The 143,644-nt window shown below is 46.0% G+C and overlaps 1 protein-coding gene across 6 annotated transcripts; it reads left to right on the plus strand.

The window, feature by feature from the left end:
• Nucleotides 1-39,711: 39,711 nt before the first annotated feature.
• GPAM (glycerol-3-phosphate acyltransferase, mitochondrial) lies at nt 39,712-98,015 on the plus strand. Of its 6 annotated transcripts, none has more exons than XM_004763853.3 (21): nt 39,712-39,926; nt 65,970-66,100; nt 67,252-67,374; nt 70,972-71,045; nt 73,300-73,413; nt 75,151-75,297; nt 76,440-76,536; nt 77,161-77,297; nt 79,879-79,978; nt 80,325-80,537; nt 82,412-82,525; nt 83,799-83,884; nt 84,610-84,725; nt 86,538-86,608; nt 87,645-87,909; nt 88,472-88,614; nt 89,990-90,067; nt 90,688-90,828; nt 92,044-92,233; nt 93,421-93,479; nt 94,150-98,015. In XM_004763853.3, the coding sequence occupies exons 2-21, from the start codon at nt 65,999-66,001 to the stop codon at nt 94,264-94,266; spliced, it is 2,487 nt and encodes an 828-aa protein (XP_004763910.1). In that variant the 5' UTR covers nt 39,712-39,926; nt 65,970-65,998; the 3' UTR covers nt 94,267-98,015. The 6 variants fall into 6 exon arrangements, with proteins under 6 accessions (XP_004763910.1, XP_004763911.1, XP_004763909.1 ...); XM_004763854.3 differs by having other exon boundaries at nt 39,712-39,917; XM_004763852.3 differs by lacking the exon at nt 39,712-39,926 and adding an exon at nt 63,917-64,323.
• The last annotated feature ends 45,629 nt before the right edge of the window (nt 98,016-143,644 follow it).

A 143,644-nucleotide genomic window follows, 5' to 3' on the forward strand; every position in this document is an offset into this window, starting at 1 on the left:
CCTGAACTAGAATGTCATCCTGGCATTTCTTTAAAACATCATCCCGAACCCAACTTTATATTTTAGATCTCCCGGCTTTTGAAGCTTTGTTAGTCCCCCAGAGCAGTGATATTGCAAGAAGGAACTTAGAAAGGTAATCTTATGATTCAGTCCTCAGTCACCAAACAAGATCTCCCTAAAAACAACAGATAAAACTGAGAAGTTCCCGAATATATTACCTGAGGGTTTTTTGTTTTTAATCACCCAGAAATTTAAGAATGAAGAATCAGTGTTTGTTTTAATTTTTGTTTTTGGAGGAAACAGACTCTTTTATCAATCAATGGAAGACACTGTGTAAAACCCTTCGAGAGCCATTGTAAAGAGTACTGGAAAATGCCCTCCTTTTTGGCAAGGCTTTATAATGTAGCTGAGAAACTAAGTCACCAATACACAGTGGTTCAGAGTTAGAATACTGGGTTAAAGCATTGTTTTGCTACTTACTACATTTCCTTAGTTTTAAGATACCCATTCCTCCTTCTGAGCTCACATAATTTAGTGTTGTGGAAACACGGGGATGTGTTTATTAGCAGTGCGCATACCTAACATGGTAGCAATTCCTTGTTTCCTAAAAATCTAATGGTAAGTTGCTGGTATGTCTTACAATGATGGTGTCAAAAAACCGAGGAAGTAACCCTGTGGCAAGTCCTTAAAAATTTCCATGACTCAGTTTCCTTCTCTCTAAATGGAGGCATAACCCTGGGCTTACCTTACAGAGTAGAATAGCAATGAAATGCAGGCTCCTACAAGCTACGAAGTAGTCAATAAATAACAGAGTACATGAAAAGACAGCCAACAGTTTTATATAAGTGTGTATGTCCTTGAGTTTTTTCCCCCCTCACAGAGAAGGACCATGTGTTTCCTCATAGATTCATTTAACAGGAGACATATCTATATTGTATAAAGTGATATTGCAAGAAGGAACTTATGTACGTATTTTCTGGATAAAGACATGCATATTGTACAACAGACATGCATGTATAATGGACACGCATGTATTTTATGGATAAAGACTAAATGGACTGAAGAAGGGAGGGCATAGAACACATTAATTTTTTTTATATAGACACTTGGATCAAATTCTGTGTGGCTTGTATATACCGATCTTCACAGTTCATTATAGGCATTACTTTCTGAGCACAAAAAAGGCACTTGACTCTAACAAGTATGTGTGAATTCTCTGAGTTTCTCTTTCCTAGGGCTTAGCACTAACTTTGTGTTTCTTCCTTTGTCCTTTTTCTTAAACATCTATTGAGCTCCGATAGTATACTGTGCACTGGGAAGACACGGGCAAGTCAGTGGTGTCAAGGAACTGGGGGGTGGGGTGGGTGGGGGAGGCACAGAGTGATGGATTATGGGAAAGAGAGGAGGGGAAAGGGAAAAATTAAGATGCTTGACAAAGGAATGAAAAAGAAAGCGAGGTCACAGAGGGCCAAAGCAGCCAAGCCTCTAGAGAATGGCCCTCTGATTTGACATAATGATTGTTCATCACTGATAACCACTATTGTTATTTTCTATAGGTTGGGATTCTTGTTTCTATTCCAAGATTTTTTTTAAAAGGAATTGCATTTTTTATTAATTATTTTTATTGACATATAATGTATTATTAGCCCCAGAGGTACAGGTCTGTGAATCACCAGGTTTACATACTTCACAGCACTCACCATAGCACATACCCTCCCCAATGTCCATAACCCAACCACCCGCTCCCTACCCCCCACCCCGCAGCAACCCTCAGTTTGTTTTGTAAGAATAAGAGTCTTTTATGGTTTGTATCCCTCCCAATCCCATCTTGTTTCATTTTTTCCTTCCCTATCCCCCAAGCCCCCCATCCTGCCTCTCAAATTCCTCATATCAGGGAGATCATATGATAATTATCTTTCTCTGATTGACTTATTTCACTCAGCATAATATCCTCTAGTTCCATCCACATCGTTGCAAATGGCAAGATTTCATTTCTTTTGATGGCTGCATGGTATTCCATTGTATGTATGTGTGTGTGTGTGTGTGTGTGTGTGTGTGTGTATGCCATATCTTCTTTATCTGTTAATCTGTTGATGGACATCTAGGTTCTTTCCATGGTTTGGCTATTGTCCAAGAAGATTCTTTTCACACATCTTCAGGTATGGACTTCTTTTCAACCAACTTTGGCCCAAGCAGGTCAACAGGATCATCTAGTCTCTGACCTGGAAGGACAGAGTTCCCTCAAGGAAAGTGAAGCAGTGGAAATTAAAACCTTTCTTGTCTTGCAGTGGAAATGTCTGATAAACACCTACAAGATGCTGTGAGGAAGTGTAGGGTCAGTTTGGGCAGACAGACCCTGCTGTTGGCCTGAGATCAGAAGCCCACCCCTAGCACTTACTAGCTGTGGGTTCTTGGGCAAATTACTTAGTTTCCATGAGCCTTAATTTCCTCTTATCTTAAAAGGATATGATGGCATCTATGACATAGTGTTAGAGTATTAAATAAGATATAAACTGTTTTGTAAAGACACAGTTTATTTTCCTCTATAAGGGTCAGGGCATCAGGGAAGACTTGTTTTATGCTTCGTTCTACTTGGGAAATCCAAAGAGGAGAGTGTGTTAAGAGTGGGTCATCACTGGCTAGTGTATATATTATTGCCATCAAGGATGAATTATGTCATAAATAGCAAAGAGCACAGGTTCTGAATCAGAGACTGTCCCTGTCACATTTCCGGCTGTGTGATCTTGTCAAATAACGTGATCTCTCCAAGCCTTCAGTTTCTAAAGCTGTAGAACGGGGCTCCCTATCCCCAGTGGCTGTTGTGAGAGCCTAATGAAATGATACATGTAAATTGCTTAGCACAAGGCCTGGTACGCAGTAAGTGCTCAGTAAAGATTTACTGCCATTAAGTTTATTCACCCGAGATTGGTATCCTCAGGCTGAGAACGTGTCAGTAGTGTTCCCGTATGAACTCTGGGCATTTTCTAATGGGAATAAATCTCTCTTTAGAAGCCCACTTTCACAAAGAGCAGGTGCTTTTGATTTCCAGAAAAGCCTGATAATGATAAGATCTCGCCTACAGTTTCTTGGATGTGGGGGCCTACCTAACAATCAGGGATATGATACTCCTTTCAAGGGCAAGTTGAATGAAGTTGGGGAAGCGGAGTCAACTTTTGTGGCAGGCTGCTCCCTAGATGTTGAATTTGCATAAGAAACAGAACAGGACACAATGTACTTGGGCAGAACAGTATTTGATACTTGTTCTGATAAAAGGTAGGAGGCTCCTATTTTTTCATGGTCATTACCCACTGTTCTGCTACCCCACCCCATCCCCTCTCTGCTTTTTCCAACACCCTTCTCCCTTTTAGAGAGGACGCTGGCCACAGAGGGATGCCACTGGGGGATGGATCCCAAAGCAAAGTCTCCCACTGAGACTCATTGCTATTTCTCTATCAAACACACGAACAAAACTGATGGGAAGATTTGAACACTTCCAGGATTTTTAAAAGAATCCAGTAAAGGGGGTTTTAGGGCAGACTCATCTGAAAGGTGAGCTTGTTTCTCCTTTGTCTTTCTTTTGCGAATTGCCAGGCAATAGAACTCTATTTGAAGGTCTTGCATGAGTTGTGAAAGCTGACCCAGACATCGAAGGATTGCCATTTGCAAAATTCCAATCAACATTTTCATTCGTCACTCAGAAATCATATAGGTGATGAATCACGATGATAAATAAACCAGGAAACCCTTACTAGGATAACAGATGGGACTTTAGAAATAAAGCTAATAAGCATGCGTGAAAGTTTAAAAGGCTACTTTATTAACTTATTTTTTTTAAAGCACACTGTTTTGAGTTCATTAAATGTTGGCTTTGTTCAATAGACTCCATTGTTTCCTTTAAGCCCTGAATCAAGCCTTCTTCTACTTTGTGGGAGACTCTTTTGCCAAATTGCAAATGAGGGGGTGTTCCCATGCAGGCTTCTCAATGGCTTACTCCTTGGGAATTAATAGTTCTCTGGAGAAAGTGGTGTTCGCCTCAGAGAAAATACACTTCATAAAGGAGAATTGAGAAGTGAGAAAACCATCTGTGCTTGATGGTGCATCAGAAATTCAGAGCAAGAAGCTCGGCCCCTCTCCTCCCTCCCCAGACCCGGCAGCCACCAGCTTCAGGCAACCAGATTACCCCAGGCAGAAGGAAAGCTTTAGGTCTGGCTAATCTCTAAGCAAGGGGGTGGCGGGAAATAAAGCCTGACTTTTTTCTCAGAAGAGTAGGACTCATTGGGCCCTCCCTGGCCTGTCTCTCCACCACCCTCCTCACCTCCAAGACTAAAGAATAAAAAACAGTTCCTCTTCAGATGAAGATTAGGGATCTCATTGCTGGTCGAAAACATTCAAGATGAGTGATTTTTTCCGTTCTTAAAACTTCCCAAGGTATCATTCTTTTATTCCTTCATTCATTTACGCATTCATCCATTCATTCACCAAATATGTAATGAATGTCTGTTAGGTACCAGGTAGTAGTCAAATACAAGGACATAAATATGTACACAGATGGTCCTTGACATGGCAGTGGTTTGGCTTAAGATATTTTTTGACTTCACGAGGGTGCGAACGTGATGAGTTCAGGATAAACCATACTTCAAATTTGAGTTTGGATTTTTTTTCCCTGGGCTAGCAATGCACAGTACAACACTCTTTTGTGATGCCAGGCAGCCCCCTCATAAGCTGAGTAAGATCTGTGGATCTTCTACTTGCGGCAAATGTAAAGAAATTGAGCAAGGACACAAATAGGTTATAAAGAGTAGCAGGACAGAGAAGACGCATCTAATTTCAACGATCTGGTCAAGACAGGGCCTCAAGAATGACAGAGCTGGGGTGTGTGTTGATGGGATTTGTTCACAGGGGCACACGTGTGTGTGTCATTGTCTATGTAAGGACAGGATATTCTAGGCAGAGGGTATGCATGTAAGGAGATTCCGATTTGGAAAATATTGGCTGAAGTTGTCCTTTGAGAGGAAGAAGCCAAAGAACTTTCAAACTGCCCTCAAGCGCAGAAGGGTATTACTCCGTATTTCTTCGTGAAGTCAGTTCTATCTTGGCTAGTTAGTTAGCCAAAAGAGACCTGGTCAGACTCCTTCTGAAGTCCTGAAAATGCGCATCTCTGGTTTGCTGGCACGAATTCTCAATACCTCCTTCTGCTTCCTGCCACTCGTAGGCACGCTTGTTGAAGTGTTTCTGAGGACAGGGCCATTTCCATATCGCCTCAAAGGGGTTTCTGTGTAACTGAGGTGCCTGCAGCTGTCAAGGTTGCCCCCATGCTCTGAGAACCAAATTGCTTCCTGGGGCTAGGGAGGCAGTGTTTTCCAAATCTTTCAGCTTTGGAAAAAAAAAAAAAAAATCTTGCAACTCTGTTGGCACTCCCCTGGCAAAATGTACGCTCTGCGCTGTGGCTCACAGAGCTCATGTACAAATTCTGAGTATTCCTATTTTTCTGTTTTTCTGACCCAGCACAGGCAGGTCTTATCTATTTATTAAACTGGTAGGATGCTGTGTGACATTTTAAAGTCTGCTTTGCCTCTCAGTGCATACGTTGTGCGTTTCTGAACCTGGAGAGTGACAACACCTGTGTTAAACATTTGGGGAAGACTGGAAATTTAGGAACGTATAAATTTGTTTCTATTATCCATATGAAGTAGACACCCCAATTGATTTTAAAGACTCAAGGGTGATAGTTTTTGAGTAGAGAAAGTTATAAATCATGACAATATTTTCATCATAACATCTATAATTCATTGTTTGGTTGAAGGAATTTAGAGCAGGAAGTTTATGTTGTAAACTTTTTTTTACATGGTAATGATTAAAATAGAAAACCCTTTCATGGGACTGATTTGTCTTTTTGATTTTTAAAGTGAAGTTTTTTGCTTGTATGGCCGGGGGAAATGGTAATTAAAATGGATAGATTGATCGCTAGCTACAAGGAGCAAGGCAAAATGCTGGGGCAATAGACATGCATAATTAGATGTTACTTACCAGCCATTTTCTTAGAGCCATAAACCCAGGGCTGTGATGGACCCAAGGGGGGTAGAACACTAAAACTTCTGAATCTGGAGGTCTTTTCTTTCTTGAGCCAAGGGTTCTGGGGATGGTAAGTAGGTGTTAGGTGATTTTAGAAGGTTGCAGATGGCTGAAGGCCATTGCATGGAAAGCAGGACCAAACCACCTTGGACATCATTGACAAAAGACATGAACAATGAAGAAATATTGGGTATAAGCTGAAGTGTTCTATAGGCCACGGGGGTAGAAACTGGATGATGAGGAGTTTCTTGTTGATGTTTCTAAATGTTGGTGAATGAATGGACTCTCCATGATCTAGACAATCGTAATCATTCTTGAAAGACAAGCTCAAATCTACATGCTGTGACGATGTCTCAGATCTCGCTACCTCTGGGGACTTTGAACTGTTTGAATTTCTACTGTCTGCATCATGTTTATAGCATCTAGTATGTGCTGCAATGTATCTGCTTTGTCTCCTGAAATTGAGAACTTGTAGGTCTCTGTATTGACTATAACACCAAAAAATGTTTGTTTGCTGAGGGATTGGTTATATGGCCAATTCTGTATAAGAATAGAATAGAGGGGCACCTGGGTGGCTCAGTGGGTTAAGCCTCTGCCTTCGGCTCCGGTCATGATCTCAGGGTCCTGGGATTGAGCCCTGCATCGGGCTCTCTGCTCAGTGGAGAGCCTGCTTCCTCCTCTCTCTCTCTGCCTGCCTCTCTGCCTACTTGTGATCTCCATCTGTCAAATAAATAAATAAAATCTTAAAAAAAAAAAAAAAAGAATAGAATAGAAGTAGAAGTTTCTTTCTCACTCATGTGATGTTTCAAACACCAGTCGGTGATAGTCTTCCTGTGATTATCCAGGGAAATGAGCTTGGCTCTGTTCCCCTCAAAATCCTGAGGGGTCTCTGTACTGAGCAAGGAGACAGAGAGGAGTATGGAGGGTCTCTGACGGGGAACTGGAAAGCACTAGGCCTGAAAGTGACACACAACATTCCTACTCACAGTTCACTGGCTAAAACTCAGTCATGTGGCAGCGTTTAGCTTCAGCCGTGCACCCAGAGAGAAGAAAAAATGGGTTTTGGTGAACAGATAGCAATCAGATATGGGTAGCTACCTTTAGGGAGATTGGGTGCCTATCTATCATCTATCAAGGGTGGGTTTTATTATTCCCATTTTACAGATAAGAACACTGAAATGGGAACATAAGATCATTTGCTGGGGAGAGGGCTGGTGCTTGAATGTAACCCACGATTGTCTCTTTCTAAAGCCACCACATTGTATTTGCATATTAACCTGATTTCTTACGCTACTCCGTTATTTACTCTTTCCCCTGTCACTGTTCTTATTCCAGCCTCATAACACCCAAACTCAACTGCTATGATAGCCTCAAGCTGTGTTTCCATACGTCAGTCAACCAGGCAAATGATTGATAGATCAGTCTTCTTAAAGGACAGTTCCAAACTTACCAAGTCACAGCCTGAAAATCTTTCATAAATGCTCAGTAAATATATGTTAATTCCCTAGTGAATGGAAGGCAAAAACCATGACCTGGACTCACCGCCCCAGATTAGGGAATTCTTTTTTTTTTTTTTTTTTAAGATTTTATTTATTTACTTAACAGACAGAGATCACAAGTAGGCAGAGAGGCAGGCAGAGAGAGAGGAGGAAGCAGGCTCCCTGCTGAGCAGAGGGCCCGATGCGGGGCTCGATCCCAGGACCCTGGGATCATGACCTGAGCTGAAGGCAGAGGCTTTAACCCACTGAGCCACCCAGGCACCCCCCTCCAGATTAGGGAATTCTATGGAAACAATCTGAGAGCAGACCCTGGGTCCCTGAGAGTCCTAACATTCTATGGGTAAGCCGTGCTCAGAAACACTGATTCTGGGTTGTTAAACAATGACTTCTATGGGAGCCAGGGTGGCTCAGTTGGTTGAGCTTCTGCCTTTGGCTTGGGTCATGATCTAGGGGTCCTGGGATCGTTGGCATTGTGGGGCTCCCAGCTCAGAGGGGAGTCTGCTTCTCCCTCTCCCGTTGCTCCTCACCCTGCTTGTATGCTCTCTTGCTCTTGCTTGCTCTCTCAAATAAATTCATAATGTATAAATATATAATAATATAATATATTATAATACATAATAAATTTATATAAATATATTTATTATATTATTAATAGTTATATGGAAGAATGATTTCTTTCCTGACCTTGTTCTAGGAAGGATTAGGTATCTTATTCCCTGAAAATCTTTAGGTTTAACTACACAGGCCCCTGTCCTCAGCAGAAGAGAGAGAAGAAACTGCCATTGGCTCTGCCACACAGCTCCTGTGTCCACTCCTGGGCACACAGTCAGTGACTATCCACCTCTCCTCTGACTGGCCAGGGAAAGGGTCACAGAAAGCTCCTGAGCCCCTGCAGGGCTCTGTTGAATTAATCCTGTGATTCATCTGGAAAAACTAGTTTATGCACAATGGCAATAGCAGATTTCCTCTAAAGAAGGGATTTATGGTAGCATTCTCATTGAAAAGATGGGATGTCTCAGTGATTAAGGGTACCTTACACAAGACAAACTCTCAACTGTTCCCATTAAAGACCGATATGGTTGATGTGAATTATAGGGAGAAGGAGGTCCCCCAACCCCCTCTACCACCAGGACCACACTGCTGCCAGGGGAAGCTTCGTGCGTCTGCTGAGGGTCTCTGTCTTTCTTCACTGCCCAGTGCTCCCACCTCCGTGTCCTCCAGCAACATTGCTAGGCTGGGCCTGTCGATCCCAGCTCCATTAGGAGCGCCCACCAATGGCCATCTCCTGGGCCCTGGCCCACTAGAAGAATCACAGACTGTGTGGTGCTTACTTGGATGGCAACTGTGTGGGGAAAAGCATCAAATAAACACAAACAGAAAGGGGCTGGTTCTTCCTTTAGTGACCTCCACTGCTGAGACTGGAAGAGCAAATCCTACAGAAATAATGGGGATAGGGTTCAGTGTAAAGACCTGACCCACATTGGAGGGGCCAGGGCCCAAGCCCAGGTGGCAGGCTCCTGCCTTGGTGCGGGCTAGGTGGGCAGAAGAACTTGGGGTCCTGGACCAGACATGTCAATGGCTCAGAGCTAGCAGGGACGCTATTGACTGGCCAGAAGAGTAAATCTTGGCACATTGCTACTGTATCTTCTTCTCATACCCAAGGCCCACCGTCCATCTCTTGCTGAGTTCCTTTCTAGATCACTGGTCAGTCACAAGAGAGGATCTTCTTGGTCAGTTAGTACCTTATTGGCAGAGCTCTTTGATCAGGCCAGCTATCTCCATGGCTGCTGCCCAGCCTACAGAGGGACCAACCCTGGTCCAATCAGTTGAGATTCAAGTTCAAGTTGGTTGAAGTACATGATCGGGTTTAAGAAAAATTTGGCCTCTCTCTGGTTCAGAGTGGAGTTGTAAGTGGGTAGCCCTTAGACTATAATGACCTCCTACATCGACAGTGAGAAAGACAAGCTGTGTGTCTTGGAATAAGTTACTTAACCTCTCTCTCCCTGACTTTCCTCATTTTGAAGAAGGTGGTAATGCCAATACCTGCCTCCCAGGATTGTTGTGAGACTAAATGTGATAAGGCAGATAGGGTACTTGGCACCCAGTAAGGGCTCAATAACTAGTACCTGTTGCCATCACCTTAATACCATTTCTCAAAGTCCCAGGAGGGCAGTTTTATCTGGCTCTTTCTTCGACGGGGTTCAGTTCCCTTCATGTAAAGGATGTTTTTCATCTGAGCCCTTTGGGCTGCTGCTGGATAGACTGAGGGACTCATGTGTGTGCGGGGCTGGGGACCCACCTTTTCAACTGCTAGCCATGCCTTCAAGAGTCTGGGAGCTTCAAGGTTCCAGGCGCTTCTTACTCTCAATGAAGTTTTTCTGAAACCAACTTTGCTTTCAATCACATCCTACGGAACCATTCATCCATGGACTGTCTTATCAGCCCATGTCTGCTCATGCGCTGGGAGATGAGGTCAAAGCCGAGGACCATGCAGGGTCAGAGCTTATTGGAGAAATTTAGGTCAACCCCCTACCGTCTTCCACCTGCCGGATTGGGACACGGGTGTGGTGTCGTTCTGGTTTCATTCCCATTTGCTTTTATCCTCATCGTCCATCTTTACAGAGGCCATTGGTTTAGTGATTCTGTGCTCACTGGACATTTGCTCTGTTTGACAATGACCGTCAAAGTGACCCAGTGAGCCAACAGGTGGGTCCAAACAAAGATGCAGGGACCCTCCACTTTCCAAAGTTTGCGTTCTGCCACTTCACTTTTGCAAGAGATCGACATGAGTACTTGTCCTCAATGACCACAAGAAATCCAAGGAGAATTTTGGCTTCTACCAAAAAAAAAAAAAAAAAAAAAGCCAAAAAAGCAAGAATAGCCTGCAGCCTTTGTTTGCAGGGAGCAGTTACAGAGGCAGGGCGTGTCCCCAGCAGGGAGGGCAGCCCTGCCAGCCTCCTTCCCCCAGAACGCCACTCAGCATCTCAGCAAGAAGCCTCCCGAGCTCTGAACTGTGTCGTTGAGCACCCGGGCCTCATCTCCATTTATTTCGTGCATCCGTTAGCAAGATGAGTCCTAAGGTATCAGAGAAGCCTAAGAGAGATGATTTTGTGGGTCTGGGAGGGCTCGAAAATTTTCTCACGTAAATTAATAGTAATGCTTTCTTTGCCTTATGCTTTTTCAGCTTATTACAGCTTTCAAAGGAATGCTCTGTTTTCAGATAGTGGGGGAACCTGTGCTGATATTCCAGGACCATCCAGAATGCACACACAGCTTGAGATCTTTATAGGAGAATTTAGTGCAGTGATTCTCCATCCACCCCCCCCCTTTTTTTTGAAAAAAACAAAGAGTAGCCCAGTATGTTGAATTTGAGCAATTTGGAAACAACATAGTCAGGCCTGCAATTTTGTTCAAGTATTGCAATTGCTGGGTAATTCTGCTGGCTTTGTGCCCCGACCTTTGTGCCCTATGACCTTTCCTGGTTATCTCAGGCCATTTACACTGCTTTAGTTTCTGGTTTGAAACCAGCTCTGCTCTCTTACAGATGGATTAAAAAGCTATGGAAATCAATCCTTCCCAGTGGACTTAAAAGATGGTTAGATTTGATAGGAAATACATTTACAGCTCCGAGCACCCTCCAAGATGGCCACGGCACAATGCAGCCTTCCTCGGGGAGCAGAAGCTTGGGCTTGGGAAACACTTCGATCCCCTTACCCTGACCCTTGCCCCCATTCTGCTTCTGCCCTTAACTCCCTGTGGAACCTTGGGCAAATGTCTCCACTTCTTTGGCCATTCATTTCCACCAAGCTCCTTAAAAGGTTCTGGTGAAGATCAGAGGAGAGATAGTCAAAAATGTTTTGAGAATTAGAAGTTGTATATTGAAGTCAATACTCAAAGGTCACATGCAAAGTCCTACTAGAAACAGCCATGTCTAACAGCGAGGCTGGTCTGGTGACTGCCGGTGCTTTTAGGTGGAGGAAAGGCTGCCAGTCAGACCGCTGAGCTGACTACAGCTTATTGGCTGTGCAGGACCTTGTGTGGCGGTCCTGAGCCTGGGGCTTGCAGGACCGGGGGAGGCTGAGACATTTCTGCAGCCTCTACCAGCCTCTTCCTGTCATTTCCCCTACCTCATCTTCCTTTTTCAAATTTTTTTTATTTTTTTTTAACTAGAGAAGTAATTCTTGCTCATTGCAAATTACCTAGAAACTTTAAAAAATATGAAAGAAACAGAGAAAAATACATAAATCTATCCCCCGGAGGCAAGCCCTGTTAAGATGGCGACTTATTTCCTTTCTTTCATTGTTGTTGTTACTGTTTTTTAAACTGTGCATTTTAAAAACATCATTGGGAGCCTAGGGTTTAGGACATTTTGGTATTTTGCCCACCTCTGTTTCTGATGGCAGCACAGGAGAACCTCGATGATCTCTAGGGGTGGATCTCGGGAACTTCATGAATCTCCCTATTTGCTAACACTGGTGTACAATATCCTTTCCCCAATAAGAGTTCTCTTCCCATTTTCCCTACGGCTGACTCTCTGTTCAGGGTTACTTCCACAACCTTGCAGAACTAGTACATCTATGATACCAACTGCATTGCACGGTGGCCTGTGACTGGCCTCCATCACTAACTCTGGAACCGGGTCCCATAACCCATTTCTCTACTCCTTGAAACTCTTTCTGCTCATGCGAGCAGAACAAGGGACTCCGTGTCTTGGACTTTCAGGATCACGTGTGAATAGTTTAAACCTCAAATATTCAGCTGTGGCTTCCAAGGGTGTCCTCATCCCTCCCTGCACCACTGAGTCTGAAGAAGGGCCGTTCAGGATGCTCTTTCTCATCCATCTTCCCTGACCTCCTCCCAGCTGGAGTCTGGAGACTTGGAGCCTTGGAGCATTGGAGAATCACCTCACTTAGCCTCATCGCCATGCAGGGAGGGGCGACCTACACCACAAATCTTTTATTTTCCAGCTGGTGAAAGGGATGGCGGTGGGGATAAAGCAACATGACTGCAAGCTGCCCCCCCCCCCCCCCCCCGCCCCCCGAATCTCTCATCTGGGCCCAGGAGAGGTTTCCTATCAAATGGCCACTGGAAAAATGCAAATGTCGACCTCTCCCCTCCGCACTTGAGCTTATCCTGCATGGAATCAGAATGCTCTCCTCCACATAACTCAAGCCCATGACTTCACGCCAGGGCCTCCTTTTGTGAACAAACTGAAACCATTATCCGACCCCGCAAGCCCTGTTTTTCTGCACTGGGGATTTCAAGGGAGCTGATAACGCCATCCTCCGTGGAGCCAGCCTCATTGTCACAGGCCTTTCGGAACCCATATTGAGTAACTTTGAGGTGGCCCGTTAGAGGCGGCTCACACATCACAAGGGAGAGAATGACAAGAAAGTGGCTTCAGGAGAAAAGAATAAAACCAAGCCAGTGAGTTGTGAAGCTGATTTGGGCACAGGTTTCAGCTGTCCCAGTACCACAAAAGGGCTGCAGCCCTCCACCGCGCATCCTTTGATGGCGGCCCGCTGCTTTCATCAAAGGGAGGGAGATGGCGCCACACTTCAGAAGAGATTCTAGGGAGGCCGGGGTTTTGTAAAATCTTTCTGCAGACAAGTGTCAGTCACTTTTTTGCTCATGTGCGTTTCGCGGCTCCTTATGATTTCCAGGATAAAATCAAATCCCCAGGGATCACTACTTGGATTGGTCCCTCGATGATCTCCTTTAATTTGTGCTTCCAGGTTTTATACCTTTTTCTCCACCCTATTTCATAGATTCTCGGTGGTCTCTCCATCGTGTTCCATTGATTAACAAGTCCCATCTTTGGCTCAATCATTTCTACTCTGCTGGTAATGGCTCCTTACCTCTGTCTACACTTTCTTTTTCGGTCATTTCTCACTACTTACTTAACAATTAACTATTTTTTTAAAAAAGAATTATTATTTATTGATTTGAGAGAAAGAGAGAAAGAAAGAGTGAGTGGGCAGAGGGGCAGAGGAAGAGAATCTTCAAGCAGACTCCCTGCCCATCGTGGGGCTTGATCCCACAACCCATGAGAATATGCCTGAGCTGAGACCCAGAGTTGGACGCTTAACGGACTGAGGCCGCCCCCTCCACCCCTGCCCCTGACACAAAACTATTTACAAAGGAGGATTTCCTTAGATTAGAGGTTAGAAAGAGGCCACAGGCTTGTTCAACCAGGGGACAATGTGACTTGTTTGGCCTGCAAAGTGTTTTATGAATTTGAGGCAGCGCTTAAAAATTGGGAGATTTCACATAACCTTGGATGTTCATCTTTAATTTAATCTGAAGAATAACGTGCTCTAGCAATACTGTGCCACATTTCTGCACGCTGGTAGTGCTGGTCGCAGCCTAGGTCCTGCATGCGGCTGACAGGCCACAAGCTCTCTAGCTGTCATGGTCCCTACATTCCTGGACAGTTTCTATATGTGTTTCCACTTGCTTCTGCTTCTCCTGTTCATATACCAACTGGACTCTGTGGGCCTTTGTGTTCGCAACTCCTACCTTAAGTAAAACAACAATAATTTTAAAATAATAAGTAATGAAAGCACACACAGGGAGTCTTCTAAAGCATGGTTAAGACAAATTAAAGTGCTGCCGAGAACACATCATTGCAGAGTGGGAGGGGCTATCTGGGTTGTGACCTTCTGAGGAAAGCCGAAATCTCCCCATCCTGGTTGGTCTCATCAGCACTTATGTGGGCAGGCAGGGAGCCACAGGGCAAGGGCCACAGAAGGCAGAGAAGACTCAAGGGTGGTACCCAGCTTTTCACTCTGAAATTAGGAAAATGGAGTTTCCATTGACCGATGGGGGAAAGACTGTGAGAAAAATAGATTGCAAGGAAAATTCAGAGCTTGATTTTGAGCCTGTTAGATTTGATGTCCCCATTAGACATCTTTCATGAGTTGAATTGTGTTCCCCCAAAAGATCTATTGATGTGCTAACACCCAGTACTTCAGAATGTAACCTTATTTGGAAATAAGATGTAATTAGTTAAGATAAGGTCATACGGGGGTGGTGTGAAACCTTAAGCCAGTCTGACTGGGATCCTTACACTAGAAAAAGACAAAACACACAGGGAGATGATGGCCATGTGAAGACAGAGGCAGAGATGGGAGTGCTGCCTCGATAAACCCAGGAGCTGGAAGGATCACCAGCAGAGACTCAAAGAGGCAAGAAAAGATGCTTCCTTATAGGTTTCAGAGGGGACATGACCTTATTGACCCCTTGATTTTGGATTTCGAGCCTTCAGAATTATAAGCAAATAAAATTCTGCTGTGTTTAGCCACCCCACTGGTGATACTTTGTTATGGCAGCTCTAGGAAGCAAATAACACCACCAATTGCAACTGTTGACCACGCGGTAAGATACGCCGATCTCGAACTCAGTTACATTATTTTAATCTTCACTGTAGCCCTGAATCTTTTATGACCATGTGGGTCAGTCAGGAGCTCTGAAGGAACATGAATAGTTTAGAGAGAGATTGTTTCCTTTAGGAGTATTTTCTCAGGTGTGGTTGGGATGTAGGAAAACTTCAGGGAACAGAGAAGGACACTGAGATGAGTAACTGTGGGGCTGAATAAAGAGAAAGTGCGAGGAAGGGAACTTGGAGACAACCTGGCAGAGGAGAGAAACACCCAGCTAAGAGGGGCGCTGGGGTGGGATGGAAGGGACAGGCCAAAGGGAGGAGTACGTATACCAACCTTCTCGTCTCACCAGTCCTCTGCTTGTCTCTCCAACGGAAAATCCCAGGGGAAGCCAGAGGATGAAGGAGCTCATTGAAATAGTTCACAGAGGTCACACACTTGGGGCAGAGAATAGGGTGGAAATAAAACTAGGAGGACAAAGAGATTTCCAGCTCATCCATTTAACACATATAGAAACTGAGCTCATGAGAGATGAAGTGATTTGCCCAATGTCACATGGCTAAAGGGTCAGCCTGAGTGGCTTCCAAGATTGGACTCAACCACTTCATAGTGGGGCATTCCCTGAAGGCTCACAGGTCTCTGGGACGCAGGGAATGTCTTTCTAACCATGGAAGCCAGACACTGAGAGAAGTTGGGGGAGGAGCGAGATCTTTGTCTGAGTCCATCTTAAAACTTTGTCTAAGTCCATGTACTTATAAAGATGACAGAGGTTCTAGCCGGACTCCCTCTGTGGGACCACTACTGCAGGTAAGCCAAAACAGTCAAGATTTGCCCAGCCTGGGTTGAGAACTCATGGAGGGTCCGAGGTCCCACACTTTGTTGTAACATAGGAAAAGTTACTTCACTAAGAGAGGCATTGGGAATTAGTGGAAAGTGACTGTTATACCATTTCCTGGAGAGTAAGACATCAAGATGATGATCGGGGGCCTCTAGAAGGGAAGAAACTGGGCAAGGGGCTCCCTTGTCTTTCCATTGCTCTTGGCAAGTGCCATCATGGTGTACAGGTTTCTTCTCTTGTGCCAGCTCTGACTGATTGCTAGTGGCTGTCTCGAAAGCTGTGTTGAGAAAGATTTTCAGATCAGTGCATCACCATTTGGATAAAATGCTGTGCTTGATTAGTGATGCCTGCTATGAGCATTGAATTGGGAATAAGAAAATGCACGAGAGACATTTGCCTCTTCAGTTGGATGTATATGGTTGTCAACAAAGCATTTCATGATCTCTATGGAAACCATGACATTTTGGTATATGATGTTAGTCTGTATTTTTTTGGAATTCTTTCTTTTTTGTTTTTCCTTAGGTTTTTGTTGTTTTCTTTTTAAGTGAAAATGCTCCTTGTTTTAGCCATGCTGAAAGGACTAAAGAGGGTCCTTTTTTTTTTTTTTTTAAGATTTTATTTATTTATTTGACAGAGATCCACAAGTAGGCAGAGAGGCAGGCAGAGAGAGAGAGGGAAGCAGGCTCCCCACCAAGCAGAGAGCCTGATGTGGGGCTCGATCCCAGGACCCTGAGATCATGACCTGAGCTGAAGGCAGAGGCTTTAACCCACTGAGCCACCCAGGAGCCCCAAGAGGGTCCTTTTTTGGCCCTCCTGGGCCTTGTGTTTGAAGGGGAAGATGGACCCTGGAGCTGGGGTGGGGCCGACACAGGAACTGGAAACCTAGGTGAGGATCAGGATTCCTTTCTCACTTTCGCTCAAGCCAGGGGGCATCTGGTTTTCACTGCAGGGAGGGTGTTTTCTTCTTTTATGTCCCATCCAACGGGGGGGGGGGGGGGGGTGTCTCCTGCCTGCACTTCCCTCTGCTTCCTCTCCCCATCCCAACTTCATGGGAGTTCAAACCCAAAGGCTCCAGGGCTCAGTGTCTCAGCGTCAGCCCTGGCTGAGAGGCCTGGAGGATGCATCTCGCTTGTTCCCTTGTTCGCAGGCTGGAGGTATCTTAGGCTGTGACTTGGCTGAGTGTAACCAGCTAAGGGGTGTGACAGCCTTCAGAAGGTCTCAGGAACACATCTTCTCAGTCCTTCTCCCGGGCCACGTCACCAATGGTTTTGTCCACACGAAATCTTCCGAGAGCACCAGGGGAGGGGGCGTGGAGAGCAGAAGCAAGGGGCTGGGGGCGGGGCTCGCTGACTCTCACTTAACAGCATCTTTGGAGGAGGAAGTTTTATGTACCCGCACCATGTCGGGGAACTTTCTCTCCCAACACAGGTAGGTTCAGAAGGAACGTGGTAGGGGATATGGGAAAGCCTGCTTACTTCAAAAGAGTCCCTCTAGCCTCTACCCAACATGTTCACAGTATGACCGGCGCAGCCCCACTAGCCTTGCTTCCTAATTTTTTTCTCTCTCTCTTTCTCTTTATCTTGGGAGCCTGGAATTTTTACCTGAGAGCCGTTGCTTAGCCATAATTCAAGCTATTTATTTTATTTTATTTATTTATTATTTTTTTAAGATTTTATTTATTTATTTGACAGAGAGAAATCACAAGTAGATGGAGAGGCAGGCAGAGAGAGAGAGAGAGAGAGAGGGAAGCAGGCTCCCCGCTGAGCAAAGAGCCCGATGCGGGACTCGATCTCAGGACCCCGAGATCATGACCTGAGCCGAAGGCAGCGGCTTAACCCACTGAGCCACCCAGGCGCCCCCAAGCTATTTATTTTGAAAGGGTTCCTTACCCTTCGAAAGATCTCAGAGTCCATGGTGCAGGTGTTCTACTCACAAGCAGTGGGGACAGCGCCGATGCAGGACGGCCTCCCGCTGATTCGAGTCCTTCCCTTGCGGGTCACTTGCCTCATCTGTGCCATGGGAGAAGCGGGTCACTTGCCTCATCTGTGCCATGGGAGAACAGGATTCCGTGATCCTGAGACCTCGTTTTTCTTCCTCTCCGTGTAGAATTAATTCTGAAGCCCCGCCCACTCAGGGCAACTAGGGGAAATCCGTGTACCTTCCGCAGCTGTAGGTCAGTGAGAGAATCATGTGCAGTCTCTCGAAAGGGAGAAATGTCACCGAAAGTCACCACGTGGCCCCAGTGGGTGGTGAATGTGAATGTTTGGGGACCGGGGGCGGATGTCTGAGATTTGAGCTGGGGGTCTGGGGAGGCGATTCCAAGCAAGGCTGTGGTCGGCGATGTAGAGACCCTAAGCCCGAAATACTTACGTCTCCCACTCTCTCCTCCTTGTTATTCAAAATATAAATACCACGTGGCAATAAATAAATAAATAAATAAACCAAGAATATGACGACACAGTTTTGAATTTTTAGTGCTCTTTTGGAAATACAAAATAACAAATTCTTTAAAAACACTCACTCTGTCTCTGCGGGTGGTGGAGGGTGTGGGGGAGGCTTGTGCTTTCCTGAGGTCCTTGTCACAGCGCTGGCCTCGTCAACAGTCAGTGAGGAGCCACCTCCCTTGTCTGGTGTCCGCGTTTCACCTGGTGCAAGTCATGTTCCCTGGAGCAAGACTCAGGGGTCTCAGGCTCCTGAAAAACAGGAGTTTGGCAGGAATCTCTATAAAGATACTTCACAGAGTCGATGTTTGATTACTTTACAAATAGGGCAAACATTTGCCTGTCCATAAATCAGCCCTGTAGCAAACAGCAAGCAGAAACTATCAAACAACAAATGCAAAACACACCAAACAACTGTAGCGTTTTACATGGTAAACACGTTCTCTGCAAGCCCCAACTACCCATTCTGTTCGGGTTTGGTAGACTGAGGACAGCAAGTGTGGCGTTGTTTTTCGTTCTCTTTTTGTTGTTTTTTGTTTTTTGTTTGTGTTTTTTTCTCCTTCAAGTGGGAAGGAGGGGTGTGTGAGAACATATGGAACATTCCATTCTGGTATCATCTGGCTCCTGTCCTAATGTCATTAGAGGGATCTTGTAACAGAGCATTGTTCCAAGAGACGATTTGTCGCTTTCTTCTGTCTTCCGAAAAGTCCTCTTTTACTCTCCAAAGGTGGTGGTAGAGAGGAAGGGTCCTGAGGGACATGTTGACAGGTGTGGCTTGTTCCCTTGTCTCCCTTCAGCCAACCCCTCTCCCCTCTTTCTTGAGGCCAAAATGGAGAAGGGTCTGCGTTAGCTTCGGGCAGAAAAGCTCTTTTCAGAGGTGGGTGGGAGGCAGGCCATTTTCCAACTTCTGAAACAGACTCCTCTGTTGGAAGAAAACATGAGAAACTGGAAGCAAGAAAAATGGGATGTTTATCAGATTTGTAAAAGCAATAGGAGGTGGGCATGGTGGAGAAGCTGAGGCCACCATCCAGTCTCCTCTGGCGTTAGAACCTCCTGCAATACCGGCTGCTTCTGCATTTCCAGGTAGGTTTGGGGTGATTGCCAGAAGCAGGGCATTGGTGAGTTGGTTCAGCAACAGGTGTGTGGTCCTCTGGGAGCCTCCACTGGATGCTGAGAATGACGTCTTATCATTTCTTACAGATGATACTGTTCTGAGGCACCGGGTCAAAACCCTGCCTGCCTAGGGTTTCCCTGGGATTGTGACTTTCTTTATTTCTCTTCTGAGTTAGAAATAAAACCAAATTAAAGCTTCTTTTTTTTTTGAAATGCAGACTATCGCTGGGTAGTTCTAGAGACCTTCAAGAAGGCATAGGTCATGCTTGGTGCCTGCTGGTCCCCTAGCCACATGTCTCTGGCCAGGGGCTCCTTGCCCCACTGGGACCCTCTGCAAGGACTTCATCCTGGGGATCATACTGGTTAAGAGACTGCCTGGGTCTACATTCTGGCTGTATCTCTTACTAGCTCTGTGACTTTGGGTAAATTATTTATTTCTCTCTGCCTCTATATCCTATCTGTACAATGGGGATGATAGCAATATCCACCACATGGCATTATGGTGAGACTTAATAAAATAATCATTAGAAAGCATTTAACATGGTAAAAATTACCTATTTTTGCTACTATTTTAATATTTTAATAATAGTATTTTAACAATACTCTTCAGTAAATCATAAATGCCTAGATACGTATATTTAAACATTTTCATAACTGTGCAGCTGAAAAATAGATATATTTCATCTAACCTACACAGATGGTCCCCAACTATGTTGCTTTGACTTACGATTTTTTGACTTTACAACACTGTAAAAAGTAAGATGCATGGAGTAGAGACTAAACCTTGAATTTTGAATTTTGATCTTTTCCCGGGTTAGTGATAGGCAGGATGCTACTCTCTTGTGACACTGGGCAGTGACAGCAGCCACAGATCCCAATCAGCCACGTGACCATGAGCGTAAGCAACCCACAGGCTTCCAGCCATTGTGTTCATTACTTCTAGTGCCGTCTGCAGTAAATTACATGAGACATTTAACACTTCTTTATAAAACAGAGTTTGAGATCAATGATTTTGCCCAACTGGAGGCTAACGTAAGTGTTCTGAGCACAGTCAGGGTAGGCGAGGCTAAGTTATGAGCTTGGGGAGGTCAGACGTATTAAATACATTTCAACTTACGACATTTTCAACTTACAATGGGTTTCTCAAGATGTGACCCCAATGTAATGGAGGAAACTCTATGTGTATTAAATATATATAACATATATATATATATATATATATATATATATATATAATACAATGCAATGCAATGAAACTAATGGAAACCATAATTTTACAGAATAATTACAAGGAAATATGCTTATAATTCAATGTCTAGTGAAAAAATAGGTTGCAAAACATAGTTCGTGGTACAATTCCAAATTTAAATAACACAAACACACTTCTATAAAAAGCTATACAAAAATGCTAACAGTTATTCAATTATTATCTCTGGGAGAGCAGATATCATGAGATGAATGTTTTCGTGTTCTCAAAACTATGTTGAAATCGTAACCCCCACTGTGATGGTATTAGGAGGTGAGGTCTTTGGGAGGAGATTAGGTCATGAAAGTAGAGCCCGCGTGAATGGGACTGGTGCCCAGTGAATGGGACTGGTGACCAGAGAGCTCCCTTGCCCTTCCATTGTTGGTGATTCAGTAAGAAGACGGCCATCTGCAAACTGGGAAGCAGCTCATCATCGAATTGTCATTGAATCTTCTGCCATCTTGCTCACGGACTTCCCAGGCTCTAGAACTGTTAGAAAAAAATTCTGTCATTGCAGCCCAAACTGAAGAAGACAGGGATTATGGGTAATTCTTACTTCCGGCTTATACTTTCCTGCAATTCCTAAATTTTATATAATAAAATGAATTGCTTTCAAAATGTAAGCAGTGCCCAGAAATGATAAGAATTTTGTTCTTCTTGAGCTTTAGTTGATTTGTGAGGTTTTTGTTTTTGTTTTTTTTACATGGGAAGCATTTATGGCTTTGGGGTTTCCTTTTGCACCTAGTACGAATGGCCGGCTCATTCCCCTTTAACATCGGGATGCCTTTAACATCATAGGGGGAACTGCCTCAGCCCCTGGCATGTCTACGAGTGCTTTTCCACCTGCGCACAAAATGGAAATGTTTCACCCGGGATCATGCAGCCCTGCAGCCTTAGTCCATTGGCTGTCCCTGGCTTGCTTGCTTTTGAAGCTAATTCTGTTCCAGGTGAACTCGAATTTTCTCCCCCAATTTTATATTTTAATTAATTTATTTGTTTTTGCCAGGCTGTGGCCATCTGAGGCAGGTCTGGAGCTGACAGAAATATACAACACGTGAGATTTGAGGGAGATCATCCTGTCTCAAGATTCTCAAACCCTTTTCCCTCACCGTAGAGGATGGGACTAGGTTGTGCCCCCTCCCCCATCTTCAAAATTCATAAAAGCCTTGTGACACCGTCGTATTTCTGTGTTTGTTTTAATAAAAGGGAAAATAAGTTTTCACATCACACTTGAAAAACTTAGCAAGAAAAAGAAAAATTAAATTAAAAAATAAATTGGGAGGAAAGTGTTCTCTCGGGAAGGTGAGCCAGGCCCCCTCTGTCTATGAGCATCTCCAGCTCTGCTGCATTCCTGCAAGGATACCAGTCCTTGAATTTGAGAAGCACGGATATTCCACCTAATTCTGCAGCATGTAGAAAGCCTGGACAGGTGCTCCCTTCAGTTTTCCCTTGGTGGTTGCTAGAGAGATGAAGGCAGACCTTTCCTGTCCTTCAGAGAGAGGCAGTTGCAAACAAGTTTTTCTTGATGATATTAGCCAATTCTTATGTTGCAAATCTTTGATGCATTACTTGACTAACAGGGTTTCTTTCTTTTTTTCTTCATCTTAATAAAGATTTCTTCCCAAGGTAACTGGGAGCTGTACTGAAGGCAGGAAGTGAGGAGAGCCAGATAGGGCCTTCTAATACAGATCTAATCTGATCTTCTCTTCCTGATGACTATGAACTTGAGGTACAGAAGGGGAATTAGAAGGAGACCGACATTAACATTACCATGGGCTGAGCACAGGGCTACATAGCCCTTTCCACCTTGTTAATTCCCACAACCTTCTGAAGAAGGGGTATCCTCTCTATTTTTCGGTTGAAGAAATAGAGTCTCAGAGAAGTCATTAAACCTCCTAGAGTCACACAGCATAAGCAGAGTTAAGATTTGCTTTCCAATCGACTTGATCTCTCCACCTACACTGTGGTCCTTGACCTCAATATGCTTACAATTTGCCTGGAGATATGTCATAGGAGTTTGTAATACATTCGTCAGAGAGCTCACGTCTGGAAACAATTAACTTCTAAATTTAATTAGGAGGAATTACTGTTGCTTACTTGCTTATGTACTTTCTTGGGTGGAAATTAAAGGGGGCCATAAATGGAGGAGTGTAGGGGCAAGGAGGGATGGGGTTGTGTGGTGTTATAAAGAGTGTTCTGGAATATTCTGTTAATATATGCACAGTGTTTATGCGTTATTGCCGTATTTTACTTTTCCACACATTAAAAAACCCTTTGTTTTCTTATGGAAAAGTCAGCTGTCATTTGGTTGTGACAGAACACAGTTTAAGAACTGCCACAAAGCACCTTGCTTTCAGGGACTTGCGCAAGGCCACCCCGGCCGGTCAGAACAGCTTGAATCAGAATTTAGGTCCCTAAGTTTCCAGTCCAAAACTTGTGTAACACTGCTGCTTGTTACGATTTGGCCTGTGAGTGTTGATTTAAGGGAAACTCTAACCGAGAGGAAGGTTTACCAGCCAGGAGGACTCCAAAGACTTTACCTAAGACCAGTGAAATAAATAGACCCAACCTTAAAGGTCTGCACCCAGAGTATTCCTTCTCCTTAGTTCATTAATCCATATAGCAAATGGTTGTTGAGCAAGTGCTTGGTCAACACTCGTTAGATGAGTATGAGTCAGAATTTCCTATGTACTTAGGGAATGGGTCTTCACCAATTGGAAGAAAGCATTGGGTCCTCGGGGCCCAGAAATGAAATCCTGAAAAATATTTACATACCTTTTAGGGGGTTACTGGACCTACTGAAGTCTGTCCACTGAGGTCATGGATCCCAGGTGAAGAGCCTTTGATCTAACTGTTTAACCTGGAGTCCGACAGTTTCTGTTCCCATGTCATTCAACTTAGTTGCTTACAACTTAACCTTGAATTTCACATCCCATTCCACTTAAGGATTGATAAGTATGCTCTGGTAATGAAGTAAAATGTGCTTTCATTACCATTTTCATGGCATCAAGAGGAAATTAATTTATTCTCAAGCTCTTATAAGGAAGGCTTGATGCCAGGTGTCATGGGAGACACAAAGACCTATCCCACACAGATTCTACCCTCAAGGTGTCTTTGTCCACTAGGAAGTATAGTCAGTGATACCAAAATATAGCCAAATAAAGCAATTTCAAGGTCCAATGGGTGGGACAGCTGATGAAGATCATGGGCGTTTAGAACAGGCAGGGCCCCTGGTGGGATCCGGAGGGGCTCAGGTGAGAGAGGGGAAGCTGAGGCCAAATTCCTGCTGTTGGTTCCTGTGACAGAGACTCGAATCAGGAGCCCATGCAAGGTAAGTGCTCAGATAATGCTGCCTATTCAATCTCACCCTGGGGGGCCAATATCCCATATTACTGGAAATAATTTTGTAGGGAGGAGGGACCTGGGTGGAAACCCTGGCTCCACACTCATGGCTTGGGTATCCTCCTAGGCCAGTTCCTTCATTACTCAGAACCCCATAGGGTTGGAAAAATTAGTGTAGGAAAGTGAGAGTCAGCAGGTTGGATGGAACTTCCTCAGCCAGGAGCTATTGAGAAGAATCTATCTGAGCCTGTTTGGGCACTGGCCTGTCTTCACTTGGTTCCCTGGAAGTTAGAGGATTCCTGGGATTTAGGGTAGGACCTGAGCAGTATCAGTTGAGTTGGAAGTGGTGGCCTCATACTTGGTGTGTTTTGAAGTCTGCTCATCTGGCACTCGAGATGGGTTAGGGAGTGGCCCGACTTAATTTGTTCAGGGCCCGAGCATCGAGGGGTCTAACACATAGGAACTGTTTGGCTCTAAATCTCTACTCACCTCCAACTTGCTGTGCGGCCTTGAATAACATTCCCAGCCTCTCTGAGCCTTTGGATTACCCACTGCAAAGATGGGACACCAACAAACGGGAAGATCAAGTAGTTTTCAAAGGTTGGGCTAAGGCTCCCTGCCATTACAAGTGAGAGGCTCTGGATGGAAAAGCCTTTATATTCAACTTGTCTGAGCCCTGAGACAGAAGTGAGGGACAGGTACGCGTCTGGGATGTCAAGTTGTCTGGGAAGACATAGATGTCTTTTGGCAAAGTTTCAGGTATTGATGGCTTCCTGTGGATATTCTGGATCTAAATGCACAGCTCAGCTGAGCTTGTCAGTTTCCAGCTCTGTAGAAACATCTCCCCAGTAGGGGCATTGTAGAAGCATCTCCCCAGTAGGGGCATCTGGGAACTCAAGTGAGGAAGAGGACTCTCTCTTTGGCTCCCTTTTCTATCCCCTCTTCAGATCACCAGTTTTGAGCAATTGCATGTCCTATCTGCTTCCAAGCCACCCACCCATCTCCATTCTCCTGGATAGCACCCAAGTGCAGTCCTTCGGGTTCCTGCAACAGCCTCCTAGGCTTCCCCTAATCCTAAATTCTCCCAGCACCCTCCGTGATAATCTTGCCTGCCCTTTATTTTTTATTTATTTATTTGACAGACAGAGATCACAAGTAGGCAGAGAGGCAGGCAAAGAGAGAGGGAGAAGCAGTCTCCCTGCTGAGCAGAGAGCCTGATGCGGGGCTCGATCCCAGGACCCAGAGATCATAACCTGAGCTGAAGGCGGAGACTTAACCCACTGAGCCACTCAGGTGCCCCTTGCCTGCCCTTTATAATTCTGTCCACCCAGAGTCACTTGCTCCATGCTGTGTGCCACCAGCCATTGTCTCCTGCTCTTCTTGTGGCCGGAAACACTCCGTTGGCAGATTCCCTTGGGTGACTCCCAACTGATCTTTAGGCCTCTCTATGTGGGAGGCATTTTTTCCTGCTGATTTCCTTGCCCTCGGTTTCTGCCATGGATTTGTCCTCCTGTGCTACCTCTGATTATCTAAAGGCATCTTCCTGGGATGCTAGTTTGGGGGTTTTGAGACCAAGGTTTGTGGGACAGAGAGGTTTGAGATGTTTGTAGTAGGAGGAGTGAGCGTGTGGGGGGTGGGAAAGCTCAGCCATCCTGGTACACCCCTTCCCCTCTCCTGGGTCAGGTCTATTCCTCCCCCATGGAAGCCTCTGACTGCTTCAGCCCCAGTGACCTTGCCTTCCCCAGACACCTTTGTATATAATCAGTGCCCCAACACTTAGCCCTGATTTCTTCCCTAATTGTGTTAGTTATTGTTTCTGGTTCTGGTCCTGGTCCTGGACTGGAAGCTCCCAGGAAATAAGAAGCTTTTCATCAAAACCTCTGTGTTCCTGTCCAGCAGGACTGGAACGTAATGGCTGATGGCTAGGTAGCTGCTTACAACCCGTTGTTCTGGCTTGCTGGTAGCCTGATGGTGGCCATCTGTCCCCTTCCCTATGGCTTCTGAGAGGCCCTGCTTCTACTGCTCCCATCCTCGGCAGCTGCCTCCCTATATCACACTTGAGCTTCTCACGGCTCCCTCCTGCCTGACATTCTGGTCTCCCCCCAGATGTCACCTCCTGCAAGACCCTTTCCTCATTACCCACCCTGTTCCTTGGTGACTCTCTAGAACCGCACTCTGCTTCATGTTCTCTAGATCATGTGTCCACTTTCTCGAAGTATCCAGTGATGTGTTTCCTTTTTTCTTATTTTCTGTCTACCCTCCCCCATGTCCCCCAGATACAAGCTCCCTGAAGGCCGTGTTTAATCTGTCTTGTTCTCACTATCCCCTCGGGCAGACACTCTTGCCAAATGGATGGATGGATGAGCTAGTGAATGCCTAAGGAATGGGCTGTCTCTGAGGTTGATCCAGTAGGAGAACCCTTTTACCAGATGATTAATTTTTTTTTAAAGATTTTATTTATTTATTTGACAGAGAGAGACCACAAGTAGGCAGAGAGAGAGAGGAGGAAGCAGGCTCTCTGCTGAGCAGACAGCCCGATGTGGGACTCGATCCCAGGACCCCGAGATCATGACCCAAGCCGAAGGCAGTGGCTTAACCCACTGAGCCACCCAGGTGCCCCAGATGATTAATTTTTGATCTCTGGGATTATGGCCTCTTGCTCTGCAAAGTCAGGAGACTTCTAGATGACCTCTTGTTTTCTGGGAGAAAGCAGACTGGTTACTAGAAAGAAAAACAGCAACGCAACGGAGAGAGAATGACTACTGGGTTGCGGACCCGGTCATCTGAAAGGCTGAGGACGGTCGGCCATCTTTCTGCTCCCAGCTTCTCCAGCCTCCTGGGAAGAACAGAGGCCATGAAAGGGCCCTTCCTGTGGCCATATTTGCTGGAAAACAATGAGGCACGTTTCCCAGCTGACTCACCAGGAAGGAACAAATACCCCTCTGTGGGTCTCTGAGCCTCACACTTGAGAATCCCCTGAAGAATGTTAAGGGGGTTTAATGTTTCTCAGCAGAAAGTGCTTTAGGAGAAGGGAATTAGGGACAGAGGGAGGCATTTTCCTGTATCCTTTTTGGACTTAACAAACAAGGCCTGTTCCTCAGGAGAATGTCTTGTTCTTTTTTTCTTTTTCTTTTTTTTTTTTTTTTTGGCTGAAATTTTCATGCTCAAAGCCTATTGTTCGGTGTGTCAGCGTATGCCCAAGGGTGCCTCTCCTCCAGGCCAGGTGGAGAAATTCTTGCCCATGGTTGCTGTGTGTTCTGAAGAGTCCTTAATGGGATCCACTTGGAAAAGACCCCAAAACAGAAGGGAAAAAATGAAAACAATTTCTATTTCTGACATTCCGAGGCAACTCTCCAGGTTTTTGCTTCTCTCATGTGTATATATATTATGTTTTACTTGTATGTATTTATGAAAATTGGGACCAGATCTATACTATTTTTTCCTTTGATAGCATATCATAAGCAATCATCAAGTTTCTTTAAGAAAACTTTTTTGTTTCCTGATTGCAATATAATATACTTTTGTTACAGAAAACTCAAAAATAAAATGAAATTAAAAAAAAAAAATCAGCACATTGGGGTGCCTGAGTGGCTCGGTCGTTAAGTGTCTGCCTTTGGCTCAGGTCATGATCCCAGCATCCTGGGATCGAGCCCCACATCACGCTTCCAGGAAGCCTGCTTCTCCCTCTCCCCTTCCCTCTGCTTGTGTTCCCCCTCTCACTGTGTCTCTCTCTGTCAAATAAATAAATAACATCTTTAAAAAAAAACCACAGGAAATAAATTTTTTAAAATCTATAATTTCATTATTTGGGGATAATTGCTATAAAGTGTTTACCTAACTATTCTTTAAAAACATATTCTTAAAAACATAGTTGCTTTTAAAAGCCTACTCTAAAAAAGATGAAAATGGGGCTTTATTGTACATTCAGTGAGATCAGGGACATCGTCTATTATAATATGACTATTTAAAATCAAGGATAGTTCATACATTATAGGTTCCGTGAAACCTATTGAAACCACCTTCTCCCTGTGTCTCTCTGCTATGAAGCCTCGTTGCAGCTACGAGTGGCCATATGAGTTGTTCTGCTCCATGATATGAAGGCAGATGCCCAAGGAAGGCTTCTCTTCCCAAATGAAAAATGATTAACTTAAAAAGAGAGGATTTGAAAAAAGAAGACTTTGCCATTTATACTTCCTTCTTTTTTTCTTCTTGGAAAGTGGATATGATGTTTGGGGCAGGGCGGCCATTTTGAAAACATGAGGATAGAATCCACAAAAGACAGTAGAGCAAGGAAATAATAGAAACTGTTGATGATTTTCATGACAACTTCTCCAGCTCTGAGCCGTCTACCTTTGGAATTCTTACTTAGTGAGGAAATACACGCCCCACACTAGTCTAAACCACTATGTGTGAGTTTTCTGTTACGTGTAGCTGAATGCCTTTTTAACTGATTTGAGATGCATATGAAATCCAGCATTACTAATGTTTGTCCTTTATCTTTGCTCCATGTAAAATTACCAACTCTCACATCAGAGCTTGGTGGGTCCGTTTTGACAATAATATGCCGAATCCAACCACGGACTTGTTTCAGGTGTTCGTTTCAGTGTGAGTTCGTAACACTGGCTATTTTCACATTATCATTTTTTTAAAAGATTATATTTATTATTTTAGAGAGGGAGAGAAAGAAGATGAGGCAGGGAGAGGCAGAAGGAGGAGAGAATCTCAAGCAGATTGCACACTGAGCGTGGAGCCTGATATGGGGCTTGATCTCACAACCCAGAGATCATGACCTGAGCCAAAATCAAGAGCCACCAGACATTTAACTGACTGAGCCACCCAGGTGCCCCCTCGCTCCATCATTTTTATGTAGGTTTGTAACTTTGCTGTTCCCCAAACCTCTTCAGTGACCAACTCACATCCACAAGTCAAGGTCTGAACTCTCTATTTCAACATAGCTCTGTATATCAACATAACACAGTATTATGTGAGTGATAGATACTCAATAAATATAAAGGTTTTATTGTTTGATTTTAACTCTGATTTCTTGATTACAGAACATGTAAACAATTCTGAGACTATTGATTTAGACATCTTTATGGGACCCACAAACACAAAATGATGCTTTTTTCTTAAAATGCTAGGCAGAATAGTCAACACGATACTGTCATACTGCTTTGTTTATGGAGTATTTTCAGCTGCCCATCACTCTTCATTTGCTTATTGTTACCAACACCTTATCTCTGGCCAGTGGTAAGATCCCTTTTGAAAGAGAGGATGTATTTCAAAAGACTTGAAAATGATTAGTGAGAAGGCTTTGATACTGTTCCTATCATCTCATGATTGCAAAGGGAATGTGGTTAATTAGTTGCCCTATGCTCGGGGTACTCAGACCCTTGACGGGCTGGTGTTCTTGCCTGTTGGAGCAGGTGGAGCGTCAGCAGGGAGCCTCATGGCCGGGCAGACAAAGAGGGAAGAGAACAGTATGGTTGCCCAATGAGCCTTTGAAACAAATCGATTCAGACTGTTTGTGGTTCCAAATGCCCCTGGGTACTTGGCATGCAGTTCACCTTAGTATGCAATTGGTCAGTGGTTCGGGTGGGGGCAGGAACCTTGACCTCTGCTTGACCACTGCAACAGCAGATTGAGAACCAATTGCTTAATGAGTGTCTTCAGCTTGTCTTCATTTACCTGCTTCAGCCATGGGGACCCACACAATGAAGAAAAAGTCACTTGAGACCATAGCTTTGTTGGCTTCTCCCCAGTGGGAGGCCAGAGGGCCAGAAGCCAAGGCCTTGGTGAGTGCAGGAGTCTACTAGGCCTTGGCCTCACAGCCAATCCGATGAATCACTTGAGGAAGAGAAGAACCAGAACATCCAGTGGCTGAGCTTCAGGATGGAGAGGTGCCAGAGGAGAAGGTGGGGCAGGAGAGCGAGCTCTGGGTTCGTTGGAGAGAGTAGAGGAGAGAAATCACTGACCTCTTTTATTCTCCTTCATTCTCCAAACTCATTTTCCTTAAGAAGAAAACGTTCAGGTTTAATGGACCCTCCCTTATGCAAAGGTCACATTTATGAAAACACTGTTAGGTCATTTTTCTATAAGGAGACATTAGAAAAGGGTCCACAGGAAGTGAAGGAGGAAGAAAGGATAATAGATGTTTGCACATAAAGAGGTTTGGAGATTGTTTGGGCCACCACTTGCCTTTACTGATGTGAAAAAGCCGGGAGAAGAGTGGCATACCCAAGGTCACATGGTTCAGGGGGTAAGCTGGCTTCTTTTCACCAGCTCTGGTGATCTTGTCCTATATCCCCTCTGAGCCTCTTTTTTCATTTCCAATGGGAAATGGCTGCCCACTCCCCTTCAGCCTCTGGGTCCTGACTTCTGTGCTCTGCAAGGCCCTTCTCAGTTCCTCTCCCGTCACCTGCCCATTGATGACCCTCTGCCCAGGGCCAGGCCCCATGGTTGCAGAAGAGCACGTAACACGAGACTGGGAGTGTGCTAGTGTACAGCAGGTTCAGCCTTCTCTCTTCTTCAGCATCCTCTTGCTCCTTGGGGAGAAAAAAAATACCAGGAAGCAACTGGAAACCCAATCTGGATGTTTTGTATGTATTAAACGATGTTGCAAACTGTTTGATGGCAAGGACTTTCATTAGTCTCTCCTGTAAATCGAGGGCCCTAGAGGACCTGGCACGCCATGGGTGCTCGTTATGAACTTCTTGGAGAAAATGAATGAATGTCTGTAAGAAGAATGGTGTGATTCTCAGAGTAGTTAGAGGAGGGTCCCAGAGAAGGTAGAGCCTAAGGCAGGCTCCAAAAACATGGCTACCAGTAATGCCTTTATTTATTTCTCAAATGTATTTACTGAATTATTTATCAGGCCAGGAATTCTTCTAGGTGGGGAGGAAGTTGCCACTGTTTACACAGAGGTCAGCGAAGGCTTCACTTATGAAGCGAGGAGTCTTATCTGTTCTATGAGCGATCGCAGCGCCAGGGGAGTCCTACTCAGGACCCTTCCGCCCCCAACCCATCGCTTCCTAGAACATTCTTTTTCCTTCACTTCTGCACATAGACATCCCAGTGTGAATCGGGCTGGCTGGCTGACAGCGCTGGGAAAGTGAAACAGTGGAGTGCAAATGTATGTCAGTGACACCTGGGCCAGGTGACTCAGTGTCCTGAAGCTTTGAAAGTCAGGCCCCGACTTTCCCTGGAGTCTCTTCCCCAAGAGCCAGTGGCCTCCAGATGGCTTATCCAACATGGGGCTCTCTTCCAGGATGAAGAAGTTGTGGACACATCTGTGCTTGCGTGCGGTGGGAATCTGGAGAGTGCCAGCACATTCTGCATTCTAGATTAGAAGCTGACATCTGTTCCAGGGCAACCTCTGCCTGGTCTGGGAGGGATCCCTGGGCACTACTCTGTCAGGCAGCTGTGAGGCTGGCAGCCACACAAGATCCCAATGGGATCTCTCCATCAGGGAGGTCTGAAACAGGCAAAGTCATCCTGAGGCATGTGCCCCAACCTGAGCTGGGGAATGTTCTGCTTAATGACGCAGAGGACTCTTTGTGTTCTGTGGAAATGATTATGTTATTAATGAGTTTGGGGCTATACTTTGGATATACATAAAGAGGTGATCCTGGAGGCTGGGGAAGTTGAGGTGACTACTGTACATGTGTCTTTCCTATGGAGAAGGTCCATGGCTGTCATCAGATTCCAAAAAGGGTAGCTGATCCCAAACGTGGAGTCCATCGTTCACTGTGTGTAAGGGAACTTGGCTTCTCAGGGGCAGGTGTCCAGATGGGCCCTGCTTTGAACGGACCCTTGCTGGGAGGGAATCTAAGAGAGCTTGCAACCCTGTTCCAGCATCTGTGTGGTAAGCAGGGGAAAGATCAAGACCTGTCTCCTGGCTCCAGCCCAGGGCCCGGGGAGCCCAACCTGTTTCCTGTCAGTGGAAAAAACAGCAGACTTTTATCTTTACAAACTAAGATGGTGAATTCCTACTTTCCATGAGATAGGAATAGGGCAATAGAAAATTCCAACCCAATCATTCCAGCTTTGGAAAATCATGATCATTTTGTATGTAATGATTTAACTTATTATTACTTAAATATTATCGTAAGTGGCTGTTTTTTAGCCCCATATAGGTGCATTTTGCAGTAGAGATGATGGTACATATTTTAAAACACTTCTATATGCATTGTCATTGAATCACTGGCCTCACTTTTCTCCTTTAGGAGTTGTGGGGACTGAACAAGTTCAGGAGGAATGATAGACATCACTTTATATACCAGCCCCACTTGATCTACAACCCTGTGTTGAGAAGGATTCTGAGGCCTCCAGTAAGCACTGTAGGAAGAGGCTTCCTGATTGGGACACTCTGTCAGGAATATAGGAAGAAGGTTGTTGGTACCCTGAACCTCACAATGTTTATTCTCTTTTCCAACCATAAGATTCCATGACTGTAGGGCAAGGGTCAGCAAATTACAGCCCTTGGACCCAAGGCAGTCCCCTACAAGTTTTTCTTTAAATAAAGTTTTATTAAAACACAACCCCATTGCTTTTATTTTTTTTAATTATTTTTTATTTTTTTATTATTTTTTTCTCCATTTTAATTTCTTTAATTAATTAATTTATTTTCAGCATAGCAGTATTCATTACTTTTTCACCACACCCAATGCTCCATGCAATCCGTGCCCTCTATAATACCCACCACCTGGTACCCCAACCTCCCACCCCCCCACCACTTCAAACCCCTCAGATTGTTTTTCAGAGTCCATAGTCTCCCATTGCTTTTACATTTTATCGTGGCAGCTTTTGCCTACATGGCTGTTGAGTAACTGTGACCGACACCGTAAGACCCATAAAGCCTAAAATATTTTCTATTTAGCTCTTTATAGAAAAAGGGTGTCAATTTTGTTTTAGGGCACTCAAGACATGTTTTTTAAATGTATACATCCAGGGAGGTAAGTGTTAACAATGATTGAGTGAGACAGTTCCATGGATACAAACAGCATTGGTTTAACGTTTCATGGAGCAGGCAGTCTCTGTTCCCATGGGGCCAGAGAATGGCACGATGGGATAAACGGATAGACTAAGGCATAAGGTATAAGGCAGAGACAAATAGAAAATGAATAAGGGAAAAGAAAGTAAGTCTGAGCCCAGAGTTAATTCACACTTGGTTCAGGGGATATATTATGTTCATTTACAGGGAAATAAATATCACCTAAGATTGTGTTTGCCGAGGTGGCACCTTGGACAGGAATATCTCCATCCTGGGCCTAGAAATGTCTTTCAACCTCTGGAAGACTTATTAGCCTTATTAAGCAAACGAGGCAGCCCGAAGGAGAGGTCCTTGCTCAAGATCACATGCCATGTTCAGCCACCTCGTTCTCCCATGGCCCCCAGTTTGTCCCACTGCCACTCCCGGCTTCACAGAAGAGAACATCTTAGTGGAGGGCAGAATTCCCTTCATTGGTTCTAAGGTAAGAATTTCACACCACGTTTTTGAATGTAAACTGGTAGGCCAATGGATTTTTTTTTTTTTTTCATGTGCAGGAAAAGGAGTGTGGAAGTCCCCAGCTGCGGGTGGAGTTCAGACACTTTGACTGTTCAACCGTTGGAGCATTTCTCCAAAAAGCAGGTGCTGAAACACGAGTAGACATGCAGGGGATTTGTTAGGGGGAAACGCTTTTGGAGGATACAGAAGGAGGGAGCGGAAGTAGGTTGGCCTTGGATGGCGATGCTGGTCTGTGCCCTGTGAGGGGAGAGAGGGAAGGAAGGAAGAGCTTCAGACCACAGTGCAGTTCTGAGAACCTCACGGCTGGGCTGATGGGGCCATGTCGCAGGGGCAGAAAAGGACTGGCTCTAGTCTGCTGTCATACCCAGCCACGGACAGGCAGCAGCCTACTGAAATGCGGCCTCTGCTGATACGTGTCATGGATCCAAAATGGCAGCATCCAGAGATCGTTCATCAGCTACACCCCTGCGGCAGGTTCTCTTGAAAGGGAAGCTGAGTGACACATCTCTGTGCTGGTATGACACGCATTGCTTGCCCGCACATCCTTGCCAAGTGCTGTTCCAGGCCTGGCAACTACTGGGATCTGAGGAACATTTTTCCCATGGCCAGGGAACTCATGGTCTAGCCAGGAAGAGTAATCTGCCCACCTGGACGAGGGAAAGTGCATTAAATCATGGAAAGATAATAAAGGAGAGCGACGGAACAGTCTGAGGTTGCCAGGAACAGTGTGTGGTGGTGGTTCAAAGAAGCATCCTTGGAGGAGAGCTTGGAATGTTCTCATTAGGCATGATGAGGATAGGCGTGTGTACTGGGTGTTCGGCCTCCGTTCAGCCCTGCCCATGCCCACGTGTCTCCGCCGCCTACTCAACATTTATTGAGTATCCACCAAGTACCAGGCCCCGTGCCAGGGGCTGGGATTGTGTGGGTCCCTGGCCACAAACAAGCTGAGGACACTGAGGGGCCGTAGAGACACAGATGAGTCATTTAGAAACAACATCTACAGAAATACGTGTGGGTTTGTGTGGGACTCCTCATGACTGGAATCCTGCTGCTGTTTACAATGGGGCACCAACAGTGGGCAAATCCCGGTTTCTCTCCCTAGGATCCCTAGGGTGGTGTCTGGAGATCTGTGTGCTTAGTAAGTACCTGGAGACTTTTGATAAAAAGGTCCTCCAACAACGCTTTAATTACTCTAGGGAAGCAAGAAAGAGAAACCCACAAGCCACTTGGAGGATTGGCTCTTACAGTCTATTTAGAAACATTGGTCACTGTGAAAGTGGTAGTAAGTAAATGTATGTGAATGTGTATTTTGTCTACCTGATGGGGAAAACAAAGACAGCCCAATGGCTGAATTTATCTTGAAAATCTATGGGGACTTCTTGGCATGAGCTGTCACCCAATTTTAAAAAGTTTTGGGGATTTCACATTAAAGTTCATATTTCCATCCTCTCTTGAAGATAAAGAGATCTGACAACACAGCCTCCATTTCCCCATGCAATATTTGGCCAGAGATGGTAGATATTCTTAGATGGGATTATGTACACTCCATTTGACCTCGGTCCCCACCACTCCCTAGTAATTATGCCTAACTCATTTTTCTCATTTATATTACCTGTCTGGTGCTAAGATGCTTTTTGGATATATGAGATATTAGACCATCTCCCCAATTCAATTGACAATTGTGTGTATCTCTGTGTGTGTTCTGTCCTTAAGTAGTACAGATAGAGCCCAAATCAAAGAGGGTTTTTATTTGGCCATGACATAATCATCAATGGTATGTGTCATTAATTGGGCACTTGATTAATGGAAGTTTTACGGATCTCTGGGATGAAAGACCCTTCCCAGGACCAGCTACTCAGAAGATGGCTGCAGTAGGAAAATTTCCCTGGTCAAAGGAGTCATTTTCTCTACTGAAGAGCTGACATAAATAGAAAGACTGTCTATCAGCCAACTCTTTAAGGTCAAACTTTGACATAGCCTTGAGGAAATGAAAACTAAAGCTACCTGCACCCTTCTCTGAAGGCAACAGAACAGAGACAGCTAAAAGCAAGGAAGCACACACATGAATATGTGCCCAGATATGTCTTCCCACAGATATGTATGAATATGGATCTAGAGGCATATATGTTCTATGTCAACATATACACGGCTTTGGGAATGCTAGAAAAATCACTGAAGGGAAAATGGGAGTAAGTGACAGCTTGTAAGAGACAGAAAGGAAATGAATCTAAGAACTCTCTCTCTCTCTAAGATTTATTTATTTGGGGGAGAGAGAGGGAGAATGTACATGCTCGCGCTGGTCAGGGGAGGGACAGAGGGAGAGGATGTCAAGCAGACTCCCATGAAGCTCCCCATTTCAACATGGAGTTGGATCTCAGGACCCCCAAGATCACAACTGAATCTGAAACCAAGAGTCAGGCGCTCAACAGACTGAGCCACCCAGGTGGCCCCTAGGAACTCTCTTATGAGTGCTAATGTGAAATCACAGAAAGATCATTTGTGGGTTTTAGAGTCAGATGGCCTTAGGCTTAAGTCCCCACTTCACCACATATTAACTGTATGACCTCAAGCATTTTAGTTAACCTCTCTGAGCTCTACTATTTCATTCTCTGAAATGGGTGCACATATGGCTACCCTATAGGGTTTTCTAGGACCGGACCCATGGTAGGTGCCAATAGACACTGTTTCTTCTCACCAAGTTGAACTTGTTGATGGGTGCTTGCCTTGTTTTGCCTCCTGGTGCCCAGTACTCTCTGGCACTTTGAAGTGGGAGCAGATCTAAAATTACCCTTTCATGTTCTTTAAGTGGGTCTTGTAGACAGCTCAGAGATAGAAGGGACCTGGTACTAACTTGGGACTGTTTCATACTCTTAGAGAGTTTTCTTTTTAATTTTTTTTCTCTTAGAGAGTTTTCTAACCAACTCTTTGGGGCAGTGGTTTTCCTGGTGTGTACTATATTCTGCAAGTGATGGGTCCAAGCAAACCAAATGCAGTTTGCATGAACTTGGTGCAATGGGTCAAGAGCTAGGAGCCTTGAGAGAGCTGGCTGGTTCCAGACTTCTAGTACTTTCACACCCTTCTGTCCATCCCATGTTTCCTACTCCCAGGTGAGAAGCCCTTTGCAAGGAATCTCCACTTCAGAGTTGAGCTGTGGTCATGCCTATCACCTGTGCTCTCCTGGTCTGCCAGGCCTCCTTCTCCCCATGGGGATCCCGCTTTGCCCTCCTGCTTCCGGGAGGATCCCTCACGGGTGGTGTGCACCAGGTCTGTGCTCTTTGGTTGGGGCTGGACAGGTGATCAAAGCTGGGTGGATTCTGTAGCTCTGACCCCACTCTTGCTATCCCTGGTTCCTGTTTTTCCCATCCCATTCCACGGAACCTCTGTTTGCATTATTTATCAGACCTTAGGGGTTGGATGAAACGTTGCCGGCCACAGGACAAGCTGGGAACATGGTCAGCCTTTGAATAGGACTCTCCCCACAGTCTCTCTGTTATTTCCTGCTCTTCTTCTCTTCATAGTCATCTTTCCTCTCTATCTTCAGACTCGGGCATTCCTTACTCCCCTGCGAAGCATGGCATCTTCTTCCCTTGTCCCTCCCTTACGTGCAGTGCCTCCTCCAAGGTTACATGTTCTCCCACCTGAACTACTGGGACTTCAACGGCTCTCAGTTAAATGTTAACAAGAAAGTAAGCTGAGTTACCCCGTGTCTGGGAGTCACATATTTGCCTTTCAATTGTCAATGTGTGGCTTACTAGGTCTGTGTCTTTAGAAATGAATGTGCACATTTTTAAAATGCGTACGATAACATCTATTTTGTTGGGCTAGCTGTCGTTTTCTTTATAAATAATAAGGAAGTTCTTTTTTATTTCTTTATCTTTTTTTGTCTCTTTGAACTGCACATCCTAGAAGCCAAGACTGAGTATGTATGAAAGATTAAAGATCTGTTTTGTGTGTGTGAAGAGCCCGAGTAGAAAAAACATAGGACTTAATTCTGGCTTCAAATTTTGGATGGATGACTTTTGGCAAGTTACTGAAACTTTCTAATTTTTTATGGTATCATCTTTAAAATGACAATAAAAATAATATCTCCCTCATGCTTAGGATTGTGGAGACAATTACATACAAGGGAATGGGTGATGGTGCTTCTATACAGTAAAAATCTATGCAAATATCAGAGTCAGCTACTGCTGGGGTACTCTAACTTGTGGCCCTTCGAAGGCTCTCTGACCTGCTCTCTGACCTGCTTTGATGCCTTCTTTCTCTTCTACTATGTGGTTGTTAATTTGTGGGTAAAGGGAAGTGGAGGCATGTATATGATTCTCCATAGCAGCACTATTGCTAACAGCAAAAACGTGGAAACCTTCCAAATGTCCATCAAGCAATGAATGGATAAACAAATCATGACATATTTTTGCAATGGAATATTATTTACCTAAAAAGGAATGGAATGAACCTTGAAAGCATTATGCTAAGTAGAAGAAGTCAGTACAAAAGGCCACATAGTATATTATTCTATTTACATGAAACGTTCAGGATAGGCAAATCCGTGGGAGACACCAAGTAAACCAGTGGCTGCCTAGAGCTGGTAGAGGTGGGCATGGGGGATGGTAGGCAGAATGACTGCTAATGGGGAGGCGTTTTCTTTCTGGGAGGATAAAATGTTTTAAAATTGACTCTGTTGCTGGCCACACAACTGTGCGATTACGCTAGAAGTTGTTGAATTAAATAATTTAAATGGGTGAATTGTACAGTATGCAAATTATATCTTAAGGAGGCTGTTATATATATATATATTTTAAATGGGGTGCCTGGGTGGCTCAGTCGGCTAAGCACCTACCTTCAGCTCAGGTCATGATCCCAGGGGCCTGGGATCGAGCCCTGCATCAGGCTCCCGGCTCAGTGGGAGCCTGCTTCTCCCTCTCCCTCTGCCTGCCATTCTGCCTACTTGTGGACTCACTTGAGCTCTCTCTTAAATAAATAAAATCTAAATTAAAAAAAAAAAATTGGAGATACAATCTTGCTTTTCCTCTTTTTTTCTCCATAGTTGGAGCCCTGCAGGGGGCCCACTGACTTGGGTCCACTTCCTGTTCATCACTGCTGGTTTCCCCCTGCCTGCTTTGGACGGGTCCAAACTCTCTGTAACAAGCTGCCTTGACTGGCCCCTTCCTTTGGTTTGACTGCACTGAAGACTAATATCAAACTCCTGCCTTCTGTGCTGTGAGTGTTTCGTGAGGTCCGGGGACTCAACCTGGTGATAAAGTAGATACTAAATCCATCTCTATTGCATAAAGTGTTGATGGAGAAGGTTGGGTGGAGGTAAGGGGAAGTGACTGCTAATGGGAAGGGTTTTCTGCCTGAGGTCCCTTGAAATGTCTTAAAATGGATTCTGCTGGTGCCTATGTGTTATTTGCATAACAAAGGAATACTGAAGTTCCTTCACAGAAGGGTTTCTTTACTATCCTTAGGGCATGTAGAAACTTACAGGGACCTGGAAGAGTTCTCCCACTGAATCCTTGGCAGCCGCTGAGCCGAGAAGGGGCTGAGGGACATGTTCAAAGTCAGAGGGCTACAAGGCTGCCTAGCGGCCAACACCCACCCTCCTCGTGATGCCTCTGTGACCCCACAGAGCACAGACAGCATGTGGGGAAGGATGAAGACTATGGAAGCTCTAAGTCACTGCCAAGGAAATGCATGCGGAGCATCTCCAACACGTGATAGCAAGTCCCTAGAGACTCCATGGCCTCTTCGGGGACACAGCCAACAAGCTGCTCCTCTGGTGCCAAATACACTTACCACCTCCCCCACCCCCACGGTGACCCAGCCCTGCTCAGCCCCACTCAGGCTTGGTTTCTTAGCAGCAGCGAGAACTCTCTTGGCCTTGGCAACATGGAAACATCCAGGCTGGGAGCTGAGCGCCCCACGTGATAGCTCAGGATACTCAGCTGCAGGGCTACCCCTCCCCCGCCACCCCCAGCCCCTCCTGTCCCCCCTCCCCCCCGCCCCTCCCCCTTCTGCCAGGTCAGGCTCCTCCACCGAGAATGAGCCTCTGAGCTCCCTACTTAGAAAATCCCCACCAGGCAAAGCCAAGAAGACACCACTTACAGCATCATTAAATTATAACGAGCCCTGAAACTCACTCCAAAAGCCCGGGTCTGTTTGCCCTTGCGGTCTGAAAGAAGCAGGCGATTGGTTGGCCCTGTTCGGCCTCGAAAGCCTTATCTCAGGCTGGTTATTATTTGATTAAAGAGGCTTCCTCCTCCTCTGGTGTTTCAAAACTGTGCTGGGAGGGTTTGCTGCAGCCTGGGGACTTTTTCTGAGGTTACTCTCGAGCACTCAAAGTCCTTCGGCCTCCAGCAGTACAAACAGACAGCCAGACGCCGCCACACACGGGGGCGGTCTTCCGAAAAGTTTCCATCAGCTTTGCACATCAGCTGGTTGAACATAATTCTTCAAACACTACAGAGTCAAGGATACAGGTATTAAAGGTAATTTTTTTTGGCGGGGTGGGGGGGTGCCTAATTTCCTAGGATGCCATGACACTCAAAATGGGGATACGGTTGGAGCTCTGGGGCTCAGAGTAGAAAGCAGGGGAGGTAGAGAAAGTAGAAAAAGGAAGTGCAAGAAAAAAACCTCAGAATCTTGGAATTCTACAGAAAGGCAAGGCCAAGGGGGGAGTTATTTGCAGCTGGAGAGAGCTGTGAGCGCGATCACCAGGTCTCATTGACATCCAAGCGCTTTTGCTCCCATGAAGCCCTTCCTGAGGTCTGTCCCCTTGGCATGCCCGTCATGCACTGGCTCAGAACTCCAAAGTCCTGACAGGGTTTTGGACGCTGTGTGAGCAATCCAGTTGCTTTAGCTTGAAACCTATCCGATCTGGTTTGCCAATGGGATGTGGCCCTCAGAGGGTCTACTTGGCGCGCCAGTCCTCATGATGCTGACCGCAGAGAGGGGCAGAGTGGGGCCGAGCCCCGCATTTATGAGAATTTCTTTCCCACCTTGCAAAGATCTCTGTGTGCTGTGCACGGCCTGTTCTCATCCACGCCATGCCCCCGCCTCAGTTGGGCGGGTAGGGGACAAGTCTGAGGACTTCCCCTGATACCCATGCAGGCTGGGCTCCGTGGGGTGCCGGCAGGGGTTTAGAGACCTAGGACGAGGACAAGGACGGGAGCATCCTCTCTTCTGGTGAGGTTTGGCTGGAGCTGGCCAAGGAGGGGAGGAGACGATGCAAAACAAGAAAAACATTTTATTTTGCCATTAAATAGAAAAAAAAAAAGGCTTTTAGGGTAAATTGGTATTAAAACTGGTTTTTCCCTCCACATGTTAGATGACTGCGTCCCCTCTCTTTAGTCTTGGCGGTTCTTTTAACCGCCGGAGGCTTCCATTCGGGATGTGTTAATTCTGAACTGGCTGGATCCAGGTTGTTTGTGCTTTGCTGGCTTCCACGGGATGGAATGTTGGCATCTCTTTGCCCCCAAAGCTTCTCCAGGAGGTGGAGAGCCCTTCTTCCTGCTGAGGACTCTGCCAACCCCCAGGAATTTTCTCTGCCCAGGCCCCTCACTGGATTTCCTGCCACTCTTCAGAGTAATGGTCAGAGGAGTTCATCAGAGTAAATCCTGCTTCCCTCTCAAAATTTTAAGGGAAATGACGAGGGGGGGGACAAGCTCAGAGCAGGGGGGCTGTACCTCTTGGACCTGATTTCTTTCCTGCTCCTTTGGGAACACCTCCGCCCTTTGCCATCGTCTGGATGGCGTGGGTCTTCCCCTCTCCCCTTCTCCCTCCCTGTCCCACCACATGGGGACTCGTTCTTCACACCCGTCATGGTGTTCTTATTTCATGCTCTCCTTTCCGCGTGGCACACTTTCCCCCCTCCCCTGCCCCTTGCTCTGGCCAGGTCAACACGTGAGTTGGGTCTTTGAGTAAAGGCTCTTCCTCTGGTACTAGGTTAGGGTTCCCTGCACTTTGCCTCACCGGCCCCCTAATCGCATTGTCTTATGATCGTTTGTGTTCCTCGTCCATGGCCTCCGCTACACCGGCAGCTCTGTGAAGCCAGGGGTTTTACACTTGTTGACTCAGTTCTCATAACACGCCTGTGGGGTGACTGTCAACCCATTTCACAGATGGGAGAGCTGGATTAAGAAACAAGTTCACCGGGTAAATGGTGGGCTTCAGAACCCGCGCTTCCACGCCTGTGCCGCATGCCAGTCTGGTTCTGAGTCCATGAGAAACAAATGCCTAGTGTCAGGGGAATGAGCAGAGCACGAGGCAAGGCTCCCATCAGCTCCGCTGAACCGTTCCCTCCACTGAGAGGACAGCACAGGAACCACAGCGCAGGCTGTGGGCAAGGCTTTGAGGATGTGGGGGTAGGTGGGCACAGACCCTGACCAGGAGCTCTGTCCTCTCTGTCAGGATCGGCTTTCCCCGTCAGTCTCTTGCCTACCTTTGTAGCCACGTTTAACCCCTTCTGGCTTCCATCCTGGAGCTGAGAGGGGCTCCAGATCAGGAATTTGGCCAGCCTTGAAGGGGGTTCTTCAGGAAACCATCATGGCCGGACGCTCGGAGTCCATCAGATGTTGTCCTGAGGGTTCTCCCTGCCAGATCTCATTCATGAGGGAGGGGGTCAGGATCATCCTGTGTCTTCGAGGAACAGACTAAGGCTGGGAGAACCAGCTTGCCCAAGCTGGTAAGTGCGAGAGCTGAAACTCAATTCTGGGTGTATCTGGCCTCAAAGCCGGTGCCCTTCCCACACACCAGGGGCTTTCACAAGCACTTAGCTTTGAACTCACTGGATCCCCTCTGAAATTCCCGTCAGGCAGATAGTCCTGCTCCACTGTCTGCCTTCCCAATTGCTGAGTGCGGATCCCCTCACTGCGGTGTGGTCCTCAGCATCGTCTTCCCTGCCTGGACCACGGTCAAACATGGGGCTTGACAAGACCAGGGACTGGTTTGGGGGCATCTGGTCCAAGAATATCACAGCCAAAAAAGCCTCAACCAATGTCCCCAGCCTAGGCGGATCTACAAAGTCTGAAAACCTTTGTTAGAAGAGTAGTAAAGCATTGGGAGTGCCATTTACTGCTGAATTTCGCTTTTTCCACTTGTTATTTGTGTTGTCTAAGTTCTAGTCTTCCTCACCTGGAAAATGGGTGTTAATGTGTCTCTCTTGGAGTTACTTGGAGAGTAGAGATTCTGTGTTCATTGAAGGTGGGTGTGTGCCTGCCAGCTGTGAGACACTGGGATACAGTAGAGAATCAGGCAGAAGCAGCTCCCTTCCCTTGTGGAAGTTACAGTTGGATTGGGGGCAATAGGCATTAAAAAAAAATCACACAAATAATTAGCTCCCGTTGTGGTGAGAAAAAGAACAAAGGACCTCATTTAGATGGGGGTGGCGAGCTAGTCACGAAAGACTTCTCTGATGGATCAGTAGCATATGAGCACCTCTCATACCTCCAGAATGTAGTAGGTGCTCAGTATGTGTGGCCCTGGCCAACTTCCGGCAAGTCTCTGGGACTCAGAGGCTGTGAGTCTCAAGTGTGTGTGATGGGGGGTGGACTGAATGATTCCTCAGGCCGAGTGGCCCCTATCCAGTATTTAAAATTCCCTTGATCCACAGTAAGATAGAGTCAGATTAAAAGAAACTCTCTTAACTCCCTGTCCAGTGCTCTTCTACCTAGCCATCTCCTTGGATGGAGAGAGTCTGAGTCTAAACTCAAGGAGGCCAGGAGGAAGACTTGGTTGATTCTGTCTCCTGGAAGTCTCTTTCTCTAGCACCTCCTTCCACTCCCCAGCTACGACTCAACGTCCTTGCTCCCTGGGGGTCACTCCTTCTAGATAGAAATCCCTCAGCCCCTTCCCAGGGACAGAAAACAGGTTCTCTGTGTCTTTGCCCTCCAGGTTCCTACATGTCCAGCTTGGATGATTAAGCCTCCTGCGGCCATCCTCTCTGATGGTGAGATCACAACCACAGGCAGGCTGGGAGGGGGAGCTGTGAGTTGAGGATTTGGGGAGGGGCCCATCATCTTCCTTGGCTGCCTATGAGTGCTCCCAAGGCGGCCCCCTTCCCCCACCCACACAGCCTACCCCCAGGAGCACCATGTTCCTTTTGCATTGCACATAGTGTCATTTGTAAGCTCTCCGGCCAGGGTTTTAGTGACAGCCCTTGTGAGGAGCTGGTTAGCATTTTTTCCAGACAAAGCCAGAAACTGGGAGGTGATGGAAAGTCTAAGCTTGCCAAGCATGATGAGAGGAAATGATCAGTTTCAGGCTCCTGAAAGAATGTTCTTTAATTCTCTCCCACCTTCCCCTTGGAGGACCCTGTCCCCTTGTTCTCCAGGGGCATATCAACTTTCTATCTCCTCTTCCTTACCAGGGGCCATACTCTTGCCTTCAGCTGTCTGTTAGCCAATCCCTACCAACTGTATGCTGGTCATAATGCATAGTAGGACCTCCCAAGGACATCAGTGTTTTAGCCAGTGATGCCTAAGGGAGCAATAATGGCGGGAAGACAGGCTATAGGATTGATCCTTCAAAGCATACCACTGTCTTCAAATGAACTCAGGATTTGAAAACCTTTCTTTGGTGGTGGTGGGGTTGGTCAGAGAGGATTGGATGGATATTGAGAAAGGAACAAAAATGCTGTACAATAAATGATACATTACCCCAAGAGCATTTCCAAAGAGACTGTGTAGCAAGTTGTACCCTGAGGCAAATCCTCCCCAGTGGTCATAAAAGGAAAGTGGCAGCATATTTGCAATGGAAAGCACACCCTGCCCATTCAGTTCCCAGAACCTGCAGCCTTGCTGATCTCACCAAGGTGAAGCTGGGTTCTCTGGCCATGAGCAGCACTTCAGATGTATAATGGGGCTCCAAGCTGCCATGCTGAGCCAGTGGTAGTGAAAATCCTCCATGACTCCTGAGCCCTCAAGCAGGAGCCCTCTCCCCTCCCCAGCTCCCCAGCTCCCCATACTCTCCTTGCCTCAATGTACTTGCTTCATGAGCTTTGCATTTGACCTCCAACCCGCCCTATGGGTCTGGCAGGAAGTTTAGCTGCGGCTGGCTCTGTGCATTGAGCTTTAACCTCTTGCCAGAAATCAAATCGGCTAAAAAAACAATAATAATAATAAATAACAAGAACAACAACAAAAAACAAGGACCCAAAATGAGTTTTCAAAGAAAGCAACATCATTTTTCCGTGACTACTTCTGCGGAGAGGAGTGGTTGCTGTGGAATTTAACCAGAGGGCTGCTTGGTAACAGTGCAGATGATGTTTGCTTTTTGTCAATTCCAAATTATAAGTGACTGTGGGGAACAGGGACCTGGGAAAATGGAAAGCCTTGGGACTGAAAGCTCTTCTCTGATTTGGCAATGGGAAAACCAGGGGGATCAAGCAGCAGGTGGGCAGGAGATTGGCTGCTCCACACCCAGACCCAGTCTGGCTCAGACAGTTCAGGGACACAAGAGAGGTGCTGAGCCTTCACTCTTCGGTCCCCTGGCATCTCCCCGGGGCGGTAGCAGTCCTAACCCCCATTGCACTCCCCTTGGGGCTCATTTTAATGATCTTGTGGGATGATGCCCAGGGTGAGCCTGCTGGGTAGGATGGAGGTGGGGCTCTCCATCCATTGCACCAGCCAGAAACAGCATGCATGGTTAGACGATAGAAAATGTGCCCTCTAATCGTCACATTGTCTAAGTTCACGAAGCAGCACTCTGTGTTCCTAGTGCTTTGCCATTGCTCCTTGGAATGCCCTTTTCCTACACCATCACCCCTTCCCCACAACTAATTAGCTCCGTGACTCAGGGTAACGAGGCACAACCCCTGCTCTCAAGGAACTCAAAGCCCAGTGGAAGAGATGGGTAATTAAACAAATAATTTAGGGTAGCATTACCACGTGGAGATTGCTATCATAGAGCAGAGAGGCTTATTCTAGGGGCAAGTTCTATCCCTGCAACCCTACCCCTCACCTCTTCTTGTCCTTGTCCTGCAATACCTTCCCTGTTCAATCTGGGTCTCAAACCTAATTCTTCTCCCAGCAACTCCAGTGGCTACTCGCAGTAGCCATATTCCAGACTGCAGACCAGTGCTGGTTTATGATGTTTTTCTAAGAACTAAGGACAAAGTAGCCAGTCTTTAATACAGCTGTGTGTATTTCCTTGGAGGAACCTGCTTTCCTTCTGAGAGTCTATCCCTCCTGTTTGTTGAGATATTGAGACATTCTTTCTTATGAGATGATGATGTTTGTAGGTTATCAATTTATGTTGCATTTAATTTTCATATTATGACTGGACAGAAAAAATAGCATCCATTGTTTACTGCACAGTGAGAGTTCAAAGTCTGGGAAGCATTGCCCAACAAACTGCTTGTCATCAAGGTTAACACCTATGTCCAAACCCAAGTGGGAGCCCCTGGCATGTCTTTCTTCGTGTCTGATTTCTCAGTCTGTAGCCAACTGGCCAAGCTGAGGTATTCAAATTCTACTCATTTCCCGGAGACACTTAGCTGGCCATGGTGGCCAGATCCTTAAGTAGACACTCCTGTTTATTTGGCGTCACAGGCTGCTGTATGTTTAATGCCTTGAGTATCCAATTTCTGGGCCAAACTCATGAAAATCTAAAGGGGAATTATCCGTCTCAGAAAGCAATTGCAATGGAAATAAAAGCAATTCGTACTCAGTGTTATCAGGGTGTTTAATTTTTCATTGAAATCGCAAGATAAAAGTTGATCTTGTGTTAACCCAGATCTCCAGCTTCCACTGAGCTGCAGCTTAGAAACTGCTAGAAAAGATACAAGTACCCTGACCCAGAACAGCCTTTCAGGGTCATGGTCAGCCTTTCTATCTCATGAGGTTAGGAAATCTTGAGGTCGAATGGTCTTGTCTAGCTAAATGAAGTTCCATACTGCCTCTGGTTATCCCACCGTTGAAGATATGGTCCAGGGCATTGGAAGTCCCCACAAAAGCTTGATGGATAGAGGAAAATGCCCATCAGGCAAACCAAATCCCAATAACATATGTGGTAAAGTCCAAATTCTTGGACCATGGTTGAATGTTTCTATATTAAAAGTTATTTAAGGGACACCGAGGTGGCACCAACCTTGGTTGGACACCACCTCTTGGTTTTGGCTCAGGTCATGACCTCAGGGTCCTGAGACTGAGCCTCGTGTTGGGCTCTGTGCTGAGCGTGGAGTCTGCTTGAGATTCTCTTTCCCTCTTCCTTTAGCCCTCCTGTTTGTGCACTCTGTCTCTCTCTCAAGTAAATAAATAGATCTTTAAAAAAAGATTATTTAATATAAGCAATTCATGCCGGGCTTAAATAATTTAGCTATAAGGAGGGTTTTCTTTTACCACTCTGCAATGTTGGTTTTGCTCTGCGATGGCCAATACAAAGGGAGACTCTCATGTTTGGACTGAGTCCTTCTTGAGGTCAAGGATGTGTCTTGTGCGTGTTATTGGTGAACACGCTCTTCTCCTTCTGCCGCGGTCTCCTGGGACCTACCCCATCTCTTGGCAGGTAAGATGCCAAAAAATTATTGTTGGTGGAAACAATAATACAAATGACTCTTATCTTTTGGAAAGAATCAGTTTCTGGCAGTCTCTACCTTGACCTAATGTGACCACTTAATCACTCATATTTTTCACTTGCCTATTTAATTATTAGAAGAAAAAATTTTTTTGACTTGATAATTATGTTTTGGTTTGCAACCCTAAGAAGAGGAAAAAGAGGGAGCAAAACTGATGGGCAACTAAGGCCTCTAGTGAGCACTCTGCCCTCTCAGCCTTGGTCCCAAGTTTTCTGGAACCTTCCCCGGCTGCTTATTCAGGGTGTCATCCAGACTTGGGAGCAACAGGCTTGGTCCACTTACTTGTATTTGGTTTGCCTGGACTCTTTGGCCAACACAGTCCTTTCTTTTTTTTTTTTTTTTTTTAAAGATTTTATTTATTTATTTGACAGAGAGAAATCACAAATACACTGAGAGGCAGGCAGAGAGAGAGAAGGAAGCAGGCTCCCTGCTGAGCAGAGAGCCCGATGCGGGACTCGATCCCAGGACCCTGAGATCATGACCTGAGCCGAAGGCAGCGGCTTAACCCACTGAGCCACCCAGGTGCCCCAACACAGTCCTTTCCACTGAACTCCTCCCACTTGTAACGGGCAGCCCTCTTGTTGGTCAGCAGCTTGAGGTCTGGCAAGAACAATGTAGAAGGCTTAAGGGTGTTTCTCATCATGGCTTTGCCATCAATCCATTGTGTGGTCCTGGGCAGGTCATCCTTCTCTCTGGGTCATGGTTTCCTCATCTGTAAAACACGTTGGATTAGATCAGAATTTCTCAGCTTGACCCTATTGACATTATGGGCCAGATCATTTTTGTTGTGGGGCTGGCTGTCCTCTGCATTGTAGGATGCTTAGCAGCATCCTCCAGTAGTACTCTTCCCCTCTTTTGTGATGACCGAAAGTATCTCTAGACATTTCCAAATGTCTTCCTGGGGGCAGAATTATCCCCAGTTGAGAACTATTGGATTAGATTGACCCAATTGGATTGGGTTTGAGAAACCACATTGAGTTGTTAATCTCTCCTGTTTTATTGAGCACCTACTGTATACTAGGCACTATATTTGGTTTTGTAGCTTAAATATTTTTTTACAGATATTCCATTGAGTAAGTGCTGTCTACTTCACAAAAATCTGAGTAAGAGCTAGGCATTGAGATAGAATGAAAAAAGAGAATCTCTCTTTGGATTCTTACTAGCCTCATCTCTAAAACATCAACTTTACACACGGTTGTCAGGACCTAATGCTTAGTGTATATAAAGGACCTTAGATCATAGTAGACATCCAATAATTAAATTCATTCTCCTTTCTTACCCACCCCTTAGAGAATCAGATCTGCACAAAACATTAACTTTATCAGCCTTGCTCTGCCGTCTCTAGACATCTACCCTTCACCGACCATGTGCTGCCTTCCCTCTCCCCAGTCAGTCCAGTACTGATATGTCTTCTTTAAAAATCTCAAACTGGGGGGCACCTGGGTGGCTCAGTGGGTTAAAGCCTCTGCCTTCGGCTTAGGTCATGATCCCAGGGTCCTGGGATCGAGCCCTGCATTGGGCTCTCAGCCCTGCACTCGGCTTTCAGTTCAGAGGAGGGAGCCTGCTTCCTCCTCTCTCTCTCTGCCTGCTTCTCTGCCTACCAGTGATCTCTGTCTGTCAGATAAATAAATAAAATCTTAAAAAAAATCTCCAACTGTTTGTTTCAAGGAGAGCCCCCTCACTGCAGTCTCTTCTATCACCAGATTATTAACTTGGTCCATTTTTGAAGGAGTTGCCTCTCTCTAGGGAAGAAAAATAGTCTTCAGAGTCTGGAGAATCACCAAGATTTGCAGAGGCCATTGTTTCATGTTTGCTTTGCCTGATGACAATAAGGATCCAAGGAAGAGGGAGCTCCTGCTCTATGAATTATCAGCACTGCCTCTCTGGGGCCATTGGTTTGGCCATGGGTTTTAGCATGGGTTCTGAGTGTCTCGAGGGCAAAGACCATGCATTGTCTTCTGTGGGAGCTCCCGCACCATCTCCTCCAGGGAAAACATGTTGGTGTTCGGTAGCCTGACATGGCGAGAGGCATCATGGTGCGGTGATAAGGATTTCAGGGCAATGGAGTTGGAATCTGTATTTTCCTTTCCAGTCAGATCCTGACCAGGGGCTCTGGGGAACATGCAGACAGTGTAATTCTTGGGGAAAAGAAATGGTTCCTGCTCAAAGCCCAGCTCTGTCGCTTCCTCTCTGTTTCACCTTGGGACGTTTATGTTATTACTTGGAACCTCAGCTGTTGTATCTGAGAAGTCTGCAATCACAGGGGTCCCTTTTCACAGGGAGATTGTGAGAATGAAATGCTAGAAGATGTGGACAGTATACGGTACAGTCCTGGTAAATATTAAGTGCTCAATAGAAATCCACTTTGATTGAAAATAGATATCATCTTAAATAGTAACTATAAACAGTAATAACTAGGACAGGTATTAGACAACAAAAAGAGGGATTTGGATGGTTGAAAACGTAGATATGAGATTGACTTGTTCCATTGCTCATGAGAAAACAGGCTCAGAAGGGGAAGCGAAGGGAAGAGCGCCCAGGTTACTGGCAGAGCTGGGGGAGGTCTTGCATCTCTAGATTCTCCTTCACATGCTGGTTCTGCCACGCTGGGGCTGCTTTCCTGTGTTAAAGAAACGAAATACTCACTGACACCTGTAAACATGGTCAGGCAGACTCTTCAGGACTCCCCAGAGGCATAGGGACCATCACGATGGGGCTTTTTACAGTGGGTAGGACAGACTGGGCTTATCTCCAAATAGAGCACTGGCAGGGAGGGGGGAGGGGTCAGCAGATGGAAAAGTACTAAGCGGCAACAGCAAGGGTAAGGGGGACTCTGACTCAACCGACCTAACCGGATTCTTCACCGAAGACAGGCCGGGGTGGTCAGGCAAGACCTGTAGGCTGCTGGAGGGTGCCGAGCCTGATCAGATAGGAAAGTCAGGGACCTGGTGAAACTGATGTAGCAGTGTTCTTGCTAACACTGGGTTTTACTAGAACGTGCACAGAGGGTCTTAGGAGAAGGTCCAGGGGACCACCTAAAGTTTGAATTTTTGTTCCCTGCCCAACTATTTAAAGCCCATGTTTGGAAAATTACATACAGATTGGGGAAAATGTGCCTGTTGGTTTAAGCACTATGTGCTGTTCCCGGAGGGAAACTTTTTTCTAGGTAAGAGAGAATGAATATTTGTCTAATGGGTTTGTGATGACCTAGGGTTGTCCGAGAGAAAAGCAGAGTGTGAGAGGAGGCTTAGCACCCCTAAAACTCCCCGGCCACACCAGCCTGTCCTTCTGTAGAGCCCACCACTACAGGAACTACGGCCTTTGTCCCTCCTCCACCTTCTCAAAGGTCAGCCCTTACCACCCAGCCCAGGCCCAAGGCACTGGTGGGCTGATCTTTTCCTTTAATGGGGACATTCAGTCTCAAGAGCTGCTATGAATGACCATAATATAACTGAGCACAAATTGTGTTCCCCTTGCCAGTAAAGTACAAGAGATTGCCCTGGCCTGGCTCCGAGCTGTGATTCATAGCGTATCTTTCACCTCTTGCCAATAACTGTAAGCTTGCTTGAGAAGGAAAGACTGAAGGTTTTAGTCTCACTGTTGAAAGAGGAAGAATTTTAACAGAGTGGCTTTCTACACTTGGTCCTTCAATATTGACCATTTGGGGGCTTGCTTGCAGTGGGAGGTTATGTGGTTCTGTTCAGACACTGGCATCACGTCTAATTCATGTGATGCAAAATCAGGTATAACTACATGTGAATGGAACCTTGGTAAAAATGGAATAACTTAATTGAATTAGTTTGTACTGTACTCTTAAATGATGGTCATAGTTCAGTTAAGAGGTTGAATTAGTAGAGTCCGATTTCCTATCAGAACTGTATCTCTTACTCTATCTTTTTCTATGTAAGTTAAAACTTACCTGAAAATGGCCATCTTTCTTATCTAAAGAGCTATCAGCGGCACAGAGCACATATTTTAATGTTTGCCTTTTATTCCCCTCCTCTTTTGTTTAACCCCCTTCTGGCATAGCGTATCATCAAATTATGAATTAAATGAGGGATCTGGGGCACCTGGGTGGCTCAGTGGGTGAAAGCCTCTGCCTTCGGCTCAGGTCATGGTCCCAGAGTCCTGGGATCGAGCCCCGCATCAGGCTCTCTACTCAGCAGGGAGCCTGCTTCCCTTCCTCTCTCTCTGGCTGCCTCTCTGCCTACCTGTGATCTCTGTCTGTCAAATAAATAAATAAAATCTTAAAAAAAAAAAAAAAGGAGGGATCTGGGCCAAATCCTGCCAACCATTTGTTTTGCAAATAAAGTTTAATTGGCACACAGCCACATCCATTTGTTTATGTACTGTCTATATCTGTTCTCATGCTACTATGGGATTGTGAGTTGCATAGTTGTGACAGGGACCACATGGCCCCCAAAGCCTTAAGCATTTACTAGCTGGCCCTTTATAGAAAGAGTGTCTGATTCCTGATTTAGAGTATGAGTGTTGGAGTCAAACATGCCTAGGTTCAAATCAGGTCTTGGTTACTTGCTAGCTTGTAACAAGCTAGTTTTAACATTGGAAACACTGGCAGAACCTCTCCAAAACCCAATATGTACCATAGGGATAATTGATAAATACCTACCATGGAGGGGTGGTGTGAGAATTCAGTGAGAAAAGCATTTGTGTCTGGCACAGAGCAAATGTTATCCCTGAGCATTCATTTGGCCCACAAATGTTTATCTAGTGGTTTCTGTGGGCTAAACTGGCGTTGGGGGGCAGGGGGAGGGGGAGGGCAGGGTAGGAGGGTGGGGTGGGGGGGCATGGCCATGGCAGAGATTGACTTAGAAGGTCCGGGCTCTACTAGAGCTTACATTCTAATGGGGGAAGAGAGGTAACATAAAGAAAATGAATCACAGATTATTATCAGATAGTGATAAATGCTATAAACAAAATAAAATAGGATGGCACAGAAGAAAGTGACGAGGCAGGGAACACAAAGTTGCTAGCCAAGACAAGACCTGCACATAAGAATGAGTCAGCCATGTACAGATCCAGAAAAAGAATGCTCCTGATAGCAGGAACAAGTAAGGAATCCCTGAGCCAGGGATGATTCAGGATGGTTTAAGAAGAGGGATGGCCTTGGGGACCAGGGCTGTAGGGGAGAAGAGGATGGCGGAGGTCAGCAGGGGTAAGAGCATGCTGACACTTGTGGGCCTTGAGAAGATTTTAGAAGCAGAGGTGCAATCTGAGACCATAATGGAGCAGAAATGAGGTCCTTGGCCTCATTCTCTGACCTTTGTTGTAAATATATTATTCTTCCTCTTTGGTGTCTGGCATGGGACACTGTTAGAAACCGGAGACAGAAAGGGGTTAGGGAGTCCTCATCAAATGGGAAGCTTTTGGTTGTGGCAAGCCCATCCCACCACCCTGGCTGATCCCAGTCGCCCCACTTGGGCTCGTCTCCTTACAGTACCCCTGACTCACCCAAAGATCTATTGGCCGATGCCATTACCTCTTTGAAATTTTTCTTATCAGGAGGCTTTAATGCCTCTCCAGGCAGAGCACTTAAGGTGAAAACCAGTTAATGTAATCTTAAAACACTCTAAAAAATTTCCAGCAATATAAGACCACCAGATAATCATTTTGTCCCTAGGGTCACTCAGAATTCACAGCTCAGTTCCCATAATTAGCATTTCTTTTGTGTCTGAATCACTGAACAGGCGTGAAGAGCCCCAGTGATAATATTTTGCCTGCTGGACGTTTTAAAGAGAGCAGAGCCATAGATACAATCAGTTACCCAAAATGCCTCTGGAGTTGCTGATAATAATAGCCATGTGGCGTTTCCCAGGTTCAAAGCTGTGCTGCAAACCTAGCTTCCTTAAATTAAAAATCTACCTTTAGTTTACCTACCTTTATTGGCTTTGGAAGACTCTTCCTCTTCATCCTCCTTCTTCTTCATCCTCTTCCTCATCACCAAAATCCTTTATTGGAAAGTACTTATCTGACTAATAGTAATTAGACTTCCTTTACAATGTACCAATACGTGTTTCTGTCTCATCTTGCCTTTAGACATTGTTCAAAGAACAAGATTCCGAATGGGGCTGTCTTCCAACCCATGCTTTCAAACACTGATTCTTAATCTGGAATCCATGAATGACCTTGGGCAGGGCAGGGGGCATGGAGAGTGGGTGACGAACCTCCTGAAATCAAATGTGAACTTCTATATGTACCTCCCCCCCCCCCCCCCCCCCGGGAGAGGGTCTAGAGTTTCATCAGATTCTCAAAGTGTTCCCCTGACTCTAAAAAGTGGAGTCTTTAAGACTTTAGTGACACAACCCCATAGCATAGTCACCGAAGGAAAACTCTGTGCAAATGTGTAAGTGGAAAAGGGAAGTTGTTGGGGTTGGAGCTGGGGAAGCCCGTGATTCTGAACTACCACACTGATTGATTATGAACCTAGATCCTATGAAGCCTCCCAGACTAGATATTTTCCCAGAAACTCTTAAGATAATTGCGAACATTATATATTGGCCACTATTCACCAGGTGCTGTCTAGCAGGATCTTCCATATTTTAACTTTTAGTCTTCACAGCCACCCTACAAAGCAGATACTATGACTAGTCTTGCTGTACAGATAAGGGAAATGAGGCGCAGAGAGATTAAAACCATAGATTGAGTTTGCATTTAACATTCCAGGACCCTCCATAGTCCTGGATAATGTATCTTGTCAATCTGTAATTAATGTCTAGAGTAATTACTATTTCGGACATGTCTGAATGGTAGCCATGTTGTAATCTTCAAACACATGCCTAATTAATAATAGGATTCCTGTAGGGGCGTCCTCCAGTTTTGTGGATAAGAAGAGATTGCAGGTCATGTGCAGAGGAGAGCCAGCTGACTACTCTTATAATTAAAATTTGTCTAAGAGCTTCGCTGTGGTTTATAAAATGGGGTTACTGAGTATGTAGATAATTTTACTGTAACTATTATCACCATTCAAAAATTCCTGCCATGTACCTAAGGCATGCCATGACACTGTAGAGCTTAAAGCTAACTAAGCCTTCTCTCTGAGAGGTTACAATTTCCTTCATTCCAGGAGGGGATCAGTTTATGGGGCTTTCGATATAATTCATGATATATTTTTCAACAGTTAATGAGCAGGTGACCTAGAAGTTTAGGGACTATCCTCTAAAAACATCATTTATAATTAACCTAGAGAAAACCAACATTGTGGATATGAAGGTTTACTTAATCCCATCTATAACCTACAGTGGTTACTAGGAATTCTACAATTCATGGATGAATGCTAAATTTATGTATGTGTGCCAGTGATTTAGGTTGGAAACCTGGACCAAAACTGACAGCTTTTGGAAAAAGTAACTATAAAATAAGTTGATCAAGGGGAATACTGTTTTGCCATCTCCTAAGCAGAACTGGATGTACAAGAGGAATGCGGGAGGTGTACGTCACCCAGTGAAGGGTCAGCCTCAGTGACCTGTGCAATCAGCGGTATAACCAAGTGGGACTACAGGAGGGGATTGTACCCTGTGACTCAGGATTATGGAAAGCCTATCATACAATATCTTACTTTCATGTCAGAGATCATCCTTGTAATCCATCTCAAATATTCTATGGGATAATATGATGACAACCATCAGAAAAGATTTGGCAAAAATCACAGCCAGTTGTATTATTTTGCTTTTTCAGGTTTTGCTTTCTATCAGGTAATTTAGAAAATTGGAAACTGTTGATAACACTCTTTGGAAACCTTTTATTTTAGGAAATGTGTAAGTAAAAAGCTAAAGATGGTTATAAGGGGTACGTTCGGAACACCCAACATTTTCTAAAAGAAAATCTTGGAGCTTCTGTGTCCCCACAAGTAATAAAACTAGATGTCTTTAAAAATATTCTAACTGGAGATTTAGTTAAACTTTGTGGATCTTCCTGATTAGATTTAATAAGTGAAGTTCTAGCTTACTTTTCTCTCATTAGAAAATGAATAATTTAAATGCAAAGTAGTTTTGCTTCTCCTTGTCCTCTTCATGAAAACTTTTTTCCTTTTTGACAAAAACTGATTCTAAGGAGGAAGTAGAAATAAGTCTCTCTCCAGCCATTTCTAACTTCCAAGTATTTTCAAATTCCTTCCTTCAAGTGTCCTGGGCACATACCTGTTTGCCTCTCAGCCTCTGCTTTGCCTTGTTCTCCATTGCGGATCCTTACCCATGGAAGACCACCACCCTGGTGTGGCTGGTCACCACTGGAGACCTGGGCCCCTATTCACCCTGGTGTTTATGTTGTTCCCTCTCCTCTGACCCAGGAAGGGGGAGGATGGGTAATCTGCTTCCTATCTCTCTACCAAGCTTGAATACATGTTTCTCTAAGACCCATAGAGTCCTGAGCCCCTAAGACTCTTTGGTTCGTTATTGCTCCTGGAATATTTCTGTTCTCAAAGTTATACTTGTCCACAACTATTAATAGCTGTAATAGCCACTCACACTCTCCTTTATTAAATAAGTAATTACATCTTGTACTTAGACATTCAACGCACTGTTGGGTGCTAGGAAATTGAGAAGGGAATGGAATTTAAGAGGGACAGGCAGATGTTAAATGGCTAATTCTACAGCCAAGTCTTCAATTAAAATTGTGATAAGTCCCATGTGGGAGAAGCATCTGACAAGGGGTCTGACTTAGTCTGGGGGTCAGTGAGGGAGCTGGGAACTGAGCTGTGTTATGAGGCATGGATTGTAGAGAAAAGAGGGGCTTGTGGTGGGGACCACTGCCAGCAGACGAAGCCGTATGTGCAGGAGAAGGGCAGAGCCATCTTACTGAAGGACTGAAAACAAACCAGGGTGGCCCAAGTCAGAGACAAAGAGCAAGTGGGAGCAGAGGAGGGTGGGAAGATTAGCAGGCCAGGTCTGAGACTTTTCCTAAAAGTCTCTGTCGTAAAAGTCCTAACAACTGCAACAACAGCAGAACGGATTTTAATCACTTGCAGTGGGGATCAGGCAAAGAAATGGGAGTGTTTGAAATGCTCAGTGTTGCATTTTCAAAGGTCCATTCTGGCTGCTGTGTGGGATGTCTGCATGGGAAGCAGACATGAGAAGCCTTGGTAGGAAGTTTTGTGTTTCCCAGGGAGGATGGTAATGGCCTGCATTAGGATAGTGCAGGTGGAGAGGAGGAAATGGGTGGTGGGTTGAAAGCTGTTTAGAAGGTTACATTGCTGGAAGTTGGTGTTGGATTGGATCTAGGAAGAAATTAAGAATGACTCCTGAGTTGCTGATCTGCTGAGAGAATAGGGAGTAAGAATGAAGGACGACCTTGAGTCAGCAAACGTTGCCAAGGAAAAAACACCCAGGTAGGGAGAAGGAAGTCCAGGAGAGCATGGGGTTGTGAAAGCCAAGGAAAGGCCTTGCCCCTTCCACTAGAACTTGAACTTGCTCAGCAAGTCATCAGGATCTGACAACCTGATGTCATGCAGATGGTAGTATAAAAGCAGAAGGGCTCTGGGTAAGTCTGGGCACTCACCATCTAGTCCACATGAGGATCCCTCTTCCAGAAGACAAGAGGCTTCATGTCCAGCTAACATCTCAACTCCATAAACCACCAAGACAATATCTTCCAGAAACCGAGGGTGATTTTCAGAGAGGTGACCTAAAGCAGTTTTTAGGAACAAAACTACAAGTTGTCTTCAGAAACACAACAAAAGCACAACAAAGGCAAGCTTTTATGAGGTCATATAGGGTGGTCTGGCCTGTTAAAAGCTCCCAAATCTCTTCATTCCAGATTGGGGATTTTGGTTTATCCATCCCAACCAGAAGGTTCACTGAGATTGTTCTGATAATCATTAGAGTTATTTGTTAATGTTTGGGTATCTTGTTTCGGACACATGGTAGGATGACATTTTCTCACCTACTTGCTTCATACAGAGCTCCAGCTAATGAAATTGGAACTCAAGCCCTGTATGGATTAAGAGCCAGTGGGTGCTTTATACTCTCTGCTCTTGACCTCAGCACATAAAGAAGTATGTGTCAACATGGAGCCTCCCCAGTGACCTTCGGGAGCAGAGCTTCTATAATAACCTGCCCTTTACATGTAGCATACACAAGAAATAAACTTTGTTGTCTTAAGACTCTGAGACATTTGTTACTGTATCATAACTTAGTCCATTCTGACTGATACAGAGACACTTTTTTCCAGAACAAAGTAACCTTAAGAGTTCCTATGAGTTCCAAAGATTTTTAGGACAAATTCTTTGCCAAGGTTTAAACTCAAAGAATTAAGATCTCTCTTTTGTTTCCAAAGTCTCTGCAATAGGAGACCTACTGACAATGATAGTAATAGCTACTATTTAGTAAATCTTAACCATGCAGCAGGTGCTATGTTAATTATCTTGCATACATTATTCCATTTAATCTCAAAATAACCCAATAAGGAAGTGGACATGAGCAAATCCACTTTAAAAATGAGAGAACTGAGGCTCAGAGAGCTTAAATAACTTGCCCAGGGTTACGCAGCTGGTAAATGGCAGAACCAAGATCGGAATCCAGGGTGTCTGGCTCCAAAGTCCTTGAAGTATTCTCAGACATTCTGCTAGAAGGATTCAGAGTTGTTTTCCACTGATGTCCTCACTCACAGTTCAGTTCTAATGCCAACCCCATCTGAATATCTTTGTGGAGTGGGGTTTAACATAAAGATATGCTTTTCAGACCTGGGACTCGACTACCCTAACTGCTAGGCCTCCACCGAAGCTGGTTGAAAATGTTTGTTTTGTGTTTGTGCTCTAGAATCAGATAAATCTGAATTCAAATGGTGGTTCTACCAGGTCCTGGAGTCACTTAACCTCTCCGTATACCTCAGTTTCTCCATCTGAAAAATGTGGGTAATAATTGTTCCTGGCTCATGGGGCTGTGGGAAGGATGGGCCCCTTCTTTTTCTGTTTGCTCTTAGATCCATTCCCCTCCTTTCCTGCTCTATTTTATGTCCGGGAGGGGAGTGGTCCCTGCAAACTCATTCCTTAGGCTTCTATGCAGTTTGTTTCAGCCCGTAGGAGGGGCTTGCAGGTGGGGGGAGGCAGAAAGGGGGGAAGCCAGGGAGGGGGACCCTCCCTTTTCAGGTGGCATCTCCAGCCGTGGCAGCCTTGTGGGTTGGGGGACCCAACCCTTTGGGGTCCTCCTAGGTAACCCCCCCCCCCTTGGTCCTTGGTCCTAGATGTTGCTTAGGTGGCTCTGGCTCCTGGTTCTGTCAATATTTTACTTTGTTGCTCCAGCCCTAGGGTACTGATCTGTTGTTGCTAATCTCTGGGCTGCCTCAGGGTTCCCTTTTGTTCTTTCAGCTCTTCCAAGAACTTCCTAAGATGGATTCTGTGTGAAAATTACACTTTCAGTGGTCTGGCCTGGCTTGTTTTCCAGGTTGTGCCACGATTGATACAGAGGATTGCTTCAGATAATGCCTCCAAAGTACTTAGAATACTGCTTGGCACATTAGAAGTGCTCAACCAATGGTAGCTTACAAAGTGCGCCTGCTTTCCTCTTACCTAGATTCTCTGTGGCCTGTTGGCCCCAGGCAGGCCCTTGCCCACATCATAGCTCCTGAGTCACTGCCTTCTCCTTCCAGGTTGGCCAGGTCCCAGGACCTGGGCTTCTGTTTTGATTCATCCTCCTCTAATATTTATAGAGTAAAGGGCCTGTGAATTCCTCCATGACATTATTGACACGTCACAATGTTATGTTTAATTTTTGAGATTTCTTATGGTGTCTTGAAAATCCCGGCTTTACCTGGCCCCTCTGGCTTCCCAACACCTCCCTCTGCCACTTTCCTACTTATTCCCCCCTGTCCACGCCGCTCACTTCTATCTCCCAGCCCCATCCTCCCACAGGGTTTTGCCATGTGGACTTCCTGCTCCTTGGAAAGGTCTTCTGTGAGCTCCTGTCAGACATGGTCCTTCTCACACCACAGTCTTGGCTTGGCTGTTCCTTCCTTAGAGAGGCCCTCCCTGACCACCTTCTCTAATGCTGGTTACCTCTGTTGACCTCTGTGACAGAGGCTGTTTGGAACTTCACTGTACTTTTCCATAGCATGTCTCCCTCCTGACCTGCCAGAGGCCATCAGACTCTTAACACCACCGGGGCAGATCCGTGTGACATCCCCATATCGCCATCTTGTATCCTCAGGTGCTAAAAAGATGGGCCCCAAAGGGGCTCTCAGTCAGTATGTTAGGAAAGAATGGATATCAAAGTAAGTGCATGTCAAGGTCCATGGAAGTCCAATAGTGATCATTCTTGGGATTTGCCTCTTCTCCCTTATGGGCACCTGTGTTGTGCAGAACGCCTGTCAGCCAGTTTCCTTCGCCACTGTTGCTTGCCCAGGCCCTGCATGGTATGTGGGCCCCATTCCCTCCACAACACAATTGGCCACTGGGATCTTCACTGAGGCTCCCAAGACTCTAGCCTTCTGGTCCTCTGAGTCCTCCCATGGTCACCCTCCTTCTGCAGACTGACCACCTCCACTGGCCCTGCATGAGGCACTCTCGAGTGGAATCCAGAACCAGCTCCCTCAACGCTTAGCCCCTTCTCAGTGCTTGGGCCATGTGGGTCCCTGCCTGCTTCTCAGACAAGATCTTCTTGCACAACCCACAGGATTGTGCCTTCTTACACAACTCACAGGATTCCACAGGAAAAACAAAAGGCTCATTCAGGGTTTGTCTTCTTGGTGAACAACCTGATCAATAGTTTATCATTTTTTGACTTTCAGTAACAAAAAGGCAGATACTTGCAATCAGCCTCCCTTAAGGGCTTGGGGAATCTTGAGATTTGAACCCAAGAGTCTGGCTGGATGCCTTGGGAAAAGGGGAAAAAGTAACTTCCATTTCTTAACCATGAACTTAATAGTTGTAAAAAAAAAAAAAAATCAACTTGCAAGCTAATTTCTTAATTACCCTGCTCCACTAGTTCTCTGATCCTATGCCTCAGATGCTCTCTGGAAATAGTGCCCTGCCCTGAGGCACAGCTGATGGCTGAAAGAAAGTCTGGAACTCTGCCTAGTTCCTGCAGGATTTCCTTCTTGGCCGTAGAGGTGTGGGGGGTTGAGTCCTGTCAGGTAGCCCATCCTGTAGGAGGTCCTGGCTGAGCAGCCAACCCCAGGACCCCTGGATCTTTAACCTGAGCCCAAAGCAGCTGCTTAACTGACTGAGCCACCCAGATGCCCTCTTTGAATACTTTAAAGATGCCACTTCCCTGATTTCCTGTTTGCAAATTTCTGATAAGAAATCTGTCCTCATTTTATCTTTGCTCCTTTGTATAGTGATTTTTTTTTTCACTATGATTTTAAGATTTTCAATTTACCACTGGTTTTAAGCAATTTAATTGTGATGTTCCTTAGTATAACTTTCTTTATAGTTGGGCTTCTTGGATTTGTGAGTTTATAGTTTTTATCAAATTTGGGAAGTTTTCAGCTACTATTTCTTCAACTATTTTTTTCTGTCTCCCCTGGCCCCTCCTCATTCCCATATTTCTCCTGTCCTTCAGGGACTCTAGTTATGTGTATGTTAAGCTCACTGATACTCTGTATATTCAGGCTTTTTATTCCTCTGTATTTCACTTTGGATAGTTTCTATTGCAGAGTTTTCAGGTTCTTTAACACCCCCCCCACCACCCGCCGCCTTCTCCTTCCAGGTTGGCCAGGTCCCAGGACCTGGGCTTCTGTTTTGATTCATTCTCCTCTAATCTTTATAGGGTAAAGGGCCTATGAGACCCAGTAATGTTAATCCACTATTAGTCCCACAGAAGTGTAGGGATGTGTGTGTTAAAAATCTCAGACAATGTTTTTATGATTTCTAGGTATTTGCTTTGGGTCTTTTTAAAGATTTCCCATATCTCTATTTCTTTGGCCATATAGAATATAGTTACAATTTTTTTAAATGTCCTAGTTTACTAATTCTATAATTTCTGTGACTCTTTCAAGTTTGGATTGTTTTAAAAGGCCACCTCTGCATTTTGAGATGGACTTAGAAGTAAAAAGTTCAAGAAAAGGAATTCTTGTTTTTCTTCCTGCTCCTTTTTTTTAAAGAAAAAAAGGTTTTTTTAGAGGTCTATTTATTTATTTATTTATTTGACAAACAGAGATCACAAGTAGGCAGAGAGGCAGGCAGAGAGCAGAGAGCCTGGTGTGGGGCTCAACCCCAGGACTCTGAGATCATGATCTGAGCTGAAGGCAGAGGCTTAACCCACTGAGCCACGCAGGAGCCCCCAAGAAAATTTTTATTTATTTATTTGAAAGACAGGGAGAGAGCATGAGTGGGACAAACTACAAAGGGAGAGAGATAAGCAGATATCCCACTGAGCAGGGAACCTGATGTGATGAGGGGGATCAATCCCAGGACTCCAGGGTCATGACCTGAGCTGAAGGCAGATGCTTAACCAACTGAACCACCCAGGTGCCCCTCCTTTACCCTTTCAATTGATTGATTTTTCTCCTTATATGGGCTATTTTTCCCTACGTGTTTTTTTTGTTTTGTTTTTTGTTTTGTTTTGTATGCCTGATCATTTTTGATTGGATGCCAGAATTTTGTGAATTTTATCTTGTTGGGTGCTGGATATTTCTGATTTTCTATAATGCTGTTGTACTGGTTTGGGGACACTTTGTTCTTGGAAATGGTTTGATTCTTTTGGTTCTGGCTTTTAAGATTTCTTTGGTAGGACCAGAACAGTATTTACTCTATGATCATTTTTACCCCACTACTAAGACAAGACCTATTGAATCATGAATTATGAGGTTTCTGATCTGAGTGCCAAGATCGGGTCCTATTCCTGGTCCTATATAATCATTGGGTATCTTTCCACTCTGATTTGTGGGAACAGAACTATTCCTTGCGCTGTGCAAGCTTTGGTGATTGTTCTCGCCCTCTGTCTGGGTGGCTTTTCCCCTGGCCACGGGTGGCTTCCTCACACTCACACACTTAATCAGCTGAAGATGAACAAGGCCTTCTGTAGGTCTCCAGAGCTCCTTTCACTCTATAGTTCTCTTCTCTCCAGCACCCAACCCCCAGCTCCCACTGTTTTGCCTTTCCCAGTCTCCCAGTTCTATTTCCTCAACTCAGGTGTCTGTTTAGCTCTTCCTTGATTCTCTGCACTGCTTCCTGACCACTCTCTCAGGCGGTAAGCAGAGGCAATCAGAGTGCTCACCTCATTCATCTGCTCTCCCTTATGCACCACTGTTGCATTTCTGCCTATTTATTTACTTTATTTACTTGTTTTAGTAAGAGCATAAATTCAGTCAATGCTGTTCCATCTCGGCTGGCTAGACTGGATTAGTATAAATGATCGTTATTCTGTTGATAAAACAGATTGCTGTGTCAACTGTTTCCAAAACAGTTCCCATTAGGTAACCTGAAACATCTTGCACAGCAATCCGCATCTCCTGCAAGTACAGTACATCCTTGTGCAATGTGTGTTACAGAAGAGTTGCCTACAAATAAGGTCTGTGTAAGATAATCTGATTTTTCCCTCTGCCTTCCATTTGCATTCCTGCAGTACTCTCTCTACATCATTTCTCATCACTTTTTCTTTAGCTGTGACTTCAAGCTCTGAGACTTTCCTTTGTCCCCCCCCCCCTTTTTTTCTTTTTCGTTAAGGACCAGTAATCTATACACAAAATGTCATGATGTTGGGGGATTAGAATTCGTTGCATTCTTGTCAACACAGTCCTTGAGTACTCAGTGCTTAACTCAGAGTTAAGGTCTGTGTGGGGTAGAATAGAGGCAGGCTTCAACTTCAAACCAGCTCAGTCTTTTTTTCCCCCCATATGAATAGCTACTTCTGCAGTTTTGGATTGTTTTAAAAGGCCACCTCTGCATTTTGAGATGGACTTAGATGTAGAAAAGTTCAAGAAAAGGAATTCTTGTTTTCCTTCCTGCTCCTCAGTTTCAGCAATATTTATTGTTTATTACAACAGTGCTATTGTATTAGCTAAGAGACTGAGACAAGTCACTGACATTGATGATGAGTTCATAACGTTATGGAAGAATGACATACATTGATAAAGACCCAAGGTGTGGCACTGCAGTAAATCTGTGAGATTTCACAGAAGGGTGTGATTACTGAGGGCTGGAGAGATTAGGGTAGGTAGGCTTGGAGACCTAGTTCAGGAGGGAACTATGGAATTTAGGAAAACGTGGTGAGCACGATTAGGAGTATGGGAGCCCATGGTTTGACGAGGGACAACCAGAGAGGTTGGAGTAGGAGCTTCTACTGGAGAACAGTGGGGAAAGTAGAGGAGGTCTTATGTGCCAGGCTTGGGCATTTGGGCTGTGAGAGCTCTGGATGGTTTTCGAAGGGAGGACATGGAAGCTATGTTTCCATGAGAGGGTTAGGGTTAATGTGTGCAGAGCTGATGAAGACTGGTGGCAGGGGTATAAGCATTTGTTTATGACTTAATCATCTTTGTATTCCCATGTGCTGGTTCAAACTTAATGCTTGTTGCTAAGGTGCGTGTAAAAGGTGATCCTTTGCATTCCAAATTACTAATATTCTTGATAATCACTGGCCTCGTCAATGGCATGACGAGTATTGTGAAAGAACTTCGTGCCCCATGTAGAATTAAAGGTAGGCAAATTTGGACTCAGGCTCTTTCAAGCCTTGTTTCTCTTTGAACTCATTCTGTTCCAAGGCACTCAGTCATTGTTACAGAAATTACACAACAGGGTCGCTCCCAATCCCCACCTCCCCCAACCCTAACAATTTCGGCATATTCTTACAAATCTCCTATGACAGACCACACATGCACACGGGAACCAAAGAGCCCAAGCGAACTTTCCCAAAAGAGCCTGAGGCCGGGACAGACTTCCAGATGGGCAGAATCGACACAATGTAGCCCGAGGCGCGCGTGCACGAGCGCGCAGCGTGCGCGCGCACAACACCTGCACGTGACTCAGCACCGAGGCTGAGTAACCGATTAGGCGCTCACTCCATTTTTGGCCCCACCGGGCCCTGGCGTGCACGGGTTCCACGCCGATCCGCACGCGGAGCTCGGGAGCGCCCCCTCGGCCCCCCACCCCCGCCCCGCCACCATTCCGGCGCCCAGCCCGGGGCCGGCGGACTCGCCGAGGCTCCGCTCACTGGCGGGCGCCGGTTGCGTCATCGGGACGCGACATTGCAGCGGCACCGGTGGAGACTTGAAGTGCCGGCAGCTGCAGGGGCGGAAGCCGGAGCTGGCGGAGCTGCAGGTGCGGACCGCGGGGGCGAGAGCGGCTGCGGGACGCTGCTCGGGCCCAGAGCGCCGCGACAGGTGCGTCGTCGCCCTCTCCGCTGGACCCGGCGCCACGCCAGCAGGTTGTCCATCTCCCCGGAGCTGCAGGACTCCCCCTGAGAAATGGGCCCGGCTCGTGGGGATGGGGGTCGGGCTGCGGCATGGGTTCCCCTGGGCGGGACGGAGGTTCCTGTGGACTGAGTAGCGGACGCACCTGAAGGCATCGTGGGGGCATTGGCTTTCAGGCAGCTGGGGCTTGTGCTGGGGACAGTCCCATGACACTTAACAGTGACTGGCCTGAGCGCACGCCGTGTGCCAGACGCTGTGTTAGGCGCGTTATAGGTACTGTCCAGCCCTCCCAGCAACCCCAGGAGGTAAGATCTATCATAATATGCCCATGTTCCAGATGGGGAAACCAAGGCGTAGAAGTTAACCAACTTGTTCAAAGTCAGCACAGAAGGTCAGCAGTGGGGGATTCGAACTTGTGGATGTTTGGCCCAAGAGCTGATCCCCATATCTCTGTTCCTTTAAAAGTTGGTTCCCCTCAGCTAATAGTCTGGCGCGTCCAGATTTCGTTTTAGTTCTCGACCTTGGATAAACGCTGTAGGGAGGGAGGAGCGAACCGTGACTTCCTATTGGCACCCGACTCTCCCTCCACTACTCCCATGGCTGGGGCCAGCAGCGACTTCTTTTTCTCAGGCAGCAATGGAGCTCCCCCTGTTGTAGCTACATTCTGCTTGTGAAACTGATAGCTGATTTATTTCATAATAGTGAAGAGCTTTCAGGCCAGGTGCATTGCTTTGCTATCGTCTCAACTGGCCTATTAGGTTAGGTTGATGTCATGTTAATTTGTTAAGGACGTACTCTATGGTTGTGCTGAGAATAGTAGTTACCGCAGCAAACCCATATGGGAAGTAACGCTGTTACCCCGGACGTGACCTTTCAGAGTTTTAAAGGAATAATTTAAGGCAGGGTGAGAAGTAGTCAAAAGCTAAAGCAATTTGAGAATTATGTTAGGGAGTTTTTGTATTTTAGGTTAATCTCTGCTTTCTTTAACAGATCACTGTTAATGAACATTTTCCATTAGGGTACGAAAAGCCTTATTGAAAATGATGAAAACTTTTAAATCAGATATTTCAAGACGGTGTGGTTTTGATTTAGAACTTCGTAGGTGTATTAAAAGTGCAAATATCATTGCACTTAAGGTATCACAAGAAATCTGAGAGTTTAATTCACTTTAAGTGGGAAACTCTAAAGGTCCCCTCTTTGCCTTCACCATTTTTACACTGCATATTATGTATGACCAGGAATTCCCAGCACATAATTTTAAAAAATTATCTCTTTGTGCACATATATGTAACTTCTACTTAATTAAACACATACCTTCATCCTCCCAGGAACCTCCCAGTTGTTAATGCAAATGAAATAATTCTTTGTCACCTACCTCAAATAAGTTGTTATTTACCCTTGCACGTTCATGGCTATTTTGCTCAGGAAATATAAAGTTACACATTTTGATTAAAAAAAAAAATCAGAATGGTCTACCAGAGTTGCTGAGTTTAAATACATCAAAGTCTGCTTTTACACGTTGACTAAACATGGTACACATCCACCAGTAGTTCATTTGACATCCTGTGATGGATCAAAATAATGTTGAGGTCAGAATTTTGAGTTTTGGTCTTTACTCTCTGTATTAGTCATTAATTTAAATGGCGTATATTTTTTATAGCACATGATTTGGGAGTTACCTTTTGTGACATGGATGAATCTGCACTGACGCTCGGCACAATAGATGTTTCTTATCTGCCAAATTCATCAGAATACAGTGTTGGTCGATGTAAGCATGCAAATGAGGAATGGGTAAGTTTCATACAGGTTAGAAGCATTCAACCTAAAGATGTTTGTTTCAGTGTTGTTTATGAAGGTAGCTGGAAGCGACATAATATCAAATAGAGGTTAATAGTTAAAGAGACTGCCTCCAGCTGTTAGAAGATATGTTTATGGAGCCTAATATTTAAACATTCTTAAGATTTTTTGTTAATTGGGAAGAAGAAATTGGGTGAGACATTTAAGCACAGTGATTGTGTTAAAAAGCAAAATACTTTGCAAAGAAAAAAGAACCTACTAGGAGTTGTTTTGGGTAGTGTCTTATAAAGATACTTTCTGTGTCTATTTTCTGTAATAAGTATGAATCTTGTAATGGAAATAAGGGCTTTTAAAAAATAAAAATAGGAAATTTAGTATGAAAATCAATTCAAGGGACTTGCATTTTGTATTTTTTTTCTATTTTGACATAGTATGGCATGTTTAAAATATTTCTTGAACACTATCTACTTTATATAAAAAATGATGTGAAGTTTTGGGATTTTTTTTTTACTTATTTTTGAGAATGTTGTTTTCAGTGGGATATGAGCAACTGATGAGCAAGTTATTATACGCAGCTTAAAATATTTTACTTTGAATAAAAATAAGGTAAACTTATATAACATTCCTTTAGCCTGACAACAGAGTTTAAAGTTTAAATCATAGAGTTTAAATCCTAGCTCAAATTCTGCTCCTCTGTTCTAAACATTTTGCTCATCGAGTTCATTAGCTGTTCATATCCCAAAGCTAAGGCTTTGTACTACTTTTGTGGGAGTCTGTGGTTGAAGAGGAACAAGATGAACTGTTAGCATATGGATCCAGGAGTCTGGTTTTATTCATCCTGCTGCTTTCACGGGCTTTTTAACCTTGCTCAACTGGTTTTGAATCTCTGAGTGTGCAGTAGTCCTTGCTGGCTACTACTGTTCTTAGGTTCTCAATTTTTGCTTATGTTCCAAGTTTTGTTTCAAGTGTTGATGATGCAGGGGAGTAGTACCATGAAGGAAAATCTCTCTTGAGAAACTTATTACCAAACAAAACCTAAGTCTAGGTTTCTCTTATATCTGAAATATCTTGGTTTTCAAGATCAGGTGGACAAATACGGTCCTCTTGCCATTCAGGCACTTTTTTCCCCCATTAACATTTTTTAGGGTGAGTGTGGTTTCAGACCTACTGTCTTCAGATCTGCAACCTTAAAATGGAAAGAAAGCCTAATGAGCCGGAAAAGACCATTTGTCGGAAGATGTTGTTATTCCTGTACTCCTCAGAGCTGGGTAAGAATGTTACTGCTTGTTGACCTTTAATACACAGAGTGAAATTCCAACTTTGTGTGAATTTTATTGTTGGATAGTCTTAATGAACTTAATTCATTTTGTTTATAAACCAAATATTCCAAGTAGTGATGGTGACTCACTTTTTCTTTCCATTCATTGACTCAGTAAATAGTGGTCAAACAGTTGGTGCTAAGTGATAATTTGGTTCTTTTTTAGTTTAGTTTGTTTTTTTAAGATTTTATTTATTTGAGAGAGAGAACGGGAACACACTTGAAGGAGGGAGAGAGGACAAGGAGGGAGAAAGCAGGGGGAGAAGCAGACTCCCTGCTGAGCAGGGAGGCCAACAAACACACTGGTTGTTGTTGTTGTTGTTGTTGTTTTCAGTTTAGTATGTCTTCAGAAGAGCAGATCTTACTTTTAGATCAGTCTTCTTTTTTCATTTTTTATTTTTAAGTTCAATTAGCCAATACGTAGTGCATCATTTGTTTTTGGTGTGTGTGTGTGCAGTGATTCATTAGGTGCTTAACATCCAGTGCTCATCAATCGCATGACTTCCTTAATTATAAAGAGTTGGTGGGAACCTTCGTATAACTCCTAGATGTTGAACTATTTTTTTTCTTTTTAAAGATTTTATTTATTTATTTGACAGATCACAAGCAGGCAGAGAGGCAGGCAGAGAGAGAGGGGGGAGCAATTCCCCGCTGAGCAGAGAGCCCCAGGCGGAGCTCGTTCCCAGCGTCGATCTGGGATCATGACCTGAGCTGAAGGCAGAGGCTTTAACCCACTGAGCCACCCAGCTGCCCCTAGACGTTGAACTTTTGACTCATGGTTAAAATCCTAGTGAGATGAGCAAGAAATAGCAGGACAGAGTGAAGTTTTAAAGCTGTGACTTTGCCCCACTCTCCTTTTTCTAAGTTTCTGTTGGGATGGGTAGGGAGGGTGGGTGTCTATTGACTGTGATAGTGAGGGTGGCTTACTAAAATCTTAGGATGGGGGTGCCTGGCTGGCTCAGTCAGATAGGTATCTGACTCCTGATTTCTGCTCAGGTCATGATCTCAGGGTTATGAGATGGAGCTGTGCATGGAAGGGGCTCTGTGCTCGGCATGGAGTCTGTGGGGTGTGCTTGAGATTCTCTCTTACTCTCTTCTCCCCACTCAAACTAAATCAAATATTTTTAAAAGATAAAATAAGCAGTGCCTGGATGGCTGAGTCCGTTAAGCATCTGCCTTTTGCTCAGGTCATGATCTCAGGGTCCTGGCATCGAGTCCCATGTTGAATCTGCTTCTCCCTCTCCCTCTGCCCCTCCCCCCTGCTTGTACTTGCTCAAACACACACACGCTTTCTCTCTCTCTCTCTCAAATAAAATCTTTTAAAAGTAAAGTGTTAGGATGAAGATTTTAAATAGAACATGTATAGATTTGTTTGTATTTTGGTGAAATAAACACACGTCATGCAAAATCTTCCACATTACACTGTCGTATTTGAGAAGAGTCAGTTGGATGGAAGCCAAGCCTCTGCTGGTAATTTGCTAGGGGGACGAGTTAGCTGAGGAATGTAGACTCGAATTTTGCTGTGTTCTTGGGCAGTAGAGTTACCTTTTAAAAGGTATACCTGGATGTTAACGCTTTCTCTGGGATGGGCCAGTTATCAGGACAGAAATTCTGTCATTTGAGTGCCTTTCATTTACAGACATTACTTATGACCTGTGTGGATAGCTAACCATGCTGTGTGAATTTTCTACTCAGGGTCGGCTTGGCAGGAGGTAGAATTCTGAGTGCTATAAAGGGATTCACTAACTTGGGAAAGATTTGTGTGGGACCCAAGAAATTTATGTTAAATATTCTGGTCTGCTCAAGAATGTCTAAATTATAAATATTGTTCCTTTTAAATCACAAGTGCTTTGTTGTGGGAATTTGGTAGAATTGAATGAACATGATATTTCTAGTCTAAGAATAAGGCCAGTTCAGATTAGTAGGCCAGTAGAAATACAATTTTTTTTTTTAAAGATTTTATTTATTTGACACACGAGAGAGATCACAAGTAGGTGGGGGGGGGTGCAGGCTCCCTGCCAAGCAGAGAGCCGGATGTGGGGCTCGATCCCAGGACCCTTAGATCATGACCGGAGCTGAAGGCAGAGGCTCAACCTGCTGAGCCACCGAGGTGCCCCAGAAATACAAATTTAAATAAATGATCATGTGGCTTTTCTTTTTAGACTGGCATCTTATCTAATTCTAATTTCAAATGGTTAAAAGATCAAAATAATACCTTGACTTTAATGTGTTCTTTTTTTAAAAGAAGATTTATTTATTTTAGAGAGAGAGCACACATGCATACATGTGTGAGCATGGGGGAGGGGCAGGAGGAGAGGGAGAGAAATTCCCAAGCAGATTCTGTGCTGAGCACAGGGCCCAACGAGGCTTCATCCCAGGACACTGCGATCATGACCTGAGCCAAAACCAAGAGTATGAAGCTCAACCAACTGATCCATCCAGGCAGGGGAGAGTATAGGAAATTATCTGGTGGTGGTAGTGGTGGCAGGGGTGTTTTAGGGTGGGCATAGAGGAGTTGTACAATAAATAATTGATTTTTTGTTTAAATACAGTACCTGATGGGGTTGAACTTGATCTTAAAGTTCTTTCATGACATGTTTATTTATAATAATTTTAAACAGTGCTTTCCTAGTAATTTTTGGATATTTGCTACCCTTTCCCTTTCTCTAATATCCTGTTTCCTCGTCTTTAAAGAGATTCCACATAAATATTTCTATAGCTTCTATTGAAGGTACATTATGTTTTCCCAGGATTTATTTGTGGAATGTTCACCTTTTTGTCCACACTGATAAAACTACAGACTTTCTCTTTCCAGAAGAGCTATCTCTGAGTTATCCTTTACGGTTTCCTGTAAAGAGTCTGACCTTTAGCCATACATTTTCCAATTAAGTAAACAGTCGTTTTAGAGAAATAAAGACCGTACTTTTTCAACCAAGATGTAAATTTGAAACTGCCCTCAGCCTCAATTTTCCTGTCTGTAAAATGGGGATGATAATTATTGTGTCAGGATTATTGCCATATTAAGTAACCTAATGATAACCACATGGTACTTAGCATGCGCTTTTTGCATTTGGAGAGCCATGAAAACTCCAGTATTCCCATCAATGATTTAATAAACTCTCAGTAGCTTCAGCTCTTTTGGGTTAGAGGTAGGGAATAAGTCAGGAAAGGGAGGCAAAATTTCCTTTGCAAGGTGGTAAGCCTTATTTCTGAATGTTTGACCTTCTTTGAAGACTAAAAAATACTTTTCAATAAAACATAATTTTTCTTCATCTCTTAGTTTATTTTTGAAGCAATCCTTAACGTTTTACTTAATAAAAGTTATCCAGTAATGTGAGCAAATTTGCTTTGCAAGGTGGTAAGCCTTATTTGACCTTCTTTGAAGACTAAAAAATACTTTTCAGTAAAACATAATTTTTCTTCATCTCTTAGTTTATTTTTGAAGCAGTCCTTAACGTTTTACTTAATCAAAGTTATCCAGTAATGTGAGCTTTTCACCAGCCATCCGGTCACATACTCATGTCTACATTTATTTTGTTTCATGTAGGATAAATTTTTCAACTCCAGTATCCCATCTTTGGGTTTGCGGAATGTTATTTATATCAATGAAACTCACACAAGGTAAAAAGAAATTTCTTTTGTTTCTAATACATCACAAAAGAATAACTATAATAATCAATGGCTATACTCTAAGAGGAATTTCTTCATCTTTTTGAGAATTAATAGAACTGAGTTTCTGACACAAGAGGTGTTATCTAAAAATCAGAAGCAGCACAGCCCCCTGAGAGATCAGTTACTATTACTACTATGTAATTATATAGTAACTATTTCATGAGAGTATAGATATCACTTATAGCTTTCTCTTTTTATTTGCATATTGATTTTATATCTGAAGTGTGCCAAAACGTGATAAAGATTTATCTGAGGAAAGGGTAAGTTCAAATGTCTTATGATCTATTATTATTATTTTATGCTTAAAAATTGAAATCAGCCTAATCTATGGAGTTTTAGAAGATGTGTCCTTGTAGTGAGTAAATGTGTTTTCATTTTATTAACTAGCTTAAGGCTTTCTTTAGAATTCTTCCAGACATCAGGCACTTGGGAATGGGCTGTTAGGCATCCCAGTGAGAGAAAAGAGGCTTTGTTTTATGTGAATCTAGGCTAAGGGATAAGGGATGGGGGAGGGGAGGTTATATGAATGTCTGTGAGGCAGGAGAGAATGACAGCCAAAAATACTGCCTGTTCGTATAATTAATTCTAAGAGTGAATGCCTGGAAAAGGTCAGCGGTAGGTTCAGGTGATGAGACATGCTTGAAATTTTGTGAAAATTGATCCAAGAAGTCAAATACTTAAATTTGAAGGCTTTCTGCTATTACTGCTCATATTTTGGTGATGAGATCGTAAGTGAGCCTGACAATACCTGCATATAACAGGGTTTTTTTTTTTTTTTTTTTTAATAGAACCAAAGTCAAAGGACTTATTTTTTCCTATTCCCATGCTACCCTTCTCTCTCTGTCTTAAATTTAAAGGAGTGAAGAGAAATTCTAGCCCCCTGACTTTTTTCCCCCCTTTTTGACTTAACCTAAGAAAAGGGATCTCATAGAGTCTCTTCTTGTTTATGTAAGTAGCCATTTTATGTATGAAGCCACAGGGTCCATTTGTTGTCCGTAGTTGAAGGCAGCTAGGAAAACAAAGCCTGCACTGTATGGTCTAGGTGATCTGAAACCAGTCTGTGTGTCGAGCTGCCCTGTGTAGCTGAGCTGGCTACTTCACTTCTGTGTGTGTCAAATGAAGCAAAGCCTGGATACTTTGCTACACACGTACATAGCTTTCAATCCATTGCAAATGGATTTCATCGAGAGCTGGGACTTCACACATTCCAGTAACTATTGTGAAAGTGTTCACTCAAGGAAGAATTTAGAATTAAACATTTAACATAGTGTGTCAAGTTTGCAGATAATTGAGACAAGGGAAAGGAGGTAGAAAAAGAGAATGTCAGGAAAAGAGATGAAGGAACTAGTGATTCATCAATAGTTCTTCCCCCGGTTACTTTTCCTTAACTGGAGGCTTTTCAGAATTCATGGATTTATATTTGAAATCTGTCCATTTGAATGTCTTTATGGGTGAAATGATAATGAGGCATTATGTAATCATTATAAATGTTTTCAAATCATTGCATATGAAGGTTCATGACATTGTTATTCTGAGGTTTCTGTCCCCAAGCCCCCATATAAATAAAAGTTATCAAAACCAATGGAGTAGGTCATATCCCTTAGATATGTCAAATGTTGGGGGGAGGAATGTAAGAACTTCTGGCTTCATAAGCCCAGTGTGCAAATGTTTAGCCCATGCTTTAGTTATCCTCTCACCTAACCAGCTTTGTCAGTTCAATGTGAGAGTCAGTGAGGACCTTAGATTAAAAAAGAAAATTACCTTTAATAAAAAAAACACTGGTCCTTCATTAGGAAAGACTTCTGAATGCTCTCTTTATAGTTCATAGCTCTAAGTTAATATAGCTTATGTATATAGCATTCAGCATACTTGCTTTTAAAAAAAGTATTAATAAAATAAGACATTTTTCTTTCTTTTGCTTTTATGTTTGGTTAATTATTTGGCAGAGTAACATCTTTCAAACATTTCAGTACACAGATTCCAAGTTTAAACTTTAGTTGAGAGTACATGAAAGATACAAGGAATGCAATTATCTGCATAGATCATCCTGAACTACTAAGGAGAATTTGCTATAGAAGAACACCAAATTTCAGGAATAGATGAAACAAGGCTTTGCTTTTACAGCAGGGAAACTGCTGAACAAGTCAGTCAATTTGTTTTAGGTCTTCCTAGACTACTCTGCTAAATCTTTTTCACGTTGTAGGCACCGAGGATGGCTTGCAAGACGTCTTTCCTACGTGCTTTTTGTTCAAGAGCGAGATGTCCATAAAGGCATGTTTGCCACCAATGTGGCTGAAAATGTACTGAACAGCACTAGGTAAGGGTGGGGATACTGTTATAAAGGGAAGAAGCAGGGATGGGGGGGCAGGAGAGGGAGTAGGGTAGGCACTGCCTTCCTTTGTTAACCTTTAGTTTCTCTGGGACTCTGTTTCAAGAGGATTCCCATTTCCAAATGTTAAATGTTAAACTTCAAAGGAAAGCAAGGAAAGGTAGGAGAACAGATGGTTTTGGGAAAAGCAATCTTGTTTTATGCATTAGCGATTGAATGGATTAGTCATATGTGAAGGTGAGTTGGAATTCAGAGATGCACATATTTCCAGTTCTCTGTTAAGTTTTCTGTAATATGAACGTTTGGGACATTATGTTTCCTGTCATGACAGCCAAAAGAGAAACATTTGATATTTCTGTCAAATAGTTATTGAGTACCTAGGCACAAATTCTTGTGCTAGGAAGTCCTTACTAGACATTTTAAGAGAATAAGATTCTGTCCTTGCTCGCAGATGAGCTTGCTTACAAGCAGGAGAGTATCCCACTTGAACTCATGTGGAGTGGGGAAATAAATCATTCTCAAGTTTAGGCGTTAGGCTCTGGGAGTTGGCATGAAGATCAGTCTCTGATCTGCCTCATTAGTGTTGCCGTGGTAGATGTCTACCTGGATTTGGGGAGCCAGAGGCCGGAGTGGTTTGAAAGACTGCTTAGAAATGGAGGCCCTGTAGTGTGGTTGTTGAGGTCCGAACAGTGGTGGCATATAGTAGGTACTCAATAAATGTTTATTGAATGAATGAATAAATAGTCGATAATGGAGATTTAATAATCTTTTCAATTACTTGTAAAAAATTCCTGTCCAGATTGAAATAAAGGTATTAAAAGAATAAGCCTAGGGTGCATCAGTGCCCAGTAGAATAGTCTGTTGTATTAATGACTTCGGGAGCTATGTAGGATTTTGCTGTGGGCTGTTCTAAAATCAGTAGCAACAGAGGGAGAAAACGTAATTATTTGAAACCCTTTGGGTTATAGTATATTCTATTTTCTAGGTAAAAACCTCCAACTATGTTTCATTCCATCCAGATGGTTTGACTAATAACTAGGATATTCAATGATTTAAGGAGGTTTAACCTCATGTGTTCTTCCCTAAGTCACATGGAAAATTTACACAACTGGATTAAATCTTACCTCTTACTTCACTGCTTATAGCTCTGTGTTGTTTTGTCTTGAGATGTGCCTTTCTTAAATTACAGGGTTGCTGTGGAAAAACACGTGTAAATATTTCTGCCCCTCTTTGATCCTTTCTAGAGAGGCTGACATATCATTCTATTAATAAAGTCACCGTAAATGAGTAATACAGTAAGTCTTAAAAGAAAAATCACACCTTACTTTGGCAGTGGATTTTGGTTAGATACCTCTCAGTTATATACCTAAAGGGGTAACTTCATTCTCTCCCCTCTGCCAGAGTGTAACTTTGTATCTCCTGCAGAATATCTGAAACATTCAAATTCATGTAGCCTTTACCCAGTGAATTTGAGTTAAGTTCTTTTTTTTTTTTTTTTTCTTAAAGCTGCCTTCCAGATTCCTCAGGGATTCACTGATTTAGGAATATAGTGTCCTTAATCTTTATCAGGCAACCAAACAAAACATATCTAACTTGAGCTTATTTTCATGTTAATCACATATTAAGAAAACATTTCATTTTGTGGTTTATAGCTATGATTTAGAAAATACTGAATGCAGAATGTAGCATAGAGCCAGTTACATTGTCTTTCTGTTTTCCAATCAGAGTACAAGAGGCAATTGCAGAAGTGGCTGCTGAACTAAACCCTGATGGTTCTGCTCAGCAGCAATCAAAAGCCATCAGTAAAGTGAGAAAGAAAGCCAAAAGGATCCTTCAAGAAATGGTTGCCACTGTCTCACCAACGATGATCAGGTATTCAAAGGCAAAGCAAAAAGCTTTCAGTGATAACCATCCTGTTTTGAGCAAACAGGGACTGAACCATTGGACTTCCCCAGCACGATGGTTTTGGTCCAAAGGAAGTTTGGACATATTCTGATGTTAATATTCCTTTTTATTTTATTTCTTTTTAAAATTTTTTTTTTAAATTATTTTTTTAATTATTATTTTTTTAAGATTTTATTTATTTATTTGACAGAGAGAGATCACAACTAGGCAGAGAGGCAGGCAGAGAGAGAGAGGAGGAAGCAGGCTCTCTGCTGAGCAGAGAGCCCGATGCGGGACTCGATCCCAGGACCCTGAGATCATGACCTGAGCCGAAGGCAGCGGCTTAACCCACTGAGCCACCCAGGCGCCCTCTTTTTAAAATTTTTAAGAAGATTTTATTTATGAGAGAGGGAGAGAGAGATCATGAGAAGTGGGGAAGGGTAGAGGGAGAAGCAGACTCCCCGCTGAGCAGGGAGCCAGCCCAGTGTGGGACTTGATCCCATGTGGGACTGGATCCCATGCAGGACTCCATCCCAGAACCCTGAGCTGAAGGCAGACACTGAGCTGAAGCTGAAGGCAAACATTTAACCGACCGAGGCACCCGAGTGCCCCAAATTCCTTTTTATATTCTTGTTCAGCTTCTGTGGGAAGTAGCCCTATGGTAGGCTTTAAGGTGCCTTAATCTTTCTTAATTGATAGCAGCCATTGTATGACTGCTGATCTCTCTAGACGTGTGAGCTAGGCTTCACATATCCATATCTTAAACGGAGTGGTTTTATACTGCTTTCTGCTTGCCTAAATACTCGGTTGATGATGGTTGATGATGTACTTCTGAAGTCTAAAGTGTGCTGTTTGAGTGAAAGGTAAGATTTTAGTTTGTAATAAATAGGTAAATAGAAATATAAGATTTTAACCTGTAATAAATACATATATCTATAAGGATGCATGTAAAAGTCAGCTCTTTAATCCAATAGTTCAGGTACGCAGACATACACACACACTAAGTTACTTATAAGCGCTCTTAGGTTGAAGGTTCAGAAACTTAAGTAGACAAAAGTCAGCTCTCTTTAAATGTATGTATGTACATTTAATTTCTTTTTCTTTTTCATTTTTTTTTTTTAACTTTTTAGATTGACGGGATGGGTGTTACTCAAGCTGTTCAACAGCTTCTTTTGGAATATTCAGATTCACAAAGGCCAACTGGAGATGGTTAAAGCTGCAACTGAGGCAAGAATTTGTGTGATCTGTCATTCTGTTGTTCCCACGTTTCTGGAGTGAATTTAGAGTTCTTTTGTATGGAAGTGTTCTCTTGTGCCCTGTGTGCGTCCATCCTATTTGGAAGATTTCCCCCTATGACAGGAGCACAGTAGCTGGGCATTTGGGGAAGGGTGGACCCAGCAGGAGTGTGCCCGATGCCTTTTGTAAGTTACCTTGCAACAACTCTGAAATTAACCAGAACAGTCGTATTCACAAATGAAGAAGGAAAAGCACAGATAGGTTAAGCTTTCCCAGTCATGGCTAGTGAGTTACAGCCCAGGATTTCAAGCCAGATCAAGCTTGACTTTAAACCCTCTGCCCTTTTGATGTGATCAGGGCCATCCCTTAAAAGATACATAAAAACTACTTCAATTCTCGGTTCCCCAGCTCTTTTTTTTTTCTCTTTATTGTGGTGGTGGTTGTTTTTAGTGAGGGCAGTATTAAATTGGAAGGAGTTCATATTACTGGAAAATGTTTTTAAAGAATGAGTCATCGATCAGCCAGTGTTTGAGAGATTCTAACCAAATAGGAAGTTGCAAAGTGTGATTGAAGTTCACATTTGAATTTTAAATTTGGCATTTTTTCTTTTACTAGATGAATTTGCCACTTATATTTCTACCAGTTCACAGATCACATATTGACTATCTCCTGCTGACTTTCATTCTCTTCTGCCATAACATCAAAGCACCGTATATTGCTTCAGGCAACAATCTTAACATCCCCATCTTCAGGTAAGGCCAGTTTATTTGGAAATTTAAGGTATGGAAAAGATTATATTTTGAATTTTTGGTGTTTTCATTATACATTTTGAAACATAGTAAAGATGTCATTAGCTTTTTTTGTTTTCATTGTAAAAGTAATGTTCATTGTGAAAAATCTGAAAGGTACCAAAGGCATCAAGACTATCTCCATTATTTTTATATTTTATGAGGGTTACTTGGTGAACTGTGAATACCTCAACTTCGTGGGCAATATTTATCAAATGGCTTAAATGCAGTCAGAAAGATAAGATAGCAAATTACTGTGTCAGGTGTGGCAGTAGGGAAGGTGAGGGTTGGGTATGGGTCACTGTGGTGGCAAAGAGTAAGTAAGAACAACCATACTGTTAGCTCCGACCTAATAATTGAGTAGCACTAGAAACATGTCACCCTTATAACATGACACCAAAAAAGTGTATTTCAGAGGTTTTCAGGAGAATGCAGTGCATTCCTTTCAGAGGAAATAGTAGGTAGAGAGGCCGAGAGATTCAAATGCATGGTATGGTCAGGAAACAGCAGATGATTCCGTAGGGTTAGAATGCAGGATGCAGTGGGAAGAGTCAGAGGCCAGAAGTGCTTATTGCATAGGGACTGAGAGCTGGATCAGAACAGTTTTTAAGCCAAGAGTTTAGAGTGTATCCCATCATTGAAAAATGGTCAGATTTGCATTTTGAAAAATCATTCTGCATTGGAGAGTGTTAGAGAAATTCTGACTCTATTATAGTAGCTGAGGCAAAAGATAATGAAGGCTTAGATTAAAATCTGTAGTGATGCTCCTGGTGAGGAAGGCGTAGAGTGGGAAAGTGTTTAGTAAGTTGAGTTTATAAGACGAAACGCTAGTCCAGAGACGGGGGGATGCGGGAGGAAGGGAGCTGGGTAGATAGAGGGGCTGGTCACCAGCGGGGAGGGGGTGAGGCATAGACTGAGGTGGTTGGGGACATCGAAGGTTCAAATTCCAAAGAACAGAGCAGCCGTGACATCAGCTCTGAGCAGTAGGGAGTACGAGGAGGATGGATTTACAGTAACTGGAGGGCAGGTGGGCTGGAGGGATGTGCACGTAAGGTCTTGCAAAGTGGCCATGATGACTTGTGTGTGCCGTGAAGTCTGAGCCTCAGCCTCATAGTCCAGGGAGCTCCTTCCTAACCCACTGGCTCAGAGCTTTTGTGGATACCTGGATTCACAGGGATGGCTGAAGGGAAGCCACTGGTTCATGTAGTTAGCTGATACTTACCCTGCTGTGCTTCAGGCGAGAGTGAAGAAGTTACATAGTCCTTGCCTTCAGCCAGTTTGTAATCTACTGGGGACTTATAGACAAACAGCTATAATGCAATGCGATAACACCCCTATGGGGCAGACATGCTTCTCTAGGGACGGGAATAACTGTGTTTACTCTCCTGGGGGCCTCTTCCCAGTACTGGGGAAACTGGGAAGTTGCATAAGAAAGTCACCAGACAGTTGGTAGCAGGCATAGACTTAGAGCCAAGAGGATCGTTCGGGCTTTAGGGAGGTCTTGCCCCATAATATAATAGCTTGCCTTTCCTGTCATCAGAATGACTCCTGTACCCATTCCCTCCAGGTTCTCAGCTTACAATGCTTCTGGAGGGATCACTTTGAAATGGGTTTTAAAAATCGATAATTTCTCATAACCTGCCTCCCCTTCTCATGAGCTCTGTGCCAGTCGGTGCTTAGCTCATCCGTCCTTCAGACGCGACAGGTGATGACCTGGCCTGTTTGTTGGCAGCTGTCTTTTCAACCCACTTTTCAGTTTCTGTGGAAGGTTCATCTCATTCATTATGAACTTTTCTGTAGTTCTGCTCTCAGAGAGTGATAGAAGATACTGAAATTATATAGCAATATGATATTAATACCACTCTATGTGAAAAGCACAAGAGGAGGCTTTGAGTTTGGAAAGGTTGCCTTAACTATTATAATTTCACCTCAATATCAAAACCCATCACTGTCATAGAAAGAACCATGGGATTGCAAAAAATCATTTTATCCCTGTGTACACACACATTGAAGCACATTTTTGTTTCATGTTTTGGGGAAATGGTTATGCTTGGTTTTGGTTGTTAAAATTATCCTTGTCTCAGGGACACTGTCTAAGGGTGCGTTCTTGAGAAAATTTCCCCAAAGGACCTTTTGTAACATCACATTCAATTTGTAGTAAATGCGAAAGGCAGATTTCAGGATGTCTTATAATCAGTGTCCTGAGATCCTGGACAGTTTTAAAATTTAGCAGTATTTCATCATCCTCTTAAAATCTCGAACCCCACCTTTGCAGGGTGATATATTGTACAGACTTCTTTCAGTTTGGAACAGACATTAGTAGAGCTTCAGTGCATGAGGTGATGTTCTAAAGGCTGATGAATGTTGCAAATGATGGAAACATGTCAGTAACATGGAGAATGGAGAAATGGTGACATTTTCACGGTCAGCAACTCAAACAACACACGTGGTTTATATTCCTATGGCTTATGTTTTGAAGTTACTTGGAATTTGAGTATTCTTACATTTTTCTTTATTAATAAATGATGCATTCTTCAATTTATAGTACCTTGATCCATAAGCTTGGGGGGTTTTTCATACGACGGAGGCTGGATGAAACGCCAGATGGACGGAAGGACATTCTCTACAGAGCTTTGCTCCATGGGGTATGTACGGTCTTTCGTCATCCTTAAAGCCATTATAGTAGTTATGATAATAGAAAGAAAAACAGACTTGACTGAGATTTAAAAAAGAAATAAACCTTATTGTCTATGTAATTATTGTTTGGGTAGGAAGTTGATGATTATTTCCTTTATCACCAAAACATAGCATTGGAGTGGCTGGCTTGCTATTATTCACATGGGTAAAATATTTTGTCAGTGGTGAAGTTAAAAGGTTTATGTTTAAGATTTAACTTTGCTGAGCTTATTCCAAGGAGGGAGGTCTTGCATTCCAGCTTATGCTAAGTTGGGCAGTCTCGAATTCATGGTTTACATTCTCCTTATACTCCAGCATATAGTTGAACTACTTCGACAGCAGCAGTTCTTGGAGATTTTTCTGGAAGGCACGCGTTCTAGGAGTGGAAAAACCTCCTGTGCTCGGGCAGGACTTTTGTCAGTCGTGGTAGATACTCTGTCTACTAATACCATCCCAGACATCTTGATAATACCTGTTGGAATCTCCTATGATCGTATTATTGAAGGTCACTACAATGGCGAACAGCTGGTAAGAGCACTACCTTCCCAAACATCTTCTCCACTTTCAAGTTGTTTTGCTTTTAGAATTTGCTTTTGGAATCAACGAGGCATTTTTTTGCTACAATATAAAGCGCTGTAGGAAGCATGGCAGAGTGGGTGTGGTGAGTAGCTTCTGTCTCTTGTGTCCATCTGATTGGTAGTGCTGATGTGGCGTTCTCCTGCGCATCTTCTGTATCCATTCATCTGTCGGTAGCTACGTGGGCTGCTTCCATACTTCGGCTGGTGTAAATAATGCTGCAGCAGACACGGGGTGCATGTAACCCTTTGAACTAGTGTTTTTGTATTTTGGGGGTAAATACCCAGTAGTGTGATTATGGGATTGTAGGGTAGTTGTGTTTAATTTTTTGAGGAACCTCCGTGCTGTGTTCCACATTGGCTGCACTAGTTTGCATTCCCACTAGCGGTGCAAGAGGGGTCCTTTTCCTCCCCATCTTTGAAAGACTTGTTTCTTGTGTTTTTGATGCTAGACATTCCGACAGGTGTGGTATCTCGTAGTAGTTTTGATTCGCATTTCCCTGATGACATGTCCGTGGGCATCTGTATGTCTTTTATGGAAAACTATCTATTCATGTCTTCTGCCCATTTTTTAAAAAGATTTATTTATTAATTTATTTGAGAGTGAGAAGATGCATGGAGGGGTTTGGGGAGGGAAAGAAGAAGAAGGAGAATCTCAAGCCGACTCTGCACTGAACATGGACACTGATGTGGGGCTTGATCTTATGACCCCAAGATCATGACCTGATCCGAAACCAAGTGCCGGATGCCTAACTTGACCGCAGCACCCAGGGACCCCTGCCCATTTTTAATTGGATTATTTGTTTCTTTGGGGTTGAGTTAAGTTCTTTATGCTTCACCTGCTAACACTTTATTCTTTTTGTTGTGTATGTAGTTTGCAGATATCTTCTCCCATGCAGTAGGTTGTCTTTTAGTTTGGTTGAATGTTTCCTTTGCTATGCAGAAACTTTTTATTTTCATGTAGACTTAATAGTTTATTTTTGCTTTTATTTCCCTTGTCTTGAGACATATCTAGAAAAATGTTGCTGTGTAGTGTCAGAGAAATTACTGCCTGTGCTCCTGTAAAGGACTTTTTATGGTTTCGGGTCTCATATTTAGGTCTTTAATCCATTTTAAGTTTATTTTTGTGTATGGTGTAAGAAAGTGGTACAGTTTAGTTCTTTTGCATATAGCTGTCCAGTTTTACCTTCACCATTTGTTGAAGAGAGTCTTTTAACCATCGCACATTCTTGCCTCCTTTGTTGAAGAGTAATTGACCAAATAATTGTGGGTTTATTTTTGACTTTCTGTTCCATTGATCTGGGATTCTGTTTTTGTGCCAGTATCATAGTTTGCAGTGATTTTTTGTGAATGGCATAAACTGTGTACTAAGTGAATTAATGTAAAGTGTTCTGGTTTTCATTGACCAAACTGCCTCTCCCAATAAGAAGATTACATCTTTTAACATTTTTGCACGCTAAACATTTTATGACCGTCAATGAATATTTTTCTCCTTTATTTAGCGTTTTTCTTTACACAAACCTCCAGCTTCCATTAAAAAAATAAATGGCCGGTGCCTGGGTGGCTCAGTCAGTTAAGCATCTGGGTCTTGGTTTTGGCTTGGGTCATGATCTCAAGGTGGTGAAATTGAGCCCTGCATCAGGCTCTGCACTGGCTGGGGAGGCCGCTGGAGATTCTGTCTCCCTTCCTCCGTGTGTCTTCCCCACACATGCCCTTTCTCAAATAAATAAATCAAATAAATCAATAAATAAATGAATTTTTTTTGGATAACAGAATACCTGTTAGCTGTATTTCTTACCATGCTATTCTTTCAAAATTGGAATTTAGGGAAAGCCTAAGAAGAATGAGAGCCTTTGGAGTGTAGCTAGAGGAGTTATCAGAATGTTACGAAAAAACTATGGCTGTGTCAGAGTGGATTTTGCACAACCATTTTCCTTAAAGGTGAGTATCTGTTGGAAGGAAGCGGTGTTAAAGCGTTGGCAAGCTCTGGTTGGAAGATGTGGGCTCTGTTCCTGCCTCTGCTGCCTCCTCTCCGTGTGACCTCGGTTTCTTCTCTGAAGACTATGTCAAGAATAGCATTTCCTAAATTTTCCTACCAAAGTATGCTTATTGACAGAGGATAGTATATGTCTGTCTTTGGGGGCAGCCAGGGTTAGCATTTGTTGCTGTCGTTTCTTTTTTAGTTGATGAGAGTTCTGCATATTGCTTTATGCTGTATGTCGGTATTTTATATTATATTTTAAAATTCCCTTTAGAGAAAATTGTGTAAAACCTACCCCTAAAATCTGGGTAAAATTGACCGTCTAGGATGATGTTCTCCTGAGTGGAATCCACACGCACACATTCAAAGGGAGAGTGCCATTCTTGTGCAGAAGCCTGGCGCTGGGGGTCCCCTGAGGTCCTGGTGGTTTTGAATTCCTAAGATTTTCAAATTTGTGAAGGAGAAGGATGAGCAAGGGAATCGGGAGCCTGTGATAAGGCGCAGACGTCCTACTTCTGCTTTCGTTCCATTCTTAGTTTTACTTCTAAGATCCTAACTGCCGTGCTGCATGCTTTCTGGTCTTCCATGCTTTCCACTTCGAGGAGCCTTGTCGTTTCTTTCCACTTCATCTTTTTCAAAACTACTGCACAACTTCTCTATATTGTTACGATTTGCTTTTGGATTGAGGTTCTTTTGAATATTATGTGACCCTCAGGTCGTCAGAGTTCCTTTGAAAATCATGGTTGTGTTGCTTATTACTATATTGGGAATGTCAGATAATTTTGTGTAGATGTGAGAAAAGTTAAGTGTTTTCCTTTAACTTTTAAATAATTTTGTTTAAGGGATGCCTGACTGTCTCAGTTGGTAGAGCACGCGGCTCTTGATATTGGGGTTGTGAGTTCAAGCCCCACGTTGCGTGTGGAGCCTGCTTAAAAAAGAAAAATTTAAAACTTAAAAGAATTTAAAAAATACACAATTTTGCTTAAGCATCATTGTCTCATCCTTTGTGTCATCCTCAGTCCTTAGATTTCATGCTTGCCCAGATTCCAGGAGTCGTCCTGCACTTCTGAAGGTAGTTTAGGATGTAGAAAGTACTCCTGCTCTGTAGCGTGGCTCATTCTATAAAGCGCTCCCTTTTTACTGTTTGAAGATTGAATTACATTTAATATACGTAAGCAAAACAGGGAGAGTTAATGACTGTGTTGTGTTCCCCCTCCCCTCCGCCCTCCCCAGGAGTATTTAGAAAGCCAAAGTCAGAAACCTGTGTCTGCTCCGCTCTCTCTGGAGCAAGCCTTGTTACCAGCTATAATTCCTTTAAGGTAAGATCTGTGGAAATTTTTTATACTAACGACGCTGTCAGATACCTGTTATTTCTGGCTTCGCAGAGAAAACTAGGTTAAGTTTACAAAGAGTGGGCTCCTTCTTTCTCATCTGCACTTCCTCACTTTGGGTAACTTTTCTCTTGGTCTGATAGAGGACAGTGGAGTGACAACATTTTCATATCAGTCTGGAGGTTTTTGATTATTTGCGTTATAACATCTTTTTGATTGTATGAATCAGGAGTTCTTATTCGATTTATGCTTTTGGTTGTTGGAACCAAATACTTTCTGGTCGTAGCTTAGGTTATGCATATTGTACGTAAGTGTAGCGTATAAAAACGTGTACGTTTCCCAGAATTCGAGTTAAATTGTAACTTAGAGAAGTTAAATATTAAGCCCCTCCCCTAATGTGTTCAGGTGTCAAATTTTTAGATATGTTTTAAAATGAGGTATCTTGCTTCATGCAGTTTTTTTGGCTGGTGGCTTTTTGGATGTGATGTACCAATAGATTATTTGGTCCTAACTCAATCAAATCTTTTGGTCAGGAGAGTGTATTAAATATAATAATGCATATCATGGAGGAAAATAATGCATTGAAATAATCTATTTGCGGTTTACATTCGGAATATGTAGTAATTAGACATTTATACCTTAGTTCTAGATAGTTTGCTTCTAAAAGAGTGTGGTTGTAGAGTCTTTTTTCTGAAAAGAAAAAATCTTTTCAGACCCGGTGACGCTGCAGACAAAGATGCAGACACATCCACGAACGAGTCCAGAAATGTAACAGATGAACCCTTCCGAAGAAGACTGATTGCAAATCTGGCCGAGCACATCCTCTTCAGTGAGTACAATACCAAACCCTTTAGTTCTGCAGCCCAGATCCAGCATGGTGCGGGGCACACGCCCTGGGATTGGAATCTGCTGGAGTTCGCTTCTGCTGCTTCTCCTCCTACTACGCAGGTGGCCATGGGAGGGTGTTAGAGGGTGATGCCGGCGGGGGTGGGGGTTTGAAGTAAGCAAGTGAAACATCACACATGATGCCTGAGAACTCATAGCCGCTCTTACACTTTTTAAAAAAATAGTCCTGTCAGAATGATTTATTGCCTCTGCTGTTCATGAATTTGTTCCTTTGAACTAATGAGTAGTGTGGCATCTAGGTTTATAGTTGTGTGTCCATTTTCCTGCTGACCCCACGATTATTTTTATCCAGCACATATCGAGAGGCTGTTATGTATGTGTAAAGGGGGAAAGCTTCGTTTCAGTCGTGGGGACTACCCAGGGGAGACCTGGCCGTTCCGCCTGAGCTCACGCTCGTCTGGGTGGCGTAGCTGGGCACAGGGAATTCAAGCGGAAGTGAGCCAGAGCAGAGCAAGGTGCGCGAAGAATTAGCTTTCTCTGAGCCCCAAGTGCCAACACGTGTCCTGTTGTAGAATGTGCTTCACAATCGCGTGGCAGAGGCTGGCACCTTGGTGCACAGCCCAGGTGGGCTGTCCTTGCTGACCCCTGTGCCTCGCTCCCAGGCTGGCCAAACTCTCCGCACCTGCTGGGGTCCCCATCGTGGGGACATCTCCCCTCCTCTGGCTCCTGCCCCTCCAGCTGCTCCTGCTCCCGCTTCACGGGAGGTCAGAGTGTTCTTTCTTAAAAGCACCTCTGTTTGTTTCTCTCTACCCAGGTAACAGGAATGTGGCTGTCTGGTCTCTAGAAAATTTTTTTTGTGGTTTTGGGATGCACTGTTTTCCATTTATAACACAAACATTCATTCATGTTTTTAAAAAATTATAAGAATTCTTTTTAATGGCTATGAATATGGTACTTGGTACTGTTTTTCATTTTTTTAAACCCTGGAGACAATACTCAATGTGAGTGAAATATTCATGAATTCATTGTAATCTCAGAAAATTCACACGTGGTGTGTTTATTTCAGATTATTCCTTAGATGTTCTCGTATTTGATTTATATGATTATGATTTTCTACAAATTCCGAGTATTGGGTTATGGACTCCAGTACTTCTCAAATGTGTTTCTGTCCTCCCCCTCCATCCCTCCCCCCGGTGAACGACACAGCATCTTCATCTTACCAGTGAGGAAGCTGCGGCATGGGGTTGAAGTCATTTCCCTCAAGTTATGAAATTAGGCCACGTAGAAATCAGATGTGAGCCCACATTTTCTGCCATCAGATCAGCTAGCCCTTCTCCCACTGTGCCTCTGTCCTCGGGTGACAGGGACTCTGTCCACAGGAGAGAGCAGTCGGAGTGAAGCCAGAGCCTGGAGCCAGGAGCGAGCCCAGGAACACAGAACTGGGAGAAGTGGGAGACCCCGTAGAAATGCCAGAACAGGCTTCTGTGTTGGGTCTTGGTATTTCCAGGAAAGTGTCTGTTGGCCATTGAGTGACTAAATTCCACTGGCCTTTTTGGAAAGTGGAGCGTCTTAGGCTGGATACTGGTACACGACGCTGATGATCTCTGATGAGGATCTGTTGGCCAGAACGTGGGATACTGTTGTTGTTTCCCTTCCGTAAATTCTAGTTACAGGAAATGTGGCAGAAGTAGAGGTATTTATAGTTGTAAATACTCCCATTTCAGATTTAGGTACTTTTGGAGACTTTCCACTGTATTAAAAAAAGGGAACCTAAATTTCTGTGCTTGCCTTCTAGCTGCTAGCAAGTCCTGTGCCATTATGTCCACACACATCGTGGCCTGTCTGCTCCTCTACAGACACCGGCAGGTACGTCATTGTGTCCCTGCGGTCATGGGGGAGGTGTGCGAACGCCGTGTCAGCCGGTCAGCTCCTTGGTCGCAAACGGACATGGTCCTGTCCTGGCTTCTGCTTTAGAGATAAGCAGTAAAGGAAGCCAGGTGCCCTGCCCACGGGGGCTTACAGATCTGATGGAGGAATCTACATGAAAAAAACTCCAAGACTGCGTCACATAGACGACAGTAGGACATTCTTGGAGTCATACAGTTCACGTAAATAAGGCCTATTGCGTTGATGTGCAGTGAGTGTTCTGACAGCTGATGACAGCTCTTGGATTTGTATTTCAGGCCATATGCCCTTCATGAACTTGACTAAGTACTGGGATTGAAAATACTGTATCTGTGCCATCCATAGTCATGTTCTCAATAACAAACATAGTGTCTACGCGTGTATACACACGTATGTATACATATACATACATGTTACATATGCACACATATATTACATATATGCATAGGCACGATGTGAGTAGTTGTCAGATAAATATTTAAAATGAGGGAAATCAGCACACCTGGGTGGCTCAGTCAGTTAAGTGTCTGCTTTAGGCTCAGGTCGTGATCTCAGGGTCCTGGGGTCAAGCCCTACATCAGGCTCCTTGCTCAGCAGGAAGCCTACTTCTCCCTTTTCCTGCTTGTGCCATTTCTCTCTCTCTCTTCTCTCTCAAATAAAATCATTAAAAAATATATAAAATGAGGGGAATTACTGCTAAAACATAAACATTTCTAACTTTTAGATGGCTTCTTCTGCCCTGTGTAATCTGAGATGCTCCTGTCACATGTTGTGACCAAAGCATTCTTTGGACATGAATATCTTAACTTTCTGAGGACCAGCTTTTTCACCAGTTTTCTGACATCCTGTGCCCTAATACTCTGGCCTTTTTACTCTCTGTGCCAATAGCAGGCTGCTGGAAAGCCACGGCAGGAAATAAAATCCTCGGAATGGCCTCTTGGCCTCTTGGGAGGCAGGTTTTCCACTGTCATGAGACCATTTCTGTGTGTTTCTCCAGGGCATTGATCTCTCCACATTGGTGGAGGACTTCTTTGTGATAAAGGAGGAGGTCCTGGCGCGTGATTTTGACCTGGGCTTCTCCGGGAACTCAGAAGATGTCGTCATGCACGCCATACAGCTGCTGGGAAATTGTGTCACCATCACCCACACCAGCAGGAGCGATGAGTTTTTTATTACCCCCAGCACAACTGTCCCGTCGGTCTTTGAACTCAACTTCTACAGCAATGGCGTGCTCCACGTCTTCATCATGGAGGCCATCATAGGTACGGGCTGCCCTGCAGCAGCTTCACGGGAGGGAGAAGGGCCTAAAGCACATGGGAGCGTCTGTTGACTGCGATGATAGCCCCTCGTGGGAAGGGGATGTGTTGCTGTAGTTTTCGTTTTCAAATGCAAGTGTAATCTGCTGTATTGCTCTAGCTTATTTTTTATACTTACTCGTCAAGAGTGGGTACTGAATTACCGTTGGCCTAGTATTACACTTAGTCCGAGGTGGGGAGGGAAGGTGTTTGGCCGTCAGGAGCTGGGAGTCTGAGCGAGACGACAAAGCGCACATGGTAGTGAAGTGAGTGTAGGGGGTGAAGAGGGAGCAGGGGAGGCAGAGCGCGTGGGACCGAAGCCCCTGAGGAAGGGGTCAGAGGGAGCTGGGATCCCATGGAATCCTGACAATTGAATCCTGAAGGGATGTACTGACATTTTTCTCCAGTAAATGCAGATAATTCTCTTTGATGTATTCACGATCTATTAAGGTAATCCACGTTTTCTCAATCAGCTGAAGTTCTCTTGGAGGAAAGGCTGTGGGCTTCACTGATGTTTTTCTCTCCTTAGCCTGCAGCCTTTATGCCGTTCTGAATAAGAGGGGCTCAGCGGGGCCTGCGGGGCCATCCCCCAGCTTGATCAGCCAGGAGCAGCTGGTGCGGAAGGCCGCCAGCCTGTGCTACCTCCTCTCTAACGAAGGCACCATATCACTTGTAAGTGAAGGCTCCTTCACTTACGAAGGAGTGTGACCTCTTGTCTTTTTCTTGAGAATTTCTACGAAATTTTCATGAAAACACAAGCCACCTGTGTTTTTCTCTCAGATAGCATTTGGTCTGTTACTGAGGCTGTACCTTCTACTCCTGAGTCTCAGTGACTCTCGGGCCAATATCTTGTTTGCTCTCTTTGTTTGCTGCTGGGGTCACTGCTCCAGTGAACCCTTCATGTGGTGGTGAGGCGCAACAGGACAGATTGCTCAACATTCGTCATGAGTCAAATCCAAAGTGACTGTACTCTTACTGTACGGAAGGCACTGGGTCAGAGGCCTGCAAATAGTTAACATGCCCAGAAGACAGGAGCCAGAAAACAGTCTTAAGAATCATCTGTCCAACTCCTTGTCACTTGACAAATGGGAAAACTAAGGCCCAGCAGGACCGATGAGTGTTTATTTGTACTGAAGCACTTTTAGACATTCGTAATGAGGCATATGTATTAAGCAATAGATTCTTTTCCCTCAAAATCATCAACAAATAGTATTCATATTCTACTTAAAGTGTAATATTCTCTCCCACTTACCTGAATGTCTCCAGGGACATTTGTGCATAATTGTATTGTGAGGATGGCCCTCCACAGCATTCTTTGCATGTGGCATATCGTCGCCGTGCTGGGGAATCTGTTTTGCATGAGCCTTGGGGGGCAGGGCAGGATGGGGTGGGTGGATAGAGCTCCCAAGATTGACCTTGTCCTTTCCCTGGGTCATTTTTAAGTTATCTGAATATTTGTTTCCTCCTTCACCACCGCTACACAGTGTTTATGGTGAGGCAGCATTTGCAGAGAAATTGTCTTGTGGAGGAAGAGAAGTCAGCGGCAGCAGGGCCCGGTGAGCGGTCCTTCTGAGGACTCCCGGCAGGGGGAGATTGAGCTCGGGGCGCCCGTGCAGGTGGAGCCACACTGGGTGCTCTGCCAGACACAGAATGTGGGCTCTTCTTGGGCATTGCCTTTGACCATGCATTCACCAAGAGGGTGGGAATCTTAGGACTTAACCAGTCGAATGAGGAAGCTGATATGGAAGCATTTGGCAGTTACCTTGTACAGCGTTTTCTGTCTATAAAAAGGTCTGTGACGGGGCGCCTGGGTGGCTCAGTCCATTAAGCACCGGCCTTTGGCTCAGGTCATGATCCCAGCGTCCTGGGATTGAGCCCTGTGTTGGGCTCCCTGCTCAGCAGGGGGGCCTGCTTCTCCCTCTGTCTCTGCCCCTCCCTGCACCCACTGGTGCTGTTTTTTGTCTCTCAAATAAATACAATCTTAAAATAAGTAAGTAAATAAATAAAAGGTCAGGGACACTTATATTTAAATGCCCTTTCTTTCCAGCCCTGCCAGACATTTCACCAGATGTGCCATGAAACAGTAGGAAGGTTTATCCAGTACGGCATTCTCATCGTGGCGGAGGTAAGAGGACCGGCTTTCCTTCATTCGCCTTTATTCGCTTTGCTCTTCCTTATCTTTTCTACCAATTATTTTGACCAGTGTTACAACCGACTATTTTAGCCAATAATTACATTTGGTGCGTAGTCAAGTCCACATGAAGAGAAAAGAAAAGCAAGACTAGGGAGAGTAAACACCTCTGGGGATTATTGGCAGTATTCTGGTTACTCTTGTATAACTGGTATTGTCTAGAACATATCTTAACTGACACCTGGAAGTTTTCATTCCAGGAAATGTTTTACATATCCGTGTGCTTGTAGCTTACATACACACAGTTTTCTCTTTTGAGATTTTAATTTTTATCGATTTAGTGTAGTAAGAATGGCGTGGGAAAGTAGATCTCGGCTTAGAGAATATCTTTATTTGCTCTGATGGCAGCTCCCCTCGCCACCCCTTCCATTCCTCCTTTCCTTCCCCACTGTCTCTCGAGTGACTCTGAGTTTGGAGGCAAAGGTGGGTTGATACCGTGAATGGCTAACAGAGAGCAGGGAGGCAGGGGGAGGGGCTGCTGGCCTGACGTCAGCCTCGCGAATGTTCGTGTGCCCACTCATGTTTATTTCCTATTCGCCATCTCTTTGGCACAGCAAGATGACCAGGAAGACATTAGTCCTGGTCTTGCCGAGCAGCAATGGGACAAGAAGCTTCCCGAGCCTTTGTCTTGGAGAAGCGACGAAGAAGACGAAGACAGTGATTTTGGTGAGGAGCAGCGAGATTGCTACCTGAAGGTACTTCGGTGAAGGGCTCTGGTGGGCGTTGTAGGGAGGAGTTGAGTTTTTTGTTGTCCCTAGTTGACAAGGTTCTTAGAAACTGAGCCTCTGCCGACTTCCTCACATTCCTGGCCCCCACGAACCGGCCGGGTTAATAATAAAGACACTCAAATGTTTGAGGTGAGTGAGTGTGCCCGTTGCTCAGCTTGGGTGCAGGTAATGGAATAGGACACAGAAGTGCGAATTCGGGAAGGGGAACCTCATGAGACACCCTTCCCGACCCTCCCAACCCTCTCCTCGCCGGCCCCGGGTGCAGACCTGTTGCCCACACCAAGCTCCCTCCCGAAGAGGCAGGACTGTTCAGTCCTCACTGAGCCCAGGCAGCAGCTGCGGGGGAAGGGGGTTAGAGCAGAAGGGGAAGGGGAGGGCTCCCTCCGTCCCTCGGCGGCCGCAGCCCATGGCTCTTTCCGAGTCCTGCTCAGTCTTGCCGGTCCTCCCCAGATGGCATATGTTGAGCCATTCGCCTTCAGTTAAAACAAATCTCATCACAGGAGAAACTTTAGATTTTTTAAAAGATGGATTGTCCTTGATTTGTCATTTTACAAGTTAATAATGACTCATTTTTTTCTGAATACCTTAAGTGGATTACTCTGTAACACCCCTGATTTGCACACACACACACACACACACACTCAGGAGGTGTCACTTCTGGAGAGTCCACCTGGCCTTTTTGGGTATGACCGGCTGTGAGTTGGGGCAGTAGCCTTGCTGCCGTCCCGCAGAGGGCCTGATCCGAGCGTGCCTGTTTTGGGTGGGGGCAGTGAGAGCCCCTCTGCCACCCGGCACACCCCACTGTGCCAGGAAGTGGGCCAAAGGCCAGGCGGGGTGACGGCAAGTGAGTTCTGGGGAAGACTGAGGTGACCTCAGTGGTCTTGCCACGTGTCTTCTTTCACACTCGAGTGAAACCTGGGAGGGTCCGGCCTGGGGACCCGCCGTGTTCAGTGATGACAATGTGTCATTCAAGTGTGCCAGTTTCTTCTGGGCAGCCGTTCAGTGACTGCAAACCTCAAGCGCTGTCGAAAGCAGTGCCTCCCATAAAGAACCCGTAGCACAGCCAGGGGCCTTTCCGGCAGAGGGTCCGTGGCCGCGGCGCCGTGGGCTGCGTGCGGAAGGTGCTTTGTCAGCAGGCTTGTTTCTCCTCTGTGACCTCGTGCCCCGGCCTTGCACCCCCAGGTGAGCCAGTCCAAGGAGCACCAGCAGTTCATCACCTTCTTGCAGAGGCTCCTCGGGCCCTTGCTGGAGGCCTACAGCTCCGCCGCCATCTTCATCCACAACTTCAGCGGGCCGGTGCCCGAGCCCGAGTACCTGCAGAGGCTGCACAAGTACCTGGTGGCCAGGACGGAAAGGCGTGTCGCCGTGTATGGTAGGCCTGTCCCCGCTCCGGCCCCTTGGAAGAGCTGAGCCTTTCTGGATGACAGGAATCTGCTTGTGTAGGCCACTGGGAAAAAGTGCAAAATTAGCCCGACCGCTAACTTCATAGGCTCCCGTGCTTGTCTGTTTCAGGATGTTCTAGAAATGGAATGATGCAGCTCTATACTCTTGGGTGTGGCTTTTTTCACTTAACATGATAAGTGGAGTCCTGCGTGTCCGTGCGTGTGCTTGTGTGTGTACTCCTGTTGCTTTAGAGTGTTCCCCCATATCACTGTTTACGGCATCTGACGTGTGACCCTCGTTAACGGCTGGGGGGTCGGGGTGCCTGCACTCAAGAGCCGCAGTGGCTGGTGCAGCCGTGAGCGTGCTTGAACGCGCTCGCACGACCCTGTGCCCTCTGCGCTGGGCCGCGTGTAGGAGTAGCGGCCTGTGAGCGCCTGTGTGGGGCCCACGGGGGGCTCCTGGAAGGTGCCAATCTGTACCCCGGCAGCGGCGTGTTTCCGGGGCTCCGCGTCCGGCTCGTGCTCGGTCGTGTCTGCGTGATGAGAGGTGCGACCCGGGTGGGAGCAGTGTCTCTGGGCAGTGACGGCTTAGCACTGAAGCTGCTTGGAATCAAGACATTTTAGGGCCAGAAGGGATCTCGAGATAATTTCTCTCTAGACATCTCTCCATATCCACATAGGCCCCTATAGTTCTGGATTTCTCTCTAGATACTGTCGTAGCTCCCACAGCTAGCGAATGGGCACACCCGGCTGCAGGGCTTCTTCTCTGACCTCTAGTCTGTGCTCTCTCCGGCTCCGCTGACTAAGGCCTCCTCCTTGTCCACGCTGCTCTGCGCGGCCGGACAGAATTTCTGCCCACGGTCTTGTTCGCGCCCCTCAAAAGCCGTTCACGGCGGGCGTTGTAGGGTTTCTCCTCTTCCTTTCTCGCATTTCCTCCCTCCTTCTCTCTCTCTTTTCTTCTTGCTCTTTTTGTCTTAAAAGATGACAGAATAAGTTTAAAGAAACAGCAGAGCCTTTGAGACCTCCCAGGTTGCCAGTGGTGGGGGCGCGCTGGACCCCAGTCTGCCGCCTGGCTCAGCCCCTCTCCAGGGCCTCCCACACTTTCTCACTGTGGATGTTGGGGGTTTCGTGTTTGCCAGGTCTCAGCTTTTCACAGGGTCTCATCCTTTCTCTGCAGCTGAGAGTGCCACTTACTGCCTTGTGAAGAATGCTGTGAAAATGTTTAAGGATATCGGGGTGAGTTCCCACTGCTTATGGTAGGAAGGCACGTGTTAACTTCTCTTTCTGCTCAGACCTGGTCTGTTTTAGCCACCTGCATTTGGGGTGGGCCCTGAAAAAGCAGTTTCTGCTGGACCGATCGTGACCACATTTCTGGGGATTGGGAGGGGGACAGGCTTATAGAAAGTGGGACACACCAGTACAGATTTATTTGAATGTTCCAGAATTTTCCTGGTTTTCACCTTCATCCCCAAGCTGTTTACATATAACAAGTGGCAGTGCATTTCAACACGCTACTACAATTTTCGGCAGGGATGTTATGTCCTATGATTTTCAATTACTCTGTTTCTACTGGTATTGCTGGAAGTTTCCTCTGGTGTACTGTACTCCATGTGTCATACGGGACAGGAGTTCCGTGGAGGTACTAATGGCCTTTGTAAGGAACTCTTTGTGACTTTATTCTAACACAGATTTTAAAGTATAGTATGCTGATTGGACTCTACCCAAAAGAAACCCATCACACCTGCATCCACAACCCTACTCATGAACCCCCACACATCCATTTATTTAAAACCAGGATACAGTGTTATGTGCCTTGACTGCTTTTTGGGTCTAGAACAAAGGTCAGGGTTGGTGACAGAAATATCTTCTTATTTTGGTTTGTCTTTAATTTCAACTTTCTCTCTAGGTTTTTAAAGAGACCAAACAAAAGAGAGTGTCCATTTTAGAACTCAGCAGCACGTTTCTACCTCAGTGCAACCGGCAAAAACTCCTAGAGTACATTCTGAGTTTCGTGGTGCTGTAGGTTACTGCTGGCACCTCTGGCAAGTGGAGGGTATCAGACGAGTCCCTCACAGGCTCCAGCCTCTGGCTTGAGAGCTGAAGGTGCCGACGTGTGGGCAGGCCTGCCCTGTCCTGCTGTGATGTGCTGGAAGACAAGTGCCTTCCCTCCGCGGGGCTGTGCTTCCCCCCTACTCCGAGACGACACAGCAGCCTCCGTGGGATGCTCGGGGGCCCCCAGCCTCCACTTGCAACTCATCATCAATAGGTGACACAATGAAATCTCAAAAAATTATTTTGGAATTTATTAAAGATTTCCCTTTTAAGTATCACCGTTAAGGACTAAATTACTGTGATGGGCACAAAAATGTAGATTCATTCTAGAACCGAATCTTACATAGCATACTTAATACTGTCGGATAATTTGTCGTAATATTTTCTGATTAATGGTTAATGCTTCCTTTAAACATAATTGAGTCATCCATTCACTGGTTTTCTATTTTCTTTTCTTTTTTTTTTTTTTTTCAGTTTTATCTTCATCAATAGTAGATAATTTTAAAGGGGACACCTTTCATCCAAAGTGCTTTACAAATGAATGGGCTGATCTAGATCACACCCAGGTATCACTGTGCTGTCCTTTGCAGTCAGATTTAGAAAGTGTTTGACAAGCTACACGAATACACAATATTGGTTTAGGTCAGAAATAGAGTTAATGTGATCAGACAGTTCACATCAGGAGGTAGATTTGGCTGGCAGAATTCAAGGTAAACTTGGCCAGAACACTGACTTTGAACTTTTGCTCATATAAAAAAGTGCCATTGAGTTTTAAATGACCAGCAAGTATTTAGGAACGACACCTGTTTGATGTCCATACCCCTTCCCACCCCTCAGGTGGCACCTGCCTCTCCTGGATACAGCTGTTTCTTGGAGATTCTCCAACCAAACAGCAACTGTCCTAACTTGACTAGCCTGATAGACTGTGTGAGCGGAAAGTGCTGTGGCTAGAGGCTGCTGACCCAGGGCTCTCATGTACTGTGTATAGGTTGTGTACTACATCCAGTCCGTGTGACTGGTGCCCACTCAAGTTGTGTGGTGCGCAACCTGTGCCATGTGTGTGGTAGCCCAATTGACTGCTCCGTGGTTGGAGGCAGTTACAGATTTTTAGCTGTGAGGAAAAACCATGTTTTTTTAAAAAATGTATATGGTTATATGCCTAAACCCTAATGCCACATGGTGGCAAATTATGATGAAAAATTGTCTGTGCATAATGGGTAGGTGCCTTCTTAGGAGCAGGGAGCATTACTGTTCATTGTGGTAACTATGGTGATTTCATAAAGATCATGTGATATTAAAACATTTTCTGACAGCTTACTGTTTCTTTTCTCCAATGGTATTATGGAATTAGGAATTTTTCCTGGTGAATATTGCATATAGTCTTTGAACTGGAAGTACTGAGAATTAAGTTTGTACTTTCATAAGCTTGGACTCAAAACACTAATAGCGCCTCAGGAGTATCCCCTGTGTGTTGGGAGAAGGAAGGGGACTGACCGGTACTTCACGTCGTATGAAAGATCTCGTCTGAAACTCCTAGCAATAATGCTGTGTTGTCGTGAGCTTTTTCTAGTCTTCTCAGATTCTGTGTTTAAAATCTGTTTGTTCTTTGTAGGAATTGATGTACCCTTAGCCATTGTCAGTGTTGTTGCGGCTCTGGTGTGGAGCAGGGTCCCCGCCTGGTAGTGCTCTGTTGTACTAACAGGGACAGAGGAACACTTCTTCTGTTGGCTGGAGCCGTGCATGTGGGGGACACCCAGGGAGACTTACTTATCCCCATGGTATTCTTTTTCTGGGCGGCAGTCACTGCACTAGTCTCTCTCATTCTCCTTCTAAATTATAGATCAAGGATTGCTCAAGCTCTCTCTGAGTTACCTGGGAAGTCAAGGCTGGGACTGATTTCAAGTGGACTCTGCTGCCCGGCCTGTGACTTCTGCTAAGGGCTGCTGTGCTAGCCTGAGCAGGGAACAATGGCTTCTCTGGCTTCATTTTTCCTTTCAGTTGGTTTGTTTCTAGAAATGTAATCAGATGCTTTGGAGATGCAATATATGATTTGCTAGCTCTCTCGCAACTTAACTCACTGTGAGAATAAATATGCATGCTTTTTGTAATTAACTGGTGCTTTGAAAACCTTTTTTAAGGAAGAAAAAATCTCAACCAAAGTTATGCTCATCCCGACAAGTTGACCCTGAGTTAATTTTAGCACAACTCATTCTTCAGTGCCTCATTACTGAAAAAAAAACATACATCATCACAGTAAGGCTTCCAGATAGCACTGTTTTGCTTAAAGATTTATTCTCACTGTTTTCCAAAAGCGAATGGCTTCCATGTAAGATTATACAAACTAGGTGCTTGTAAATAATTTATTACAGTTTACTCTACTGCATTTCTCTAAAACTGAAATGCATGCCCTCCAGGGGAAGACTGTGAGTAAAAAAAAAAAAAAAATCCAATAATAAGCAATATGAATCTGCACGCTTTCCAACTGAGGATGTCCTAAGTGATTTCAGAAAAGAGGAAGGATTTTTTTGTTCCCTTAAATTTCAAGAAAAGCAAAGGGAAGGAACTTGTGTGAGACGTGTAGAACTAGTAGCACAGAACTAGTAACTCCTTAGTCTGCCTTCTCAGATCTGTTCAGTCTCTCGAAGTCATGAGGATAAGTAGAGAAAATACATCAGGGATTTCCATGAATGTAAACTTAGATTATGGAACTTCCAGGCACCTGAAGGGGAAAAGCATTTCCCATGGTTCTCCATGTAATCTGAGTGCTCTGTGAGATGTTCGTGGGTGTTTCGTGGATGTGTTGCTGGTAAAATAAATGTGTACGTGGATCCCCTTGTTTTAGAAGCTCACAGTGCGCTCTAGCACAGTGTGGGCTCAGGCTGTGCCCGGTCCCAGGCCTGTTTTTGCAGCATTTCCAAACTGTTGTGATGCCAGGACTTCTTTCCTCCTTGGTATCCCTATGAACCTCTCACTAGTATGCCATGGAAAACAGTTTGGGAAACACTACGTTAGGTAGTTCTCTAAGGGGACAAACCAGTCAGTGCAGGATGCTAGGGAGGCAGAATTTGCATGCATTTTGTACAATCAACTGTTAGAGTTAGTTGGATGTATGTTCTCCCCCTGGAGATGATAAGCACAGAAAACTGTAATACAGGCGGTCAGGTCTCTTTCCGTTGATGGAGAGATCAGCCGTTCATGATCCTGGGTTTTTCCCTGAAAGTAATAAAGTTAACACAAGGATTAACTGGGGTAAATAATTAAGATTTTAATTCAGATCTAGAAGAAAATATTGCACAACTGAATGCAGATTTTTATCCACAGATAGTTCTAGTGTTTAGATATGATTAAGACCTATCATTGAAGTTTATAAGACTTAATTTGGATGTAATCTGTTTTTTAAAACGCTCTTTTTAGGAACTTGAGACTTGGCATCTGGTGTTCTAGTTTAATACAAACTAATGATTGCATTTGAAAGAATTTTGACTTTATTTCTAAACATCTAGAGCTCTGAAATGCCTTGATGGAAGGTGTTATTTTCCTGTTGTACAAAGAAATGTTAAATTGTTGTAAAAAGAATTACTATAAAGTACTGTGAAATAATACTGCATGATTTTGTGAGCGAAACTTATTTGGAAACGTTGTTTGATTTTTATGCCTGTTAATGTATTGTAAGAAGCACAGAAGTGTAGTTTTGTTTTAATAAACCAAAAAATGAATATATTCTTGATGTCTTGCATTTGTAATTAAAAGTTCCCAACAAAATACATTAGATAAACAATTGTTCCTGTTTGATTTTACATAAAACTTCATTAAAACGCTTACAGGATGGGACACCTGGGTGGCTCAGTTGGTTAAGCAGCTGCCTTCGGCTCAGGTCACGATCCCAGCTGGGATCTAGTCCCACATCGGGCTCCTTGCTCCGCAGGGAGCCTGCTTCTCCCTCTGACTCTGCCTTCCACTCTGTCTGCCTGTGCTCGCTCTCGCTTGCTCTCTCTCTGACAAATAAATAAATAAAATCTTTAAAAAAAAACGCTTACAGGAGATAATCTTACATAAATGTATGAGCCTGCTGTGCATGATCTGTAGCTCTCCAAATTTGATCAAGCATTTGCTCGACTTAGTCCATATTCTCATTACAGAGATATACTTTGAGTTTCTGTTAAGAGTCCTTTAAACTTGGTGCTTCTGTCTTATTCTTATGTACTGAAGTGTTGGGTTATTTTCCACTAGTTCATAATAGTTGCTCAAAAAATATTAGTTGACTTTTTTTTTGACAAGTAAGGCAAGTATTTTCTTACAGCACTATTTTCTGTGGATCCTTCAAAAATCACTCAGTGCAGCCTTCTCAAGAGCATGCCCTCTGCCGTCCATGTCCTTTGGGTACGTAACATGGCTGTGAACCTGACATTCAAGACCATCCATCTTCTCCACCAGACCCTCTGTCTGAACTTTGTACTCTCTCCCTCTGGTTTGCTCTGGAAGACGATTGCCAGGATTCTGTCCTTGCCCTTCGGTGCATTCATTTCTTTCTTTGCATTAGCAACTCCCTTGCTGTGGCCAAATGTGACCTTCCCTTTATCATATCAAATTCCACTTTTTACAACCACTCACTCTAAGTAGATGTTCATCTTGCAGGCTAATCTCTTAATGTTCAGTTCGGTGCCCACTCATTGTAGTCTTGTTTGTACCTTTTTTTAACACCTTGCAGTCTGTCTCCTACACACATAGCTAGTAAAATTCTTATGTCCCTCCTTGACAAATACCAAGGGGTTTTTCTAATTGTTGCCCGTAGCACCTGCGATGTCCATACCGCAGCTTGGCCTCTCAGTGAGATGCTGCTTCTGTCCTTCTAGTTTCCTTGGCTCTCCGGTATTCTGTCTCCTTCAGGACTCCACCTTCTCCAGCTCTTTTTTTTTTTGCCTCCCACTCTTTATCAGATGGTCCTGGTATTGTTGTTGGAGACTCTGAGTTAAAAAAGTCAATTCTGTCTGAAATCTGTTTTTTATATGAAAGTACCCAACTTTTACAACAAACAATGTGATCACGTACAATGGCTTGCTGGGCCATTTCTGGCTTGTCAGTGGCCAGTTCATGCCTTCTGGCCTGGGAGAAAACAGCTATGAAAGCACCAGTTCTAGATGTCCCTTCCAGCAGTCAGAGCACAGTCCACTGTTGGGAGGTTGACCTTGTTCAGTTGAGGGAAGCAGGGATGAAGTCTCAAAACAAAGCTTTGCTGATGACCCCTGGGTAATGTTTAACCAGGCAGGCAACGGGCATCCATGTCAACCTTTGATGTCTGGCTCATTGCTGTGGCCACATCAAGGAAAGGGTATGTCAAAACAAGCCAGGGATGCCACTGTTGGTGGCCTTGGTGCTAGTGACAAAGCTACCTCTGGCAGGAAATGATGACAATAAGTGCACAAGCTCAATTTCCAGCCTTCTGGGAAAACGTCCTGCCACCTTCACATTACAGGTCAGTTGAAAATTAGAAGAGACCCCTGCAAACACCGGTTGAAATTCCTTAAGTCACCTAGCGAAGATAGAGAAATTAGTAGAAGTGACGTGCCTACGTTAGGCAAGAGCAGACGTGGGTTTCCCCTTGGTTCCTTTTGGTTTCTTTACCGGTGGGCTGATCCTATACCTAGACACCCATTTGCCTGCCATGGTCTCTTTGTAACTTTAATAATGCCCTTTTTGATTCTCAGGAGCATCTAGGTGCAGATAATAGAGTACATGGTCACCGTATCCAGCGGGCATGCACCTGCTGGTCAGTGACAAAAACCATCCTGCTAGAGTTGAGAAAGAAGCTACCTTTTGGGGATACCATTAGCTTTTTATAGAAGAGAGACATGGAAATTATTTACGTGATAAAAGATTTCACAACTTCATTGGAATGTGCAGCTTCACTGGGTGCCATTTCGATAATGATTTATTTCAGTCTACGTGCTTTCCGATAATGTCACCATCTCGAAAGAAGAAATAATCTGTGTCCTGCAGAACGACTTTGGTGTCTCTGTATTCTGGGAGGAGAAATTTACCTCCACCTTTGCTGCTCACTGGTTGAATCTCTCCAGTCTTTAGAGTCTGATCCAACAGCAATGACTGTTGCTTGCAATATTTTTCCTTGAGATTTTTCTGGAAGCATAATATGTCCTTTGGTTACATTTGGTTTCAGCTATACTCCTTTAGGGAAGGAGCTTTCTAACTGCCTGTCCTGCCAGGACTTTGGCCACTGTAGTTCATCCTCTACTACACTGGTTTGTTTGTTTGTTTGTTTTTTTTTTTAAACATACTCAGGGATTTACCACCTGAGAACTTTAACCATCTTCGAATTTACTTTTAAGGAAATGTTTATAAACATCTAGCTTCTGCTTCTTGATCCAATCTGAGCACTTAACGGGGAGATGGCAGGGAAAGAGTCTAGACAGTCTCCAAGTAACCTCTCGGTTTCCCAGAATCCCACTAAGCCCATCTCCCGTAGTACTTCTGGAGCATTTGAGGCCAAATGAATATGCTTTGTTATTTCTCTATGGTTCAAATAGCAAAATATCACTGCTTCTATTTGTATGATTCTAGGCATGCATGGTGGGGCAGAGAGCTACCTGTCTCCCTTCACTTAATAAGGAAAAACCAGAACAACGTGGGACCCATGACAAGGATGTCAGGGAGGGGTTGAATATGTCCTCTCTCTACTGGTCAGTGGTTCTCAAGAAGGATCTCCAGACAAATAGCATTAGCACCACTTGTTGGAAAAACAAATACTTCAGGCCCCACCCCAAGTGCCCAGCAATCTGTTTTAACCAACCCTCAGGGACTCAATAGAGTTTGAGAACCCCTGTTCTAGTTATACTGCCTTGGCAAAAATTGGAGTTCCACATTGAACTCAGGAAGTGAAAACGAGGCACGAAGGTGAGTTGATAAGTACCCTGTCCAAAGCGGCTTCTTCTCAGGAAAGTATGAAAGCCCCAAGTGAACTTGATAGCACTGGGCTAAGGGATAATGGCCTTGGACCCTCTGTGCCTGTCGGGGTGCACCTGTATTGGGCCATGGTAATACTGAGCCTTGTCATTGCTCAGCCGTCTCTGTAGGTAAGGGCAGGCGTACCCTCAGCCTCGTGTGACTTGTCATCTGGATGGTTCTCAGCACTCAGTTTATCAAAAGGAAGGCTTGCCTAAGTTTTGTTCTGTGTATGAATTTTATATGGCCCTTCCAATCCTTTTTTTAAAAAAAATGTTTAGTAAAGGGGCGCCTGGGTGGCTCAGTGGGTTAAGCCTCTGCCTTCAGCTCAGGTCATGATCTCAGGGTCCTGGGATCAAGCCCCGCATCGGGCTCTCTGCTCAGCAGGGAGCCTGCTTCCCCCTCTCTCTGCCTGCCTTTCTGCCTGCTTGTGATCTCTCTCTCTGTCAAATAAATAAATAAAATCTTAAAAAAAAATGTTTAGTGAAAAGTCTTATACATTGTTTTCCTGGAGCCAGTTAACGTTCTTCTAGTTTCACATGATCATGTAATTTCCCACGTTCTACGCTAAATGCAGGAATTATCTGGACATCACGGCTTGGGAGTTTGCTCATGTTGTTTGCTGGTTTGCATCCCGTTTGGCTGGTGGTCCGATGATGATGCTTCTGTTCCAGGTTCTTTCCTCCACTTCCTGTGTGAGCACGGGCAATTTCCTCCTCTGTAAAACCTGGGGGCTGAATGCTGGTGACTCCTCATTTCCCTTTCAGAGCTAAACTTTAAGGAAATAGAGAAAAGCCAATTCCGTCCAGTTGCAACATTTCAAATTTACAAAACACTTCCACATTCATCCCACCTTATTTCTTCTTCAAGAACGCATTGCGGGGTGCCTGGGTGGCTCAGTCAGGTAAATGCGTGCCTTCGGCTCTGGTCATGATCCCAGGGTCCTGGGATCGAACCCCGCATTGGACTGTCTGCTCAGAGGGGAGTCTGCTTTACCTCATCCCTTTGCCCCAACCCCCTGCTCCTGCTCTTATTTTTCTCTCTCTCAAATAAGTAAATGAATAAAATCTTAAAAAAAAAAAAAAAAGAAAAAAAAAAGAAGAATGCATTGTGAGGATGTCCCTTACAAAGAGGGACTCGCTGGGAGGATTTTGCAGACGCCCTCTTCGACCGTGGTGCTCACACAGAGTTGAGCAGGAGCAGACCCTCCCAGGTTGAGGATGGCTCAAACTGGCTGCCATTTGTTGTGCATCTTTTATGGCACAGAGCCAAAACTCAGCAGGGATTGCTATAGCCGTTGGATGACGTCATGGAGAGAACGTGACCTCCCATTGACCCGCAGGCTGGACCAGGGCGATGGGAAGCTCCTTACCCCTCCCCTGTACATTTCACTTGGAATGTACATTTCACTCAAGATTCCTACCCTAGTGGCCACTAGGCTATCTCAAGGAGGTAGCACTGAGAGTTCAGATCATCTAGAGGGCTTCCGTGACAGAACCCAGCGAAGGGCTCTCTGTGAACTTACAAGATTTCGGTGTGGAGATACAGTCTTGCCGCCGCCCAGGACAAGCCTGGTAGGTGAGTTCCCTTGCTTGCTTCAGTTTGCTGCCTACCCATCCGGAGTGGTCGGCCTCTCTCTTTGGAGTCTCTTTGCCCTTGGTGTCCAAGGGCCAGTTCGTGAAGCTTCTTGGGATAGTATCTTTAGTATCTCGTGGGACAAACACCATGCACATCACTTGGTGGTGGTCCTCCAGACCCTCAGAGGAAACCGAAGTGAGCAATTAGGCAAGGTCACATTGCTAGCAGGCTGTGACCCTCAGCACTGTGTTTTAGAAAGGCTCAAGGGCGGCACTCAGCCTCCCTGAGGGGTCCACATCTGGAAGAGAGAAGGAATAACACGGACAGAATCTGCAGGGGGCATCGTATGGGAGGTCTTTTGAGCGCCAGGCAGGCTTTGTTTGGGCTCACGCCGAGGTCTTCCTCTGTGTTCCCTGGGTTGGAAAAGTCACGGTCTCTCAGGTGGAGGGAAGATGTGAGATTCTACCCTGTCCTCCCCCAGGGCAGCCTGTAGTCCTGGCCCCTCCGTCTGGGGTCCGGAGATCTCTCCTCCCCTACAAAGCACTGAATAAGTCACTTCTAATCTGCATTCCGGGGACAGTGATGGTACAGGGTAATGCTCTAAGGCTGGAAACTGCCAAGTCATCTTTTTATGGAAAGTTTATTTCTATCTCTGGATTCTGAAGTTTTGCAGAATCTGCTTTGTAGGAGCCTTCCAGCCTCATTAACTTTTCCCCACTGAAGTTCCCGCTCATGGTAGGCACAAAGCAGGCGAATTAATTTGGAAAGAATGTTTCAGACGGGCAGTGGAACACAGCCACTGTTTTTGATCAGCTCGAAACTTAATTTTTATTGGCAACAGCCTTCCACTGAGGTCATTCCTGATGAAAATTCGTTGTGCTCTCTAATCTGTTGTACCAGGAGCATCGGTGTAAATGGCGTGTCCATGGTTGCTGTTCTCATTCAATTTTATTAGCAATAAAATCTTGCCAGTGCCCAGGAAACAGTTTCACATAAATAAAGGTGAAATGTACAAGTTGAAAGAGTACTTGTCAGAAAGGGCATTCCGACCTCACGACACTGGAAGGAACCAAAATGTGGCAGACACTGAATTTCTGTAGACATCGGTTTCTCTAGCAGAGATGTGACCCTCAGATGCACAAAGACAGAGGCACCAGGAACCAGTCAAATTTCCTGAAAAGATGTGAGAAAATCAGCTTTAAAAATTAGAATATCATTTGAAAGGAGGAGATGATTTGCTATGTGTAAAGTAGCGCCCTGGCAAAGTCTTCAGTGATATAAAGTTCAGCTAATCTACAAATTGGAGTTAGTAACTGTTTCTATCGATCTGGGCAAACACTTGATGTCTCTCACTTGTAAATTACAGCAGAGTCAGAGTCCTATGCCTATCATGGGGAACCAAGATGCGCCAGCGGGCAATGCTTTGCAAGTATAATTCATTCTCTCAGTGTCAGGGAACTGGGTCTTCTGGAGGCAGAGTTCTTGCAGGAGATTCTGTAGGACTCTGTCTATACCCTCTCAACCATCTGGGGGTCACCCAAGGACCCAAGGACGTTCTGGCCCCTCTTGTCTGCCTGGATCTCCCCGCTGAGGGCAGTCTCTGACTGGGAAGCATGAGGGACCCACAGGGCAGGCCAGAAGTGCTGGGATATTAACATCCCAAGAGTGACCCTCAGCCAAGGAGGGGGTGGGAGCCAGAAGATACATAGTTGGCTTTTTGACCCCTCATTGGGACAATTCAGAGGATCCCCAGTGGAATTAAGCTCCACAGGCCATGGCAGTGACCCACTCGTTAGAGTTTTTTTCTTGGCTTTCCCTCTTCCCTGTCTCCCTTTCCGTGTCACTTATTGGGGCTTCCTGGCATCAGCTCAGACATAAATGACTTGTAGACAATTCTCGTCTCAGAAGCTGCCTTTAGTGGAACCCAAACCAAGACAGTCATCCTGACTATTCGCTGGCTAGACGCTGAGTTACAAAGTGATGTTAAGGGTGTTTCTAAAGCCTGCTGCTACGTTGGACTTACCAATGCACTGTCGTGCCTGCTAGCAGAGCAGTTAGAGAGAGGGGGAGAGAACCTGACACTTCTAATTCCCAATTTGCCATCCATGTTCAGAGTTGGTGATGAGGAAGGATCTATGAGGGTTGTCCTTGCTTCTTTTGCTGGTTGCCGGTGCAGAAGATCAACACGGGGCTTGGAGAGATTAGAATTCAGGTGGTAAATGTTCCGGGAGTCTTATTGCTATTGGTTGCCAACACTGACAGAGATTAACAGGCGGGAGGGATAGGATACAAAGTATAAAGTGAGCAGCTCCCCGCCTCCTTGGAGACACAGGACTTTTCCCAAGAAAAGTTACCTGGAGGCAAATACAGGACCTGCTGTGGGCGATCTGGGGCGGAGAGGTGACTGCGGGGGGTGCATGGCCGTCTGTCTTCAGCTGGGTCTGGAAGGAAGAGTGAGAATCAGGCGGCGGGAACAGGAATCCTTGCACGATCCTTAAGTAAATTTCTCAGAACCATTAAGTTGCGCATGGGTCACCTGTGGGCTTCATTCAGACCGCAGACTTGCCTCCTTTGGTGACTTCGGCCCAAGAAATGGAGTCGATGTGCAAGCTATCAAAAGATTTCTAAGTTCTAAAATCCTAGCTTTTCTTAAGATTGCTAGAAGATCTGGCAGCACTGGGTCTGTATTCTCCCCGGAACAATGGCTTCAGATGAGGCCTGTGGCTTCTGGTTTGCTGCAGTTCCTCCCTCTTCCCCCTCCCCCCACCTGATTGTTTCCTGTTCCTGAAGCCAAGGGTCAAGAGGTCACTGAATCACCACGCTTGCAGATTTTCCATTTTTTCCCCTGAATACTGAGCAATGTCTCTAAATGCATGCGTTTACTTAAAATGACAAAAAAGAAAGCCATCTGAGTGTGCAGATGGGAAATGTATTTTCTTCAAGGGAGAATAAAATGGTACATATTGAGCATGAACTAATTGCTGGTGGCTGAGCTAACAGCTTTCCAGGCACAGCCAGCCAGCCGCTCCCCATTTTACAGATGAAGACGTGGAGGCGGGAACATCTCAGGGAAAGGCCCCAAGCTTCTTTAAGGTTCCAGCACCAGCCAGCCTGGTGCTGGAACCTTTGCTCTTTCCACCAAGCCCCAGGGCTTCCTTGACCTTGAGCTTCTCCTCCAGTGCTCGAATGTCATGATCTGGGTGTGGTAAGTCCCCACAGTCGCCACATGTAGGGGGAGGGTGGATGGGTTAGGGGTGAGGGTTGTGGGAGGGAGAGCCCGGAGACGCACCGGAAATACGGACGTACGGTCACCCCCATGACTTGAAGCCCGCCTCCCAGGACCCACAAGTCTGTTTCAGGACTTACACCAGCCCGAGCCCCCCCCCCCCCCCCCCCCCCCCCCCGCCCCAGCCCCAGGACAGGGACAGAGAGGGGTTTCAGGAGGGGAAGTGAGGGCTGGTGTTGAGGGTGCAGGATGGACAAATCCCAAGTCTGGATAAGGAAATGCAGGCCATGACCAGGAAATCACGGGTGACTCCGTGTTCACCACTTTCTTCATGTACAGAGCCCTGAACCACCAACCTACTTTTGAACACGCAGGGCCCCACGCAGGAGTCTGGGGGCTTCTGGGTAAACTGTCTTCTGGACATGACTGCTGCTGACGTGTCCGTAGCTCTGTGATTCCATCAGTGTCTGGAATCTGCCCAGGCTCCCAGGCTTCGAGTCCCAGCTCCCTCCTGACCAGCCCAGAGACCTTTCAGCTGTTTCTTGATTACCTGCCTCCACCCATAGGGGATACAATGAAATAACGAATGTTCAGGAAGCATTTAGTACCAAGCCTGGCGCATAGGAAATGCTTTATAAATGTTTAGCTCTGTCCAGGGTCTGTCCCTTTCCAGATGGCTCAGAAACTTTCCCCAGGACCTTCTGCTTTTTCTCCTTCCAATTGCCCGCTCTCTCCCTTAGCCAGAGATCTCTGGAACACTCCAGCAAAACCTACGGCAGCCACATGACAGGGGCAGTGTGCTTCCCTAGCCTCCCCAGCCTTCCTGAGTCTATGAAGTCTCAGACGCTGGTTTGCCTGGGTCTGTTCCCACCTACAGGGATGCAGGGTGTGGCCACGTGGCGCATTCCAGCTCTTTCCACTAGGTGGTGCTAGCATTTCACCGAGGGCTCCGGGACCCAGGGCTGAAAAGAAGGCCCGCCGGCTCCCAGATCCTGGGACTAGAATGTGGGCTTCCCTGGGTGCGCTTTGAGAAGCTCCTCCGGCTCCTTAGCAAGGGCAGCCACAGATGAGACCTCAGGTTGGATCTTCTAAGTGGAGGAAAGGGGAAGGAGGAGACAGGACTGGGAAGGGGTGGGGTAGAAAGGGCAGGGGTAGGTGTGGTTCCCGTAGTCCTAGGTCCCCTGTCTGCCGTCCCCAGTGGAACAAGGGTGGCAGCGGGTGAGGCCCGCGGGAGCCCTGTCATCTCCGCCTTGGGCTTCTGTCTGGGGTTGTGTCTCTGCCCATTCCCTATGTTAACTCAGCCTCTGGCCACTCTGTCACTCTCTCCGGTACCCTTGCCCCCTGTCCCCTCTGCCTCGCTGTCCACCTTCCAGAAGCCTTTCCTCTCCTCTGCTAATACCTTCCAGAACCCTCCAAGACCACGTCCTCTCTCCTTGTTCTCACTGCTCACTAGAGTCAAGCCCGGAACCACTCGAGCTTTCCTTAGACCCGGCCCTCCTCTGCACGTTCCGCACGTTCCAATCTTATCTTCTCCCCCTTGGGTCACCTGAAAGTGACTGCTCCTTCTTCTGAACCCTTGTTCCATTTCTCCTGTGACCCTGGACACCTTCATCCATTCCACTGAGCCGCTCCTATGTGCAGCAAGGGACTGGACAGCGGTGAACCACACTGACTTCCCTCCCTCGGGGAGCTTTCATTCCAGGTGCTGAGCTCCGTCTCGGAGGAGTGAGCGGGCGAGTAAATAAAGCAGAGACGAGGAAGTGTGCCATGAACGAAGCTAACGGGGTCCTGTGAGAGAGAGCACACCTGTGGGATGTGGCCTGGGGGAGTCTGCTCTCAGCAAGCTGACAGTTAAGCCGGGAGCCTAAAGGCTGACAAAGAGCCATCTTTGCAAGGGGGCTCTGGAGTGGGGCTGCTCCTGTCCGGGACACAGCATGAGTGGGACCCTGGGGCTAGGATGGGAAGGTACTGGGCCGTAGAGAAGCTGGGAGAAGGCTGGAACCCAGCACCAGAGCACAGAGTAGGCACCTCTCCAAGGGAAATCAGCAAGGCTTAAGCCCGCCCTCTAAACGTACCTTTGCTGCTTGGTGTGCGGTGGCCTGGGGGGAAGGGGAAGAAAGGAAACCACAATGCACAGAAGATGATGGCGTCCAGGACCGGGTGGGGAGGAGCTGGGGAAGTGGGCCCATTGGGGTATGCTCTGGAGATCGACGGGTGGCTCTTCCCTATCACAAAGGGATGGGGTCTCGTGTCAAGCGGACCGAGGGGTCATTGCCTCCTAGGGTACTGGCAGGGACGGGTTCTGAAGCCATCGTCTGAGATGCCAAGGGTGAGATGATGGAGCATCGAGCTCTGGGGTGGGCGCAGGAGGGGCTCAGTGACCTGGACAGTTGATTTGACATTTGAGTCATAGCCTCAGAACTTCCAGAGGGCAAGGGATGGTGGTGGCCTTCCTTGGGCAAAATGAGCATCAGGATTTGATACTGTTGCGGGTCCAGGTGCCAACAGGGCTGGAGCAGGGTCCCCTCGGCTGCCTGCCACGGGCCCTGTGAGGAGCCCTCGCTGGGGCCGCAGACAGGGAGGGGCCAGGCTGAGCGGTCCCTTTTCCCCCTTTGCCCTGTGCCCACGGGGTTCTACGCCCCTGGCTCTCATTGCTCTTGCTTAAGCACTGAGCTCCAGATCCCTCGTATTTTCCCTTTGGTGGCGGCGCCTGCGTGCTTCTAAACCTGTGGAAAGTGGAGTGCTTTAGAGTTCCGTAGTCCAGATGGCCTTGCAGAAGGGGACCGTGGGCGCCTCCCACGCCGCCCAGAAACACATCCCGGATGCCTGAATCAGATCCGAACTTCACTGCTAACAAAGATTCTGCTGGCTGTGAACTGCCTTCCTCCCGAGAAGGCTGCCCGGGGAGGCCTCGTTTACAGTGTAAATTTTGCACCTTACTAAAGCTGAGATCCACAGAGCAAGCTGGGGGTGGGTGGTGGGAGCGAGGTAGTGGCGCTATTCGTCTGGGATCTGCGATTCGATGGCAAACGCTGAGGAGGGACCGAGGGAGGGACTGGAAGCCGACAGGCCAGTGTCCTGCGCTGCGCGAATTTTGCTCTGGCCCTGCCCCTCTGGGAACGCGAGCCGCCCTCCCACCGCAGGGCCGAAGCTCCAGAAGCTAGAGAGCCCCGCGGTCTGGGAGGGCCGTGTGCACTCCCGCCGCTAGAGGGCGCCGGCACCCTACAGTGCGGCCGGGAGTGGAAGAGCCGCACAGAGCGGCTCCGGATGCACGTACTATAAGGGCTTGAACTGCGGTCTGGCATCCCCTGCCCCCCCCCCCCCCCCCCCCCCCCCCCCCCCCCGGCAGTTCCAGCTCCGGGGCTCACGTGTGGCTGCTGCTTCCTTGGGTCTTTCGCCAAGCATCTCTGGCCCCGCTATTGGCCACGTGAGCCGTAGAGTGGGGACCTCCCGCCAGAGCCCCCACCCCGGTGGTGAACATTAGAAGGGCTCCCCGAAATGGCTCCCGTGAGTGTAGTCGGGTCTGCCTGTCCAGGATCCTGTGGGTGCCTCTGGCCTCCCTACAGGGTGAATTTCCTGGGGGAGCCCCTGTCTTTGGCCCCTGTTCCCCTCTGCCCGTCAGGCCTAGCTAGGTGCACTCAGTAGGAGCTCATCAGATGCACTAGACCCGGGTGTCTCCTGGAGGCAGGCTCCGGAGCATTGCAGGCTGGGGTGGTGGCAAGGCCTTGGCAGACAATGAGTGGGCGGGAAGGTGGTGTGGCCCCAGTTCAGCTGGTCCTGCAGGGGGAGGCTCAGAAGCCAGAAGGGCTGGGGACCCCAAGCGAGGGAGGAGGGCCCAGCAGGGAGGAGGGGGTGGAGGGACCCCAGCACCTAGAGGAGGAAGAGGAGCAGGAGGAGGCAGCGGAGGGCAGTAAGCTGTTCTGGGAAGTACGAGGATTCAGACAGGCAGGGAGGATCTACGCCACCAGAAGTTTTGGCCAGTGGCCACCCTGGCTTGCCTCTGTCCGAGAACCGACCCATGGAGTCGGCTCTGCTTCCCACTTCCAAAGCTGTTTCCTCCAGGCTGCTCTGGGCCAGTGAAACAAGCAGGGGGATGTTTCCCTTATTCTGCCCTGGACTTTAACCGTGGGGCCAGATCTCTGGAGGACACAGGGAGAGCCACCATCCCCGGCTGCTAGGGCCTGTGTGCCCTATGGGGTCCTCGGAGGTCCTGACAGCTACGGCTCAGGCATCATGCTTCAACTGGTGTGGCTTTCACCACCAGCACCTCTGAACGTGGGCAACCTTGGGGTGGGTCTGCTTCAAGGTCTCGGATCCCCCACCTCACCATGTGGGCTGTGGGTGCCCTGGGAAGGCTGCATTTTCTTCTTCCAGAGGACATAGCTTCTGTCCTGACAGCTGGAGGACGATGCTTATGGCTAACCTCCAGCCACCGTTTCTCAGGTCTGACGATAAAACCTCACTGTGTATAGGGCTTGTCTGAAATATTAATATATATGATTTTTCAGTGTCGTTGGCAGAGGGTCATCATCATAAAGAGAGCCTTAGCGATGGACATTGTCCAGAGCCTGTGGACTCACGCAGAGTCTGTGTGGAACACGAGGGAGTCCAATGAATGGAAGGCCCGTGGGTAGGAGGTAGCAGCCATGCTTCTGAAGGCCAGGCTGGTTAGAGGAGGTGCTGTGCCTATGCAGCCCCAGCAGACACCAGGAGGTAGTGGGCCACGGCCAGCTTTCTATTCATTTCTGCACTGCAGTATGATAGTAAGTGTGACTATTTGGGAGGAGAGGCTCAGAGAGGTTTAGATTCTTGCCCAGGGCCACACAGCAAAGCAGAGACAGAGCAAGGCTCGGGACACAGATTCCTGCCTTTAGATCTTCAGAGTTCTTTCGTCAAAGTAGTTATCCACTTGGTCCAATCATCTTCACTGCATGCTTACTGCGTGCTAGGTGCCGAGGACAGCTTGGGGTCTGATGGGAGATGCTGACAAGGTGACAGGCTAGGACCACATAAGGATGATGGGTACACAAGGTGACAAGCCCAGGCAGGACATCAGCGTGGCTCAGAGGAGGAACGCACCTTGGCTGAGTTGGGTAGCAAGCAGGACTTCCTAGAGGAAGTAAAAAGTAGTTAAGCTTTGATGGAAGAGAATCCAATAATGTGATACCCCATTGAGAATGTCCCAGCAGAAACAGAGTAAACACTAACGAAAGGACAGGTAAGTAGCCGAAGTCACTGACATCTTGGAGCTCTCACTAGACTGTAGTCTCTGGGAGCAGGAATCTGTAGCCCAAGGTGACTGGCTCTGGGGGAATGGGGAGTGGCCAGGGACCTCCGGCTGGTTGGTGGCGGGGCTGAGATTCTGCTGGTCTGAGGCCTCTTGCTTTCCTTTGTAAAAAAAATTCCTGCTCATCATGGGAAATTTCAAACATGTGCGACAGTGGAGAGACGAGTGTGACAAAGCCGTACGCTTGCATCAGCCGGCTTCAACAATCGCCAACTTCGGGCCAATTGTGTTTTGTCTGTTTCCTCCCTGTTCCCCCACCTCCGGATTTTTTCAGAGCAAATCCCTGACATCGGATCATTTTATCCGTAAATATTTCAGCAGGAAGCTCTAAAGGATAGTGAAACTTTAAAAAAACATAATCGCAATAGCATGATCACACCTAAAAACAGCAGTCATTCTAGTCGGTGTTCAACGTTCAATTGCTAAAAAAAAATTTTTTTTTTAACAGTTGGTTTGTTCAAGTCAGGATCCCAGCAAGAGCCACACGTTGCAAGCAGTTAGGTCTTTCAAGCTTCTCTGGAGCTGTATTTTTTCCCTCTCCTGTCCCTCTGCCTTGCAGGGTATTTGTCAAGACAGCTGGTGGTTTCCCACACCTGCCGTTGGCATCCTCAAGGTCCTGGGTGACCTGTTCCTCTGTCCCCTGTACTTCCTGTAATCTGCAAGTCTGGAACTTGGATCTGGAGCCTGGATCCCATTCAGGTGCAGTTTTGGTATCTCTGGCATTCTTAAAGCCCAAAAGCAAAAGGCCACCTGCTGAGCACCGTGCGCGTGTGTGTGCTTGTGTGTGTGCGTGTGTGTGCGTGTTGGCCGGTGTGTCCACATATGTGTGCATGTGCCTGTGGGCTACTTTCTTCCCTCTTTGGCCACTTCCCGGCAGCCACTGCTTTCCACTGTTCATAGAACTCCTCTCAAGGTTGTAAAACTCCTTCAAGACTACTTGCCAAACAAAGAGAAGGCCAGGAAACCGTACAAGTATCTTGTTTCTTGAAGTCAGTCCCTGCGATGCTGCCACATGAGAGAAAGCCTTCGTCAGCGCGTACAGCATTCTTTGCGACGTCTGCATGTGAGTTTCCTCCTGCGGCCTCCCTCCACGGCGCATCTTTTGACCCAGGGTCCTGAGGATCCAGACTTCTCCCCTGCTCCCTCCCATCATTCTGTGCCAGCTCTTTGCCAAAGCTGAGAAGTCAGATGTGAACCTCTGGTTCTGGCCCTAGGGTCCTGGGGGCTGAAGTGACAGCAGTCCCCCTGAGTGCCCTGGAAACAGGAGAAGGGCCGACGGAAGATCGGGGAGCACAGGGCTGCTCTCTGCCTCTCCCGATGAATGGGGAACCCCACGCAAGCCAGTGACAGAGCATGAAGGGGACCGCCGCGCGTGGAGAAAGAGGCCTCGAGCTCGCCTTCTGGGCTTCCTGTTCTGGCTGCAGACCTGTGTGCTCTGTGAGCCATTCCCCGACCCGCGGGATCAGGGAAGAAATACCCGTGGGGAGGACAGTGGCATTTCAGACCCTCACAGTGTGTCTGGGTCCACGACGCAACCACTGGGAGGCATCCTTGATCCCTCTCTTTGGTCCCTAACATCCCTTCCGTGGCCAACGGTGCCGACTCCGCTTCCCACACAGATTTAGAATTTGTCCCCACGTGTCCATCTCCGCTAGCCCAGCCCCCACCCGCCATCCCCTCCCCACGGCTCCTCCCACCCTTGCTTACCCTCCTTCTCACCCTAACCCAGCCCTTACCTCCAGCTGGAGTCATAGTTTTCGAAACATAAATCCTAACCAACTCATCCTCTGCCTAAAAATCCTATGGTAGGTGGACTGGTTTCCCCAAAACTCATGTCCACCCAGGACTCAGAATGCGACCTTATTTGGAAGTAGATCCTCCTGGATGAAGTTGGGCCGCAAGCCCAGTGACTGGTGTCCTTCTAAGCAGAGGAGAGGACGGGGAGAAGTAGGTCCTGTGAGGACAGGCCGATTGGAGTGATGCCTACCAGCATCTGGAAACCGCCCGGCATCTGGAAACCGCCCGGCATCTGGAGGAAGGCCCAGATGGCTGGTAGCTTCTAGAAGCTGGGAGAAAGCATGGAAGGATTCTTCCCTAGAGACTTCAGAGGGAGCATGGCCCTGCCAGCACCTCCAGTTTGGATTGTGCCCTCCAGAACTGTGAGAGAATGAATGTGCATTGGTGGGACTTTGTGATGTCAGCCCCAGAAAACGACACAGACCCTTAATAAAGGCCATTTGAAATTGTACTCAGAATCAGGTGGCCCATCGTGCTCTGGCCACGCCCCCTGTTCCACCTGTCCTGCCGGCCGCCCCACAGGCTCTCCTCCCAAGGCCAGTTCCCAGGGCGGCCCCCGCAGCGGGTGCTGACCAGCGTCAGACCCGTCCGTGTCCCTCTGTCACCCCTGTTGTAACTTCCTTCATGGCACCTATTCCGGATTGTCATCTGAAGTAGGCTGTGATCTTGTCCGCTTGCCGGCTCGGCGGCAGGCTTGTCCTTTTGTCCTGTGTCCCCTGGCTCCTCAGACTGGGTCTGGCACACAGTAGGTGCTTTCTTTAACATTTGCTGAATAAACGAGCCCAACCTACGCACGTGGCAATGTTTCACAGGGTGAGGCGGGGCAGCGGGTCAGTCAGGGAGGCACGGGCAGGAGGGGAGGTTGGAAACGACCCAATCCATGGTCCCCGCCGCGTAGGGCACGCTGATGAAGGTAGGTCAGGGTCAGCAGCTCTGTTTCACTGCGGCCTCGGGGTGCCACGTGCTCACCACTATGAGCTGGATTCCTCGGCTCTGCCCGCCTGGGAGTCATACCCGGCATCTGAGCAGGAAGGGCCTCCCGGGCTCTCTGTGCTGTGATGTTTGGGTCCCAGACAGAGGGCAGGGGATCCTGATTTACACGAGCCACAGACCTTTGGGGCAGCGGCTGTGCTGAATGATATCACCCGACAGGAGATTTACGGCCCCGGCAAGATGCTAGAGCCTCCAGGAGTGGCTGCTCCAACTCCGGGTTTACAGATGGGCCCGCAGAGCCTGTGACTTGCTCAGGGTCAGACTCGGGCATCCTCCCCTGGGGTGGGGCTGGGCTGGAATCTGGGGGTCCCCTCGGACTCTTCTGGACCCCCCAAGGACATTCCTCAGGAAAGCAGTCAGAGCCAAGCAGATAACATTCTCCGTGTCCACACCCCCCATGCTTGAGGGGAGGCCTGGCTTTTACTTAAAGATACTAAAGGTGACAGTTCGATTTTATTTAAAAGTTAAGCTTTTGAAAACCTCCCCGTTTTCCCACCGACAGAGCCAGTGCGGAGAGGTTGGTGCTGTCCTCCTCCCGCCCCCGCTGTCCTTCTGGTTCTTTGGTGTCAGGGAACCTGAGCCTGACAGGGGTGAACGGGAGCTGAGGGGCCGGCACAGAAGAGGCCTGCGACCTCCTTCACCTGTCCTGATTACTCATGCGACTGCCCGCCGCATCCAAGTGGGACCTAAAGCCCTGGCTTTGTGCCGGGCCCGCGGCCCAGCCTCGTGAGGGCGATGGATGCAAGGGACAGCCAGCGACGGCTGCAGAACCGGCAGCTCGGATACCCCTTTCTGTGATTCGCGCCACCACCTGCCTCGGCGCCGAGAGCCCGCCCAGGCCCCCCTGCTCAGGTCAGAAACCTCTTCATCATCCTTGACTCTGAGCTCCCTGGCCCAGGCCATCCAGAGGCAAGTGCTGTGGACTTGATGTCTACGGTGTGTCTCCAGCCCCCCCTCTGCTCTCTACCACCATGGTCACCGCCGCAGCACAGCACCCCCTGGCCGCCGAGCTCCCCTTTCCCCGGGGCCCTGCTGCCACTCCAGGCTCTGCCAGAGCTCCCCTTCCCACGCGGGCTGGTGCGAGGGGCCATGCTTGTAAGAGGGCACACACTCCAGTCATGGAAACTCGCTGCTTAAATCTGCCCATGGCTTTCTGCAGCACTTGGAGTAAAGTTCTGACTCCTTGGACTGCCCACAGGGAAGGTCTGCCCATGCAGGGACCCCCGCCGGGGCTGACAACCCCTTGAGCACCCCACCGGCACTGCCTTCTCGGCTCCCAGCCCACCCTGGCCCTGGGGTTCCCTCTGCTGGGAGGTTCTCTCCTCTTGCTTTCTGGGGCTGGCTTCTGCCCACTCTCCCAGCCTTAGCCGACCTGTTACCTTCTTAGGGACGCACCCTCTGCCTCTTTACTCTGCACGCCTTGTGCCCAGGGGTCACCAGCCTGCGTGGGCTCATTTCATAATGAGGCTTTACTGGAACATAGTCATACCTGTTCCATTGCCTTTGGGTTAGAGAGACAGAGCCAAGAGGTTGAGACACAGGCCGGAAGGTCCGCAAAACAGAAAATAGGTACCATCTGGCCCTTTTTAGAAAACAAAAACAAAAACAAAAACAAAAGCCAACTTGTTGACTCCTGTTCTAGCTCAGACTTTTGCTTGCTTTTTTATTGTCTTTTTTCACATACAAGACTCAATTTTTGTTTTGGCCTTTCTTCCCATAAAAATGTGAATTCCTTGAGCGTAGGGCATTTATGAGAGGGATGGCACCTGTACACCCAGTCTGAGTGTGGGGATGGGCATATATACCCGGCATTCAATTATTGACCAAAACAAAAAAGAACTACAATGTTATCCAATATTTTTTAGGACTAATCAAGTAATTAACTATTGATCAGATTAGTATTTTTGGATTATGTTGAGCCTACTTGCTCTAAACACACGTACATACCCCCTGGGTGGGACAGATGAATGTTGAGTGTGTATGAATGTCACTGTAGCTCAGTTGTCACAGCTGAGCACGGACTCTTCTGTTTCTCTCCCAACCTGATTGGCCTCCCAGATAATCTTTGAGAATGAATTGTTTATAAAGGGTAAAAAAAAAAAAAAAAATGAGGAAAACATTTCCCTTGCCAGGAGCAAACAGGATGGACAATGGAGAATGGGTTGGTTTCTGCAAGAGGGAAACTGAGCCCAGGACCATGTTCTGGACACCTTGATGCCATGAACTTGTTACACAAATGGCCTCCTTTTCTTTAGAAGAAGGTGGATTATAAAGTATAGCTAACCAAGTAGGAGAGCTGGTTTTCCCTCTGGGCCATAGTGTCTTTATCTGGAAAATGGTTTCTGAAGCGTACAGATTACTGTTTAATTTCCTGGGGCTCTTAGGTGAGAGTCAGAGTCCCTGTGTGTGACCAGGTTATTCTGACTCGTAGTCAGACCCACTGGATTAAAAAGGGTGTGGATTTTCTCCCATATCTCCTATCATTATTATTATTTTTAAAGATTTTATTTAGTTGAGAGAGAGAGAAAGCACTAGTGGGGAGGAGGGGCAGAGGGAGAGGGAGAAGCAGATGCCCCGTTGACCTGGGAGCTGGACTGGGACTCCATCTCAGGACTCATAGAGTCATATCATATTAACTGATTGTTATTTCTTTTTCCTTCTTGTCTTTTCCTTCTGTCCATCAGTGGGAGTCCTGTCTTTCTCCATAGGCCTCCCTGTGAGAGCAGAAAGAAGGGAAAACTCTCTCTTCCTGGTTTTTGAATTTCAAAAGCCTAGAAAGGATTCATATCAGAGGAAATAAGACATGTGAGATTAAGACCTTCTTCCCGTCCCTGCCTCTGATCAGAAAAAGACTCTCAGGCTGCACGCAGGGAGGCAGCTTGATGGGGATGAAGGTAAGGAGTGGACTTGGAAAGATCCCACGAGGGCTTGGCTTTCCGCTCCCCAGGCCGAGCCCTGGGGAAGGAGCCACCTTGGCCGAGATACCTGAGGGCAGAAGAGACTTGAGTCTGTCATCCGCAGACGCAGCAGGACCTCAGGGGAAAAACTGTATCCTAATGAGTCTTGATGAAGAACTCCCTGATTGCCTCAGTTTATCCCCAACCTAAAATGAAAAAGTAACAGATTATTCCAGAAGGGTCATGAGGCCGGCAGGGGCCTCAGGGGCGGGAATGGGGATGAGAATAGAGACCTACAAGAGCAGAAGACATCCAGACCCTCCCCCCACCACCCCACAGTATTCCATGGGCCTTCTGGAAGCTTGCATATGACTTCACGGCAAAAGGCGGGTGGGCTGGCATTAGCTGGGGTTATTCCACTGCCCTAATCAAACAAAAATGAATAGTTTCACTCCCGGCTGATACAAATTTGAGGTTGGGATCGAAAATGGGGACAAAATGGCATATGGGGTTATAAACCCATGAGAAGCTTGGCTTGGAATAAAAATGCAGAGAGGGAGCAGGGGAGAGAGGCAGGGAGAGAAATTGCAAAATCAGTCCCCCAGCCGCCAGCAGCCCAGCTGGTAGGCAGCAGATGGGAAGGCGATGATGTGCAGATCAGGTGGTGTTAACAAGGCTGAGAGCAACCATGAGAAGCCACCTGCAGCCGGCTTTGCGGAAAATCTGGCTCCCGAGCAAGGGGCTTTGAGTAATCCATCTCGGGAACCACTGAGCCATGAACTTGTTAAGTGGTATCCGCTGGAGGTCTGATCATCTTACACTCAGCTGTAAGCGGTCATGGAATCTCTGGCCCCGGAAACCCAGATGGTGCCAACGGCGCTGGTGGTCGCACGGTCCTGTTGCAGCGAGCACGCACTGCAGCAGATGCCTGGGTTGGCAGCTCCCGGGTCAGCCGAATGCATGATGCGGGCACTCCCAAGAGCTCTGGAGAGGTGCGTCTGCTCGCTGGAACGAATGCCGCTTGCCTCCTGCCCATGTCTGCTCTCCGCGGACCAGCCTCTGCCTCTCTGCTCCCGTGGAGCCTGGTGCTTCTGCTTGCTTCCCTCTGGAAGGGCCAGGCCGGTCCTGATGAGCACTGTAAGCAGAAGGGATGGAGGGCAGAGCAGGGTGGATGCCAGAACTCTGGGCTCACATGAACTTGGACCTGGGTCTGGCTCCGTCCCGATCGGTGGACTCTGGGCAAGCAACTCAAAGCCCTTTAAACCTCATTTTCTTCCCTTATCAAAGAGGGTACCTACCTGATGGGCTAGATACAGGGATAAAATGGAAGTCATGTGAACAGAGTACTTAGGTCAGTACCTGCTACCTAGTACCTAGTACCTACCCAGTAAGGATAACTGGAAAACCACCACTAGCGACAGCCATGCAGGGCTTGCGCCACCCGAGACACAGGAACAGCCCCTGGGACACTGGCACAGCTGAGTCCCCACAGCAGAGCGGCCAGGGCTCACTTTCCTTGTGGGACCGTTACACATTCCTCAGTGACCTTGCCTCTTTTCCCCACTCCTTCTGGAATGTGCTCACCTTCCTCCTCCCAGGACAGGCCTTGCGAGAGTCCCAGCTGCACGCGACGGCGGGAGCGAACTCTTCCCAGGCAGAATTGCATTAGGGGGCTTCGTTTCCTGCAACTCTGCCCCTCAGAGATCGCCTGTTTCCAATTACCGCACCTACCCCTAATTAGATGAGGACACACTAAAAAACTGGCTTTTGGGTGCACCACTGGCACTGGACTGGCTTCAAAGCTGTCAGCCTCATTAAGAATAATTAACATTTTGGGGATGAACTTTTGACCAGGCACTCGTCAAACGCCCATTCCTCAGGAGCTCCCTTCCCTGGATAGGCGATGTGTGTGCGGGGAAGGGACTGCCCTTGAAATCGGAGTTCAAGTCCTTGGTTGTGCTTGAAAACTCAGTTCCTCTCTCAGGGACGCGGTTTCCTCATCTGTAACGTGAGAGGGTTAGACCGGATGACCTCTGGGGGAAAACTGCTTTCTTGAGCTTCAACACTTACAGGAAAGACACCACCAAGATTCAGAGTAAGGAGCTCAGAGTGGCTGTGGCTGACCAGTGCCCTTTGGTTTTTTAAAATTACTTCTTTGGGAATCAGCTTTGGTGAGTGGTGATGCTCTGGGACCCTTTAGGAGGCAAAGGTTAGGAAATGACCTTGGGTGGACATAGTTTTCATGAGAATAACTTTTTATTCCAAGAATGCTCTGGATGGGATGAATCATGTCTCAGTAGTTCTTGACCTTGGCTTTTCATTAGAGTCATCTCAAAATTTCGATGCCCAGACCACACCTTAGAACAATTACAACAGAGTCTCTGGGAGTGGGATGAGGCCTCTGTCCTTTGTAGAAACTGCCTGTGTGATTTCACTGTGTGTTTGAGGTTGAGAGTCACGGGGCAACAACAGGCTATCTTCAACTTTCATGCGGACCTGAATCACTGGGGGTTTTGCTAAAATGCAGATTTGGATTCAGTAGGGTCGCAGTAGGACCTGGAGTCTAACAAGCTCCCAGGTGAGAAGTGCTGTTGGTTTTAGGACCATAGTCCAAAGACTTGGGAGGCTTGGAGGCCTGACTCTGCTGCCAGAAACTGTGAGTTCCTGAGAAGCCAAGGTTGCAGGCAGCCGTCTGGCAAACTTCTCACCCCACCCATCAGCAGAATGAGACTGGAGAGTGTGGGTGCCCTCATCAGGCTAATAATTTGTCGGTTCTTCAAACGGAGAGCCTTTAAATATTTGTTCAACATTTTTTTTTTTTTTTAAATTGGGGATAGCATTGGTATTGATAAGGGTTTTTAAAAATTGTGTCTTGAATATTCCGTCTGCCCCCAGGAGTGTGGGCCATTTCTTACTTTTAGAGCTGGATGGCATCTAATGCTTCTTTTTGTGCTTTGGAAACGCTCCATGGTGCATCTCACTAGGGGCAACCCTTCTGCTGTTCTTGGAAACTGGCGAAGCAGCCCGAGGAAGACTGGGGCCTTAGCTTGGAAAATTGGATAATTGGGGGCTTCAGCCTGAGACTTCAACTCAAGCAAGGTTGTTGTCTCAAAGACGCAGTTGGAGCTGCCTAATGAGAGTGAGTGTACCCAGATCTGGTGTGGTGGTGATAGCCATGGTGACCCGTTTTCTGCAGTAGGAACAGTTGTTGCAAACCCCCTGACTGGGGTTTGCCCTGGGCTGGGATACTGGCCATCCAGGGTCACTTGGTTCCAGGTATCCCAGTGCTCTGGTGAGCTACTCCATACCCTTTCGATAAATGTATTTTCTGCTTAAATCACCTTGCTTTCTATTGTGTGGACTCAGATTCCTGACTGATACGGAGGGTTGTTGCTGGATTAAATGAGACAATCCATGCAGAGAGCTAACGGTTCTACCCAACACCTAGGAAACAACCAGTGAGTGTTAGTTATGTTGATGGAGAAGAAAAAGAAGCAGAGGGTCTGGGGGAGGAGGAGGAGAAAACAGGCAGAGAAAGCCGAGAGGGACAATATGGAGGGGACTTGCTCTCATCAGAGTGGTCAGGAAGACCCCTCCGAGAACATGACATAGAAATTCAGACCTAAACAAAGAAAAGACAGCCCTTGGGCAAAATTAAGACACATGTGATTTGTCTTGGGGGTGCAGTGTCCACCTTCTTGAATGGGTTCGCCTTGTACAGGCTCAAATGCTCACTCCGTTCATCTGTCCTGGCTGTGGAAGTCTTCTCAGAAGACAGTCCTATTTGTCACTATGAGATAGGCTCTGCTTTGCCGACCCATTATCCCTGAATCTCAGAGACTTAACACACTCGATGGGAGTCTAACAGCTCTGCGGGACAACCTCTCTCCTGCGGTAACTCAGCGATTCTGGCTGCTTTGATCTCATGGTGCCATCAGCTCTTCATAAGGCTCCTTGGTCACCATGACAAGAGATAAGAGGTGGAAGGGTCAAACACCAGCTCTTGTCTGTCCTATGCAGGCTGCCAGCCAGGACTGCCCATACAGCCTCACTTAGACTGAGGGGGCTGGGAGCACGGGGAGTGTCGGAGAGCACACGCAGTCCTCCCAAAGCTCTCATCAAATGCAGCAGAGTTTCTTTGCTTGGGAGAAACTAGTGTTAAAGGCCAATGCATTATACTTGTTGCTAGATCTTAATTAAACCTCACCATGACCATGTGAGACTAAAAACTGGTATCATCTCCACTATCACAGAAGAAACAGAGGCTTGGAGAGTGTAATACTGGGGCTTGTGGTGGTGAATGTTAAAGATCCAGGTCCAGTTGGGATAGGCAGATAGAGAGGAATTTATTTCTGTCAGTAGAGATTCTAAGGCTTCAGGCATAGCTGGATCTAGGGTCTTCATGATGTCATCAGCACTCAGGTATTCTCTTGGCTGTGGTTTTTGCCATGTTGGTGGGCTTTCTTGGTGTGGCGGCCCCAGCAGCTTCACATGGGTGCCTTCTCAGTTTCAGATATAGTTTCAAAAACAGGAGCAGGGGAGATTTTCCTTCTCAGAGGTTCCAACTTGGAATCCCAGGGTTGAGTGTCTTTGGTGTAACCAGGGTCAATGGGCCATGCTCATTCGACTGCTGTGGCTAAAGGGATGGTCTGTGCTCCTGAAATTCTGGGCTATGTGTCCACCTCTAGAGCCAGGGACAGAGTAGTTCACTACCATCAGCCGCAAGGAAAATCATGGCTCTGTTACCCGGAGAAGAAATTTGGTGCTGTACAGGGAAACCAAGAAACCAAGAAAGGAGGCATCTAATTCAGTGAATTTCAATCCTGTGCACGAGTTTTTATAGCTGTTCAGTGGCAGCCAAAATTTGCACGAAGGCCCATGGTCCTTCCAGTTGCTCTAGCGCTGTGTGACTGCCGTAGGACCTCCTGGGCTCATAGGCAACCAGGGGGAGCATGGTCCCACCAGCGGCACGAGACTTTTTCCTGCTGATCTGTCTATGCCACCTTTATAGGGTGCCCACATGGAGTGAAATGTGCTTTCTGCTTGATTGGGGGAACACACATCAGTCCAAATTTTCCCTTCCCTGGGAATGACTGCAGGGTAATCCTGGCTCTAGACATGGCATGCAAGGAAGGCCCCCCATGGAGGGACCTGTGGAGATCATTGTTGGGTGGGGGGGGTCGAGGATGTGGGTATTCTTGGGGCCCTGAGATGTACAGCATGTCAGTGTCTCCTGCCCGCGCCTGGGACTTGAAAGTCCATGACTCGCCTGAAGTCCAGACTGGGATCAGGAAGGCTGCTCGAGGCAGGGAGGAATGAACAGAAACAGAGAGAGGTCCTCCATCCCCCTACACGCCCCCGCAACCCGACAGCACCGTATCTGACTTTGAGTCCCGCGGCTCTGTCCACAGGTATGTGGGTGCACCTGTGCCCTCCCCATGCAGGCTCCTCTCCTATCTTCCCAGATTTAAAAATCTCTTGAGGGGAGGGGCTGTGGTTTCTATTTCCAGCAAGCTACGGGTGGCTTCAGAGATGCCGTTTCTGAAAGCTCCCTGAGCCAATAGGCTGGAGGAGGAAAAAAGCAGGTGTTGGGCCCTGTCTGTGCTGTCACTCCCAGGACGGCGTGGGTGTGAAAGTGTCTCTGTCTTTCTGTGTGTGTGTGTGTGTGTGTGTGTGTGTGTGTGTATGTATGTGTGTCTCTGTGTGCATGTGTGTGTCTGTGTTCTATATATGTCAGATTCTCATGTGTATGTTTGTGTATGTGTGCACTCAAGTGTGGGTGATTCTTTGTGGGGGGCTCTTCTGTGCCCTGCAGGATAGTGAGGGACCATGCCCCTGTAGGATGGTAAGGTAAGGGACCCCCAGATCCCACTTCACACGGTCAAAAATGTCTCCAGACATGATCAGTGTCTCCTGGAGTAAAATGGCCCTTGCGTGAACAGCTGCTGTAGGCACTGTTTCCACGGGGCACCTGCGGTCACACACCCTGATCAGTACAAGACATTGTTAGAAGACAGGGAGTCACATCACCACCGAGGCCAAGACGCCTCTCCATGAAGCACCCCCCACCCATGTGGTGGTGAGGGGGGTCTTTTGATCCTGGCAGTAGCCTGAGAGAGAGGCACGTCTTCTCTGGGGCCCTCCTTGAGGGTGGGGGCCCGCCACAGCGGCGCCTAACTCACACCCCCGTGGGGCAGGGAGGTCCACCGCCTTCCCCTGGCTCCCGAGAGGCTGCCTGGGCATCTCGAGCAGGAGGATCCCCCCAGCTTCTCTGTCATGTTGGAAAGTCCACGTCCCAATAATGAATATGCATCAAGCACCGGCTTTATGCCATGATAATTTTTGACTTTCCTGGAAACCTTGTGATGTGGCTTCTGTTATTATCCCTACGAAACGACTGAGAAAAGTGTGTGTTACATCAGGTTCCGAATGGTTGAGGTGGGATTTAGACACGGATAGTGTGAGTCCAGAGTCCGCATTGTGAACCACCGGGCTGCGTATATACGCATGTCTCTCCCCATTTCCTGAAAAACACACCCCAGTCCTGCCCCAATGCCGGGGAAACACGATTTGAGGTGAAAACAAGTTACATTAAGCTTTAAGCATCAGGGGGTGCTTCGTGAACAAATTTCAGTAAATGTTACCAGATACTATTTTTTTTTTAAGATTATTTATTTATTTATTTGACAGACAGAGATCACTAGTAGGCAGAGAGGCAGGCAGAGAGAGAGGAGGAAGCAGGCTCCCTGCTGAACAGAGAGCCCGATGTGGGGCTCAATCCCCAAGGATTGAGTTCTTGGGGCTCAATCCCCAAGGACCCTGGGATAATGACCTGAGCTGAAGGCAGAAGCTTTAACCCACTGAGCCACCCAGGTGCCCCACCAGATACTTTTTGAGCTAAGCCTCCAGATGGTTGACCAGCATTTTGCTCCCTGGGAAGAAGCCTAGGCGTGAAGTACCCTCCGGGATGTGTGGCCAGGCACTTTCTTTGTCCATGTTCCTGCCTGTTTGAAAAGTTGTGGAGTGCTGGGGAGGGCAGAGGGGCGGTGGGCGAGGAGGGGGTGAAGCTGAGGGCCAGAGGATACAGAGTAGGGCTTAGACATGGATCCACCTCACCACTGGGAGGTTTCGGGCAAAGTTCTTTGTGAATTTTTACAAATGTCATCAGCAAGCCCCCTGAGATAACAGGAGCTTTGGGTTGGAAGGTGCTGGAAGGATTGCCACTGGACCTGGCTTTATTCCCTGAAGATGAGCAAGTAGGGGTAAAGCAAAGGCATCCTTTAGATTGGTTTTGCTTCTGCTAATGAACACATGGCTAGAGTAGTTAAAAACCTGTTAGTTTAGATGTGGATTGGGAATAGAGAAAAGCAAGAAGTAGAGCAGGAGGTCAGTGTACCTGCAGAGCACCTGTGAGCTGGGGACGCCTGGAGATGCTGCCGAACTCTGGTCCGCGGGTCAAGGTCATTGTCTGGTAGTGAAGATATTGGGTAGATCGTGTTACAGGAGCAGGATGGTGAGTCGAGTGGATCCTGTGCTAAGGTGGGACAGGTTGAAAATTATCACGAGAGAGGAAAGAGGCATCCGTCAGTAAGGACAGGTCAGTGGAGAAGACAGTTGGCATGTTTAGTGGAACCTGAAAAGGATTTGCCGTATCTGTACATGAGGAGAGTGTGGTCAAGGCACAAGCAGGTGTGTTCGGGTAGTAGCCCCCACCCCCACCCCCAGGCTGAAGCAGGTCCATGCACCTAGGATGGTGGTTGAGGAAAAAAAATTCTAAGTCATGTGCCTTTTGGGACTTTGGTTCTCAAGTAACAGAAACTCAATTTAAGCTAATTTAAGCAAAACTCACAACAAAGCAGAAAACGAGTGAAGTGTGTGTGTGTGTGTGTGTGTGTGTGTGTGTGTAGCGGAAGGTCATTAACCTAACGGAAATGACCTAAAGGTCATTTAACCTAATGGAAAGTTCTGGAGGCAATTCATTTTTGGCACAGAGTATCAAGAAACTCAAAGGATATCTATCAACAGTGCTCTGTTTCTCTTTATCTTTTGACGATACTTACCTCTGTTGGCCGCTCCCTTACCTTCTAGTCCTTGGAGTGAGAAGTCTTCCCTTTCTCATTGGTCCAAGTTGATGTTCTGATTTTAGTCTTAGTGGCCAGTCCTGGGTTCTGGGCTTCCTTCAGTTGGGGGTTTTAGACCAGGCCCACTGAAACTGCATGGCCTGGAAGTAAGGGAGGGGCCTCGCTGGAAGTAGGGGTGTGGGGGGGGAATCATGGTCTCTGGATGGATGCAGATGTACAACTTTCATTCCACATGGAACACTGAGCCACAGACACAAGCTTGCTTGTCATGTGGGGGTCACACAAAATATTCCTGCCCCCAGTTTCCTATCTGTTCAATGGTGAGCTTTGCTGGCGATCTGATTTCAGTGACAGTCACATCCTAACTGGTGATTTTTGATTAAAAAAAAAAAAAAACCCCAACAGTCAACTCCAGGGGTTAATTGAGAAATACCCCCATGAAGTCAGAGAGATGAACATAAAATATCACTTTCTTTCTTTTTTAATGTCTAAGCTTCTCAAAGTGAGACCAGGTCTTCGCATGTCTTCTACACCTTCCATCACCCGACCCGGTGGCTCCTTGATTTCCGGTGCTACAAGATGCCTCCCGCAAACCTCAGGCCGAGAGCCCTGGCTTGGCCTCTGCCTCATGCTTTGTGGTGCTTCCTTCCCTGCAGTGAGGCTACCAGCGAGAGAAGGGGAAGGAGGGGCGCTCACTACCGTTTCATATAAGAGTTTCCGGCTGCAAGGCTCAGGGCAGTCTTCCCACTCTGGGGTTTACATCCTTGGACTCACTTCTTATGGTCCAGTCATTGCTCCAAAGCCCCCTTAGGATCAGAGCAAAGTCCTACAGAGGCTTTGTGCCAGCCCCTCTCAAAGTCCAACCAGATCATACCATGAGGCAAGTCAATGAGACCATGTGCTGCTCGGCCTCAAATTCTCATTTTTTTAAAAATCAGGATATGACATTTTTCCTTGTGAGATCATCCACACAAGGGCATGGCTAGAGCAGCAGGGCTGGTGCCCACTTAGCCAAGCCTCAGCAGGAGCCTCCCTGCTCGCTGAAACTTGAATGGGTCCCTTGATTCTCTTCTCTCTGGAAGCCCAAGAACATAATTTTCCATCCACAGTTCAGCTTGACTACATTTTCCAGCGTCTCCCCTGGAACCAGTAATGGTGTTTTCAGGTTCTATTGATATTATGGGGACTTTATAGGTTCCTTGGTTTTGTAGTCTTCTTTACGTCCTCAAAAGACAGTTTTTATTTTGATGTACGAGGGAAAAAAAGTCTGAATCACATTCTGGAATTTTAAGCTTCAAAAAGCCATGGACATCGTTAGCCATGCGGGGAATATAAATCAGGACCCAGAAGCCACTTACTAATCCCTGGAATGGAAAAGATGGACAGTAGTATCAAGTGGGGTCAGGACGTAGAGAAGGTGGAACCCTCAAACACTTCTAGTGGGAATTTAGAACAGCACAATGATCCGGAAAATAGTACTGTTCTTCCTTGAAAGGTAAAACATAGGGTTACCATGTGGCTGAGCAATTCTGCTCTGAGATATGTCTATTTCAGAGAAATAAAGATACATATATTTGTATGTGATTGTTCATAGCAACTTTATTCATACTGGGAAAAAATGGAAACAGCCCAAATATCTATCAACTAGAAATGGATAAGCGAAATGTGAATGAACCTTAAAAACATTATGCTGGGGTGCCTGGGTGGCTCAATGGGTTAGAGCCTCTGTCTTTGGCTCTGGTCATGATCCTGGGATCGAGCCCTGCATTGGGCTCTCTGCTCGGCGGGGAGCCTGCTTCCTCCTCTCGCTCTCTGCCTGCCTCTCTGCCTACTTGTGATCTCTATCTGTCAAGTAAATAAATCTAAAAAAAAAAAAAAAAAACCCCATTATGCTAAGTGAGAAAAGCTTGTCACAAAAGACTATATATGGTATAATTTCCTTCCTGTGGAGTTTCTTTGTAGGGTGATGAAATGTTCTGGTATTAGATGGTGGCTGTGGCTGTACAACTCAGTGAATATACCAAAAACCATTGACTTGTCCATTTTAAATTTAAAATTAAATAAATATTTATATTATATATAATTTATATATTTATATTTATTTACAAATACAAATATCCATTTATTTATATAATATAAATACATAAATTTAATATATTTATATTTTATATATAAACATATTTAAAAAATATAAATGTAAATGTACTTAAATTTAATATACAAATATATTTATATTATTTATATATAAATACATATAAATATAAATATGTTTGTGTATATATATGTTTGTCTATCTATCTATCTGTCTGTCTATCCAGAGAGAGATTCTCTGATAGGAGTACAAAGTAGCAAAAGAAAATATTCAGTGGTAAAGTTACTTCATAAGTAAAAATGGTAGAATGTCCTGCCCGCCCCCACCCCGGCCAAGTAATCACTTCTGATCATGTGTTAGGTCGCTAATTCCTTATGCTAATTCATGGCGATCCTTGTTAGTGAGCAGAAAGATGGAAACTTCTCAATTTCAAGGACAACTATGTAAATCTTAACTTTGATGGGGTCGCTGCACGAACCCATGTCTGCTGTGGGACGTGGGCGAGGCCCTCTGATTGCGGAGTCCTGGGGAAGCCCCATCGCAGCTCCAAGAAAAAGGGAACAAATGAGACTCTTGGAGCAAGTCCAGTTTCTCGCTCACTTAAGAATGGAAAACGTTATATTTATAAGAGCAAGTGCAGCGTGTTTTGTGGATCTCAGGTCTCCCCTAGTGCGGTGACTTAGAGCGGCTCTGTTCCCCCCACGCTGGGCTGTCTGTGCATGTAGCGTCTGGGCCAGGCATAGAGGCTGGTCCGTCCAGGGACACCGGGGGCGTTTCTTTTCAACAGAGGCAGAATCCATGTCCTGAGCTGAGCCAGAGGACGACGTGGGGCCGCGGCGGGCTGTAAGCCGCTCCGTGTCGGACGCGGGGTCCCGGCCAGCTGGCATCCTGGGGACCCAGCACGGCAGCTGACACAGAGCAGGCGTTTCATAGTATCTTCTCGACCGCGGCATGCTACCTGGGGTACCGTGGGCAGCGCAGACCCGGGCCCTTACGGGAATAGTAAGGGGCATACTGACCAAGTAGTCCCGGACAGATGCGGTTATCAACCGCGAGGCAGCTTGAGGGGAGGCACGCAGGGGCATGCAGAAGGACCGATGACCCAGGGGCCACCCGACACCCCTGTGAGCCTCGCCTCTGGCTCGCTTTCCGTCTCTCTCGGCGGACGTGTTCCGGCAGAGGAGAAAGGAGTTCACCTCAGCTGTCATCGGGGCTCAGACGGTCAGGACTAATTTGCTCAAAGGAAAACTGTGTAGGCCAGCCCGCCCGCCTCCTGGTTGAAGAGGGCAGAGCGCGCGGACAGGGCCTCCCTGGGAACCGGCTTGCCGGATGACATCCGTATCCGGGGCCACCAATCAGGAGCGAACACCTCCGGGAAGCCGGACAGCCAGGGTACCGGCGAGGAGGAGGCTCTGTGCTGCCCTCGTGTGGTGGAAGTGGAGAGCGCTCCTCTGCGTCTCTTCTGTGGTTCCCGTTCAGAGCACCGTCTACACCCGCCCATCAGAGACCTCAGGGCGTCCTTCCCTGTTGCTTATGACCTTTATGGTTCTGAGATGTGCTTGCTGGAAGGAGTTCTTGATGTTACATCTATCAGCCTATTGGATATGGCTCTACTTAGAAGACCCGTAGAACCCTGGTATTTAAAATATCTGAAAATGAACTTATTGCCTCTCTCCTATACTCTCTGAGCTGGTAAACTGCATCATTCAGTCCCTTCATCTCCCTCTGCCCAGGACTAAGCAATCACAAACCTATTCGCCACGTGTCTATGTATTTTACTAAATTTATCCTCTCTTTCCCCTCTCCAATGATGTTATGTCAGTGACTAAGTTGCTTGTTCAGGAAACATATAGGCTTATTATTATTATTATTATTATTATTATTTATTTGTCAGAGAGAGAGAGAGGGAGAACACAAGCAGGCAGAGCAGCTGGTAGAGGCAGAGAGAGAAGCAGGCTCCCTGCTGAGCAAGGAGCCTGATGCGGGACTTTATCCCAGGATTCTGGGATCATGACCTGAGCCAATGGCAGCGGCTTAACCAACTGAGCCACCCAGGTGTCCCATAGGCTTGTTATTTTATTCAGAGGTTATTGTTTGATTTGGTGTTTGTTGGGGTCATTGTTCTTGTCCAGAGCAAAAGCTTTCCTGAATATAAGGGACATCGTCCTATTTGGTTGGACATAGGCCCCTTCTAGGAACATTACCAGTTCTTTGCTTCATTTAGCTGTAAATAAAATATAAACAAAATGACCCCACCATCTATTCATCTTCTGATGGAGTTGTAAATTTAATCAGAAAAAGACAAAAGACTTCATTGTCTGGAAATAATGGTGTGTACCTTCTGTAAACGCCATCTGCCTCTATCTTTGAGTTCGGAGGAATGCGTTTTAGAGGTAAATCAAACAGTGCCAATGCACATCTTGCAGAAATCCATGATTAAATGAAGTTTTCCTGATCAGTGCTTTAGGTCACAATTCGCCACATAAATCCCAAATGCTTTGTGTACCACTCACTATTAATCAATTGATTGGTTCAAAAAAAATTATAGAGAAGAAATTCTTAAGAAATATTCAATGTTTTTTTTCTTGCCTGGAGAAAATTCTGTTACTCAGTTTGTGACATTGTAATCTATAATCCTAACAGTGATTTGACCCTTTTTCATTCTCAAGTGTATGTCATCTGAACGGAAAAGATGGGCAGTGCAGTTCATTTCGCTAGAGGTGTTTGGCCTCTGAGAGGCTATATAGATCACTGGATTACTAAAGACTTCCTGCTGTTTTGATTTTACAAACAGTTGGAATTAAAGAATAAGAATCAGTCCTTCTTTTGGAGAAAATATTTCAAGTTTCTTAGTGTCTCCATTGCCAGGGTCTTATCCGTTGCTCTGTTTGTTTCCATTACTCTTAAATATCTGGGGTTGTAGAATCATAAAATGTTAGCTCAGCATACTACTTTGAGATCACCCTCAAATAGAAGCTTCTGGAAAGATTCACAGTCTCCTTTTATCTTCCATGTACGAAGTTGGAGATTCTTGGGCCTGATTTTTGTCCTTGCTCCACCTTTCCTCACTAAGCAATACCAAAGGGATTATCGGTCACCTTTCACTCATTCTGCTGGCGGCCTTGACAAGGAACAAAGGTCATGAATTCTACTGAGAATTCTACTCTAGTTCCCAGGTGTCGCTAGTAAATAGCGCCCCCTGTGTGGTAAACCAAAGTAAATGAATTATCTGCTGACACAAAGTTGATGGCAGGGAATTAGTTTGGTTTTATTGAATGATCTGTCTTGTTTGGCATAAGAAGTTGTTTTGAAATTCTTCCCACTTTCCAGTCTTTTTTAGTGTAAAATGTGTAGGTTTTGATGAGGGTGGTGCTTAGCCCAGTTGATAAAATATGATGTGCCAATGAACGTGCTCACGTTCATTCATGTGTAAGCACCTATTTTGGTCCATAATGGGGTGAGTCAGCAGAAGACCATGCCCTTTATCTGGGAGTCCTATGTTAAGTAATTTCGCATTAACTTCCTAAATTATATGTAACTCCAGGCAACATTGAAACTGCAAACTTCAGAAACGAACCCTACTCCTGTTCTGCTTGAAATTACTTGAAAAGCTAGCATCTCTCCACAGGACCAGAGTCTGCTGTTTGGTTCAATTTTTCTTTTTCCTTCTTCTACTATTGCTTTGCTATGTCATGTAAATCTGATTTCTGCCTTAGCATTTCCATCCACTAATTACTGCAGATCCTTGGCTTTTGCAGATTTCCAAACTCATGGGATTGACTGTCCTCTAGAGGTCCTGAATTATTTGTAGTTTTACAGAAGTAAGAATTAGAATTGTATCTGGCATAGGCTGGTAAGCTAGAGAGAGATCCTTTGCTAATAAATACACTCGACTGACCCCAAACCTTGGTGTGGGGTCATTCCTCCATCGTGGAAGGTTCCAGCTGCCTCTGGGTAGCTTAGTCTTTAATCATCCTACATTAGAGATTTATGGACTAAAATTACATATAGGTATATGTGGATTTGCAGTTTGTGACGGTTTAGGAAACTGTTTCTCAAGCATTTAAATAATTGCTGGTTCCTGGGAAACATCCCTAGAAATTCTGATTCATCGTTCCGAGGTAGGGCCTGAAGATGTGTATTTTTTTTAGACGATTTTATTTATTTATTTGACACAGAGAGAGATCACAAGTAGGCAGACAGGAAAGCTGCTGGGGTGGGGGGGGGGCAGGAAGCAGGCTCCCTGCTGAGCAGAGAGTCTGATGTGGGGCTCGATCCCAGGATCCTGAGATCATGACCTGAGTCAAAGGCAGAGGCTTAACCCACTGAGCCATCCAGGCACCCCTGAAGATGTGTATTTTTAAAAAGCTCCCCAGGCAAGTCTCATGTGCAAACCCAATGGACTAGGAGATACTTTGATCCTTCACAAACCTCAAGCTCTAGCTTAAAAGAATGGTTTCCCACTGCCATCAAGGGAAAGACCCAACATCGTCAGTGTCTCCTAAACCGACATTTGTTGGGAACCACCCTCTAGTTCTTCCCCCAGCCTCTTCTGGTGCCACTCCCATCTTCTTTGTACATCTCTCAGCCTCTGGTATGGACCCTAGTCTTCCCTTCCATGGCTTTCAGTTGCACTCTTGCCTTTGCTGGAAAGCTCTTTTCACCTCCCCTGCCCTAGTGAACTCCTATGCACCCCGTGCAGGTCTCAGCCTTGCTGCATTTCCCAGTGAAGCCCCTACTGACTCGTTTTCCCCACCACTGCTCACTCCCTCTCTTCCTTATAGCACTTACAGCTGTGATTGGGGTGATTCTTTGCCTCCTGCCCATCTCCCCAACAATGCCGTGAGCTCCACGAGGGCAGGACCATGTCTTCTTGGCTCTAGGTCCCTCTTCCCAGCATGATGCTTGTACAGAGTTGGAGTGTAGGACATCACTGAGTGATGAATAGAAGGTTGGCAGCGTCCTTCATCTGTCCCATTGACTGTTCCACCATCAAGATGGAAGTGGATTCATTCATTTAGAACTAAACAAAATCCATTAATTGCTGATTCAGTACTGTTCTGAACATTGTTTTTAGCCACGGGTTCCCAGTCTGGGCACTCTTGACATTTTGGGTTGGATGATTTGTTGTGGGGGCTGTCCTGTGCATGGAGGACTTTGAGCAACAGGCCTGACCTCTACCCACTCGATAACCTTCCCTGAGTTGTGCCAAACATGAATGTCCACCGACATGACAGATGTCCCCTAGGGTCCAAAATCAACTTTCGCCATTCTAGGGCAGAGAGACCAGAGCCACAAGTTACCATGACTCCCTATGGTGGTAGACCTCAGCGCATTATCTGCTGTTCCCTGAACTTCTGGGGAAGGAGGAACTTGGTCATTGCTCAAGTTCATCATGTACTAATAACTGAAAAAAAAAAAAAAAAAAAAGAAAGAAAGAGAAAAGAAAAAAAAAAGTTTGAAAATATTGAGTCCTACTGGAGGGCTTTCTTCTAAGTGGCCCTGACGATTCTGGCTTTACGGTAAAGAAAAATATGGATGATGGGAACAGATAATGACTCATTCTTGGGGCCACCTAGGTCCTTGTGACGAAGTCTGGGGCAGCAGAATGTGTGTGAGGGAGGTGCGTCCCTCACAGTCCTTTGCAGACACGATCCTTGCTTCTCTTTTTGACAATGTCTGGTCCCTCCAAGCTTTTCTGCTTAACTGATTTCCAAACTTGGCTAATCACCAAAATGAGAGGAGAGCCTTCTAGAAGTCGACACGCCTACCCCTCTTTGATGGAACTTCGGGGTCAGGACAGCAATCTGAACCTGTGAGGGGCTCCTTTGGTGGTGCTGATGGCCCTCTGCTCTTGGAAGATGCCTCCCCGGGGCCCCAGGAGCTGCATCTGAGCCTCGCAGCTAACCCCGCTGGCTTACGTGCGTATCGGGGAGTCGAGCTCTAGGCTGAAGAGTCAGCATTTGGGGTGTATGTGTGGGGGGCTCCCTGAAGGCTGTGGCATGGGCCAGCGTTCTGTAAAAAGGCACGGTGGAAGGGCACGAGAGGTGGGTCCATGTAACCAGGAGCCCATGGCCTGCCTGAAACAGGGAAAGGCTGAAGGGAATATTTAGGTCAGGAACAGTGTCCATAGCACCAGAGAACTCAAATCCTTTATGACTGAGACCCATGTGGCTGCCAACAGGGGCTCTCCTCTTCAGTCTTCCTCCCTCCTTCCCTTTTGCTCTCTCAGTGAAATAAAGCTTTCAGCACTTTCTTAATATTTTTATTGAGGGGAAAGAGAAAGATGATCTAAGTGTTTTGCTACAGGCAAAATCTCCCTCTATTTTGAAAACTTTGAGAAGCCTGGGAACTGCTCACCAGAGAGCGTTCTGCTGGGACTGGACCCCTCTGGGCAGTGATACCGGGCCTGGGGGCGAGTGCAGGGGCTCTTGGGTGTTCTCACTTTATCCAGAAATTTCCATATGGTTCAAGAGGGGGGAGGGCAGGGTGGAGGCGAGAGTTGGTGTTCTCAGTGAGCAGTTCGGTTTATGCAGTAGGGATTTCTTTACACCTTCCAAGTGGCACTTACAGACTGTGTAACAAGTTCAATCTGTAAGAATCTATTTAAAAGATGTCGACACACGCGTCCAAAAACCAAAGCAAACCAAACCCCAACCGTATTCTCTCAGGGAAGAAGTTAGTCCTGTTTCTTATTGCAATTTGGAGGAATGGGCTTTGGGTTCCAGGACATGAGTACAAGGCTAATATAGTTGTTTGGAAGTAATTTGAAGAGAAATGAAGTGTGCTTGTCCTGGGAGTTCAAGGACATCAAACAGTCTTTATATGATAGAGTTTTGGGTGAAAGCTCTCTTGGAAATTACAGTCTGGGTCCTGAGCTGTCCATCCAGGGACTGGGTCCTTCCTCGCGGGTGGACTCCCAGATCTCCAAGGGGAAAGCAGCTCTTCTAAAAATTCTTTGCCGTTAGGAGTCCTTTCTTGCAATTCTATGTAAGTGGGCACTTTATTTCTTGGCATTTTATTTTACCGCAGCTCATAATCCCAGGACGTGGTTTGTCATATTGTTGGTGTTCGAGGTCTCCCCATGACCGTGTTTTGTTAGGCAGAACTGAGACAGGCTTCAAAACAATTTACATATTACCCCCTTCTGTTAGCTTCAGTTTTGGGGATGGCTGACAAAGGTGTAAATTATTGCTTATTGATGTGGCATTGAACATATGTTTGTATAATGAGTGAGAAGTTTAACTTGGAAGGAAAATACTCTCGGAGCTCAAACCAGAACCACAGAATCTGGATATCTGGGAGTGTGAGCAGCTCCTTGATTATGTGGTGGTTCGAGTTCAAGGTCCAAGTCCACACCGCCTGGCTTCCAATCCAGTCCCAGCACTTCTAGCTGCGGTAGATTAATGGCTTCCCCACATCCATACCCTCCGCTGTGTGTCGTGGGTCCTCCCACCAAGATGTAGAGTCTATTTCCCATCCCAGAAATCTGGGCCAGGCTGTGACCTGCTCCAGGCAACAGAACGCAGGGAAAATGATATTGTGCCAACTTCAAGGCTCAGCCTGAAGAGTCCTTACACATGTATGTTCCATGTTGGATGGTGGTAGTCCTGGCAAATCTGGCTCTCTCGGCTTCAACAGACACAAACATAGACAGGACCCAGTTAGGCACACCCGGTGGCTCCGTTGTTTAAGTCGCTGCCTTTGGCTCAGGTCATGGCTCCAGGGTCCTGGGATTGAGTCCTGTGTTAGGCTCCCAGTCCTGCTTCGCCCTCCCCTCTGCTCTCATGCTCTCTTTCTCTCTCTCTCAAATAAATAAATATAATCTTAAAAAATCTATTAAAAGAGAAAAAGAAAGGACCTGGTCAGACCCGACCTGGATAGCTGCCCAGGCGGGGTTAAGTGCGAGCGGTGGGCTCTGATGGCACAAAAAAGCCAGGTGAGCAGCAGGAAGTGAAGGACACAGAGAGCCCCAGAGGCCACGGACATTGAACGGAGGGCCGCTCCTGACCCCTGTTTCCCAAGGCCCCTGCTACCAGTCACAGCTAATCTCCTTCCAAGATGCAGCCCAGTTTTTCCTCCGTGAGGAGACGTACTTCTGGAGAGATGAGCCCGTGTTACCTGCTTTATAGATTATTATTTTCCAATTATGGAACAGCCTGTTTACACACCAGGCCTTATGTTTGTTTGCTGCTTACAGGACATCAAAGATCAGAAAGATGTAGTTCCTATCCTCGGGAAGGTTAAACTCCCTTGGGAGGTCTGTCACTCTGACTGAATGTTAGAATCGTCTGAGAGCTTACACAAAGCCGTGTCTGGGCTCCACCACAGCCGGATTAAGCCAGAACCTCAGGGCGTGGAATGGGGGCATTGCAATGTTTCAAATGTGCCCCATCCTGTTCTGCTCGGCAGCTGGAGTTGACAGTAGCCGGCTTGAAAGGCAGGTGGTTTTAACATATCAAATGATAAAAAGGAGTGGTTGCAGAGTTGGTTAATTTATGGAACCCATGTTATTTTCTCATTTCTTCTCTGTTGTCTTCACCAGGCTGACTTTTGCCTCAGCTTTGTGGTTGCAAAATGGCAGCCATGGTGCCATGCATTTCATACATCTCCCTCATTGCGTCTTGAGACAAAAGGGATGGCTTAGACAAACACGCGCGCGCACACACCCCCACACACACATCTATTGTCTATTTTTCTATCTACCTACCTACCTATTTATGAGTGAATAAAGCCTTTCTCAGAATTTCTGGACATTTCCCTTATAACTCCTGGTCCAGAATATGGTCGCATGCCCAAGCCTAAATCAATCTCTGGCAAGGCAAATAAAACCATTGTAATCTGCTGAGATCAATTGATGACTCACCCTCCTGGGGCTGGAGAGGTAGCCCCTTACTCTGAGCCTGTGGTAAGGTGAAGAGTGAACCACAAACCATGTTGGGACTTTGCCAGGATGGAATGAGGGAGTAGGAGTGGCTGGTGGATAGTATCTGGCAGGATAGGATGGGCTGTCCTATGGGGACAGCTCAACCCCGGCATCCCAGTGCCTTAGGACAACAAACATTGACTTCACAGTGGTAAAGTCTGGCACTGGTTAGGTGGAGCTCCCCATGTGGTGACTTGGATCTATGCTCCCTTGTTCCTCCATCTTGGGTGGCCCCCATCTCACCAAGGTTGCTACCACAACAAAAAGAGTACTAGCAGAGGCCATTTATTTGAACTCCCTCGACCTGGAAGTGATACTCTATGCTTCTGCACCCGGAAATGATACACTGTGCTTCTGCTCTTTGTCTATTGACCAGAAGTGCTCAGTGGGCCCTGACCGGTTCTAAAGGAGTCTGGGAGTTGTTGGGGGAACACATGGGAAATTTCATGAGCACAAACTGTCTTTGCCGGAGCTGGCAAGTAAGCCAGAAGTAGAGGCAGGAAATGTAAGCTGAGTTCGGAGGCAAAAGGGTGTTGGGTCAAGCATGCATGTTGGTTACACATCCAGCTTGGTTTCTCATCTTATTGGACTCCCATCATCTCTCCTACACAATTGCCACTTGCATGGGTGCCTCAGTGAGGTTTTTCCTTATTGCTTTAAAAGAAATTTGTAAAGAGGTTCTGGGTATCTCAGAGGCAGGAGATACACAAATATTTGGTGTCATTACCATGGTGCTTGAAGCTCCAGTCATAACTCAGCTGTGTGTCTGCATCCACGTGGCAAAAGGTGATAATACCTACACTTAGAAAGAAAAATGTTGCTCTTTAGCCTGGGTTGGCTTCCTCATGTCTTGGTTCAGTAACCCCATAGACCCCTTTCTCAACACAATGGGTCATTTTCCCCTAAGTCCTTGAATTATTTTTTCAGAGATCCACTACCCTAATTCATCTGCTTTTCTAGGAAAAGGTGGGTCATGTTTGTTTATGATATAAACATCTCATCATTAAAAGAGACTATAAACTTTCCTAGAGCAAAAAAGACAACTTATCATCTTCATAGTACCTAGTATGGTCCTGCGTATACAAGATGAGCTCTGCAAATCTCACTTAGTAGGAAATAGATGGACTGTCTTATTTTAGGGTGGGAATGTGCTCAATTCCTAGAGGATTTTTGGTAATATAAAAAAAAGTCCACTTTATTTTTTCAGCATGTGGATTATCTGGATTTCTGGTCTCTTTTAGGCAAAGTATTTATCTCAGGATGGCTTCTTTCTGCGAGGCTGACATCACACCATAGCAGTTTACAGATGCTCAGAAAATGCTAAGTATTTTATTTTATTTTTATTTATTTATTTATTTATTTATTTAATTTATTTGACAGACAGAGATCACAGGTAGGCAGAGAGAGAGGAAGGAAAGCAGGCCCCCCGCCGAGCAGAGAGCCTGATGCAGGGCTCGATCCCAGGACCCTGGGATCATGACCCGAGCTGAAAGCAGAGGCTTTAACCCACTGAACCACCCAGGTGCCCCAAAATGCTAAGTATTTTAAAACAATGTTGCAACATTTAGCTGAAGGTCAAGGATCTGGCAACATCAACCATTAAAACATAGCTAAGACCTGGGAAGTGAACAATCTTCTATCTCCGGAGCAGATAGAAGGTGTAAGACAACTCTGGCGTTCAATTTCCTCACATCAGAGTTCCTTAGATTCTTACTCATGGTCCAGTGATTACTGTTGTACCTGAAGTTCTGAAAGAAATAATCAGCTGGTTTCCTAAATGTGATAGTGGAAGTCAATACAGGCCTGGTTAAAGAAGTCCTGATTTCCATGTAGTGGAAAATAGTCTTTTATAGTAATATAGCTCTATCTTGATTAGCACAGAATTATGTCCACTATCTACTGAGGAGGAGCAAGGCAGTTAACAGAACAGCAGGTAAAGTTGTCCTTTGACTAAAGCGATCGTAGGTGTGTATTGGACACTTACTATAGTGGCGAATTATGAAGATCTGGCCCCTCCCCCGGGCAGCTTACAATTGTGGGAGAAAAAGAAGAGTCAATAGTGATTTCATTATTACAGGGTAAACAATACTGTGATTGGTGCTATGACAGCACAAGGGAGAGCCAACTACCCCAGCCTTGGGGAGTCAGGGAGGCCTTCCTGGAGGAAATTACATCCTATAATTCCTAAATTATCGTGTGTTATGTTGCAGTGTACTTACTGTATTTTATTGCACGACATCACATCATCCATAACATCATGAATTCACCATTGTAATGAGGGGCACCTGGGTGGCTTAGTCGGTGAGGTGTTCAACTCTTGGTTTCAGCTCAGGTCATGATGGCAGGGTTGTGGGATCAAATCCCACACCTGGCTCTGAGCTCAGTAGGGAGTCTGCTTGAGAATCTCTCTCTTCCTCTCCCTTTGAGGGACGAGAAAATTCTTTCAGATGAAGGGACTGTTTGTGGATGGTCTTGAGAGAGGCCTGATTGGAGGATGTGAGCCTGTTTTGCAGTTTTAAAAATGGTAAACTAGTACTTTTGAGTGTTGAAATTTTAAGTTTTATTTACTTCTTTATGCATCCTTTATGTTTTTTTGAATATGCATAATGAGCACATTTTATTTTCCAACGGGAAAAGTGCTATAAATTTATTTTTGTTTTGAAAAGTTAAAAAAAAAACATTTTTGTTATTTGGACCGTCTATCAGGTGGCTCAGGGCTTGTGTTCTGTGAATGGCACGTGAATCTTCCTGAGGCACTGTGAATTGAATATAATGAGGAAATTATTAAATTATCCATGGCTTTATTTAGATTACCAGGGAAAGATGATTCTCTGCCTCGTGTGTTATTTTGAATTGTCCATAAGAATCCTCCATTTTAATATCAAGAAGAACCCTGGGGAGGACTGCTTGCCTGGATTCATCTTGCCTTTTCCCTTTTGTGAAAATACAAGATATAAATTGTTCTTCAAAGACCTTTTTTCCTCCCTTGGTGCAAGCAGATGAGTTCTAGAGGTTCATGGGGGAGTTTCTGGGTCCTGAGCCCTTAAGGGACAAGTGTTACTGAAAATCCCTTTCACGTCTCCCCAACAGTGGGACAGATCCAGGCCCTCGGTCCCTGAAGACCCACCAGGCTGGTCGCGTCCTACCAGAATAAAGGTGAGGTGGGGAGTCAGGTGAGCTGGGGACATGGACGGAAAGTGCCTTTGTGTGGCCTGTTGCGTGGGAAGCCATTTTGGATGCAGCCGAAAGAACCAGAGAAGAAGAAGAATGTTCTCTGGAGACTGTGGGATCTGCACATTATGTTTGAGCCCCATTCACCTGCATTGACTTCTCCTGTCTTCTTGCTCTGCCATCTGTTCTACCATCCACGGAACATGAGCAGATCCAATATGGTATGACTGAGTGTCAGTATTGGGGAATGATGAGGTGCTCTGGGAGGCTCTGGGAGGGGAAACCTAAGCCAAATCAGTGTGGTCAGGGAAGGTTCCTTCCTGGGGGAGCGGAGGGCCAGGAGGAGATGTGAAGCTGAGTAAGGGTGAGCCAGGTAAAGAGGCCTGGAGAAAGGCTGGTGGGGGTAGATTCAAGGAACTGCAGGTGGCTGGCTAGGATCCAGCCTGTGCCACAGAGAGAGGGTGCTAAGCAGAAAACCAGTGAGATGAGAAGAGGTCAGCTCACGAAGCAGCTTTTATACTCTGTTCAAAAATTTGGATTCTTCCTAAGGCCAGTGGGGAATTGGAAAGAGCACAGCCCAATTGGGGATTCAGAATTCCCATTCTGATTCCAGGAGGACAGCAGACCAGAAGAGGCAGGGGCTCCTGACTGGGAGTGATCATGCGGCCTGACCCTAGAGGTGAAGGTTCCAGTCATTCCAAAAAAAAAAAAAAAAAAAAAGGACAAAGCCAACCTTCATTTGTTTTTTCCTTTCTCCCAAGGAATTGCACTTAGTTCAAATAAAACTGGGTTTATTTTTCCAGAGGGTGTGGTGATGGTTGAGCAGCCCTAGTGCTCGGGATGGTGGTGGATGCAGGATCATTGAGACAGTTTCATGCAAAGAAGAACAGGCAGGAAACAGCTCTGAGGTCCCATCACCCTGCTCCCCAGTTCCTCTGGGGCTGACAGTGACTGCAGGGGCCCTGGGATCCACTGATGCCTCCGGCATCACCCCTAAGCTGAGTAAATACCTGTTTAGTACACAGATCCTCATCTTCAGATTTGTGTGATAAGTACCATACAAGTTCAATTATAAGTGTAATACATTCAGAGTCATTTCCTTTGTGGCTGTTTTCGATCTGACAAAGCTCAAAGCATGATGACCTTCAGATGGGGTTCTGAGAAGTATTTTGTCATTAACAACATCCTCATCAGTAAAGGCTGCGAAGCCCTGTTGCCCAGGGAGGGATGGACACCATCTCCACCCCCATGGATCTCCTGGCCCTGACTGATCACTTGCTCCAGATTTGGGTCCAACCCCAGTAGATGGTTGTGAGTGACTGCCATGAAGGACAGGAACATGGCGGGTGGGTTTAACCAAGGTTCAAACAACTTAATTCATTTTGGTTCTTCCTGCCTCTCCTTTTCTTGTTTAAGTATTGCAGTTTCCACTCCTTGCAGACTGTGGTCCTTACGGGTAGCATCTGGTGACTTTACCTAACTAGGTCTTCAGCTAGAATGGCAGACAGGCGGATACAATTTCACAGCAAGCCCTGAAAATCTCCTGATTTGATTTGATGATGATATTAACAACCGTAACTAACACAAAAACACTGTGAATAACAAGAAGCTTGACATTTATGGATCCTTTGAACATGAACCTTGGCCAACCCCCGCCGGTCTCTCCTGGAGGGCTTGAGCGTGCAGATTAAGTGCAGACGGAGCTGCCCGGGTTCCGGGAAGCAAGGCAAGGGGGGGTGGTAGAAAGCAAACACAGCTCTGTCTCGGAGCCAAACTGCAGGACTTTGCACACCCCCAAGGCCGTGATTCTCCGTAGTAGCTGACTGTTAGATTCAGTTTGGGAATTTTGAAAATAGAGATGCCCAGGCCACAGGGAAGCCAAACCCAATCAGAATCTCTGGAGTGGGGACTGAACATCTGAGTTTTTCAAGGCTCCCATGCAGTCACCTTAATGGGCATCCATGCTCCTGGAGGGCTTATGAAAACACAGATGGCATGGCCTCACTCCTAGAGTATCTGATCCAGGAAGTCTGGGTGGTGCCTGAGAATAAGCATTTCTAAAAAGTTTGGGGTGATGTTGTTGCTGCTGTTTTCACACTACTCTGAGCTCTTAGGACATTGGTGCCTGAGTTTGAGCCTAGGACCCTCATTCTGGGGGAAGGGGGCCGGAGGGGCAGTCTTAAGTCTTCCCTTCCATGGTATCAGGAAGAACTTTGAAGATAGATCATATTAGTAGTATGTTTTCCTTGGCTAGCCCTAGCTCCAGCAACAATGTTAAGTCACAAATGGTTCGATGTACAAGGGATGTACAATCCATCATTGCTTATGTTGGATGATGTGACAAGGTTGTTGTAATTATATTCCTGCCTGAACTCCACAGCGCTTTTGTGGGCAAGTGCAAGTGTAGCTCTCGTGCTGGGCTGGCTCTCACTTGACCTTGGGGGTTTCTGTCCTTTCATTCTTTAAGGGCTAGGGTTGTGGGACTGTTTCTTAGAATCATAGCTGGCACAGTGCCCACCACTTCATTGAGCCGTGGGGTCAGGCTGGGACCAGGCTAGATCTGCTCCCCCAGGAGGGACATGTCAGTAAACGAGAGGTGGCTTTGCTCATGGTCAACACCAGAGAGGGCCATTCCAGAGTGTTGGGATGGAGCAAGGTGATGGGCAACTAAAGGAGGAGGTGATGTTTGGAGACCTACACAGATGGCCCCAGAGAAGGTAGGGATGGGGTTCTCTGTCACTGGGCAGGGACCTCTAGCAGGACTCAGAAGATGGGTAAGTTTAGGGTTGAACTTCCATCCTTTGAGGATAGAGATCCAAGGCAGGAACTGAGGCCTGGAACTGGAGCACAAGACAAGGTTCTATGAATGAGAAACTGGGTTTTAAGAACAAGACAGAGGCCTGGTTTCTCAAACTGGGTTCACAAAGTGGGTAAATATGATGCTCCAGTTACCCAAGTGCCTTTAGCATTTTTTTTCAACAGGCTTGTTTCAAGAGAACAGGCATGGGGGAACCTTCAACAGAGGCCAGCTGGCCTCCACTCTGTGGAGTGGAGGTGTTTTATAGAGGTTTGAAATCAGCAAGGTATGCCACAGTAGGGTAAACCCTTCCACAATGGAGCCTTCTATGTATTTCTCTTCCCTGAGCTCCAGTCAGTTAAGCTGCATAAAAATGTTTGTATGAAACCTTATGTCACTGGCTGAATGTTCTTCAGTGGATCGTGCTAGAATGGGCTTGCACGGGTGGTGGGCATGCATTTCTGGTCTCATGTGCTACAGTGAGGGGGGAGGGCCCTGCACAGAGGGAGTGGATCATACTTGAGGGTGCTCACACGGAGATGGGTCTGGTAGGTGAGAACAGTTACTCTATTTTTGTTTACATAAAAGGTTCCCCAGATGACTTTCTCCAGAATCGTGCTTTGTCATTATGGCCAGAGGGTCGGCCTGGGAAGGAGGCATGGCTATAACCAACCATGATTAATCTGAGGGATGACCAGGTAACCATTGACCAATAGAGTCTTTCTCTGCAACTGACTTACAAACACAAAGAAGAAACTTATCTCTCCTTCTGCTGGGTTGGCTAAGTTGACTTTGCTGACAGCCATGCTCCCATTGTGTAGAAATGGCCTTCCAGAGACAAAAGGACCGAGCTGATATGTAAGACGGTATGGGAAAGAATGGGGAGAGGAAAAAGATGCACAGAGCCTGCACGTGCCCAGTGGTGTGGAACATCTGGGTCAGGTTCTTTCATCTTTTTCTTCCATTTTTTGAGTGTTGTTTTGGATGATGAAGGCAAAGAAATTCTCCCCTATATTTGATTGAGCCTCTTTAATAACAGATCCTAGATTAATAGTGTGTAGACTGGGGATCTCAGAGGATGGAGAAGGAACTCAAGGAACTAAAGGCAAAAATCCAGAAAAGTTGCCAAAGAGCTCTCTGGAGGGATAAGCCAGTGAGAAGGCACCTGCTGGAGGAAGGCACCACCCATGATGCTGAATGTGAGACCTAGAGAACAGAATCCTGGTCCTGCTTAGCCATGGGCTGGTTATGTGACCTGCAGATTCTTCTTCTGTAAATAGAGGGGATCAGAGAGCTAGATTTTTTTTTAAAGATTTTATTTATTTATTTGAGAGAGAGAGAGCGAGCAAGAGCATGCATGAATTGAGGTGAGGGGCAGAGGTAGACAAAGGAGCAGACTCCAAACTGAGCAGGCAGCCTGATGCAGGACCTGATCCCAGGACCCTGGGATCCTGACCTGGGCCAAAGGCAGAGGCTTAACCGCCTGAGCCACCCAAGGGCCTAGAAGAGCTAAATTCCATCCATTCCAGGTCTGGCTAACAAAGCTA

Source organism: Mustela putorius, unplaced genomic scaffold, assembly GCF_011764305.1.
Source record: "Mustela putorius furo isolate JIRA1106 unplaced genomic scaffold, ASM1176430v1.1 tig00003909_pilon_pilon_pilon, whole genome shotgun sequence".
NCBI classification, from domain to species: Eukaryota; Metazoa; Chordata; class Mammalia; order Carnivora; family Mustelidae; genus Mustela; species Mustela putorius.

What these genes read in the sequence shown, in the direction of transcription:
- GPAM (XM_004763853.3), top strand. Translation starts at nt 65,999, where the DNA reads ATGGATGAATCTGCACTGACGCTCGGCACAATAGATGTTTCTTATCTG. An exon ending in CCAGCTATAATTCCTTTAAG is followed by an intron (nt 83,885 to 84,609) that starts GTAAGATCTGTG and finishes AAATCTTTTCAG; the next exon opens with ACCCGGTGACGCTGCAGACA. An exon ending in GCATTCTCATCGTGGCGGAG is followed by an intron (nt 90,068 to 90,687) that starts GTAAGAGGACCG and finishes TCTTTGGCACAG; the next exon opens with CAAGATGACCAGGAAGACAT.